The sequence below is a fragment of the Taurulus bubalis genome, assembly GCF_910589615.1.
Source record: "Taurulus bubalis genome assembly, chromosome: 15".
Lineage (NCBI taxonomy): Eukaryota > Metazoa > Chordata > Actinopteri > Perciformes > Cottidae > Taurulus > Taurulus bubalis.
The window spans coordinates 194656-332500 of NC_136603.1; the positions used below are offsets into that span (position 1 = coordinate 194656).

Below are 137845 nucleotides of genomic sequence, written 5' to 3' on the forward strand. Positions count from 1 at the left end.
CTTCCGCGTCCTCGTTAGTACACGAGCTGCAGCATTCTGGATCAACTGGAGAGATCCAAGGGATTTACCGGAGCAGCCTGATAATACGGAGTTACAGTAATCCAGTCTTGAGGTAACAAATGCGTGGATCAATGTTTCTGCATCGCGTTGAGACAGGATGTGCCGGATCTTTGAGATGTTCCGTCGGTGAAAAAAGGCGGTCCTTGAGATCTGTTTCACGTGGGAGCCAAAGGACAGGTCCTGGTCAAAGATAACTCTGAGATTGGTGGTAGATGCCAGAGCGATGCCATCCAGAGAAACCATATCATCAGATACTTGATTTCTGAGGTGTTCTGGTCCGAGTAAAATAACTTCAGTCTTGTCCGAGTTCAGCAGCAGGAAGTTGCAGGTCATCCAGGTTTTGATGTCTTTAAGACACGCTTGAAGTTTGGCGACCTGGTGGGTTTCATCTGGCTTGATCGACCGATATGGTTGAGTATCATCGGCATAACAGTGAAGGTTTATGGAGTGTTTTCTGATAATATTGCCTAAAGGAAGCATATATAAGGTGAATAAAATTGGTCCAAGCACAGAACCTTGTGGAACTCCATGGTGAACGGCAGTGGTCACCGAGGCCTCATCGTTTACAAATACAAACTGAGATCGATTTGATAAATACGACTTAAACCAGCTTAGTGCTGTACCTTTAATACCAATCAACTGGTCTAGTCTCTGTCATAAGATGTCATGGTCAATGGTGTCAAACGCTGCACTAAGGTCTAACAAGACCAGAACAGAGACAAGTCCTTTATCAGCACTAAGGTCTAACAAGACCAGTACAGAGACAAGTCCTTTATCAGGACTAAGGTCTAACAAGACCAGTACAGAGACAAGTCCTTTATCAGGACTAAGGTCTAACAAGACCAGTACAGAGACAAGTCCTTTATCAGCACTAAGGTCTAACAAGACCAGAACAGAGACAAGTCCTTTATCAGCACTAAGGTCAAACAAGACCAGAACAGAGACAAGTCCTTTATCAGCACTAAGGTCTAACAAGACCAGAACAGAGACAAGTCCCCTATCTGATGCAACTAGAAGGTCATTAGTAATTGTCACCAGTGTCTCTGTGCTATGATGCTTTCTAAATCCTGACTGAAATTCCTCAAATAAACTATTATTATGTAAAAGTCACACAACTGGTTTGCGACTACCTTCTCCAGTATCTCTGGGAGGAAGGGAAGGTTAGAGATAGGTCTGTAGTTAGCCAACACATCTGGATCCAGAGTGGGCTTCTTAAGAAGAGGTTTCATTACAGCTACTTTAAAAGACTGTGGTACATGACCCGTTAGTAAAGACCCATTGATAATATCTAGTAGAGAGGCACTAACTAAAGGTAAAACTTCCTTAAACAGCTTAGTCGGGACAGGGTCCAGGAGACAGGTAGACGATTTAGAAGTAGAAACCATTGAAGACAGTTGGTTGATGGTAAAAAAATCCATCCAGACACACAGCAGGGCCCACAGCCTCCTCCATGGCCATCCCACCTGAGGATGGACCGGCATTAGTCGAGGGCAGGAGATCACCGATCCTGTCTCTAATAGCCAGAATATTATCATTCAAGAAGTTCATGAAGTCATTACTACTGAGGTCTATAGGAATACACAGATCCACCGAGATATGACTCTCAGCCAGCCTGGCAAGGTACACAAGGTACACACACACACACAAACACACACACACAAAAGGTACACACACACACACAAGGTACACACACACACACAGACACACACACACACACACACAAGGTACACACACAGGGTACGTACACACACACACACAAGGCACACACAAAATAGGTACACACACACAGACACGCACACGCACACACACACACACACACACACACACACACACAAACAAACACTGGTCTGGTCCTGATGGCCTCTGGTGTGTTTCGTTGCAGGAAAGCTGAACCTGGTGGACCTGGCGGGCTCCGAGAGGATCGGGAAGTCGGGGGCCGAGGGCCGGCGCCTCAGAGAGGCTCAGTGCATCAACAAGTCTCTGGCGGCCCTCGGGGACGTGATCAACGCGCTAAGGGCCCGACACGCCCACGTGCCCTTCAGGAACTCCCGCCTCACCTACCTGCTGCAGGACTCTCTGAACGGGGACAGCAAGACGCTCATGATGGTGCAGGTGAGACCCCGTCAGACCAGGTGTCCTCTCTCTCTCCGTGGTGTGTTCAGGTGTCCTCTCTCTCTCCGTGGTGTGTTCAGGTGTCCTCTCTCTCTCCGTGGTGTGTTCAGGTGTCCTCTCTCTCTCTCCGTGGTGTGTTCAGGTGTCCTCTCTCTCTCTCCGTGGTGTGTTCAGGTGTCCTCTCTCTCTCTCCGTGGTGTGTTCAGGTGTCCTCTCTCTCTCCGTGGTGTGTTCAGGTGTCCTCTCTCTCTCCGTGGTGTGTTCAGGTGTCCTCTCTCTCCGTGGTGTGTTCAGGTGTCCTCTCTCTCCGTGGTGTGTTCAGGTGTCCTCTCTCTCTCCGTGGGGTGTTCAGGTGTCCTCTCTCTCTCCGTGGTGTGTTCAGGTGTCCTCAGTGACGCCCTCTCTCTCTCCGTGGTGTGTTCAGGTGTCTCCGCTGTCCGGTAACATGAGTGAGTCCGTGTGCTCCCTGAAGTTCGCTCAGCGCGTGCGCAGCGTGGAGCTGCCGTCGTCTTCGTCCTCCAGGAGACAGGAGAACTCGTCTACCTCGTCCTCGCCGACGCACGACAGCGCCGAGGTAACGGAGGTCACGGGTTCGAGTCCCGGTCCGTCTTTCTCTCGTGAAGCCAACCAGCTTCACTCTGTGGATGGTTTCTCTACACATATATAAACCTGTGTGACCTTTGACCCCTCCCAGCTGGACTCCCCCCCGGTGACCCCCGGGTCTCTCCCCATCTCTCGGGCCAGCAGCGCCGGCTCCTCCCTCTCCTCGGCCTCCAGGACGCCCAGCAGCGGCCGCAGAAGGTCCCAGTCCCAGCTGTCCACAGGTACAAGTACACATATGCAGTACTAGTACACACATATATACATGTTCACATATGCAGTACTAGTACACACATATATACATGTACACATATGCAGTACTAGTACACACATACTGTATATACATGTACACATATGCAGTACTAGTACACACATACTGTATATACATGTACACATATGCAGTACTAGTACACACATACTGTATATACATGTACACATATGAAGTACTAGTACACACATACTGTATATACATGTACACGTATGCAGTACTAGTACACACATATATACATGTACACGTATGCAGTACTTGTACACACATACTGTATATCCATGTACATATATGCAGTACTACTACACACATATATACATGTACACATATGCAGTACTAGTACACACATATATACATGTACACAAATGCAGTACTAGTACACACATATATACATTTACACGTATGCAGTACTAGTACACACATACTGTATATACATGTACACGTATGCAGTACTAGTACACACATATATACATGTACACGTATGCAGTACTAATACACACATAGTGTATATACATGTACACGTATGCAGTACTAGTACACACAGTATACACACACGTAGTGATGCCTTCACTGACCTTCAGCGCTCCTTCAGACGGCTCCGGTCTCTGCTGCAATACTATGTTGTTGTTGTTGTGTTAAGTCATAGTTAGTATCCTTGTTATTATCATATCATATAGAACGTGTTCACATTTCAGTGTGTTAGTTTATCAACTTTATAAATGGTTGCTGATGAAGTAGAATCAGATCTAATATTTCAATAACTCATTGTAGCATTAAATTCTTTGTTAGTTATTTAAATACTTGGATTTAAAAAACTTCTGGTCATTGTGGGTAATGTAGGAAGCAGCATCACCTGCTGTCAGTCTCATCCTGTGGTCTGATTGGTTGGTTTGCAGACAGACAGGCAGACAGAGCCAGCCCAATGGTGGGGGACGGTGGGCAGGTAGGTGGGGCTGCATGCTGATTGGTGGACGGCTTGGCATGGAAGCTCTCAGCATGGCCCCGTCCCTTTTAACCCGAACCACACAGCTGCACCAGCTTGTGTCTGTGCGCCTGCAGGGCTGTGAGCAGGGCCCACTGAGCCCAGAGACTGTGCTGCCTGTGTCTGTGCGCCTGCAGGGCCGTGAGCAGGGCCCACTTAGCCCAGTGTCTGTGCGCCTGCAGGGCCGTGAGCAGGGCCCACTGAGCCCAGTGTCTGTGTGCCTGCAGGGCCGTGAGCAGGGCCCTTTAGGTCAAGTCTTAGTTTAAGTCACAAGGAAAGGAAAAAAGCACTAATCCTCACATCCTTCAAAGGAGCTCCGAGAAACATCCAGAGGGTTAGAGTTAGCTTAGCTGTTTTTATGCTAAGCTAGGCTAACCCTGGCCTGGACTCTGTGGAGGTTTCGGGGTGACTCATGGAGAATAAATTGGTTCTTGGGATTAAGTTCATGAATTCATCTGAAACGCGGTTATGAATTCAGAAGGTAATGTTACAGAAGCTTTATTATAAACAGCTGGATGTTCATCATCTTTTAAACATAAATATTATTATAAACAGCTGGATGTTCATCATCTTTTAAACATGAATCTTTTCCTTGTGACTTCATGTCCACGCTGAAGAATCTGAAAACATATTTAATATTTATATATTGAGTTTAATCGGAGCATAAAGTGTGTTGTTGTTAAATCGGCCAATGGGTGGAGCCAAAATGTTTAAAAAGTTACTCAAATAGTTTATTTCCTTTCATGATTTTTTGAAGGTTTGAAGTTTTAAATATAGACCATCAGTCTTTTTGAACCTTAATCTGATGTTTAACCAGTTTAATGTATAAACCCTCTTTAACTTTGTTCTGCTTCACTTTATCAAAGTCAACCTTTGCAGAGAGAATGTTCACATATTGAGTTATGATTTGGGTTAGAGAATGTTCACATATTGAGTTATGATTTGGGTTAGAGAATGTTCACATATTGAGTTATGATTTGGGTTAGAGAATGTTCACATATTGAGTTATGATTTGGGTTAGAGAATGTTCACATATTGAGTTATGATTTGGGTTAGAGAATGTTCACATATTGAGTTATGATTTGGGTTAGAGAATGTTCACATATTGAGCTATGATTTGGGTTAGAGAATGTTCACATATTGTGTTATGATTTGGGTTAGAGAATGTTCACATATTGAGCTATGATTTGGGTTAGAGAATGTTCACATATTGAGCTATGATTTGGGTTAGAGTTGGACCTTACAGCTGCATCATTTCAAAGAAATAATCATCCTGAAAGTGATTTTTTTATAGGCGGACCTGAAACCTTTTCATTCATTGTTCAAATAGCTCTAGATCAGGGGTCAGCAACCTTTCCTATCCAAAGAGCCATTTTGACCTTTTTCCACCAAAAAAAAATTGCGTGGAGCCGCAAAAAATATTTGATATCACAGCTTCTGAAGTTTTATATATAGTCATATTATATATACAAAAAACTTTAGTTTGTTGTATTTATGAAAATATATAACAAGAATAAAGACATTTTTTTTTACATTGTATTGCTATTTTACCCGTTTATAACTCTCAAACAAAAAATAGTCATGTGTCGGCTACATTAAGGTTAATAAAAACACAACTATGCAGACCTTCAGGTCTATCTATATTTGTGGCTCATGTGGTAGAGTGTTTGCCCTGTAACTGCAGGTAGCAGGTTATACCTGTCCTCCTCACTGAGCTTTACATTTTAAACGCATATCTTTTGCTACGTTTCCACTGAGCGTCCTCCTCACTAGAGCACCGCAAACGGAGGACGGATCCGTTTTTACTAGCGGACGCCTCACTGTCTCATGAGCTGACAGAACCAGCAGCAGGAGTGGAGTTCGGAGACGTGATCCACTTCCTGAAAGTAAATTAAATGTATTATTATTATTATTATATCTACTTTACTCAGTTTAGTTTGCTGCAGCAGTTGAGGAATCGCTCTTCTGCACTCATCTGCGCGCGAGGGCGGGGCTCTGAATCACGAGGAGCAGCTGCAGGGCGGAGGCTTGACAGCGACGTGACGCACATTTTAGTGAAAGAAATATTTAAACATTTATTTTTATTTTCAGGGACACAATATCACCTAAAACTCCAAGATAAGAGGACTTCCCTTTAAACGTTTTTCCACTGGGCAAAAAAAAAAAAGTTGTCTTTCTTTTTTTTTTTTTTTTTCTTTTTTGTCAAAGCCTCAGGGAGCCGCAACAGACGGGCTAAAGAGCCGCAGGTTGCCGACCCCTGCACTAGCGGTTGCAGATATACACCCTTTTTAGTTTGGGTATGACATTTATGAGCAGAGGCCTAAAAATAGGTTGGTTTAATATATAAACCAATGTCATGTATAAACCAGTTTAATGTATAAACCGATTTAAAGACGGCCGCCGTGCTGTTTTCACATGACTGCTGGTCTGATTTTCTCTACAGGACGCCTAAAGCTGACGACCTGATGTACCTGGGGGGCCTGAGGGACCTGATGTACCTGGGGGGCCTGAGGGACCTGATGTACCTGGGGGGCCTGAGGGACCTGATGTACCTGGGGGGCCTGAGGGACCTGATGTACCTGGGGGGCCTGAGGGACCTGATGTACCTGATGGACCTGGGGGACCTGATGTACCTGGGGGGCCTGAGGGACCTGATGTACCTGGGGGACCTGGGGGACCTGATGTACCTGGGGGGCCTGAGGGACCTGATGTACCTGGGGGGCCTGAGGGACCTGATGTACCTGGGGGGCCTGAGGGACCTGATGTACCTGATGGACCTGGGGGACCTGATGTACCTGGGGGGCCTGAGGGACCTGATGTACCTGGGGGGCCTGAGGGACCTGATGTACCTGGGGGGCCTGAGGGACCTGATGTACCTGGGGGACCTGGGGGGCCTGAGGGACCTGATGTACCTGGGGGACCTGAGGGACATAGGGGACCAGCTCGTAGGTTTGATCCCTCAGCCGCTGACTGAAGGGGATGAAGAAGGAAAACCTCCTGGGACTTTCTGCAGCGACCTCTCATAACGGATCTCAGAGAACATGGCCAAACCTCTTCTGTGAGGATGAACACTGAAAGATGTAAAATGACTTTAGTGAGGAACACCTGAACCCCTAAAGGACTATGAATGACCCCTAAAGACTCCTGAAGGTGTGAACCCCTTCATGACATTTATCTCTAACAGTATAAGCTTCCATTCCGAGTATTTCTTTTCTTGTTTTTGTAAAGTTGCACTTTAAACTTGAGGTTTAGTTCCAGATGTGGCTGAATATAATATATTCATAATAAGGTTTTATATTTATGTTTGACGTGCTTTGACCTTGTTTTATTTCCTGGTGCTGACCATGTTAGAAGAGATGGACATTTGAGCATATTAATCTCATTTCATCACCTGTAGTTTTTTACCGGAGGCTCCACGTGTCCTCATGGTCCTTCATCCAATCAGGGCAGACACCCGTACGAGCTGTCCAATAGGAAGAGAGCGATACGAGGACGCTATTGATACTCTTCTTCTGTGGATGCTTTTATGCTTCACTTTCCTAAACGGTTTGTCCTCGTCGTGCTCCTGCTGTCGGCTCGTCAGCTCTAGGAAGCCACGGCGACCTTTGACTTTGGCCGTAACACATCTGAGAGAATAGTTCTCGGTAGTTGTAGGAACAGGAACGACCTGCTGATCATATATATGATATGTCTGCTTGCTTTCTCTCTGCTGTAGATTTCTACAGTTTGATTTTTTGTATTTCCTTTTTAATAAATACAAATCCAAAACAAACATTTACTTGTTGCCTCCGTGTGAGATATTTAAAGAGCAGTTCATCTTTTTTTCTGGTGTATCTGTGTTCAGTAGTCACGGTATGCCAAAAGACAGAAGGTCTATCTGACACCATGTAAAGGTCTATCTGACACCATGTAAAGGTCTATCTGACGCCGTGTAAAGGTCTATCTGACACCATGTAAAGGTCTATCTGACATCATGTAAAGGTCTAGGTCTATCTGACACCATGTAAAGGTCTATCTGACACCATGTAAAGGTCTATCTGACACCATGTAAAGGTCTATCTGACACCATGTAAAGGTCTAGGTCTATCTGACACCATGTAAAGGTCTATCTGACACCATGTAAAGGTCTATCTGACATCATGTAAAGGTCTATCTGACACCATGTAAAGGTCTATCTGACATCATGTAAAGGTCTATCTGACACCATGTAAAGGTCTAGGTCTATCTGACACCATGTAAAGGTCTATCTGACACCATGTAAAGGTCTATCTGACACCATGTAAAGGTCTATCTGATGCCGTGTAAAGGTCTATCTGACACCATGTAAAGGTCTATCTGACACCATGTAAAGGTCTATCTGACACCATGTAAAGGTCTAGGTCTATCTGACACCACCATGTAAAGGTCTATCTGACGCCGTGTAAAGGTCTATCTGACACCACCATGTAAAGGTCTATCTGACACCATGTAAAGGTCTATCTGACGCCGTGTAAAGGTCTATCTGACACCACCATGTAAAGGTCTATCTGACACCACCATGTAAAGGTCTATCTGACACCATGTAAAGGTCTATCTGACACCATGTAAAGGTCTATCTGACGCCGTGTAAAGGTCTATCTGACACCATGTAAAGGTCTATCTGACATCATGTAAAGGTCTATCTGACACCACCATGTAAAGGTCTATCTGACACCATGTAAAGGTCTATCTGACATCATGTAAAGGTCTATCTGACACCATGTAAAGGTCTAGGTCTATCTGACACCATGTAAAGGTCTATCTGACACCATGTAAAGGTCTATCTGACACCATGTAAAGGTCTATCTGACACCATGTAAAGGTCTAGGTCTATCTGACACCATGTAAAGGTCTATCTGACACCATGTAAAGGTCTATCTGACACCATGTAAAGGTCTATCTGACATCATGTAAAGGTCTATCTGACACCATGTAAAGGTCTAGGTCTATCTGACACCATGTAAAGGTCTATCTGACACCATGTAAAGGTCTATCTGACACCATGTAAAGGTCTATCTGACACCATGTAAAGGTCTATCTGACACCACCATGTAAAGGTCTATCTGACACCACCATGTAAAGGTCTATCTGACACCACCATGTAAAGGTCTATCTGACACCACCATGTAAAGGTCTATCTGACACCACCATGTAAAGGTCTATCTGACACCACCATGTAAAGGTCTATCTGACACCACCATGTAAAGGTCTATCTGACACCACCATGTAAAGGTCTATCTGACACCATGTAAAGGTCTATCTGACACCACCATGTAAAGGTCTATCTGACACCATGTAAAGGTCTATCTGACACCATGTAAAGGTCTATCTGACACCATGTAAATGTCTAGGTCTATCTGACACCATGTAAATGTCTATCTGACACCATGTAAATGTCTAGGTCTATCTGACACCATGTAAAGGTCTATCTGACACCACCATGTAAAGGTCTATCTGACACCGTGTAAAGGTCTATCTGACGCCGTGTAAAGGTCTATCTGACACCATGTAAAGGTCTATCTGACACCGTGTAAAGGTCTATCTGACGCCATGTAAAGGTCTATCTGACACCATGTAAAGGTCTATCTGACGCCGTGTAAAGGTCTATCTGACACCACCATGTAAAAGTCTATCTGACACCACCGTGTAAAGGTCTATCTGACACCATGTAAAGGTCTATCTGACACCATGTAAAGGTCTATCTGACACCACCATGTAAAGTTCTATCTGACACCACCGTGTAAAGGTCTATCTGACACCATGTAAAGGTCTATCTGACGCCGTGTAAAGGTCTATCTGACACCATGTAAAGGTCTATCTGACGCCGTGTAAAGGTCTATCTGACACCACCATGTAAAAGTCTATCTGACACCATGTAAAGGTCTATCTGACACCATGTAAAGGTCTATCTGACACCACCATGTAAAGGTCTATCTGACACCATATAAAGGTCTATCTGACACCATGTAAAGGTCTATCTGACACCATGTAAAGGTCTATCTGACACCATGTAAATGTCTAGGTCTATCTGACACCATGTAAAGGTCTATCTGACACCACCATGTAAAGGTCAATCTGACACCATGTAAAGGTCTATCTGACACCACCATGTAAAGGTCTATCTGACACCATATAAAGGTCTATCTGACACCATGTAAAGGTCTATCTGACACCATGTAAAGGTCTATCTGACACCATATAAAGGTCTATCTGACACCATGTAAAGGTCTATCTGACGCCACCATGTAAAGGTCTATCTGACGCCACCATGTAAAGGTCTATCTGACACCACCATGTAAAGGTCTATCTGACACCATGTAAAGGTCTATCTGACACCATGTAAAGGTCTGTCTGACACCATGTAAAGGTCTATCTGACACCATGTAAATGTCTAGGTCTATCTGACGCCACCATGTAAAGGTCTATCTGACACTACCATGTAAAGGTCTATCTGACACCATGTAAAGGTCTATCTGACACCATGTAAAGGTCTATCTGACGCCGTGTAAAGGTCTATCTGACACCACCATGTAAAGGTCTATCTGACACCACCATGTAAAGGTCTATCTGACACCATGTAAAGGTCTATCTGACACCACCATGTAAAGGTCTATCTGACGCCGTGTAAAGGTCTATCTGACACCGTGTAAAGGTCTATCTGATGCCGTGTAAAGGTCTATCTGATGCCGTGTAAAGGTCTATCTGACACCACCATGTAAAGGTCTATCTGACACCACCGTGTAAAAGTCTATCTGACACCACCATGTAAAAGTCTATCTGACACCATGTAAAGGTCTATCTGACACCACCGTGTAAAAGTCTATCTGACACCACCATGTAAAAGTCTATCTGACACCACCATGTAAAGGTCTATCTGACACCATGTAAAGGTCTGTCTGACACCATGTAAAGGTCTATCTGACACCATGTAAATGTCTAGGTCTATCTGACACCACCATGTAAAGGTCTATCAGACACCACCATGTAAAGGTCTATCTGACACCACCATGTAAAGGTCTATCTGACACCATGTAAAAGTCTATCTGACACCACCATGTAAAGGTCTATCTGACACCACCATGTAAAGGTCTATCTGACACCATGTAAAGGTCTATCTGACACCACCATGTAAAGGTCTATCTGACACCATGTAAAGGTCTATCTGACACCACCATGTAAAGGTCTATCTGACACCACCATGTAAAAGTCTATCTGACACCACCATGTAAAGGTCAATCTGACACCATGTAAAGGTCTATCTGACACCACCATGTAAAGGTCTATCTGACACCACCATGTAAAGGTCTATCTGACACCACCATGTAAAGGTCTATCTGACACCACCATGTAAAGGTCTATCTGACACCATGTAAAGGTCTATCTGACACCACCATGTAAAGGTCTATCTGACACCATATAAAGGTCTATCTGACACCGCCATGTAAAGGTCTATCTGACACCACCATGTAAAGGTCTATCTGACACCACCATGTAAAGGTCTATCTGACACCACCATGTAAAGGTCTATCTGACACCGCCATGTAAAGGTCTATCTGACACCGCCATGTAAAGGTCTATCTGACACCACCATGTAAAGGTCTATCTGACACCACCATGTAAAGGTCTATCTGACACCATATAAAGGTCTATCTGACACCATATAAAGGTCTGTCTGACACCACCATGTAAAGGTCTATCTGACACCACCATGTAAAGGTCTATCTGACACCATATAAAGGTCTATCTGACACCACCGTGTAAAGGTCTATCTGACACCACCGTGTAAAGGTCTGTCTGACACCATGTAAAGGTCTGTCTGACACAATGTAAAGGTCTATCTGACACCACCATGTAAAGGTCTATCTGACACCACCATGTAAAGGTCTATCTGACACCACCGCGTGAAGGTCTATCCGTGTAAAGGTCTATCTGTTCACCATGTAAAGGTCTATCTGTTGCCACCATGTAAAGGTCCATGTGTTGCCACTGTGTCTGGGGGTCCAGCACGCGGCCATGGTCCCGTTGTTTACACAAGGGACCGGCTGTTATCGGGACACGGCGGTGCTGCGACCTGAGGAGACCCGATGTTCCCCACGAGCTGAGGAATAAACGGGGAAGCCGTGCAGGGAGGAACGTCACGCCAGGAGAAGACCCCCCAACGTGTCCCTTAACCAGGTGAGGAAGGAACTAGGGAGGATCAAAGTGAGGAAAGGCCACCGGTCCAGACGGCATCAGCTCAAGGCTCCTCAAATCCTGCGCAGACCAGCTGTGCGGGATAGTGGAGTACGTCTTCAACTTGAGGCTGGTAAAGTACCACAACTATGGAAGACATCCTGCGTGGTACCAGTACCAAAGACCCTGGAGAGGCTGGTTCTTGTCCATCTCTGCCCCCTGGTGAGCTCATCCCTGGACCCACTTCAGTTCGCCTACCAATCTGGTATCGGGGTGGATGACGCCGGGTAATATGGTACTACAAGTTCTCTAGTGGGGTAATATGGTACTATGAACTCTCTAGTGGGTAATATGGTACTATAAGCTCTCTAGTGGGGTAATATGGTACTATGAACTCTCTAGTGGGTAATGTGGTACTATGAGCTCTCTAGTGGGTAATATGGTACTATGAACTCTCTAGTGGGTATTATGGTACTATAAGCTCTCTAGTGGGGTAATATGGTACTATGAGCTCTCTAGTGGGTAATGTGGTACTATGAGCTCTCTAGTGGGTAATATGGTACTATGAGCTCTCTAGTGGGTAATATGGTACTACAAGTTCTCTAGTGGGGTAATATGGTACTATGAGCTCTCTAGTGGAGTAATATGGTACTATGAACTCTCTAGTGGGTAATGTGGTACTATGAGCTCTCTAGTGGGTAATATGGTACTACAAGTTCTCTAGTGGGGTAATATGGTACTATGAGCTCTCTAGTGGGGTAATATGGTACTATGAACTCTCTAGTGGGGTAATATGGTACTATGAACTCTCTAGTGGGGTAATATGGTACTACAAGTTCTCTAGTGGGTAATATGGTACTATGAGCTCTCTAGTGGGTAATATGGTACTATGAGCTCTCTAGTGGGTAATATGGTACTACAAGTTCTCTAGTGGGTAATATGGTACTATGAACTCTCTAGTGGGTAATATGGTACTACAAGTTCTCTAGTGGGGTAATATGGTACTATGAACTCTCTAGTGGGTAATATGGTACTATGAGCTCTCTAGTGGGTAATATGGTACTATGAGCTCTCTAGTGGGTAATATGGTACTACAAGTTCTCTAGTGGGGTAATATGGTACTATGAACTCTCTAGTGGGTAATATGGTACTATGAGCTCTCTAGTGGGGTAATATGGTACTATGAACTCTCTAGTGGGTAATATGGTACTATGAGCTCTCTAGTGGGTAATATGGTACTATGAGCTCTCTAGTGGGTAATATGGTACTACAAGTTCTCTAGTGGGGTAATATGGTACTATGAACTCTCTAGTGGGTAATATGGTACTATGAGCTCTCTAGTGGGTAATATGGTACTATGAACTCTCTAGTGGGTAATATGGTACTACAAGTTCTCTAGTGGGTAATATGGTACTATGAACTCTCTAGTGGGGTAATATGGTACTATGAACTCTCTAGTGGGGTAATATGGTACTATGAGGTCTCTAGTGGGGTAATATGGTACTATGAGGTCTCTAGTGGGGTAATATGGTACTATGAGGTCTCTAGTGGGGTAATATGGTACTATGAGGTCTCTAGTGGGGTAATATGGTACTATGAGGTCTCTAGTGGGGTAATATGGCACTCCAAAATTCTTTTGAAGAGTGCGATAAAAATGAAATGCATTATTATTATTAGACTAAATGTCAGAAAGGGTTGCTCATAACCCTCCGTGAGAAAGGCGTCATCAGTAAATCCAGCTGCTAGTCCGTTTCTCCTCCTTCAGCCATTGAGGGTTAAAAAACTACACCAAGCAAAACACTAAACATGTCATAACTTCTCTTGTTTCAGCCTGAACTCTTCTGGCTACTCTACTACTACGGAGTTCTGCTCGGTAGCTTTCTGTTGACAAGTCACGCTGGCCCACTGACCAATCACAGCACATATTAATGCTGACATACTAGAAAAGAATGTATGAAGTAGAAAGTGATATATATAGTACATTGAAAAGTCATAATATACTAATTAAACTAAAAGGTCATGGTATAAATATGTTGAAAAAAGTGAAGTATAGTATATAGTAAAAAAGGTGATAATATACTTAAGTCATAGTATAAATGTTGACAAAATATATATATATATATATATATATATATATATATATATATATATATATATATATATATATATATATATATATATATATATATATATATAGCTTTCTTGACCAAGGGTCACTACAATATGTAGAAAAGAGATATACAGTATATAGAAAAGTCATAATATACTAAATATACAAAAAAAAAAATCATAGTATAAATGTCAAAAAGTGATATGTTTATGAATATGAGACAACGAGATGAATAAATTAGAGTTAAGCTTTGAACAGACGTGAAGTTATTCTGGTCTCTTTCATCCCAACATGGACAACTTTATTTAAATAAACAGTAACAACAGCACATTTCAAATTGAGGGCTGAGTCGTCTGAAAGTGGAAAAGTGGAAAAGAAAGATCCATGATGGAAGAAATATGGAGATTTGTTTACTAGTCAAGCTGCAAACGATCGGTTCCATCTGGACAAAAGGAATCAACAATGTGTTAATGTGAAGGCCAGACTCCAGCAGACGGGTCTTTATGCTAAACTAAGCTAAGCTAAGCGGCTGCTTCCTGTTCAGGCGGATCTCACTCTAAGCCTCAAAGTGTCAAACTATTCCTTTACGGTCTTGTTTTGTACAGGTGAGCAACACTTGTGTTCCTTAGAGAACCTCGAAAGACCCCTTCCACTGATGTGGTTCTTCTGAGGTGTGTTCCTTAGAGAACCTCTAAAAAACACTTCCACTGATGTGGTTCTTCTTCTGAGGCGTACTCCTTAGAGAACAGAACAGTTCTTCAGTGACTGGGGCATCTGGAGGATCTGACTCATGTGAAATACGTGAAGCTCTAAATGAGCACCTGATGTCCGTCAGTCTGTCCTGCTGGAGACCTCCTGGTCCTGGCCCTGGTCCTGGTCCTGGCCCTGGTCATGGTCATGGTCCTGGCCCTGGCCCTGGTCATGGTCATGGCCCTGGTCCTGGCCCTGGCCCTGGTCATGGTCCTGGCCCTGGTCATGGTCATGGTCATGGTCCTGGCCCTGGTCATGGTCATGGCCCTGGCCCTGGCCATGGTCCTGGTCCTGGTCATGGTCCTGGTCCTGGTCCTGGTCATGGTCCTGGTCCTGGTCCTGGTCATGGTCCTGGTCATGGCCCTGGCCCTGGTCTCAGAGGGAGTCGTGGAGCGGTACCATGAGCAGCTGCAGCTCCCTGAAGGCACTGCCATGACGGCCGACCTGCAGCGCCTTGTTCTTCACCAGGTTGCTGAGGTTCTTCAGCTGCTTACAGCATGCGCTGCACTTCTGGTGCCTGAGGGCAAACACCTTCATCATCAGCATCTTCACCTTCATCATCACCATCATCACGTTAATCAATATGACACTAATATTCATGTTTACATGATGAAGCCCCCTGAGAGGACTGTGTCATGGCTGTCACATGATTGTCTTATGGCCGTCACATGATTGTCACATGATTGTCACATGGCTGTCACATGATTGTCACATGGCTGTCACATGATTGTCACATGGCTGTCACGTGATTGTCACATGATTGTCACATGGCTGTCACGTGATTGTCACGTGATTGTCACGTGATTGTCACATGGCTGTCACATGGCTGTCACGTGATTGTCACGTGATTGTCACGTGATTGTCACGTGATTGTCACATGATTGTCACATGATTGTCACATGGCTGTCACGTGATTGTCACGTGATTGTCACGTGATTGTCACATGGCTGTCACATGGCTGTCACATGGCTGTCACATGATTGTCACATGGCTGTCACATGATTGTCACGTGATTGTCACGTGATTGTCACATGGCTGTCACATGATTGTCACATGGCTGTCACATGATTGTCACGTGATTGTCACGTGATTGTCACATGGCTGTCACATGATTGTCACATGGCCGTCACGTGATTGTCACGTGATTGTCACGTGATTGTCACGTGGCCGTCTCGTGGCCGTCTCGTGGCCGTCTCGTGGCCGTCTCGTGGCCGTCTCGTGGCCGGTCCATGATGATGACTTCCTGTTTTGACTCACCTCTCCTCTCGGGTGATGTCCACCCCGACAGACGGCGTGGCCTTCAGCGTGTCAGAGATCAGCTTCCAGAAATGTTTCATGATGAGCTTCAGAGACGTACAGCCAGTCTGGATGTAGCTATATACACACACACACACACACACACACACAGTTTTAATTGTATGACAAACCTTTAACATAAAATGAACAATTGTTTGTTGTTTGTCTTCTGACAGTTACAGATACAAACTTATTGATTATTGATTACCTCTCATATTTACTGTGGAGCAGTTGGTCGATCTGAGGAAGAATCGTTGTGCACAGGTCAAGTTTCCATAGCGACCTGAAACAATTAATATTGTTGAAATGATTATCATAATCAATGTTTGACATCTTATCAGCTGACTCCTCCCTCACTAATGTGACTCCTCCCTCTCTGCTATGACTCCTCCCTCACTACTCTGTTTCATGTATAAATACATAAAGTATATGGTCTTGTTGTGGTCATGTATAAATATAAATACACAGTATTGAGTCCATGAAGTATGAATATAAATACACAGTATTGAGTCCATGAAGTATGAATATAAATACACAGAGTATTGAGTACATGAAGTATGAATATAAATACACAGAGTATTGAGTACATGAAGTACTCACGGCTGCAGGTTGATGATGTTCAGGATGTCAACCACGATGGAGAGGTCGGTCATGGAGACGGCAGCGTCCAGCGCGGCCTGAGAGAGAGGGGGTCGTGAGACCTGGCCTCTGGAGACCAGGACCTGGCCTCTGGGGACCACCTTCAGGCCTCTGGGGACCAGGACCTGGCCTCTGGAGACCAGGACCTGGCCTCTGGAGACCAGGACCTGGCCTCTGGAGACCACCTTCAGGCCTCTGGAGACCAGGACCTGGCCTCTGGGGACCAGGACCTGGCCTCTGGAGACCACCTTCAGAAGGCGGTCCTCATCCTAGAGGACCCCCCACAGACCCAGACTCACCTTGACGTCCTCCCTGGCCCACACGGACCGGACCGTCTCCAGGTTCTTGTGCCGGCTGCGCAGCATCACACACATGGTGTCATGACCCTTCTTCAGCTGAGACAGAGAGTCTTCATCACCCAGAGGACCCACCCTGCTGCTTGGGGACAACTGGGAGGGGGGGAGGGGGGGGGAGAGAAAGCGAGAATTCCTGTGGGCCTGTTGGGTGGATCAATAAACAGTAAATAAATGAAGCGCTCCTGAACTCACCGGCAGGAAGTCGCTCACGTTCAGGCCGATGGGCTCGTTCCTGGAGCTCGGGATGATTCTGGGTTTGGACTCAGTGACGGGCGGCTGAGGCGGCGGTGGGGGGGCAGGGCTAAGGGACGGGCGCTTTGCACACGACACCACTGTAGGCTCCACCCTCTGGACAGGTGTGGAGGAGGCCAGGGGAGGAGCCTACACACACACACACACACACACACACACACACACACACACACACACACACACACACACACACACACACACTTGGTCACATGACCCTCTAAGCTGCGCGCGGCCGCGCAGGCTAGTCGAAGCGGCCGCGCAATAGATTTTTCAGACCGCGTAAATTTTTCTGACCGCACGAACGATTTTTTTCAGGGGTTAAAAATCTTTTTTGCGCCAGTGTTTGTGAGATAGGAGTGAGCCATCTTCACAATAGAAGATCTTTGATGTGTCGAGTCTTCTTGGCCAATCAGCGTCCCGTTTCTCGACATGCGCTCTCTGTACCTCTGCTAGCGCTCTGCCTCCGTTAGCACCCCCCACCCCCGCTGTCCTCCTCCGGGCGCCAGGAGTGAAGCTCACCCAGAGCGCCACATGAGCTCGGGCCGGCGCTGTTTAGGCTCCTCTTGGCAGGCCCTGCTCCAGCAGCTATGGGCTAAAACACCATCATTAAAATGTTCCCAAAGCCCAGCCATTATAAAGGATATTGAATAAATATCAACCTTGTATACATATTGATGCATTAGCTGTCATCTCTTTGAATCCCCTACGGCTAACGCAGGCTTGTGGTCATTTTCGGCAGGTCGCGTGGTTGCAAATTGCTCACAGTGCTGAAATGTGCGCTCAGAAAAAAAAATTAAAATTGCTCAGTGCTGAAAAAAATTAGAGGGAACATTGCACATGACTATTTAATGTCCCACAGTCACAGTCAGATGCTGCGTTCACTGACCTGCTGCTTCTCAGGAAATGCAGTTATCATGTCCTTCAGCTGACGGCCGATTGCTAATATAGTGTCTGAGGAGAAGGAGAAGAACTTTACTTTGTGTACCTGAACAGGTAGAGCACAGAGAACCTGAACAGGTAGAGAACAGAGAACCTGAACAGGTAGAGAACAGAGAACCTGAACAGGTAGAGCACAGAGAACCTGAACAGGTAGAGAACAGAGAACCTGAGCAGGTAGAGAACAGAGAACCTGAACAGGTAGAGAACAGAGAACCTGAACAGGTAGAGAACAGAGAACCTGAACAGGTAGAGAACAGAGAACCTGAGCAGGTAGAGAATGAACATTGTGATGAAGGAGGACTCACCGTCCTCTGGAGGAGCAGGAAAAGGCTCCGATATCCTGGGAGGAGTTCGAGCTGGAGGAGAGAAGAACCAAATGAATTCATATGAATTCATGTCTCCTTAATGACTTTGTGCTTTCTCTCCTCACTGTTTACATGGATCCTGGTTTGATCTGGACCCTAGTTCTAGTTTTATGGTGTGATGATGAAGGACAGAAGGTGTGAGGACAGAAGGTGTGATGATGAAGGACAGAAGGTGTGATGATGAAGGACAGAAGGTGTGATGATGAAGGACAGAAGGTGTGAGGACAGAAGGTGTGATGATGAAGGACAGAAGGTGTGATGATGAAGGACAGAAGGTGTGAGGACAGAAGGTGTGAGGACAGAAGGTGTGATGACAGAAGGTGTGATGATGAAGGACAGAAGGTGTGAGGACAGAAGGTGTGAGGACAGAAGGTGTGATGACAGAAGGTGTGATGATGAAGGACAGAAGGTGTGAGGACAGAAGGTGTGAGGACAGAAGGTGTGATGACAGAAGGTGTGATGATGAAGGACAGAAGGTGTGAGGACAGAAGGTGTGAGGACAGAAGGTGTGATGACAGAAGGTGTGATGATGAAGGACAGAAGGTGTGAGGACAGAAGGTGTGATGACAGAAGGTGTGAGGACAGAAGGTGTGAGGACAGAAGGTGTGAGGACAGAAGGTGTGAGGACAGAAGGTGTGATGATGAAGGACAGAAGGTGTGATGATGAAGGACAGAAGGTGTGATGATGAAGGACAGAAGGTGTGATGATGAAGGACAGAAGGTGTGAGGACAGAAGGTGTGAGGACAGAAGGTGTGATGATGAAGGACAGAAGGTGTGATGATGAAGGACAGAAGGTGTGATGATGAAGGACAGAAGGTGTGAGGACAGAAGGTGTGAGGACAGAAGGTGTGAGGACAGAAGGTGTGAGGACAGAAGGTGTGATGATGAAGGACAGAAGGTGTGATGATGAAGGACAGAAGGTGTGATGATGAAGGACAGAAGGTGTGAGGACAGAAGGTGTGAGGACAGAAGGTGTGATGCTGAGACCTACAGATGGCATTTTTGGGCTGGAAGATCTCTTTGAAGTCTTCTGCGTTGTGGATTTCAGCTGACGATACTTTCTCGTCCGCCTCCTCCTCACTGGGGCTCCGCCTCTCCCCTTCGGGGCTCCGCCTGTCAGCGTCTGGACTCTGCTTCACCCTGATGACAACACAACAGCGTCTTCTCTCACTGCATTCAGGTCTTAGTGTTCATCAGCACTTCTGCAGAGTGGGAGTGAAACTCTAGTGGAACGTTGCCTCCTCTCTAGATCAAAAGCAACAGAAGAAAGTATCTGACGAGGAGAGACGGCCTCACACTTTTCCAAGCCGAGTGCTATGTAAGTATCTGGGTATCGGGCATCGTGATATTTATGGCAGGTATTGTATCAAAGTTATAATTTGGACAACCCTAGCATGGAGGTCCTGTGCTTCCTTGGAGGCTCATGAGGAGGCTGGCGGTGCCGAGTCTGAATGTGAGGGAACGTTTCTCTGCAGAGTCTCACAGATGCTGTTCCTTTACCAGGAAGAAGGTATGACATGTGTCCAGAATTACTGGGCTCTCTGGTTACTGGAGCATCCAAGAATGATTTGGCACCAGAGCCATGAAGTTAAAGAAGAGACCTTGTGTGACCCGACCAATGCATTTGTCTTAGTTCCACATGAACTCTTCGAATCCTTTTCCAAGTAACGGAGCCCTTCACTGTGCTGGTCAAGACCTACTTCCACCAGCTGCTTCACAGCGGCCTTCCTCACCACAACATGTCCGCGAGCAGAAGGACTGGGCTCCAGACTAGAGTGTTGGGATTCAAAGAAATCAAGACATGCGAGCGCATTACTTGGCGTGAGTATTTAGTCTGGGGATGAAGTCTCTTTGCGGGTAAGGTGTGCAGACCTTCAGGCTGCCGTACCTCTGTGAGCTGCAGGTGGTGGTGGGTCTCTCGTAGTTCCTGCGCAGTGCGGATCCTTTAGGATCTTTGGGCTCTGCGAGCGGCTGGTTGTCCTGGATGATTCCCTGGATCACAGAGCCGCCGCTCTTCTTCACCCGCTTCAGGTCAACCACGTACGACGACACACTGGAGAGCTGGTGAGACACACCGATCTGCCGGGGGGAGAAAGAGCCGAGAGGTTTGAAGTGAGGACATGCGCTTTTTACAACAACACCAACACCCACGGCTACACACCAGCTGCTGGTTGCAGACCGCCAGGTCGGAGACCTTCCCCCAGCCCACCGGCACCACGTCGAAGCAGCGGTCGGGCTCCCAGCCAAAGATCCGCAGAGAATCTGTGGCCCCGCTGTACAGACAGGAGCCGTCCGAGCTGAAAAACACAGACCTGAACCCACAGGGGTCAGAGGTCACGGTCCTGTCACATGTGGTCCGACCGGCTCTCACTGGTCAGAGAACTCACCTGACTGGAGTCGTGTCTCCCTCCAACGAGCCAATCATCGTAAACTTCTCCAGGTCCCACAGCTTGATGGTCCTGCAGACAGAACAGAGACCAGAGCCTCAGAGAGAGAGACAGGTGATGGTGTACAGAGAGAGAGACAGGTGATGGTGTACAGAGAGAGAGAGAGAGAGGTGATGGTGTACAGAGAGAGAGACAGGTGATGGTGTACAGAGAGAGAGACAGGTGATGGTGTACAGAGAGAGAGACAGGTGATGGTGTACAGAGAGAGAGAGAGAGAGGTGATGGTGTACAGAGAGAGAGAGAGGTGATGGTGTACAGAGAGAGAGACAGGTGATGGTGTACAGAGAGAGAGAGAGACAGGTGATGGTGTACAGAGAGAGAGAGAGAGAGGTGATGGTGTACAGAGAGAGAGAGAGACAGGTGATGTGTACAGAGAGAGAGAGAGAGAGGTGATGGTGTACAGAGAGAGAGAGAGACAGGTGATGGTGTACAGAGAGAGAGAGAGAGGTGATGGTGTACAGAGAGAGAGACAGGTGATGGTGTACAGAGAGAGAGAGAGAGAGGTGATGGTGTACAGAGAGAGAGAGAGAGAGGTGATGGTGTACAGAGAGAGAGAGACAGGTGATGGTGTACAGAGAGAGAGAGAGAGACAGGTGATGGTGTACAGAGAGAGAGAGAGACAGGTGATGGTGTACAGAGAGAGAGAGAGACAGGTGATGGTGTACAGAGAGAGAGAGAGACAGGTGATGGTGTACAGAGAGAGAGACAGGTGATGGTGTACAGAGAGAGAGAGAGAGACAGGTGATGGTGTACAGAGAGAGAGAGAGACAGGTGATGGTGTACAGAGAGAGAGACAGGTGATGGTGTACAGAGAGAGAGAGAGAGAGGTGATGGTGTACAGAGAGAGAGAGAGACAGGTGATGGTGTACAGAGAGAGAGAGACAGGTGATGGTGTACAGAGAGAGAGAGAGAGACAGGTGATGGTGTACAGAGAGAGAGACAGGTGATGGTGTACAGAGAGAGAGACAGGTGATGGTGTACAGAGAGAGAGACAGGTGATGGTGTACAGAGAGAGAGAGAGAGAGGTGATGGTGTACAGAGAGAGAGAGAGAGAGGTGATGGTGTACAGAGAGAGAGAGAGACAGGTGATGGTGTACAGAGAGAGAGAGAGACAGGTGATGGTGTACAGAGAGAGAGGGAGACAGGTGGTGGTGTACAGAGAGAGAGGGAGACAGGTGATGGTGTACAGAGAGAGAGAGAGACAGGCGATGGTGTACAGAGAGAGAGAGAGACAGGTGATGGTGTACAGAGAGAGAGAGAGAGAGAGACAGGTGATGGTGTACAGAGAGAGAGAGACAGGTGATGGTGTACAGAGAGAGAGAGAGACAGGTGATGGTGTACAGAGAGAGAGAGAGAGGTGATGGTGTACAGAGAGAGAGACAGGTGATGGTGTACAGAGAGAGAGAGAGACAGGTGATGGTGTACAGAGAGAGAGAGAGACAGGTGATGGTGTACAGAGAGAGAGACAGGTGATGGTGTACAGAGAGAGAGAGAGAGACAGGTGATGGTGTACAGAGAGAGAGACAGGTGATGGTGTACAGAGAGAGAGAGAGAGAGGTGATGGTGTACAGAGAGAGAGAGAGAGAGGTGATGGTGTACAGAGAGAGAGAGACAGGTGATGGTGTACAGAGAGAGAGAGAGAGACAGGTGATGGTGTACAGAGAGAGAGAGAGACAGGTGATGGTGTACAGAGAGAGAGAGAGACAGGTGATGGTGTACAGAGAGAGAGACAGGTGATGGTGTACAGAGAGAGAGAGAGAGAGAGACAGGTGATGGTGTACAGAGAGAGAGAGAGACAGGTGATGGTGTACAGAGAGAGAGACAGGTGATGGTGTACAGAGAGAGAGAGAGACAGGTGATGGTGTACAGAGAGAGAGAGAGAGAGGTGATGGTGTACAGAGAGAGAGAGAGACAGGTGATGGTGTACAGAGAGAGAGAGACAGGTGATGGTGTACAGAGAGAGAGAGAGAGGTGATGGTGTACAGAGAGAGAGACAGGTGATGGTGTACAGAGAGAGAGAGAGAGAGGTGATGGTGTACAGAGAGAGAGAGAGAGAGGTGATGGTGTACAGAGAGAGAGAGACAGGTGATGGTGTACAGAGAGAGAGAGAGAGAGGTGATGGTGTACAGAGAGAGAGACAGGTAATGGTGTACAGAGAGAGAGACAGGTGATGGTGTACAGAGAGAGAGACAGGTGATGGTGTACAGAGAGAGAGACAGGTGATGGTGTACAGAGAGAGAGAGAGAGAGGTGATGGTGTACAGAGAGAGAGAGAGAGAGGTGATGGTGTACAGAGAGAGAGAGAGACAGGTGATGGTGTACAGAGAGAGAGAGAGACAGGTGATGGTGTACAGAGAGAGAGAGACAGGTGATGGTGTACAGAGAGAGAGAGAGAGAGGTGATGGTGTACAGAGAGAGAGAGAGAGAGACAGGTGATGGTGTACAGAGAGAGAGAGACAGGTGATGGTGTACAGAGAGAGAGAGAGAGAGAGAGAGACAGGTGATGGTGTACAGAGAGAGAGAGAGAGAGACAGGTGATGGTGTACAGAGAGAGAGAGACAGGTGATGGTGTACAGAGAGAGAGACAGGTGATGGTGTACAGAGAGAGAGAGAGAGAGAGGTGATGGTGTACAGAGAGAGAGAGACAGGTGATGGTGTACAGAGAGAGAGACAGGTGATGGTGTACAGAGAGAGAGACAGGTGATGGTGTACAGAGAGAGAGAGAGAGAGAGGTGATGGTGTACAGAGAGAGAGAGACAGGTGATGGTGTACAGAGAGAGAGACAGGTGATGGTGTACAGAGAGAGAGACAGGTGATGGTGTACAGAGAGGAGGGCGTACCTGTCGGAGCTACCTGAGGCCAGCAGGTACTCGTTGGGGTGAAACTGGAGGATGTTGACGGCTGCAGTGTGAGCTTTAAACTCTGTGATCATCTTCCCCTGAGTCAGGTCCCACAGCTGCCGGAGACAAGATCAAACCATCTCAACACGCGTGTGAATCACGGTCACCAACATGTTGGTTTACCTTCGGATCAGAGGCCGAGGCCGCCTCCACCTGTTGAGTCCAGGTGAGACACACTGAGGTCACCAGTTGTGGAAGCAGCCTCTCTGACTTCAGGCTGTACCTTGACAGTGGAGTCGTCACTGGCTGAAGCCAACCACTTCCCATCAGGACTGAAGGCCAGACTCCTCACCGCCTGAGTGTGACCCTGCAGCACAACCAGGACGTTAGCATGCTATTACAACCACGTTAGCATGTTATTACAACCAGGACGTTAGCATGTTATTACAACCACGTAAACATGTTATTACAACCAGGACGTTAGCATGCCACTACAACCAGGACGTTAGCGTGCCATTACAACCAGGACGTTAGCGTGCCATTACAACCACGTAAGCATGTTATTACAACCACGTTAACATGTTATTACAACCAGGACGTTAGCATGCTATTACAACCACGTAAACATGTTATTACAACCAGGACGTTAGCATGCTATTACAACCAGGACGTTAGCATGCTATTACAACCAGGACGTTAGCATGCTATTACAACCAGGACGTTAGCATCCTATTACAACCAGGACGTTAGCATGCTATTACAACCACGTTAACATGTTATTACAACCACGTTAACATGTTATTAAAACCACGTTAACATGTTATTACAACCACGTTAACATGTTATTACAACTAGGACTTTAGCATGTTATTACAGCCACTTAAGCATGTTATTACAACCAGGACGTTAGCATGCTTTTACAACCACGTTAACATGTTATTACAACTAGGCCTTTAGCATGTTATTACAACCACTTAAGCATGTTATTACAACCACTTAGGGTTAGACACACACACAGTTCTCACCTTGTACCTGAACACACACACACACACACAGTTCTCACCTTGTACCTGAACACATATCCTTTCCTCCGGACGTCCCACAGCTGACAGAATGAGACCGAGTCCACACGTTGAGATGAGGAGAAAGATTTCATTAGTACACACACACACACACACACACACCACACCACACCACACACACACACACACACACACACACACACACACACACACACACACACACACACACACACACACACACACCTTGATGTTAGTGTCCATGGAGCTGGAGGCGAGGAAGTCTCCAAATGGATGGAAGCCCAGACTGGTGATGTTGGCTTTGTGTCCCATCAGAGTCCTTAAGACTGCAGGAGACAAGAACAATGGTCTCAGCTGGACCCAGACTGGGACTCGGACTGTGACTCGGACTCACACTGGGACTCACACTGGGACTCACACTGGGACTCACACTGGGACTCACACTGGGACTCACACTGGGACTCACACTGAACCCCAACTGGACGGACACGGACACACACACAGTCTCACTCTTGGCAGCCTCCAGGTCCCAGATTCGTATCGATCCAGACTGGGAACCAGCGACGACCTGCTCCTCTGACATGTTGAACTGGACACACTCCACTGGGTTCTTGTGACCAGTCAAACTCTGAGAGGACACACACACACACACACACACACACACACACACACACACACAGTCAGCCCCTGTAGCAGTGCTGCGTCGTGGGACCAGCAGCACCAGCGGGACCAGCTCACCATGATGCAGCTGGCCTTGCTGACGGCCCAGATGTTCACCCTGCAGTCCTGCCCTCCGGTGGCCAGCAGGCGGCCAGAGCTTTTCCCCAGAGACAGACAGGACACGGAGCTGGAGTGAGCCTCGAACACCTCTGGACCAACACAGGAGACAGTCAGGGGGGACACACTCAGGGCGGGGGACACTCAGGGCGGGGGACACTCAGGGCGGGGGACACTCAGGGCGGGGGACACTCAGGGGACACACACTCAGTCAGAGTTAAGTCATCAGTTAGATCAGAGTTAAGTTAGAGTTAAGTCAGAGTTAAGTCATCAGTTAGATCAGAGTTAAGTCAGAGTTAAGTCATCAGTTAGATCAGAGTTAAGTCAGAGTTAAGTCATCAGTTAGATCAGAGTTAAGTTAGAGTTAAGTCAGAGTTAAGTCATCAGTTAGATCAGAGTTAAGTCAGAGTTAAGTCAGAGTTAAGTCATCAGTTAGATCAGAGTTAAGTCAGAGTTAAGTCAGAGTTAAGTCATCAGTTAGATCAGAGTTAAGTCAGAGTTAGATCAGAGTTAAGTCAGAGTTAAGTCAGAGTTAAGTCATCAGTTAGATCAGAGTTAAGTCAGTTAGATCAGAGTTAAGTCAGAGTTAAGTCAGAGTTAAGTCATCAGTTAGATCAGAGTTAAGTCAGAGTTAAGTCAGAGTTAAGTCATCAGTTAGATCAGAGTTAAGTCAGAGTTAAGTCAGAGTTAAGTCATCAGTTAGATCAGAGTTAAGTCAGAGTTAAGTCAGAGTTAAGTCATCAGTTAGATCAGAGTTAAGTCAGAGTTAAGTCAGAGTTAAGTCATCAGTTAAGTCAAAGTTAAATCAGACTTAAGTCATCAGTTAGATCAGAGTTAAGTCAGAGTTAGATCAGAGTTAAGTCAGAGTTAAGTCATCAGTTAGATCAGAGTTAAGTCAGTTAGATCAGAGTTAAGTCAGAGTTAAGTCAGAGTTAAGTCATCAGTTAGATCAGAGTTAAGTCAGAGTTAAGTCATCAGTTAGATCAGAGTTAAGTCAGAGTTAAGTCAGAGTTAAGTCATCAGTTAGATCAGAGTTAAGTCAGAGTTAAGTCATCAGTTAGATCAGATTTAAGTCAGAGTTAAGTCATCAGTTAAGTCAGAGTTAAGTCATCAGTTAGATCAGATTTAAGTCAGAGTTAAGTCATCAGTTAAGTCAGAGTTAAGTCATCAGTTAGATCAGATTTAAGTCAGAGTTAAGTCATCAGTTAAGTCAGAGTTAAGTCAGAGTTAAGTCATCAGTTAGATCAGAGTTAAGTCAGAGTTAAGTCATCAGTTAGATCAGAGTTAAGTCAGAGTTAAGTCAGAGTTAAGTCATCAGTTCGATCAGAGTTAAGTTAGAGTTAAGTCAGAGTTAAGTCATCAGTTAGATCAGAGTTAAGTCAGAGTTAAGTCAGAGTTAAGTCATCAGTTAGATCAGAGTTAAGTCAGAGTTAAGTCAGAGTTAAGTCATCAGTTAGATCAGAGTTAAGTCAGAGTTAAGTCAGAGTTAAGTCATCAGTTAAGTCAAAGTTAAATCAGACTTAAGTCATCAGTTAGATCAGAGTTAAGTCAGAGTTAGATCAGAGTTAAGTCAGAGTTAAGTCAGAGTTAAGTCATCAGTTAGATCAGAGTTAAGTCAGTTAGATCAGAGTTAAGTCAGAGTTAAGTCAGAGTTAAGTCATCAGTTAGATCAGAGTTAAGTCAGAGTAAAGTCAGAGTTAAGTCATCAGTTAGATCAGAGTTAAGTCAGAGTTAAGTCAGAGTTAAGTCATCAGTTAGATCAGAGTTAAGTCAGAGTTAAGTCAGAGTTAAGTCATCAGTTAGATCAGAGTTAAGTCAGAGTTAAGTCAGAGTTAAGTCATCAGTTAAGTCAAAGTTAAATCAGACTTAAGTCATCAGTTAGATCAGAGTTAAGTCAGAGTTAGATCAGAGTTAAGTCAGTTAGATCAGAGTTAAGTCAGAGTTAAGTCAGAGTTAAGTCATCAGTTAGATCAGAGTTAAGTCAGAGTTAAGTCATCAGTTAGATCAGAGTTAAGTCAGAGTTAAGTCAGAGTTAAGTCATCAGTTAGATCAGAGTTAAGTCAGAGTTAAGTCATCAGTTAGATCAGATTTAAGTCAGAGTTAAGTCATCAGTTAAGTCAGAGTTAAGTCAGAGTTAAGTCATCAGTTAGATCAGAGTTAAGTCAGAGTTAAGTCATCAGTTAGATCAGAGTTAAGTCAGAGTTAAGTCAGAGTTAAGTCATCAGTTCGATCAGAGTTAAGTCAGAGTTAAGTCAGAGTTAAGTCATCAGTTAGATCAGAGTTAAGTCATCAGTTAGATCAGAGTTAAGTCAGAGTTAAGTCAGAGTTAAGTCATCAGTTAGATCAGAGTTAAGTCAGAGTTAAGTCAGAGTTAAGTCATCAGTTAGATCAGAGTTAAGTCAGAGTTAAGTCAGAGTTAAGTCATCAGTTAAGTCAAAGTTAAATCAGACTTAAGTCATCAGTTAGATCAGAGTTAAGTCAGAGTTAGATCAGAGTTAAGTCAGTTAGATCAGAGTTAAGTCAGAGTTAAGTCAGAGTTAAGTCATCAGTTAGATCAGAGTTAAGTCAGAGTTAAGTCATCAGTTAGATCAGAGTTAAGTCAGAGTTAAGTCAGAGTTAAGTCATCAGTTAGATCAGAGTTAAGTCAGAGTTAAGTCATCAGTTAGATCAGATTTAAGTCAGAGTTAAGTCATCAGTTAAGTCAGAGTTAAGTCATCAGTTAGATCAGATTTAAGTCAGAGTTAAGTCATCAGTTAAGTCAGAGTTAAGTCATCAGTTAGATCAGATTTAAGTCAGAGTTAAGTCATCAGTTAAGTCAGAGTTAAGTCATCAGTTAGATCAGATTTAAGTCAGAGTTAAGTCATCAGTTAAGTCAGAGTTAAGTCAGAGTTAAGTCATCAGTTAGATCAGAGTTAAGTCAGAGTTAAGTCAGAGTTAAGTCATCAGTTAAGTCAAAGTTAAGTCAGAGTTAAGTCATCAGTTAAGTCATCAGTTAGATCAGAGTTAAATCAGAGTTAAGTCATCAGTTAAGTCAGAGTTAAGTCAGTTAGAAGTATTACAAGAAAAAGGCTGAAGCCACATAGAACACATTCAGAGTATCTCAAAGTATTTATTATCATATTACTCAAAGTATTTATTGTGTACAGTGTGTGTATTTATATCAGCTGCAGAGTCTGAAGTGAATCCACATGAAGCTAAAACTCACGCAGTCTCCATGAGATCTTGGTGGTGTTGGCTGCAGCCATACTGGTCCCACTGGGAGGCTGGTCTCACTGGTCCCACTGGGAGGCTGGTCTCACTGGGAGGCTGGTCTCACTGGTCCCACTGGGAGGCTGGTCTCACTGGTCCCACTGGGAGGCTGGTCTCACTGGGAGGCTGGTCTCACTGGTCCCACTGGGAGGCTGGTCTCACTGGTCCCACTGGGAGGCTGATGCAGTGAAGGTTAACTGCTGAAGGTCAGTGGGGATCAGAGAGTTCATCAGCTTCTCTTTGAAGGTCTGATCTTCCTCCACCTGCAGGGACACGAACCCATGAAGAAGAACTGGATATTGTGTGCTAGAGGTGTGGTAGAGGTACTTGTACTGTGTGGTAGAGGTACTTGTACTGTGTGGTAGAGGTACTTGTACTGTGTGGTAGAGGTACTTGTACTGTGTGGTAGAGGTACTTGTACCCTGAATACCTGTAACACGTGTAGTTTGAACTAGTGAACATAATTTTAAACTTTAAGCTAAGCTAACGTTAGCTACGAGCTAGCTTTTAGCGGGGCTTAGCCGACTAATGCTAAGCTAGCTGCTACCTAAGCGGGTCTGAGCGCGTGTCCGTTAGCTGCGCGTGTCCGTGACTCACCTGAGCGGCGGGAGGGACGCCGCTTGTTGACAGTCTGCTGCTCCTCTCCTGCAGCTTAGCAACTGACGACGAGCCGGACATCACTTTCGGGTACGTCACAACCGGAGCTTCAGACACAACTTTATTGACAACAACAGGCTCGTTCGAAAGAGCAGCGGCAGCAGCAGCTGCCTTCGCAGTATACACCGGAAGTCACAGAACAGTCACTTCCTGTTAGTTCCGATCTGTAGGCCACTTTTTAGCGGTTTACAGATCACGTTCTAATTTATTTATGTGTTTATAAATATATATTTACAGAAATGTGTGTGTAGCTGCATCCTTTGTTCTTTTTATGTCTGTGTGCAATACATTACTACTGGTTTAATATGTGTGTTATAATCTTTATTACTATCAACCACACAAGATATGTTTTCATATTAAACAAGAGACTAATAGTCAACAATCCAGCATTAAGTATTACTAATACACATAAAATAAGGATGTTCCACAACACGTGGTGTTTGCTGTCAGATCTAAGAGCCAATCAGCTCTCTGATGTGGACAGCCATGCGTTTCCCATCATGCACTGGGTCATGCAGTTCGTGGAGAGCTACTGCGGCGCCTGGCTCTGAAATCGACGGTCGGCTTGATCTCGTGAGAGTATCGTTGATCACGTGTGCATGACGTCAGAGCAAGTCGGGGTCAAGTCGGACACAAATCTAACCAGCATGCATTGCGCGCCGATCGATTCTGCGCAGAACTGGTTCATCTCGAACGAGCCTGTAGTCTAACATCCATTCACACATTAATCATTATATAGTAAATAAAAGTGACCTTCATATGCATACAATTACAAATCCTTCATAATAATATCCCTTATTAATTATATTTCTTGTGCATTGTACTGTACACATAAACAATGTCGTTTTACACTGTGCAAGTCTAAATTTGACAAACTAAGTTATTAAAACTCTTCAAGATATATATGTAGCCCTAGGGGGAAATAATAATATTAACAATAATAGTAAGTTATATTAAATATCTCTTTGTAAGATATAACCATTTTGCTTGATTGGGTACGCAGGTGTTATTTTGTCTCACATGCAATAAGTGGTGAGCGGACAAGGTGGAACGGGGTTTAGGAGAGAAAAGGCGTAAGGAGAGAGAAAAAACAGGAGGGTCAAGAAACAGGTGTGAATGAAGAGTTGCTGAGCCGTTGCTGCAGACGGAGGACGGGCGGAGCGATGGGAGGCAACACTGCACCGGAGCTGCACAGCCTGAGATGTGTTTGGGAGTGCGTGAGTGTGTGTGGGCCCAAGTACTAGGACATTGGTGCAACAGGTTTGTTTTGAAAAGTCTGGTTTCTTAGTTTTGAAAAGTTTGGTTTTGCGTTGGTTGTTGTTTTCCGAAAGTGTAGCTATGATTCAAACAGTAAACGAATAGTTTTTTAACCGAAAGCCGTTGTCTGTGGTCAGTCTTTTATCGTCTAATATGGTCATTTATCACTCAATTCTCTCAAAAAAGATCCCAACCACCCCATCATTAGATCTACTAGGGAGTGGTGGGGTTTTCTTGCTCTCTGTCCAGTCCAGCCCAAAAGACAGGTTCTCGCCAGTAGCAGTGGGGCTTCTGGCGAGCCAACACATTCCCCTGGGCAAGTCTCTTGCACCTAGAATGCTAATCCAATTCAATTCAGTTTTGTATAGCCCATAATCACAAATACAAATTTGCCTTGGAGGGCTTTGCAATCTGTAACAAAACATCCTGTCCCGGGACCTCACATCGGATCAGGAAAAACTCCCCAAATAAAGATAGTAAAAACCCTTTCATAGGGAAAACAGGAAGAACCTTCAGGAGAGCAACAGAGGAGGATCCCTCTCCTGGATGGACAGAAACAATAGATGTCATGTGACCAGAATGAACAATGCAACAGAGTTACAGCACATTACCGGTTCCAGGCCGGTTCCAGCAGCAGGGCCATGGCAGCAGACAGGACCGGTTCCAGGCAGCCATGAATCCATGGGAAAAAAGTAGAGTTAGTAACGTGCTTTGAAGAGACAATAATTTATCCAGATGGAGAGAAAGAAGCGAAGAAGGAGGAGCTCAGTGTATCCTAAGATGTCCCCCAGCAGTCTAGGCCTATGGCAGCGGAGGGTCTCTCGACTTCCGCCCTAGTGTGGTGAGGACTGAGGCATCAGACCCAGAGGAGGACATTATGTTACTGGCAGTGTCCTCCAATTTCTTTACTGAGTACAGTGGCGAGCGGCCCTCCCATGCTTCCGGGCCTGGTTCCCGTTCCTCGGGCCATACCCCTTCGGCAGGGGCAGTCGACGACTCCAGGGGGTCTGTCATCCGCAGGGCGCTGGCAATGCCTTCTTCAGGCACATTCCCGCCCCAGCCACCTTTTCTGTCCCTCCCTGAGGGACTTGCATGGATGCGGGGGAGACACCAGAGGTGCTCTCTCCCGTCTTACGGCAGATGGCCGAACCCTGGCGTCCATAAAGGACGTGGCAAAAGGGGGCCTTGAGGCCATTGAGCGAACAATTGCGTCTTGCATAGTTGAGGCCGGCGGTTGGGTACCCTTGACCCCCAAGGTCATCCCGGGAAGTGGTCACAACAGACGCCTGCCCTTCGGGGCAGTGTGGCAAAACAGGACTGCTCGCGGGAAGGGGTCCGCTCAGGACCTCATTGAGCAGGTCAATGTCACCTAGCGCTCAAACATTTCCTTCAATACTTGAGAGGAAAACATGTACCTCGGTCGGACAACACCTCGTCCGTGTTCCACTGGTTCTCCTTAAGGGAGAGGACCAGTCCTTTGGGTCAAGATGTCCTGGCTCACATGTGGCCAGAGGGCCTTCTTTATGCTTTCCCACATTTCCTCTGATCTGCCAAAGCTCCTCAGTGTTATTCAACGGGGCAACAGACTGGTGCTGGTTGCCCCCTTATGGACAGCCAGGACTTGGTTTCCCCTGTTGCACAAAATCTGCTGCAGGACGCCATGGCGCCTCCCTCATAGGAGAAACCTCCTATTGCAGCTAGGTGGTCGAATCTAGCGTTCCAATCCCAGCCGCCTTCAGCTAGGTTTCTGCAGTTCTGCTAGTTTCTGCAGTCCCTCCTAGAGGAGGGTCAGTCCCCCTCTACCCTGAGGAGGTACACAGCTGCTATTTCAGGGCAGCATGCTGAGGTCGACAATGACAGGTTATTGAGCCACAGGCTGGTGTCCCTCTCCTTAGACGGGGCTCAGCGGCTGCACCCTTCGAGTGTCCCGAAGGGTCCTCAGGGGACTTTTCCGTGGTAATGGACGTCCTATGTTCGCCTCTTGAAACCGAGGCAGAGGCTTCCATCATGCTTAATACGCTGTAGTACATTCCTGTTTTTTATGACATTTATATATCTATTAGCTACTCAGTCACTCCCACTATGTATCGATAGGGATCTTCCCACACACTTGTCTATAAATACAATGATGAACGGTGTACTCTTCAGTTCCTCTTGGGCTCTGTCCCTGAGATGGAACCACTCAGTTTGACAAATCAAACAGAACTTTTCCTACATTGTAATACTGGTAACTGCTTCTAAGAGCTGATAACCTACACGACAAAAATTGAATTGAATTACAAATGTAACTTTCTACTCTTGTAGCTTTTTAAACATATGATACTGTTGAACTGACTCTTAGCTACTGAGGGGAATTCCTCCAAGTAAAGAAAAAAACTCAGTTATGGTACTGTGTGTATAATAACTCTTATTGAAATAAAATGTATACTCTAAAATAAGAGTGTAGAACTCTTCTCAATGGGGACTCCCGTTTAATAGAATAAGATAACTTCCAGGTTTTTCGAGACAAAGAAGGTAACACCGGGCCGAGGCCTTTGACCAGGGAACGCAATCCTACCTCGTTTCCAGATCCAGACAAATGTAAGTAATCGTTTGGGTTGCACTGTGTGTAAAACGGTTCATCTTCCTTTCCTGTTAGAGGAAGCAGTTCAGTGGAGACGTGGCTCAATAGTACAGGTAGGCCACGGAGAAAAACTGAACAAATGGGGTTTTTAACATCCGTCATTGTCTCGATAAATTGTAATCGAAAGCAAACTGAGAGGAAAACCTCAGGGTTCTAAAACGGGCCCTCCTTATACGGCTGGCGTAAGGAGTAGGCGCTCCCACTAAGTTCTGACCAGGTCAGGACCGGTCCCGTTACAAAGTCATGTGACCTGGTGGAGCTCCTCTATAACATGAAGTCATGTGACCTGGTGGAGCTCCTCTATAACATGAAGTCATGTGACCTGGTGGAGTTCCTCTATAACATGAGGTCATGTGACCTGGTGGAGCTCCTCTATAACATGAGGTCATGTGACCTGTTGGAGCTCCTCTATAACATGAGGTCATGTGACCTGGTGGAGCTTAATAAAGATTAATAAAGGATACTTTCTCTTGACAAAATAAATGTCTAATTAAATAAAATAGAACATAATACAAACAACGAACTAGAGGTCATGGGTCACCGACATAATAACATGTAGACTTGAGCTGTGGTACTCTCAGGAGTATATTGAAGTACTTTTACTGCCCTAATGTCAGTGGAGTATTTACATTATTTTCCTCATCCACAATGTAAAGATTGTACTTTTTACTGTACAACATCTCAGAGGTACATGTTGTACTTTTTACTGTACTACATCTCAGAGGTACATGTACTGCTTACTGTACTACATCTCAGAAGTACATATTGTACTGTTTACTGTACTGCATCTCAGAGGTACATGTTGTACTGTTTACTGTACAACATCTCATAGGTACATGTACTGTTTATCTCAGAGTCAGAACTAAACAAGGAGAAGCAGCGTTCAGCTTTTCTGCTCCACACATCTGGAACAAGGTCCTGAGAGCTGCAGGTCTGCTGAGACCCTCATAGACCCTCATAGACCCTCATAGACCCTCATAGACCCTCATAGACCCTCAGCTCCTTTAAGTCCACATTGAAGACTTTTCTGTTTGCTGCTGCCTTTAACTGAACCAGATTCAATTACTGCATCTCACTACTGCATTGTATTTCTTAAACTGCACTGCAACTTTTATTCAACTTTTATTGTATATTTTGCTTTTTCAACTTTTATTTTTTATTTTGCTTTTTGACTGTTTTAATGTTTTCTTAACTGTTTTTTTTATCTGCATTATGTTTTGATGCTTTTAATGGTTTTATGTGAAGCACTTTGAATCGCCCTGTTGTTGAAATGTGCTACACAAATAAACTTGCCTTGCCTTACATGTTGTACTGTTTATTGTACTGCATCTCAGAAGTACATGTTGTACAGTTTACTGTACTGCATCTCAGAAGTACATGTTGTACTGTTTACTGTACTACATCTCAGAGGTACATGTTGTACTGTACTACATCTCAGAAGTACATGTTGTACTGTTTGACTTTATGAAACTGCGCATGCGCTGCGTGTTGTAACTCTTCCAGTGGGTGGCGGTAAAGCGCATCGCTGCTGGTTCACCAACCACCAATAACACCGACGAAGAAGAAGAACCCGGAAACTAACCCGGAAGTGTCTGTTGTTGTCACGGCGCTCCAACATGGCGGCGGTGGACGTGGAGGACGAGAGCATCCTGGCCTCCATCTTTAAGGACAGCTTCCCGGACAGCTGGAGGGACAACCCGGACTTCGCGGGCTACCTGTCCGAGCTCAGCTCCTTCGGGCTGGAGAAGCTGGTCCGGGAGCCGGAGCGGCTGGCGGAGGAGCGGGACCAGGTCCTGCAGCAGACCCGGGAGCTGGCCTTCTCCAACTACCAGACCTTCATCCGCACCGCGGACTGCACGCAGCACATCTACCGGGACTTCAGCCGCGTGGAGGCCAGCGTGAGCCTGCTGCTGGACAAGCTGCCGAGCTTCAGGGAGCGATGCAGGTACCGAGACCTGGACCACTAGAGACCTGGACCACTAGAGACCTGGACCACTAGAGACCTGGACCACTAGACCCCTAGACCACTAGAGACCTGGACCACTAGAGACCTGGACCACTAGACCCCTAGACCACTAGAGACCTGGACCACTAGAGACCTGGACCACTAGAGACCTGGAACACTAGACCCCTAGACCACTAGAGACCTGGACCTAGACCACTAGAGATCTAGACCACTAGAGACCTGGACCACTAGACCACTAGAGACCTAGACCACTAGAGACCTAGACCACTAGAGACCTGGACCCCTAGACCACTAGAGACCTAGACCACTAGAGACCTAGACCTAGACCACTAGAGGCCTAGACCACTAGAGACCTAGACCACTAGACCACTAGAGACCTAGACCACTAGAGACCTGGACCACTAGAGACCTGGACCACTAGAGACCTAGACCTAGACCACTAGAGACCTGGACCACTAGAGACCTGGACCACTAGAGACCTAGACCTAGACCACTAGACCCCTAGAGACCTAGACCACTAGAGACCTAGAGACCTGGACCACTAGAGACCTGGACCACTAGAGACCTGGACCACTAGAGACCTGGACCACTAGAGACCTGGACCACTAGAGACCTGGACCACTAGAGACCTAGACCTAGACCACTAGACCCCTAGAGACCTAGACCACTAGAGACCTAGAGACCTGGACCACTAGAGACCTAGAGACCTGGACCACTAGAGACCTGGACCACTAGAGACCTGGACCACTAGAGACCTGGGCCACTAGAGACCTAGACCACTAGACCCCTAGAGACCTGGACCACTAGAGACCTGGACCACTAGAGACATAGACCCCTAGAGACCTAGACCACTAGAGACCTAGAGACCTGGACCACTAGAGACCTGGGCCACTAGAGACCTGGGCCACTAGAGACCTGGACCACTAGACCCATAGACCTGGACCACTAGAGACCTGGACCACTAGAGACCTAGACCTAGACCACTAGACCCCTAGAGACCTGGACCACTAGAGACCTAGACCACTAGAGACCTGGACCACTAGAGACCTGGACCACTAGACCCCTAGACCACTAGAGACCTGGACCACTAGAGACCTGGACCACTAGACCCCTAGACCACTAGAGACCTGGACCACTAGACCCCTAGACCTGGACCACTAGAGACCTGGACCACTAGAGACCTGGACCACTAGATCCCTAGACCACTAGAGACCTAGACCACTAGAGACCTAGACCACTAGAGACCTGGACCACTAGACCCCTAGACCACTAGAGACCTGGACCACTAGACCCCTAGACCTGGACCACTAGAGACCTGGACCACTAGAGACCTGGACCACTAGACCCCTGGACCACTAGAGACCTGGACCACTAGAGACCCACTCGTGTTGTAGAGAGATGTTCTCCCACAGGAACCGTTCTCGTGTTGTAGAGAACCCTGACCATGTTCTCCTGCAGGGGGTTCCTGAAGGAGGCGGAGCAGATCGGGTGCAGCCGCCGCATGAACAGCCTCACGCTGAGCCGGCACACGGAGATCCTGGAGGTGCTGGAGATCCCTCAGCTCATGGACACCTGCGTCCGCAACGCCTACTACGAGGAGGCGCTGGAGCTGGCGGGCTACGCCAAGAGGCTGGAGAGGAAGCACGCGGCGCTGCCCGTCATCCAGGTGAGGCCAGGCTCAGGTGAGGCCAGGTCAGGCTTATTGTGAGGCTCAACAAGTCAGGCTTATTGTGAGCTTAGGTAACATAGCTCATGCGCAGTTATTATGGCAATTTATCTGCATATTATCCTATAATCATGAGTATTATTGTATTGTATTACAATATACAGAGTATTATTGTATATTGTTATATTATACAGAGTATTATTGTATTATAATATACAGAGTATTACAGTATTTTAATGTACATTAATGGCGTCTCCTCCTGCAGGGCATCGTGCGTGAGGTGCGTCAGTCCGCTCAGCTGATGCTCAACCAGCTGCTGCAGCAGCTTCGCAGTAATTCGCAGCTACCCGCCTGCCTGCGTGTGATTGGCTACCTGCGGAGGATGGACGTGTTCACGGAGGCGGAGCTTAGGGTGAAGTTCCTGCAGGCCCGAGGCTCCTGGCTTAAGTCCATCCTCGCCGCCGTCCCCGAGGACGACCCCTACTTCCACATCACCAAAACCATCGAGGCCTGCCGGGTGCACCTGTTCGACATCATCACGCAGTACCGCGCCATCTTCTCTGACGAGGACCCGCCGGGCCCCCCCGACCAGCAGGCGCCGGTGAACGAGGCCGCCATCTTCCACGGCTGGGTGGTGCAGAAGGTGGCGGAGTTCTTGGAGACGTTGGAGCGGGACCTGCAGCGGGGCGTGGGCGGCCGCCTGGACTCCCTGCTGGGCCAGTGCATGTACTTCGGCCTGTCCTTCAGCCGGGTGGGGGCCGACTTCCGCGGGCAGCTGGCACCGATGTTCCAGCGGGTGGCGGCGGAGACGTTCCGCAGAGCTGTGCGGGACGCGGTAGACAAGTTCCAGGAGGACATGAACGTGTACACACTCATTGCCCTGCCGTCCGTGCTCGGGGGGACCGTCCCCCACGTGGCCCCCGGCGTCCAGCCCGGGGCCCTGCAGCCCCCCATGGCCTTGCTGGACTTCCAGCCGCTGGCCTGCTTCCTCAACCACGTCCTGACGGCCTTCAACGACCTGCGGCTGTGCTGCCCCGTGGGCCTGGCTCAGGACGTGGCCTCTGCCCTCCAGGACGCCCTGCACACAGTAAGCCAGCTGCTTCCTGTCAGGGTCTGCAGCGAGGCGTGGGGTGACCTGTCAGGGTCTGCAGCGGGGGAGACAGGGACCTGTTGGTCTTGTTCCCCCAGGTGTTGGTCTTGTTCCCCCAGGTGTTGGTCTTGTTCCCCCAGGTGACCTGTTGGCCTTGTTCCCCCGGTGACCTGTTGGTCTTGTTCCCCCAGGTGTTGGCCTTGTTCCCCCGGTGACCTGTTGGTCTTGTTCCCCCAGGTGTTGGCCTTGTTCCCCCAGGGATTGGTCTTGTTCCCCCAGGTGACCTGTTGGTCTTGTTCCCCCAGGTGTTGGCCTTGTTCCCCCGGTGACTTTTTGGCCTTGTTCCCCCAGGTGTTGGCCTTGTTCCCCCAGGTGTTGGCCTTGTTCCCCCAGGGATTGGTCTTGTTCCCCCAGGTGACCTGTTGGTCTTGTTCCCCCAGGTGTTGGCCTTGTTCCCCCGTTGACCTGTTGGTCTTGTTCCCCCGGTGACCTGTTGGCCTTGTTCCCCCAGGTGTTGGCCTTGTTCCCCCAGGGATTGGTCTAGTTTCCCAGGTGACCTGTTGGCCTTGTTCCCCCAGGTGTTGGCCTTGTTCCCCCAGGGATTGGTCTTGTTCCCCCAGGTGACCTGTTGGTCTTGTTCCCCCAGGTGTTGGCCTTGTTCCCCCAGGGATTGGTCTAGTTCCCCCGGTGACCTGTTGGTCTTGTTCCCCCAGGTGTTGGCCTTGTTCCCCCAGGGATTGGTCTTGTTCCCCCAGGGATTGGTCTTGTTCCCCCAGGTGTTGGTCTTGTTCCCCCAGGTGTTGGCCTTGTTCCCCCAGGTGTTGGCCTTGTTCCCCCAGGGATTGGTCTTGTTCCCCCAGGTGACCTGTTGGTCTTGTTCCCCCAGGTGTTGGCCTTGTTCCCCCGTTGACCTGTTGGTCTTGTTCCCCCGGTGACCTGTTGGCCTTGTTCCCCCAGGTGTTGGCCTTGTTCCCCCAGGGATTGGTCTAGTTCCCCAGGTGACCTGTTGGCCTTGTTCCCCCGGTGACCTGTTGGCCTTGTTCCCCCGGTGACCTGTTGGCCTTGTTCCCCCGGTGACCTGTTGGTCTTGTTCCCCCAGGTGACCCTTCACATCCTGGCGTTCCACCGGGCCGAGCAGGCGGCCTTCAGCGACCGGGAGCAGCAGCTGTTCGTCCTCTTCCTCTCGTCCTACGCTGAAGAGTTGCTGCCCTTCCTCACGCGCTGCCTCAGGCTACTGTTCCCTCCAGAGCAGCTCGCCCTGTTGCTGGGTGACACACACACACACACACACACACACACACACACACACACACACACACACACACACACACACACACACACACACACACACACACACACACAGGTCTGAACTGGGTCTTTGTCTCTGCAGGAGTCCCTCCCACTCAGCTGCACCGGTTCGGTGGTCTGGGCTGCTTGGACCTCGCCCTGGTCCTCCAGCCTCTGGACTTCCTGCTCCCTCAGAGAGAGCCGGAGATCCCCATCAGCTCCCAACTGAGCCTAGAGACCCAGATCCCGGAGCCGGACCTCGGGCCGGAGCCAGAACTGCTCGACCCGGGCTCCACCCAGTCCTGCCTCACGGACTCTGAGGACCCAGAAGAAGAGCCGAGAGGAAACTTCTCTCTGGAGCCTTAAAGTTTAATTAAACTATTTTATTCTTTAAAGACTTCATGAACCAATCTGTGATAAAATAAAGTGTTGAAACAGTTTGTTCTTCAAATGATTAAAGGTCATAAATGTCTTTAACCTTCAGCACCGTGTATAAAGACACAATCTGTAACGTACTGTTAGTCTAAAGACACAATCTGTAACGTACTGTTAGTCTAAAGACACAATCTGTAACGTACTGTTAGTCTAAAGACATCCTGTAACGTACTGTTAGAGTCTAAAGACAACCTGTAACGTACTGTTAGTCTAAAGACATCCTGTAACGTACTGTTAGTCTAAAGACATCCTGTAACGTACTGTTAGTCTAAAGACATCCTGTAATGTACTGTTAGAGTCTAAAGACATCCTGTAACGTACTGTTAGTCTAAAGACACAATCTGTAACGTACTGTTAGTCTAAAGACACAATCTGTAACGTACTGTTAGTCTAAAGACATCCTGTAACGTACTGTTAGAGTCTAAAGACAACCTGTAACGTACTGTTAGTCTAAAGACATCCTGTAACGTACTGTTAGTCTAAAGACATCCTGTAATGTACTGTTAGAGTCTAAAGACATCCTGTAACGTACTGTTAGTCTAAAGACATCCTGTAACGTACTGTTAGAGTCTAAAGACATCCTGTAACGTACTCATAGTCTAAAGACAACCTGTAACGTACTGTTAGAGTCTAAAGACATCCTGTAACGTACTGTTAGTCTAAAGACATCCTGTAACGTACTGTTAGAGTCTAAAGACATCCTGTAACGTACTGTTAGAGTCTAAAGACATCCTGTAACGTACTGTTAGTCTAAAGACATCCTGTAATGTACTGTTAGAGTCTAAAGACATCCTGTAACGTACTGTTAGTCTAAAGACATCCTGTAATGTACTGTTAGTCTAAAGACATCCTGTAACGTACTGTTAGTCTAAAGACATCCTGTAACGTACTGTTAGAGTCTAAAGACATCCTGTAACGTACTGTTAGTCTAAAGACATCCTGTAACGTACTGTTAGTCTAAAGACATCCTGTAATGTACTCATAGTCTAAAGACAACCTGTAACGTACTGTTAGAGTCTAAAGACATCCTGTAACGTACTGTTAGTCTAAAGACATCCTGTAACGTACTGTTAGTCTAAAGACATCCTGTAATGTACTGTTAGAGTCTAAAGACATCCTGTAACGTACTGTTAGTCTAAAGACATCCTGTAACGTACTGTTAGAGTCTAAAGACATCCTGTAACGTACTGTTAGTCTAAAGACATCCTGTAACGTACTGTTAGAGTTTAAAGACACATCCTGTAACGTACTGTTAGTCTAAAGACATCCTGTAACGTACTGTTAGAGTTTAAAGACATCCTGTAACGTACTGTTAGAGTTTAAAGACACATCCTGTAACGTACTGTTAGTCTAAAGACATCCTGTAACGTACTGTTAGAGTTTAAAGACATCCTGTAACGTACTGTTAGTCTAAAGACATCCTGTAACGTACTGTTAGTCTAAAGACATCCTGTAACGTACTGTTAGAGTTTAAAGACATCCTGTAACGTACTGTTAGAGTCTAAAGACATCCTGTAACGTACTGTTAGTCTAAAGACATCCTGTAACGTACTGTTAGAGTTTAAAGACACATCCTGTAACGTACTGTTAGTCTAAAGACATCCTGTAACGTACTGTTAGAGTTTAAAGACATCCTGTAACGTACTGTTAGTCTAAAGACATCCTGTAACGTACTGTTAGTCTAAAGACATTGTAGCGTGAACGGTGGTCTTGCCAGGGGAAGAGGAGGGTAGGGGGAGAGTAGTTAAGGCAAGACCTCGCACCTAACTCGGTGGCACTCCGTCGGCTAATTATCCTAGTGATCCCGGAGGAAATGATAATCCTCATCCGATATTGGCATAACGCCTTCGGTCTTTTATCTCGCCCCGTGCTATTTCGTTAGGTTTTTGTGTTATTTTCGAATTAAGTTGTAGGTAGGTTTTGTCGAGGGTGTTTTTTGTCGAGGGTGTTTTACAGCTTGCGCTCTAGGTCCCCTGCGGTAGGCTGTAACTTCTCTCAACCCTTATCAAGCGAGTACGTACATCGTCTATACCTTCTCTCTACCTATTTTGACACCATCTCATCATTATGACAAACACTGCAAAAGTCTTCACCCAAAGATACTTACCTTTAGTCTCTTTGGTAGATTCAGTCGTCACCTCTGTATCTCACGGTGGATGGACAGGGAAAGAGGGTTTAAATTGTTTTAAAGAACCAGAACCTTTGGTTTGGTTTCAGTCCCTTCCAAAGGGTAAGGCTGAGTTTTTATTCAAAGTTTATCTTAGATACAAAAAATTTAATTCAATCAAACAGTTTAAAAGTCACAAGTAACTAAGAGAAAGGGTTAAGTTTTTAGAGCTGGTGAGTGAACACCTCTTCTCTCTTCTCTACTCCTGCACAGATTTGCCAGGCACCCCCCTCCTGATAGCAGAAGTTTCTTCCAGACTCTAAAGCTGGAGACCTGTCCCAACCCCTAAGGGCTGGGACAGGTCCAATCTGATTTTTCTCCTTTTCTAGTAAAGATGCATATTAAGTAACTAAGAGGAAGGGTTACGTTTAGAGCTGGTGAATAAACACCTCTTCTCTCTTCTCTACTCCTGCACAGAATTGTCAGGAACCCCCAAAAAACATGCATTCCTACCCCCTCTTTTATACACCAGAATACATAAGTCATCCTGTCACCAGAGTTGGACAGAGGAGGTTTCACTACCTTATTTGGTAATACTGCCAATGCATGCTCTTTAACAAAGGAGAGAACATTTTACACATCTCATTCAAAAAGAGTATATAACATAGCAACTTATAGCGTCCTATGAATTTTATGTGGTCAAATCACAAACTATAATGAAAATAAAAACCAAACAGTATATATATATTCAAATGGTTATATAGAAAAAGAAAATGATTATACGGTTATAATAGTTAGACCTTTTTACTTTCATCTTCTTCCTCGGACACTCAACAACATCCTGTAACGTACTGTTAGAGTCTAAAGACATCCTGTAACGTACCGTTAGTCTAAAGATATCCTGTAAGGTACTTTTAGAGTCTAAAGACACATCCTGTAACGTACTGTTAGAGTCTGAAGACACATCCTGTAACGTACTGTTAGAGTCTAAAGACAACCTGTAACGTACTGTTAGAGTCTAAAGACACATCCTGTAACATACTGTTAGAGTCTAAAGACAACCAGTAACGTACTGTTAGAGTCTAAAGACAACCTGTAATGTACTGTTAGAGTCTAAAGACACATCCTGTAACGTACTGTTAGAGTCTAAAGACACATCCTGTAACGTACTGTTAGAGTCTAAAGACACAACCTGTAACGTACTGTTAGTCTAAAGACAACCTGTAACGTACTGTTAGTCTAAAGACACATCCTGTAACGTACTGTTAGTCTAAAGACATCCTGTAACGTACTGTTAGTCTAAAGACACATCCTGTAACGTACTGTTAGTCTAAAGACATCCTGTAACGTACTGTTAGTCTAAAGACACATCCTGTAACGTACTGTTAGTCTAAAGACATCCTGTAATGTACTGTTAGAGTTTAAAGACACATCCTGTAACGTACTGTTAGTCTAAAGACACATCCTGTAACGTACTGTTAGTCTAAAGACACATCCTGTAACGTACTGTTAGTCTAAAGACATCCTGTAATGTACTGTTAGAGTCTAAAGACAACCTGTAACGTACTGTTAGAGTCTAAAGACACAACCTGTAACGTACTGTTAGTCTAAAGACATCCTGTAATGTACTGTTAGAGTCTAAAGACAACCTGTAACGTACTGTTAGAGTCTAAAGACACATCCTGTAACGTACTGTTAGAGTCTAAAGACATCCTGTAAAGTACTGTTAGTCTAAAGACACATCCTGTAACGTACTGTTAGTCTAAAGACAACCTGTAACGTACTGTTAGTCTAAAGACATCCTGTAATGTACTGTTAGAGTCTAAAGACAACCTGTAACGTACTGTTAGAGTCTAAAGACACATCCTGTAACGTACTGTTAGAGTCTAAAGACATCCTGTAAAGTACTGTTAGTCTAAAGACACATCCTGTAACGTACTGTTAGTCTAAAGACATCCTGTAACGTACTGTTAGTCTAAAGACACATCCTGTAACGTACTCATAGTCTAAAGACATCCTGTAACGTACTGTTAGAGTCGAAAGACACATCCTGTAACGTACTGTTAGAGTCTAAAGACACATCCTGTAACGTACTGTTAGTCTAAAGACATCCTGTAACGTACTCATAGTCTAAAGACATCCTGTAACGTACTGTTAGAGTCTAAAGACACATCCTGTAACATACTGTTAGTCTAAAGACATCCTGTAACATACTGTTAGTCTAAAGACATCCTGTAACGTACTGTTAGAGTCGAAAGACACATCCTGTAACGTACTGTTAGAGTCTAAAGACACATCCTGTAACGTACTGTTAGTCTAAAGACATCCTGTAACGTACTCATAGTCTAAAGACATCCTGTAACGTACTGTTAGAGTCTAAAGGCACATCCTGTAACGTACTGTTAGTCTAAAGACATCCTGTAACGTACTGTTAGTCTAAAGACAACCTGTAACGTACTGTTAGTCTAAAGACATCCTGTAACGTACTCATAGTCTAAAGACATCCTGTAACGTACTGTTAGAGTCTAAAGACACATCCTGTAACGTACTGTTAGTCTAAAGACATCCTGTAACGTACTGTTAGAGTCTAAAGACACATCCTGTAACGTACTGTTAGAGTCTAAAGACACATCCTGTAACGTACTGTTAGTCTAAAGACAACCTGTAACGTACTGTTAGTCTAAAGACATCCTGTAACGTACTGTTAGTCTAAAGACATCCTGTAACGTACTGTTAGAGTCTAAAGACACATCCTGTAACGTACTGTTAGAGTCTAAAGACACATCCTGTAACGTACTGTTAGTCTAAAGACATCCTGTAACGTACTGTTAGAGTCTAAAGACACATCCTGTAACGTACTGTTAGAGTCTAAAGACACATCCTGTAACGTACTGTTAGTCTAAAGACAACCTGTAACGTACTGTTAGTCTAAAGACATCCTGTAACGTACTGTTAGTCTAAAGACATCCTGTAACGTACTCATAGTCTAAAGACATCCTGTAACGTACTGTTAGAGTCTAAAGACATCCTGTAACGTACTCATAGTCTAAAGACATCCTGTAACGTACTGTTAGAGTCTAAAGACATCCTGTAATGTACTGTTAGTCTAAAGACAACCTGTAACGTACTGTTAGAGTCTAAAGACATCCTGTAACGTACTGTTAGTCTAAAGACATCCTGTAACATACTGTTAGTCTAAAGACATCCTGTAACGTACTGTTAGTCTAAAGACAACCTGTAACGTACTGTTAGTCTAAAGACATCCTGTAACGTACTGTTAGTCTAAAGACATCCTGTAACGTACTCATAGTCTAAAGACATCCTGTAACGTACTGTTAGTCTAAAGACATCCTGTAACGTACTGTTAGTCTAAAGACATCCTGTAACGTACTCATATTCTAAAGACACATCATGTAACGTACTGTTAGAGTCTAAAGACATCCTGTAACGTACTCATAGTCTAAAGACATCCTGTAACGTACTGTTAGAGTCTAAAGACATCCTGTAACGTACTGTTAGTCTAAAGACATCCTGTAACGTACTGTTAGTCTAAAGACATCCTGTAACGTACTCATAGTCTAAAGACACATCATGTAACGTACTGTTAGAGTCTAAAGACATCCTGTAACGTACTGTGAGTCTAAAGACATCCTGTAACGTACTGTTAGTCTAAAGACATCCTGTAACATACTGTTAGTCTAAAGACAAACTGTAACGTACTGTTAGTCTAAAGACATCCTGTAACGTACTGTTAGTCTAAAGACAAACTGTAACGTACTGTTAGTCTAAAGACATCCTGTAACGTACTGTTAGAGTCTAAAGACAACCTGTAACGTACTGTTAGTCTAAAGACATCCTGTAACGTACTGTTAGAGTCTAAAGACACATCCTGTAACGTACTGTTAGTCTAAACACAACCTGTAACGTACTGTTAGTCTAAAGACAACCTGTAACGTACTGTTAGAGTCTAAAGACACATCCTGTAACGTACTGTTAGTCTAAAGACATCCTGTAACGTACTGTTAGAGTCTAAAGACACATCCTGTAACGTACTGTTAGTCTAAAGACAACCTGTAACGTACTGTTAGTCTAAAGACATCCTGTAACGTACTGTTAGTCTAAAGACATCCTGTAACGTACTGTTAGAGTCTAAAGACATCCTGTAACGTACTGTTAGTCTAAAGACATCCTGTAACGTACTGTTAGACTAAAGACAACCTGTAACGTACTGTTAGTCTAAAGACATCCTGTAACGTACTGTTAGTCTAAAGACATCCTGTAACGTACTGTTAGTCTAAAGACATCCTGTAACGTACTGTTAGAGTCTGAAGACATCCTGTAACGTACTGTTAGTCTAAAGACATCCTGTAACGTACTGTTAGACTAAAGACAACCTGTAACGTACTGTTAGTCTAAAGACATCCTGTAACGTACTGTTAGAGTCTAAAGACAACCTGTAACGTACTGTTAGTCTAAAGACATCCTGTAACGTACTGTTAGAGTCTAAAGACAACCTGTAACGTACTGTTAGTCTAAAGACATCCTGTAACGTACTATTAGTCTAAAGACATCCTGTAACGTACTGTTGGAGTCTAAAGACATCCTGTAACGTACTGTTGGAGTCTAAAGACATCCTGTAACGTACTGTTAGTCTAAAGACATCCTGTAACGTACTGTTAGAGTCTAAAGACATCCTGTAACGTACTGTTAGTCTAAAGACACATCCTGTAACGTACTGTTAGAGTCTAAAGACATCCTGTAACGTACTGTTAGAGTCTAAAGACAACCTGTAACGTACTGTTAGTCTAAAGACATCCTGTAACGTACTGTTAGACTAAAGACACATCCTGTAACGTACTGTTAGACTAAAGACAACCTGTAACGTACTGTTAGTCTAAAGACATCCTGTAACGTACTGTTAGAGTCTAAAGACATCCTGTAACGTACTGTTAGAGTCTAAAGACAACCTGTAACGTACTGTTAGTCTAAAGACATCCTGTAACGTACTATTAGTCTAAAGACATCCTGTAACGTACTGTTGGAGTCTAAAGACATCCTGTAACGTACTGTTAGAGTCTAAAGACATCCTGTAACGTACTGTTAGTCTAAAGACACATCCTGTAACGTACTGTTAGTCTAAAGACATCCTGTAATGTACTGTTAGAGTATAAAGACATCCTGTAACGTACTGTTAGTCTAAAGACATCCTGTAACGTACTGTTAGAGTCTAAAGACATCCTGTAACGTACTGTTAGTCTAAAGACATCCTGTAACGTACTGTTAGAGTCTAAAGACATCCTGTAACGTACTGTTAGTCTAAAGACACATCCTGTAACGTACTGTTAGTCTAAAGACATCCTGTAATGTACTGTTAGAGTATAAAGACATCCTGTAACGTACTGTTAGTCTAAAGACAACCTGTAACGTACTGTTAGTCTAAAGACATCCTGTAATGTACTGTTAGAGTATAAAGACATCCTGTAACGTACTGTTAGTCTAAAGACATCCTGTAATGTACTGTTAGAGTATAAAGACATCCTGTAACGTACTGTTAGAGTCTAAAGACATCCTGTAACGTACTGTTAGAGTCTAAAGACAACCTGTAACGTACTGTTAGTCTAAAGACATCCTGTAACGTACTATTAGTCTAAAGACATCCTGTAACGTACTGTTGGAGTCTAAAGACATCCTGTAGCGTACTGTTAGAGTCTAAAGACATCCTGTAACGTACTGTTAGTCTAAAGACATCCTGTAACGTACTGTTAGAGTCTAAAGACATCCTGTAACGTACTGTTAGAGTATAAAGACATCCTGTAACGTACTGTTAGTCTAAAGACAACCTGTAACGTACTGTTAGAGTCTAAAGACATCCTGTAACGTACTGTTAGTCTAAAGACACATCCTGTAACGTACTGTTAGTCTAAAGACATCCTGTAATGTACTGTTAGAGTATAAAGACATCCTGTAACGTACTGTTAGTCTAAAGACAACCTGTAACGTACTGTTAGTCTAAAGACATCCTGTAATGTACTGTTAGAGTATAAAGACATCCTGTAACGTACTGTTAGTCTAAAGACAACCTGTAACGTACTGTTAGTCTAAAGACATCCTGTAATGTACTGTTAGAGTATAAAGACATCCTGTAACGTACTGTTAGTCTAAAGACATCCTGTAACGTACTGTTAGTCTAAAGACAACCTGTAACGTACTGTTAGTCTAAAGACATCCTGTAATGTACTGTTAGAGTATAAAGACATCCTGTAACGTACTGTTAGTCTAAAGACAACCTGTAACGTACTCATAGTCTAAAGACATCCTGTAATGTACTGTTAGAGTATAAAGACATCCTGTAACGTACTGTTAGTCTAAAGACAATCTGTAACGTACTCATAGTCTAAAGACATCCTGTAACGTACTGTTAGAGTCTAAAGACATCCTGTAACGTACTGTTAGTCTAAAGACAACCTGTAACGTACTGTTAGTCTAAAGACATCCTGTAATGTACTGTTAGAGTATAAAGACATCCTGTAACGTACTGTTAGTCTAAAGACATCCTGTAACGTACTGTTAGTCTAAAGACAACCTGTAACGTACTGTTAGAGTCTAAAGACATCCTGTAACGTACTGTTAGTCTAAAGACATCCTGTAACGTACTGTTAGTCTAAAGACAACCTGTAACATACTGTTAGTCTAAAGACAACCTGTAACATACTGTTAGTCTAAAGACAACCTGTAACATACTGTTAGTCTAAAGACATCCTGTAACGTACTGTTAGAGTCTGAAGACACATCCTGTAACATACTGTTAGTCTAAAGACATCCTGTAACGTACTGTTAGAGTCTAAAGACACATCCTGTAACGTACTGTGAGTCTAAAGACATCCTGTAACGTACTGTTAGAGTCTAAAGACAACCTGTAACGTACTGTTAGTCTAAAGACATCCTGTAACGTACTGTTAGTCTAAAGACAACCTGTAACGTACTGTTAGAGTTTAAAGACACATCCTGTAACGTACTGTTAGAGTCTAAAGACATCCTGTAACGTACTGTTAGAGTTTAAAGACACATCCTGTAACGTACTGTTAGAGTCTAAAGACATCCTGTAACGTACTGTTAGAGTTTAAAGACACATCCTGTAACGTACTGTTAGTCTAAAGACATCCTGGAACGTACTGTTAGTCTAAAGACAACCTGTAACGTACTGTTAGTCTAAAGACATCCTGTAACGTACTGTTAGAGTTTAAAGACACATCCTGTAACGTACTGTTAGTCTAAAGACATCCTGGAACGTACTGTTAGTCTAAAGACAACCTGTAACGTACTGTTAGTCTAAAGACAACCTGTAATGTACTGTTAGTCTAAAGACAACCTGTAATGTACTGTTAGTCTAAAGACAACCTGTAACGTACTGTTAGTCTAAAGACAACCTGTAACATACTGTTAGTCTAAAGACATCCTGTAACGTACTGTTAGAGTCTAAAGACACATCCTGTAACATACTGTTAGTCTAAAGACATCCTGTAACGTACTGTTAGAGTCTAAAGACACATCCTGTAACGTACTGTTAGAGTCTAAAGACAACCTGTAACGTACTGTTAGTCTAAAGACATCCTGTAACGTACTCATAGTCTAAAGACATCCTGTAACGTACTGTTAGAGTCTAAAGACATCCTGTAACGTACTGTTAGAGTTTAAAGACACATCCTGTAACGTACTGTTAGAGTCTAAAGACATCCTGTAACGTACTGTTAGAGTTTAAAGACACATCCTGTAACGTACTGTTAGTCTAAAGACATCCTGGAACGTACTGTTAGTCTAAAGACAACCTGTAACGTACTGTTAGACTAAAGACACATCCTGTAACGTACTGTTAGTCTAAAGACATCCTGTAACGTACTGTTAGAGTTTAAAGACACATCCTGTAACGTACTGTTAGAGTCTAAAGACATCCTGTAACGTACTGTTAGAGTTTAAAGACACATCCTGTAACGTACTGTTAGTCTAAAGACATCCTGGAACGTACTGTTAGTCTAAAGACAACCTGTAATGTACTGTTAGTCTAAAGACATCCTGTAATGTACTGTTAGAGTATAAAGACATCCTGTAACGTACTGTTAGTCTAAAGACAACCTGTAACGTACTGTTAGTCTAAAGACATCCTGTAACGTACTGTTAGTCTAAAGACATCCTGTAACGTACTGTTAGTCTAAAGACAACCTGTAACGTACTGTTAGTCTAAAGACAACCTGTAACGTACTGTTAGTCTAAAGACAACCTGTAACGTACTGTTAGTCTAAAGACAACCTGTAACGTACTGTTAGTCTAAAGACAACCTGTAACGTACTGTTAGTCTAAAGACATCCTGTAACGTACTGTTAGTCTAAAGACATCCTGTAACGTACTGTTAGAGTTTAAAGACACATCCTGTAACGTACTGTTAGTCTAAAGACATCCTGGAACGTACTGTTAGTCTAAAGACAACCTGTAACGTACTGTTAGTCTAAAGACAACCTGTAATGTACTGTTAGTCTAAAGACAACCTGTAACGTACTGTTAGTCTAAAGACATCCTGTAACGTACTGTTAGTCTAAAGACATCCTGTAACGTACTCATGGTCTAAAGACATCCTGTAACGTACTGTTAGTCTAAAGACATCCTGTAACGTACTCATGGTCTAAAGACATCCTGTAACGTACTGTTAGTCTAAAGACATCCTGTAACGTACTGTTAGTCTAAAGACATCCTGTAACGTACTGTTAGTCTAAAGACATCCTGTAACGTACTGTTAGTCTAAAGACATCCTGTAACGTACTGTTAGTCTAAAGACATCCTGTAACGTACTGTTAGTCTAAAGACATCCTGTAATGTACTGTTAGAGTATAAAGACATCCTGTAACGTACTGTTAGTCTAAAGACATCCTGTAACGTACTGTTAGAGTATAAAGACATCCTGTAACGTACTGTTAGTCTAAAGACATCCTGTAACGTACTGTTAGTCTAAAGACATCCTGTAACGTACTGTTAGTCTAAAGACATCCTGTAACGTACTGTTAGTCTAAAGACAATCTGTAACGTACTGTTAGAGTCTAAAGACATCCTGTAACGTACTGTTAGTCTAAAGACATCCTGTAACGTACTGTTAGTCTAAAGACATCCTGTAACGTACTGTTAGTCTAAAGACATCCTGTAACGTACTGTTAGTCTAAAGACATCCTGTAACGTACTGTTAGAGTATAAAGACATCCTGTAACGTACTGTTAGAGTATAAAGACATCCTGTAACGTACTGTTAGAGTCTAAAGACATCCTGTAACGTACTGTTTACACACGCCCTCATTGGTCCCTTAATGCTGCGTAGACCGGTCACACACACACACACAGGAAACAGCTGATCATGTTGATACTAAAGGTCGACTGGATCAGACGCTCTTGGCACAAAGTGGGTAATTTCTCCATTTTTGAACCAAGAAACTTTCTTTACTGAATATGCTTCCTAACATGCCAACGCTTTCCTTTATTGTTGCAGACGTCGATGCTTCAGGTCTTAATCTTTCTAGAAAGCTGCACTACTAGTGTGTGGGTTGCTGTCAATACTTTAAACTCTGAGCTCTGGACTCTTTCTGATCCTCATCATGCTTGATGTTCAGTTATGATCACAATATCTTTTACAAGGGATTTTTTCCCCAAGACTTTGCTGAACAAATACATATAAATAAACACAAGTTTTGGAATTAATTTAATCATAGGTTCCTATGACGACTCAAACAGGGAAGAGAGGTCTAGAGCCCCTAGGTTTTCAACGGGTCATGAGAATAGAATATTAATCTTATAATGAATGAAGAGAAGTCTTGAGATCATATTTATTAGGGTAGAATAGATACATAAACCTTATTAACGTCAAGACTTTTCTATTTAAAGGACTTGTAGTTTCTTCAGGGCTCTTGTTTGGATGTTAGCCGTAGTATCAGAGGAACCCAGAGGGCGTTGCGCAACGCCCTCTGGGTTCCTCTGGAGTCCCTCTGGGGTCCGTCAGCACCTCACTTCTTCTTCACAAACTTCTTGTGGGCGGAGTTAGGGTTGCTCCGCCTCCGTCCGCCGCCCCCCCGGCCGTCTCTGATCTGCAGGTTGGCCGCTCGGCTGTACACGTCGTTCTGGCAGAACGGAGACCCCCCGGCCGCGTAGTCCGGGTCCAGGACGTCGGTCTTCTGCCGGGCCTTGCGGGACAGCCTCTGCTGGGGGAAGCTCTGGTCCTCCACCAGCTGGGGGTTGTTGCTGTGCTTGCCTCCCTGAGGCAGCGGCAGCGAGTGCTGCAACACACCACAAGGTTAGTACTCTAGAAGCTCTACGGGGAACCATAGTCCTGCGGGTCAGAGTCTCTCACCCGCAGCCCTCGGGGGTTCAGGACCTTGGGGTTCTTGGAGAAGTGCATCCGGGTGCTGCCGTCCTGGCCCAGCGTCACGGCCAGCTTCTTCAATGTGGGGTTCCCGCAGTGAGGACAGAAGACTTTGCTCATGATGCTGGTCGTCCTGCAAAGGAGAGCACAGTCAGACCTGGTCCTGGGTTCAGGTGCTGGTCCTGGGTTCAGGTCCTGGGTTCAGGTCCCAGGAGGACTCACCTGAAGCAGGCGTGGCATCTCAGGATGTAGTTCCTGGCCTGCTTGATCAGCATCCCGTTGACCGACAGAACATGAAGGCCGATCTGAATGAGAACGTTCTGGAGAACAGGAGATCGATCAATGACCCTGAAGATGTTACCTGAGCTTTCAGAAGCCCATGTGATGTGCAACACCTTTCAATCGAATAATTATAAGAAAACGTATTTCTATATAATAAAGAGATCTACTCCGTCTTCACTAGCATGAAGGAACCCTCAAACAAAACCCGTTTGAGGGTTCCTTCATGCTAGTGAAGACCTCCTGACAGCTGCGTGTGTTACCTGCATGGCGAAGTCGGTGGTCAGACATCCCACTTTGACATCAGCTGGAGCCGTCCAATCAGCAGAGTCCATCTTCACCTGTTGGATGTTACTGGGAGTGATCCATCCTCCTCCTCCATCTTCATCCTCCTCTTCCTTAGGCTCGTTCTCTTTGTCTTCGTCGTCCGATTGGTGCTCTGTCTGCAGGGGCGTGTCCAACCTGCTCTGTAGTGCGGAGGCGTCGTCCACTTTCTACAGACATGATAGTGTTATTAACGTGTTAATAAACACGTTAATAACACATTATTAACACGTTTATTAACAGGTTTATAACACGTTAATAATGTGTTAAACATGTTAATTAAACGTGTTTATTAACATGTTTATTAAATGTTTATTAACACGTTTATAAACGTGTTTATTAACATGTTTATTAAATGTTTATTAACACGTTTATAAACGTGTTAATAAATATGTTCTTAACGCATTCATAAATACATTTATTTATGTGTTAAGAGTGTATAACCGTGTTAACAAATGTGTTCATAAAACGTGTTTATTAATGTGTTAATAAGCGGGGTTATAAACATGTTTATTAACGGGTTTATAACACGTTTATTAATGTGTTGACACGCAGCCACTGTCCGTCTTTTCTCCGTCATTTTTCTCCTCCGTGATGTTTAGAGAACTTGCCTCGCGTCGGGAAATGACCGACGTATCTATCTCTCACTAGAAATTATCATGATTTTGTGGTCAAACCCTTTTCATTCCTCATCTCATTTTAGGGAGGAAGTGACGTTGTGTTGTCGTTCGTTATGCTAGTGTGGGGGATGCTACGTGAGCTTGTTAGCTGTTCCGTTTGAGCTAACGTTACTGTTAGCGAAGAGCCCCGTTGCAATACTGTGAACACTCAAGCAATACACCTGCAAGTTAAGGAAACCAACGTATGCGAGTCGTTACTGCGGACGTTACAAGATCAAAGTTTACACCAACATGTTTTAACTGTCAAGCTTGAAATGACAACTAACGGTCGCGCAATTTAAATCTACCTGTTATTTTAAGTGCGCACTGATATGGAACGCTCTAAATGTAAACAGGCTGTACAGTACTTTGTCTGAATAAACTACACCTCGTGACTCACTCTCAACCAATCAGCATGCTTGATTTGATCTACCCGTATTATAAAAACATTTTAGTAGACGTGTTCATGGTTGATGTTCTGCCGTTTGGGTTTTACTCTGCTGGGTTTGCAGCTAGTAGAACATCATGAGAACGTGTTTTGTCTGTTGATGGTCTGCTGTAGGCGGCACGTGATTGGTCCGTTCGGTGCTGAGAAAGGTCACATGACACGGCCGGTTCCGTTTCCTCCGACTGCCGCTTCAGATGAAGTCTTCTGAAACTCACCAGCAGGTCCAGCAGACAGTCGATGGACTCCAGCGGTTCCCTCCAGAACTGGAAGCTGTTGAACTCGTCTCCTGCAGCTGGAGACGTCCGTGTGTCCTTCTGGTTCTGGTGGATCGGCAGGTCTGAAACCGCCACAGGATCCTGGAGGAGTCAACGAGTGAACTGAGGATCTATAGTGTTGTATGCACCTGAGACAGAGCTGTGACTCACTGGTGAACATGACTGAGGATCTATAGTGTTGTATGAACATGAGCTGAGACTCACTGGTGAACACGACTGAGGATCTATAGTGTTGTATGAACATGAGCTGTGACTCACTGGTGAACACGGCTGAGGATCTATAGTGTTGTATGAACATGAGCTGTGACTCACTGGTGAACACGGCTGAGGATCTATAGTGTTGTATGAACATGAGAGCTGAGACTCACTAGTGAACACGGCTGAGGATCTATAGTGTTGTATGAACATGAGCTGTGACTCACTGGTGAACACGACTGAGGATCTATAGTATTGTATGAACATGAGCTGAGACTCACTAGTGAACACGGCTGAGGATCTATAGTGTTGTATGAACATGAGCTGAGACTCACTAGTGAACACGGCTGAGGATCTATAGTGTTGTATGAACATGAGCTGTGACTCACTGGTGAACTCGACTGAGGATCTATAGTATTGTATGAACATGAGCTGAGACTCACTGGTGAACACGACTGAGGATCTATAGTGTTGTATGAACATGAGCTGAGACTCACTGGTGAACACGGCTGAGGATCTATAGTGTTGTATGAACATGAGCTGTGACTCACTGGTGAACACGGCTGAGGATCTATAGTGTTGTATGAACATGAGAGCTGAGACTCACTAGTGAACACGGCTGAGGATCTATAGTGTTGTATGAACATGAGCTGTGACTCACTGGTGAACACGACTGAGGATCTATAGTATTGTATAAACATGAGCTGAGACTCACTAGTGAACACGGCTGAGGATCTATAGTGTTGTATGAACATGAGCTGAGACTCACTAGTGAACACGGCTGAGGATCTATAGTGTTGTATGAACATGAGCTGTGACTCACTGGTGAACTCGACTGAGGATCTATAGTATTGTATGAACATGAGCTGAGACTCACTGGTGAACACGACTGAGGATCTATAGTGTTGTATGAACATGAGCTGAGACTCACTGGTGAACACGACTGAGGATCTATAGTGTTGTATGAACATGAGACAGAGCTGTGACTCACTAGTGAACATGGCAGAGGATCTATAGTGTTATATGAACATGAGCTGAGACTCACTGGTGAACACGGTTGAGGATCTCTAGAGGACTCACCAGGAGCTCCAGCAGCTTGCTGTCGATGCAGGGCAGCGGTTCTCTCCAGAACTGGAAGCCGTTGAACTCGTCCCCGCTGGACGTCTCCGTCTGTTGGACGCTCAGACCGCCCACATGTTTCTGAAGGGACGTCAAGGACAGAATAAACGGAGCAATGAGACAGGTGTTTCTTTACACTTGATCTTGATGGAAAGCCACTTGAACACAAGGACCCTGACCTGGGAGGGGAAGTGGAACCCGGCTACGTTAAGTGGAGTCTCCGGGTGGCGCTGCGTGCTGTGGACGTCCACCTGAAACACAGCAACGTTATCAAAGGAACCCCAGTTGAACCACGTTCTACGTTTAGCTTAGCACAAAGAGCTGGACGCAGGGAGAATAAACACTTATCCTCCAGTCGGTGGCATGAGGGAGAACCAATGTGAGGAAGGTTCTAGGTACCTTGACCTCCGGCTCCTTCTTCAGGTGCTGGGAGCCGACGTGCTCCAGCTCCAGCTGGTAGGTCAGAGCCAGGACTTTGATGTCTGTGGCGGACAGACTCGGGTAGTCGCCGGTCTTCTTGGAGAACTCTGTGACTGAGACAAGAAGCACACCAGACCTCAGGACGTGTTCAGGCTTAGATTAACCAATCGGACGTGTTCAGGCTTAGATGAACAAATCGGACGTTTTCAGGCTTAGTTTACCCAGTCGGATGTGTTCAGGATGCGGCTCCTTAAAGGTCAGCTGGTACGGCAGGAAGGCCAGACTCTTCCTGGTGGGTTTGTCTCTGATCTCGTTCACCACATCTCTCAGTGTGTAGATGTTGCTGCCAATATCCTGCAACACAAACACACAGACCGAACTGTTCAAGGAGACTCAACCTTCACGCTCAGCATGCGGTCATGTGAACAACCTGACCTTAATGGAGTCTGGCGAGTTTGGAGAGAGAGGTTAAGAGGTGAGAATATTCTAAAAGCAGGGCACACTTTAAATGATATATCTATGAGGTGTCCGTTTCTTCACATCAGAGCTGAACAGGATGACATGTGGTGTTCCCCCAGGTTCAATACTGGGGCCTCTTCTGTTCGTCTACATGATTCCACTGGCGAAGATCATGAAAAACCACATAACCCCATACAAGACCGGACCATAGAACTAAAGGGTGACCATAGACCTAAAGGGTGACAATAGACCGGACCATAGACCTAAAGGGTGACCATAGACCTAAAAGGGTGACAATAGACCTAAAGGGTGACTATAGACCTAAAGGGTGACTATAGACCTAAAGACCTAAAAGGGCGACTATAGACCAAAAGGGCGACTATAGACCAAAAGGGCGACTATAGACTTAAAGACCTAAAGGGCGACTATAGACCTAAAGGGCGACTATAGACCTAAAGGGCGACTATAGACCTAAAGGGCGACTATAGACATAAAGGGCGACTATATACCTAAAGGGCGACTATAGACCCAAAGGGCGACTATAGACCTAAAGGGCGACTATAGACCTAAAGACATAAAGGGCGACTATAGACCTAAAGGGCGACTATAGACCTAAAGGGCGACTATAGACCTAAAGACATAAAGGGTGACTATAGACCAAAAGTGCGACTATAGACCTAAAGACATAAAGGGTGACTATAGACCTAAAGGGCGACTATATACCTAAAGGGCGACTATAGACCTAAAGGGCGACTATAGACCTAAAGACATAGAGGGCGACTATAGACCTAAAGGATGACTATAGACCTAAAGACATAAAGGGTGACTATAGACCTAAAGGGCGACTATAGACCTAAAGACATAAAGGGCGACTATAGACCTAAAGACATAAAGGGTGACTATAGACCTAAAGACATAAAGGGCGACTATAGACCTAAAGACATAAAGGGTGACTATAGACCTAAAGGGCGACTATATACCTAAAGGGTGACTATAGACCTAAAGGGCGACTATAGACCTAAAGGGCGACTATAGACCTAAAGACATAGAGGGCGACTATAGACCTAAAGGGTGACTATAGACCTAAAGGGCGACAATAGACCTAAAGACATAAAGGGTGACTATAGACCTAAAGGGCGACTATAGACCTAAAGACATAAAGGGCGACTATAGACCTAAAGACATAAAGGGTGACTATAGACCTAAAGACATAAAGGGCGACTATAGACCTAAAGACATAAAGGGTGACTAAAGACATAAAGGGCGACTATAGACCTAAAGACATAAAGGGTGACTATAGACCTAAAGGGCGACTATAGACCTATAGACCTAAAGGGCGACTATAGACCTAAAGACATAAAGGGTGACTATATACCTAAAGGGTGACTATAGACCTAGAGGGTGACTATAGACCTAAAGACATAAAGGGTGACTATAGACCTAAAGACATAAAGGGTGACTATAGACCTAAAGGGTGACTATATACCTAAAGGGCGACTATAGACCTAAAAACATAAAGGGCGACTATAGACCTAGAGGGTGACTATAGACCTAAAGACATAAAGGGTGACTATAGACCTAAAGACATAAAGGGTGACTAAAGACATACAGGGCGACTATAGACCTAAAGGGCGACTATAGACCTAAAGGGCGACTATAGACCTAGAGGGTGACTATAGACCTAGAGGGTGACTATAGACCTAAAGGGTGACTATAGACCTAAAGACATAAAGGGTGACTATATACCTAAAGGGTGACTATAGACCTAAAGACATAAAGGGTGACTATATACCTAAAGGGTGACTATATACCTAAAGACATAAAGGGTGACTATAGACCTAAAGGGTGACTATAGACCTAAAGGGTGACTATAGACCTAAAGGGTGACTATAGACATAAAAGGTGACTATAGACATAAAAGGAGTTCTTCAGAGTGAATAAAGAAAAGATCACCATGGCAACGCCCTTCTTTTGCCGCAGCAGCGGATGAGCGTGATAAATAAATAAATAAATGTATGAATATATATATAATCCCGAGTGTATACAATAGCCAGGCGTTGTAAACACACGTGTGCACCGTTTGTATATCTACATTGTGTATTAAAAGATGGAAGCGGTGTCCCGTAGAGACAATATAAATAAAGTCTCTCCGGTCCCGGTACCGGACACCGGACAGACTGACGTCACTTCCGCAAAACGCGTCTTTATGAATGATAATCATAAACTCACCTGCAGCGGAGCCTTCTTTAAAAACGCTCCAGCGTCCGCGACAACATGCGCCACCAGGGTAGCCGCCATTTTGGATATGTTACCGGAAACTGGGCCGACCAATCAGAAGAGACGAAAGAGTCTCGTGCCAAAGAGAGTGCGGTGCGTTCAGGAACTCCTCACCGCGTGTGTAAAGATGAAATCTTGTTTTAAAGAACATGTTGGGGTCTCTCCTTCTACGATTAGAAATGTTAATTAAAATAAACGTTTCTGTAATTAGAAGTTATTAAATTATATAATAATAATATATCATTCAAAGTAAATTATGTTGGTATCCTTATGGGAATCTTTTGCTTGATGCAAATTGAGGTTTTGTTTCCGCAGGGCCCATGAATGCGACGTCACATGTCATCAGCATCACGTGACGTTCTGTTGACAGTGGAGGAGGGAGGAAGATGGCGGCCCGCTGGAGCAGCGAGAATGTGGTGGTGGAGTTTCGGGATGCCCAGGTAAATATATATATATATATATATATATATATATATATATATATATATATATATATATATATATATATATATATGTGTAAAAAGATAGACTTTCTTTTATTTATTTGTTTATTATTTTTCTTCTTCTTTGTTTTCAGGCCACCGCCATGTCAGTGGACTGCCTGGGCTCACACGCTGTTCTGTCCGGGTAAGTTGAGTTCACCTGAACGCACCGCGGAGTCACCCTGTAAACACTGTAACTTAATGGCGCTGCGTTCACTGTCACCCTGTAAACACTGTAACTTAATGGCGCTGCGTTCACTGTCACCCTGTAAACACTGTAACTTAATGGAGCTGCGTTCACTGTCACCCTGTAAACACTGTAACTTAATGGCGCTGCGTTCACTGTCACCCTGTAAACACTGTAACTTAATGGAGCTGCGTTCACTGTCACCCTGTAAACACTGTAACTTAATGGCGCTGCGTTCACTGTCACCCTGTAAACACTGTAACTTAATGGCGCTGCGTTCACTGTCATCCTGAAGGAGGCGTTTCCTGTACATGGTGAACCTGGAGGCTCCCTCTGAAGCGCCCCGTAAGATCGGGCGCCAGAGTAAGTGGGACGTGGGGACGGTCCAGTGGAACCCTCACCGGTCTGAGGCCCACGTATTCGCTGCCTCGGTGAGTTCTGCCGTTCACGACGGAGACGACGGGCTCCTGAAGTACACATGATAAAGTGTGTGTGTGTGTGTGTGTGTGTGTGTGTGTTGTCTTCAGAGTAACCAGCGCGTGGACCTGTATTCCTGGAGGGACGGCTGTGGTCAAGTTCACTCGTCTCTGCAGGGACACACCCGGGTTATCAGGTAACTACGGGGTTAAATCAAACGCACCTGGGTCATCAGGTGACTACAAGGTTAAATCAAACGCACCCGGGTCATCAGGTAACTACGGGGTTAAATCAAACGCACCCGGGTCATCAGGTGACTACGGGGTTAAATCAAACACACCCGGGCCATCAGGTGACTACGGGGTTAAATCAAGCGCATCCGGGCCATCAGGTGACTACGGGGTTAAATCAAACGCACCCGGGTCATCAGGTGACTACGGGGTTAAATCAAACGCACCCGGGTCATCAGGTGACTACGGGGTTAAATCAAACGCACTTCTCTGCAGGTTAACAGGCAGTCTGGACACGATGGCTGTAGTTCAGAGGCGCTCTGTGGTGCGTTCACTGACTGTGGTGTGTTCGTGTACTCAGTGATCTGGACTGGTCCTGGTTCGAGCCAGAGTTCCTGGTCACCAGCTCAGTGGACACCTACATCTACATCTGGGACACCAGGTGAGAGAGCCAATGACCGTGTGTGTGTGTGTGTGTGTGTGTGTGTGTGTGTGTGTGTGTGTGTGTGTGTGTGTGTGTGTGTGTATGTATGTATGTATATATATACACACATATATATATATATATATATATATATATATTATATATATTATATATATATATTATATACACGCATACATACATACATACATACATACATACATATAGCTAATGGTTTTGCGTTAGCTAGTTGTCGTTAGCTTGTTGTCCTGCAGTAACGAGGTCTTTGACTCCACAGAGACACTCGAAAACCCACCGTGGCTCTTTCTGCTGTTGGTGAGTCTCCTCTTCCTTCTTCTTCTTCTTCTTCTTCGAGTATTTTCAGCTACTGAAGCAGAAACCTGTCCCTCTTCTTCTTCTGGTCCCGTCTCCTCCAGCCGGAGCATCTCAGGTGAAGTGGAACAGGAAGAACCAGAACCTGCTGGCCTCCAGCCACGATGGAGACGTCCGGATCTGGGACAAGAGAGTGAGTTCTGGGGGTCTGAGGGATCTGAGGAGTCTGAGGGATCTGAGGGGTCTGAGGGATCTGGAGGATCTGAATGATTGATGGTGTCCCCGTTGTGTCCTCTCTAACAGAAACCCAACACGGCGGTGGAGTACCTGGCGGCTCACCTGTCCAAGATCCACGGCCTGGACTGGCATCCCGACAACGAGTTCATCTTCTCTACGTCCAGCCAGGACAACTCTGTGAGGGTGAGGAAAACAAGCGCACCGATTAGACCAGAGAGCTGCATCTCTGGATCTCTACATCTCTGAATCTCTACATCTCTGCATCTCTGAATCTTTACACCTCTACATCTGTGAATCTCTACATCTCTACATCTCTGCATCTTTACACCTCTACAACTCTGCAGCTCTACATCTCTGAATCTTTACACCTCTACATCTCTGAATCTTTACACCTCTACATCTCTGCATCTCTGCATCTCTGAATCTCTACATCTCTGAATCTCCACATCTCTGCATCTATGAATCTCTACATCTCTGAATCTCTGCATCTCTACATCTCTGAATCTCTACATCTCTGAATCTTTACATCTCTGCATCTCTGAATCTCCACATCTCTGAAACTCTGAAACTCTGCATCTCTGAATCTCTGAATCTCTGCATCTCTACATCTCTACATCTCTGCATCTCTACATCTCTACATCTCTGCATCTCTACATCTCTCAATCTCTACATCTCTGAATCTCTACATCTCTGAATCTCTACATCTCTGAATCTCTGAATCTCTACATCTCTACATCTCTGAATCTCTGCATCTCTGCATCTCTACATCTATGAATCTCTACATCTCTGAATCTCTACATCTCTACATCTCTGAATCTCTACATCTCTGAATCTCTACATCTCTGAATCTCTACATCTCTGAATCTCTACATCTCTACATCTCTGAATCTCTACATCTCTGAATCTCTGCATCTCTACATCTCTGAATCTCTACATCTCTGAATCTCTGCATTTCTACATCTCTCAATCTCTACATCTCTGAATCTCTACATCTCTGAATCTCTACATCTCTGCATCTCTGAATCTCTGCATCTCTACATCTCTGAATCTCTACATCTCTGAATCTCTGCATCTCTACATCTCTACATCTCTCAATCTCTACATCTCTCAATCTCTGCATCTCTACATCTCTACATCTCTCAATCTCTACATCTCTCAATCTCTACATCTCTGAATCTCTACATCTCTGAATCTCTGAATCTCTACATCTCTACATCTCTGAATCTCTGCATCTCTACATCTCTGAATCTCTACATCTCTGAATCTCTACATCTCTGAATCTCTACATCTCTACATCTCTGAATCTCTACATCTCTGAATCTCTACATCTCTGAATCTCCGCATCTCTGAATCTCTGCATCTCTACATCTCTGAATCTCTACATCTCTGCATTTCTACATCTCTCAATCTCTACATCTCTGAATCTCTACATCTCTGAATCTCTGCATCTCTACATCTCTGAATCTCTACATCTCTGAATCTCTGAATCTCTACATCTCTGAATCTCTACATCTCTGAATCTCTGAATCTCTACATCTCTACATCTCTGAATCTCTACATCTCTACATCTCTGAATCTCTGCATCTCTGCATCTCTACATCTCTGAATTTCTACATCTCTGAATCTCTACATCTCTGAATCTCTACATCTCTACATCTCTGAATCTTTACATCTCTGAATCTTTACATCTCTGAATCTCTGCATCTCTGAATCTCTGCATCTCTACATCTCTGAATCTCTACATCTCTGAATCTCTACATCTCTGAATCTCTGCATCTCTACATCTCTGAATTTCTACATCTCTGAATCTCTACATCTCTACATCTCTGAATCTCTACAACTCTGAATCTCTAAATCTCTGAATCTCTACATCTCTACATCTCTGAATCTCTACATCTCTACATCTTTACATCTCTGAATCTCTGCATCTCTACATCTCTGAATCTCTACATCTCTGAATCTCTACATCTCTGAATCTCTGAATCTCTGCATCTCTGCATCTCTACATCTCTACATCTCTGAATCTCTACATCTCTGAATCTCTGAATCTCTACATCTCTGAATCTCTGAATCTCTACATCTCTGAATCTCTACATCTCTGAATCTCTACATCTCTACATCTCTGAATCTCTGCATCTCTACATCTCTGAATTTCTACATCTCTGAATCTCTACATCTCTACATCTCTGAATCTTTACATCTCTGAATCTCTGCATCTCTGAATCTCTGCATCTCTACATCTCTGAATCTCTACATCTCTGAATCTTTAAACCTCTACAACTCTGCAGCTCTACATCTCTGAATCTCTACATCTCTGAATCTCTACATCTCTGAATCTCTACATCTCTGAATCTCTGCATCTCTGAATCTCTGCATCTCTACATCTCTGAATCTCTACATCTCTGAATCTCTACATCTCTGAATCTCTACATCTCTGAATCTCTACATCTCTGAATCTCTACATCTCTACATCTCTGAATCTCTACATCTCTGAATCTCTGAATCTCTACATCTCTGAATCTCTACATCTCTGAATCTCTGAATCTCTACATCTCTGAATCTCTACATCTCTACATCTCTGAATCTCTACATCTCTGAATCTTTACATCTCTGAATCTCTACATCTCTACATCTCTGAATCTCTACATCTCTGAATCTCTACATCTCTACATCTCTGAATCTCTACATCTCTGAATCTCTACATCTCTGAATCTCTACATCTCTACATCTCTACATCTCTGAATCTCTACATCTCTGAATCTCTACATCTTTACATCTCTGAATCTCTGCATCTCTGAATCTCTGCATCTCTACATCTCTGAATTTCTACATCTCTACATCTCTGAATCTCTGAATCTCTACATCTCTGAATCTCTACATCTCTGAATCTCTACATCTCTGAATCTCTACATCTCTGAATCTCTGCATCTCTACATCTCTGAATTTCTACATCTCTGAATCTCTACATCTCTGAATCTCTACATCTCTACATCTCTACATCTCTGAATCTCTACATCTCTGAATCTCTACATCTCTGAATCTCTGCATCTCTACATCTCTGAATTTCTACATCTCTGAATCTCTACATCTCTACATCTCTGAATCTCTACATCTCTGAATCTCTACATCTCTGAATCTCTACATCTCTACATCTCTGAATCTCTACATCTCTGAATCTCTACATCTTTACATCTCTGCATCTCTGCATCTCTACATCTCTGAATCTCTACATCTCTGAATCTCTACATCTCTGAATCTCTACATCTCTGCATCTCTGAATCTCTGAATCTCTACATCTCTACATCTCTGAATCTCTACATCTCTGAATCTCTACATCTCTGCATCTCTGAATCTCTACATCTCTACATCTCTGAATCTCTACATCTCTGAATCTCTGCATCTCTGAATCTCTGAATCTCTACATCTCTACATCTCTGAATCTCTACATCTCTGAATCTCTGAATCTCTACATCTCTGAATCTCTGAATCTCTACATCTCTGAATCTCTACATCTCTGAATCTCTACATCTCTGAATCTCTACATCTCTGAATCTCTACATCTCTGAATCTCTGAATCTCTACATCTCTACATCTCTGAATCTCTACATCTCTGAATCTCTACATCTCTGAATCTCTGAATCTCTACATCTCTGAATCTCTACATCTCTGAATCTCTACATCTCTACATCTCTGAATCTCTGCATCTCTACATCTCTGAATTTCTACATCTCTGAATCTCTACATCTCTACATCTCTGAATCTTTACATCTCTGAATCTCTGCATCTCTGAATCTCTGCATCTCTACATCTCTGAATCTCTACATCTCTGAATCTTTACACCTCTACAACTCTGAATCTCTACATCTCTGAATCTCTACATCTCTGAATCTCTACATCTCTGAATCTCTACATCTCTGAATCTCTGAATCTCTACATCTCTGAATCTCTACATCTTTACATCTCTGAATCTCTGCATCTCTGAATCTCTGCATCTCTACATCTCTGAATCTCTGCATCTCTACATCTCTGAATCTCTGCATCTCTACATCTCTGAATTTCTACATCTCTCAATCTCTACATCTCTACATCTCTGAATCTCTACATCTCTGAATCTCTACATCTCTGAATCTCGACATCTCTACATCTCTGAATCTCTACATCTCTGAATCTCCACATCTCTGAATCTCTGCATCTCTGCATCTCTGCATCTCTACATCTCTGAATCTCTGCATCTCTACATCTCTGAATTTCTACATCTCTGAATCTCTACATCTCTGAATCTCCGCATCTCTGAATCTCTGCATCTCTGAATCTCTGCATCTCTGAATCTCTGCATCTCTGAATCTCTGCATCTCTGCATCTCTACATCTCTGAATTTCTACATCTCTGAATCTCTACATCTCTACATCTCTGAATCTTTACATCTCTGAATCTCTGCATCTCTGAATCTCTGCATCTCTACATCTCTGAATCTCTACATCTCTGCATCTCTGAATCTCTGCATCTCTGAATCTCTGCATCTCTACATCTCTGAATTTCTACATCTCTGAATCTCTACATCTCTGAATCTCTACATCTCTACATCTCTGAATCTCTGAATCTCTACATCTCTGAATCTCTACATCTCTACATCTCTGAATCTCTACATCTCTGAATCTCTACATCTCTGAATTTCTACATCTCTGAATCTCTACATCTCTACATCTCTGAATCTCTACATCTCTGAATCTCTACATCTCTACATCTCTGAATCTCTACATCTCTGAATCTCTACATCTTTACATCTCTGAATTTCTACATCTCTGAATCTCTACATCTCTACATCTCTGAATCTCTGAATCTCTGCATCTCTGAATCTCTACATCTCTGAATCTCTACATCTTTACATCTCTGAATCTCTGCATCTCTACATCTCTGAATCTCTACATCTCTGAATCTCTACATCTCTGAATCTCTACATCTTTACATCTCTGCATCTCTACATCTCTGAATCTCTGAATCTTTACATCTCTACATCTTTACATCTCTGAATCTCTACATCTCTGAATCTCTACATCTCTGAATCTCTACATCTCTGAATCTCTGAATCTCTACATCTCTGAATCTCTGAATCTCTACATCTCTGAATCTCTACATCTCTGAATCTCTACATCTCTGAATCTCTGAATCTCTACATCTCTGAATCTCTACATCTCTACATCTCTACATCTCTGAATCTCTACATCTCTGAATCTCTGAATCTCTACATCTTTACATCTCTGAATCTCTGCATCTCTGAATCTCTGCATCTCTACATCTCTACATCTCTGAATCTCTGCATCTCTACATCTCTGAATCTCTACATCTCTGAATCTCTGAATCTCTACATCTCTGAATCTCTGAATCTCTACATCTCTGAATCTTTACATCTCTGAATCTCTGCATCTCTACATCTCTACATCTCTGAATCTCTACATCTCTACATCTCTGAATCTCTACATCTCTACATCTCTACATCTCTGAATCTCTGAATCTCTACATGTCTACATCTCTGAATCTCTACATCTCTACATCTCTGAATCTCTACATCTCTGAATCTCTACATGTCTACATCTCTGAATCTCTACACCTCTGAATCTCTACATCTCTACATCTCTGAATCTCTACATCTCTACATCTCTACATCTCTGAATCTCTACATCTCTACATCTCTGAATCTCTACATCTCTGAATCTCTACATCTCTGAATCTCTACATCTCTGAATCTCTACATCTCTACATCTCTGAATCTCTACATCTCTACATCTCTGAATCTCTGAATCTCTACATCTCTGAATCTCTGAATCTCTACATCTCTGAATCTCTACATCTCTGAATCTCTGAATCTCTACATCTCTGAATCTCTACATCTCTACATCTCTGAATCTCTGAATCTCTACATCTCTGAATCTCTACATCTCTGAATCTCTACATCTCTACATCTCTGAATCTCTGAATCTCTACATCTCTGAATCTCTGAATCTCTACATCTCTGAATCTCTACATCTCTGAATCTCTGAATCTCTACATCTCTGAATCTCTACATCTCTACATCTCTGAATCTCTACATCTCTACATCTCTGAATCTCTACATCTCTGAATCTCTACATCTCTGAATCTCTACATCTCTACATCTCTACATCTCTGAATCTCTACATCTCTGAATCTCTACATCTCTACATCTCTACATCTCTGAATCTCTACATCTCTGAATCTCTACATCTCTGAATCTCTACATCTCTGAATCTCTACATCTCTGAATCTCTGAATCTCTACATCTCTACATCTCTACATCTCTGAATCTCTAAATCTCTACATCTCTGAATCTCTGAATCTCTACATCTCTGAATCTCTACATCTCTGAATCTCTACATCTCTGAATCTCTACATCTCTACATCTCTGAATCTCTACATCTCTGAATCTCGGAATCTCTACATCTCTGAATCTCTACATCTCTGAATCTCTACATCTCTGAATCTCTGAATCTCTACATCTCTGAATCTCTACATCTCTACATCTCTGAATCTCTACATCTCTGAATCTCTACATCTCTGAATCTCTACATCTCTACATCTCTGAATCTCTACATCTCTACATCTCTGAATCTCTACATCTCTACATCTCTGAATCTCTACATCTCTACATCTCTGAATCTCTACATCTCTACATCTCTGAATCTCTACATCTCTACATCTCTGAATCTCTACATCTCTGAATCTCTGAATCTCTACATCTCTGAATCTCTACATCTCTGAATCTCTGAATCTCTACATCTCTACATCTCTGAATCTCTACATCTCTACATCTCTGAATCTCTACATCTCTACATCTCTGAATCTCTACATCTCTACATCTCTGAATCTCTACATCTCTACATCTCTGAATCTCTACATCTCTACATCTCTGAATCTCTACATCTCTACATCTCTGAATCTCTACATCTCTGAATCTCTGAATCTCTACATCTCTGAATCTCTACATCTCTGAATCTCTACATCTCTACATCTCTGAATCTCTACATCTCTGAATCTCTACATCTCTGAATCTCTGCATCTCTGAATCTCTGCATCTCTGAATCTCTACATCTCTGAATCTCTGCATCTCTGAATCTCTACATCTCTGAATCTCTACATCTCTGAATCTCTGCATCTCTGAATCTCTGAATCTCTACATCTCTGAATCTCTACATCTCTGAATCTCTACATCTCTGAATCTCTACATCTCTACATCTCTGAATCTCTACATCTCTGCATCTCTGCATCTCTACATCTCTACATCTCTACATCTCTGATTCTCTGAATCTATATTTCTCTACTTCTTTGAATCTCTACATCTCTGAATCTCTACATCTATATTTCTCTACTTCTTTGAATCTCTACATCTCTGAATCTCTACATCTCTACATCTCTGAATCTCTACATCTCTACATCTCTGAATCTCTACATCTCTACATCTCTGAATCTCTACATCTCTACATCTCTGAATCTCTACATCTCTACATCTCTGAATCTCTACATCTCTGAATCTCTACATCTCTGAATCTCTGAATCTCTGAATCTCTACATCTCTACATCTCTGAATCTCTACATCTCTGAATCTCTACATCTCTGAATCTCTGCATCTCTGAATCTCTGCATCTCTGAATCTCTACATCTCTGAATCTCTGCATCTCTGAATCTCTACATCTCTGAATCTCTACATCTCTGAATCTCTGCATCTCTGAATCTCTGAATCTCTACATCTATATTTCTCTACTTCTTTGAATCTCTACATCTCTGAATCTCTACATCTCTACATCTCTGAATCTCTACATCTCTACATCTCTGAATCTCTACATCTCTACATCTCTGAATCTCTACATCTCTACATCTCTGAATCTCTACATCTCTGAATCTCTACATCTCTGAATCTCTGCATCTCTGAATCTCTGAATCTCTACATCTATATTTCTCTACTTCTTTGAATCTCTACATCTCTGAATCTCTACATCTCTACATCTCTGAATCTCTACATCTCTACATCTCTGAATCTCTACATCTCTACATCTCTGAATCTCTACATCTCTACATCTCTGAATCTCTACATCTCTACATCTCTGAATCTCTACATCTCTGAATCTCTGAATCTCTACATCTCTGAATCTCTACATCTCTGAATCTCTGAATCTCTACATCTCTACATCTCTGAATCTCTACATCTCTGAATCTCTACATCTCTGAATCTCTGCATCTCTGAATCTCTGCATCTCTGAATCTCTGCATCTCTGAATCTCTACATCTCTGAATCTCTACATCTCTGAATCTCTGCATCTCTGCATCTCTGAATCTCTACATCTCTGAATCTCTACATCTCTGAATCTCTGCATCTCTGAATCTCTGAATCTCTACATCTCTGAATCTCTACATCTCTGAATCTCTACATCTCTGAATCTCTACATCTCTACATCTCTGAATCTCTACATCTCTGCATCTCTGCATCTCTACATCTCTGATTCTCTGAATCTATATTTCTCTACTTCTTTGAATCTCTACATCTCTGAATCTCTACATCTATATTTCTCTACTTCTTTGAATCTCTACATCTCTGAATCTCTACATCTCTTAATTTCGAAATCTCTGCAAATCTGCAATTCCAAAACTCTGAATCTCTAAAGCTCTGAATCTTTGCATCTCTGAATCTTTCCATCTGTGAATCTCTCTCCTGCTCTGTTTAGTTTTGGGATTTCCGACAGCCCAGGAAGTACCTGAACATCCTGTCCTGTCAGGTTCCAGTGTGGAAGGCCCGATACACGGTGAGTGTTTCAGTGTGTTTTAGTGTGTTAGTGTGTTTCAGTGTGTTAGTGTTTGAGTGTGTTAGTGTTAGTGTGTTTCAGTGTGTTACAGTGTTTCAGTGTGTTTCAGTGTGTTAGTGTGTTAGAGTGTTTCAGTGTGTTAGAGTGTTTTAGTGTGTTTCAGTGTGTTAGAGTGTTTCAGTGTTTTAGTGTGTTTCAGTGTGTTAGAGTGTTTCAGTGTGTTAGAGTGTTTCAGTGTTTCAGAGTGTTTCAGTGTTTCAGTGTTTCAGAGTGTTTCAGAGTGATTCAGTGTGTTTCAGTGTGTTAGTGTGTTTCAGTGTGTTAGTGTGTTTCAGTGTTTGAGTGTTTCAGTGTTTTAGTGTGTTTCAGAGTGTTTCAGTGTTTTAGAAGGTTTTAGAGTGTTTCAGTGTGTTAGAGTGTTTCAGTGTGTTAGAGTGTTTCAGTGTTTCAGAGTGTTTCAGTGTTTCAGAGTGTTTCAGTGTTTCAGAGTGTTTCAGAGTGATTCAGTGTGTTTCAGAGTGATTCAGTGTGTTTCAGTGTGTTAGTGTGTTTCAGTGTGTTAGTGTGTTTCAGTGTTTGAGTGTTTCAGTGTTTTAGTGTGTTTCAGAGTGTTTCAGTGTTTTAGAAGGTTTTAGAGTGTTTCAGTGTGTTAGAGTGTTTCAGTGTGTTAGAGTGTTTCAGTGTGTTAGTGTGTTTCAGTGTGTTAGTGTGTTTCAGTGTTTCAGTGTGTTTCAGTGTTTGAGTGTTTCAGTGTTTGAGTGTGTTTCAGAGTGTTTCAGTGTTTTAGAATGTTTTAGTGTGTTTCAGTGTGTCAGTGTTTTAGAGTGTTTTAGTGTGTGTCAGAGTGTTTTAGAGTGTTTCAGTGTGTTAGTGTTTCAGAGTGTATTAGTGTGTGTCAGTGTTTTAGTGTGTTTCAGTGTTTTAGAGTGTTTCAGTGTGTTAGTGTTTCAGTGTGTTTCAGTGTTTTAGTATATTAGTGTGTTTCAGTGTTTCAGTGTGTTAGAGTGTTTCAGTGTTTTAGAATGTTTTAGTGTGTTTCAGTGTGTCAGTGTTTTAGAGTGTTTCAGTGTTTTAGTGTGTGTCAGAGTGTTTTAGAGTGTTTCAGTGTGTTAGTGTTTCAGAGTGTGTTAGTGTGTTTCAGTGTTTTAGTGTGTTTCAGTGTTTTAGAGTGTTTCAGTGTGTTAGTGTTTCAGTGTGTTTCAGTGTTTCAGTGTGTTAGAGTGTGTTAGTGTGTTTCAGAGTGTTTCAGTGTGTTTCAGTGTTTGAGTGTTTTAGTGTGTTTCAGTGTTTTAGTGTGTTAGTGTTTCAGTGTGTTTCAGTGTTTTAGTATATTAGTGTGTTTCAGTGTGTTAGAGTGTGTTAGTGTGTTTCAGAGTGTTTCAGTGTGTTTCAGTGTTTGAGTGTTTTAGTGTGTTTCAGTGTTTTAGTGTGTTTCAGAGTGTTTTAGAGTGTTTCAGTGTGTTAGTGTTTCAGAGTGTGTTAGTGTGTTTCAGTGTTTTAGTGTGTTTCAGTGTTTTAGTGTGTGTCAGAGTGTTTTAGAGTGTTTCAGTGTGTTAGTGTTTCAGAGTGTGTTAGTGTGTTTCAGTGTTTTAGTGTGTTTCAGTGTTTTAGAGTGTTTCAGTGTGTTAGTGTTTCAGTGTGTTTCAGTGTTTCAGTGTGTTAGAGTGTGTTAGTGTGTTTCAGAGTGTTTCAGTGTGTTTCAGTGTTTGAGTGTTTTAGTGTGTTTCAGTGTTTTAGTGTGTTAGTGTTTCAGTGTGTTTCAGTGTTTTAGTATATTAGTGTGTTTCAGTGTTTCAGTGTGTTAGAGTGTGTTAGTGTGTTTCAGAGTGTTTCAGTGTGTTTCAGTGTTTGAGTGTTTTAGTGTGTTTCAGTGTTTTAGTGTGTTTCAGTGTGTCAGTGTTTTAGAGTGTTTCAGTGTTTTAGTGTGTTTTAGTGTGTTTCAGTGTTTTAGAGTGTTTCAGTGTGTTAGTGTTTCAGTGTGTTAGTGTTTCAGTATATTAGTGTGTTACTGTGTTTCAGAGTGTTTCAGTGTTTTAGAGTGTTTCAGTGTTTTAGAGTGTTTCAGTGTGTTAGTGTGTTCTAGTGTGTTTCAGTGTGTTAGTGTGTTTCAGTGTGTTTCGATGTTTGAGTGTTTTAGAGTGTTCCAGTGTGTTTGTGTGTTTCAGTGTTTCTGTGTGTTTCAGTGTTTCTGTGTGTTTCAGTGTTTCAGTGTGTTAGAGTGTTTCAGTGTGTTAGTGTTTTAGAGTGTTTCAATGTGTTAGTGCGTTTCAGTGTGTTTGTGTGTTAGTGTTTTAGAGTGTTTCAGTGTGTTAGTGTTTTAGAGTGTTTCAGTGTGTTAGTGTTTTTCAGTGTGTTAGTGTGTTTTAGTGTGTTTCAGTGTGTTAGTGTTTTAGAGTGTTTCAGTGTGTTAGTGTTTTTCAGTGTGTTAGTGTGTTTTAGTGTGTTTCAGTGTGTTTCAGTGTTTTAGTGTGTTTCAGTGTGTTTCAGTGTTTTAGTGTGTTTCAGTGTGTTAGTGTTTTTCAGTGTGTTAGTGTGTTTTAGTGTGTTTCAGTGTGTTTCAGTGTTTTAGTGTGTTTCAGTGTGTTAGTGTTTTAGAGTGTTTCAGTGTGTTAGTGTTTTTCAGTGTGTTAGTGTGTTTTAGTGTGTTTCAGTGTGTTTCAGTGTGTTAGTGTGTTTCAGTGTGTTTCGATGTTTGAGTGTTTTAGAGTGTTCCAGTGTGTTTGTGTGTTTCAGTGTTTCTGTGTGTTTCAGTGTTTCTGTGTGTTTCAGTGTTTCAGTGTGTTAGAGTGTTTCAGTGTGTTAGTGTTTTAGAGTGTTTCAATGTGTTAGTGCGTTTCAGTGTGTTTGTGTGTTAGTGTTTTAGAGTGTTTCAGTGTGTTAGTGTTTTAGAGTGTTTCAGTGTGTTAGTGTTTTTCAGTGTGTTAGTGTGTTTTAGTGTGTTTCAGTGTGTTAGTGTTTTAGAGTGTTTCAGTGTGTTAGTGTTTTTCAGTGTGTTAGTGTGTTTTAGTGTGTTTCAGTGTGTTTCAGTGTTTTAGTGTGTTTCAGTGTGTTAGTGTTTTTCAGTGTGTTAGTGTGTTTTAGTGTGTTTCAGTGTGTTTCAGTGTGTTAGTGTTTTAGAGTGTTTCAGTGTGTTCTCTTGTGTTCTCAGCCGTTCTCCAGCGGTCTGGTCACGGTGATGGTTCCTCAGCTCCGGCGGGAGAACAGTCTGCTGCTGTGGAGCACGCTGGACCTCCTCAGTCCGGTGCACGCCTTCGTGGGCCACGACGACGTGGTGCTGGAGTTCCAGTGGCGGCCGCAGAAACAAGGTGAGCATCCAGGTCCTCCGGTTCTGTGTGGACGCTGCTTCTGTTGTTGTTGACGTTGTGTTTGTTGACCAGGCTCCAAGGACTACCAGCTGGTCACGTGGTCCAGAGACCAGACCCTGAGGATCTGGAGGGTGGATCCTCAGCTTCAGAAGGTCAGCGTGCCGCTTCAGAGACCGGCTCCTCCGGTTGCCCTGGTGTCCTAATGTTGTTGTTGTTGTTGTCAGCTGTGTGTCAGCGACGCGGTGGACGAGCTGGTGGACAGGATGTCTCTCAGCATGGAGACGGAGACGGAGACGGGGTCTCAGCAGCCTGAAGGTCTGCTCAGGGTCGGCCTCACCAACGAGAACCTGCAGGGTGAGAACTGAAGAGAGTCAAACCAGAGAGAACCTGCAGGGTGAGAACTAAAGAGAGTCAAACCAGAGAGAACCTCAGGGTGAGAGCTGAAGAGAGTAAAACCAGAGAGAACCTCAGGGTGAGAGCTGAAGAGAATCAAACCAGAGAGAACCTCAGGGTGAGAGCTGAAGAGAGTCAAACCAGAGAGAACCTCAGGGTGAGAGCTGAAGAGAGTCAAACCAGAGAGAACCTCAGGGTGAGAGCTGAAGAGTCAAACCAGAGAGAACCTCAGGGTGAGAACTGAAGAGAGTCAAACCAGAGAGAACCTCAGGGTGAGAACTGAAGAGAGTCAAACCAGAGAGAACCTCAGGGTGAGAACGAGGATCAGTTATAAGACTCACATCTTAATAACAATATTGATTAGACTTTAACCGAGCAGATTCATGTTAAATCCTCTCTCTCTCTCCCCCACCCCAGATCAGGACGGAGCTCTGGTCTCCGTGGTGGGTTCAGGTGTCCCTCAGACGTTGCAGCAGGAGTTTTCTCTGGTCAACCTGCAGATCAGGAACGTGGACGTGGAGGTGAGACTTTCAAAATAAAAGCCTCTTGTTTCTGTTGTAGCCGCGATGTTTGTTTTACTCTATCGGTTTGAGCCGGGCTTGCGTTACCGCCGTGAGTGTGAACTTAATGGATCGCTGTGAATGAGAACCTGGAGAGGCGTCAGACAGGAAGTGACATCACACTTTGTGCAGATGGACGCGCTGAACCGCAGCTGCGTGGTGTCGGCTCACTTCGGCAGCCATCAGGTCCGCCTGGTGGTCAAGTTCCCCGCTCAGTATCCCAACAACGCCGCGCCGACCTTCCAGTTCGTCTCGCCGACGACCATCCCGTCCGCCACCAAGACCAAGATCCAGAAGGTACCGACGCCCCTGAACGCACCGGCTCCTGAACGCACCGGCTCTTTACTCCAGTTTGAAGCTGTTTAAAACGACGAGTCTCTGTGACTCGTCGTTTTAATGACTCTGTGTCTCTGTTCAGATCCTGACCGACACGTCTCTTCAGAAGGTGAAGAGGAACCAGAACTGCCTGGAGCCGTGTGTCCGGCAGCTGGTGTCCTGCCTGGAGTCGGACATGGTGAGCACACGCCGGACGACCTTCAGAGGTTCTCTCTGAAGGTCGTGTCTCATAACGTCTCTCCCGTCAGACGCAGGAGGACGGTCCGGCGTCCGGCCCCTTCGTCCTGTCCAACCCCGTCGCTCCGGCCCTGCAGGCGTTCCCCCGGGTCACCAACACCTACGGCTCCTATCAGGTAACGAGCCCTAGACCCCGAGACCACAGGGCCCCGTGACCCAGAGGCCCCGGGGCCTCGTGGCCTCTATGTCCCCGAGACCCCAGGGCCTCGGGGCCCAGAGACCCCGGGGCCCCGATTACATCGTGACCATCGTCATCATGTAAAGTAGAGACTAGACCTGAGTCATTGTGTAAAGTAGAGACTAGACCTGAGTCATTATGTAAAGTAGAGACTAGACCTGAGTCATTATGTAAAGTAGAGACTAGACCTGAGTCATGGTGTAAAGTAGAGACTAGACCTGAGTCATGGTGTAAAGTAGAGACTAGACCTGAGTCACCATGTAAAGTAGAGACTAGACCTGAGTCATTATGTAAAGTAGAGACTAGACCTGAGTCACCATGTAAAGTAGAGACTAGACCTGAGTCACAATGTAAAGTAGAGACTAGACCTGAGTCACAATGTAAAGTAGAGACTAGACCTGAGTCACCATGTAAAGTAGAGACTAGACCTGAGTCACAATGTAAAGTAGAGACTAGACCTGAGTCACCATGTAAAGTAGAGACTAGACCTGAGTCATTATGTAAAGTAGAGACTAGACCTGAGTCATGGTGTAAAGTAGAGACTAGACCTGAGTCATTATGTAAAGTAGAGACTAGACCTGAGTCACAATGTAAAGTAGAGACTAGACCTGAGTCACCATGTAAAGTAGAGACTAGACCTGAGTCATTATGTAAAGTAGAGACTAGACCTGAGTCACCATGTAAAGTAGAGACTAGACCTGAGTCACCATGTAAAGTAGAGACTAGACCTGAGTCACAATGTAAAGTAGAGACTAGACCTGAGTCACCATGTAAAGTAGAGACTAGACCTGAGTCACCATGTAAAGTAGAGACTAGACCTGAGTCATTATGTAAAGTAGAGACTAGACCTGAGTCACCATGTAAAGTAGAGACTAGACCTGAGTCACAATGTAAAGTAGAGACTAGACCTGAGTCATCATGTAAAGTAGAGACTAGACCTGAGTCATTATGTAAAGTAGAGACTAGACCTGAGTCATTATGTAAAGTAGAGACTAGACCTGAGTCACAATGTAAAGTAGAGACTAGACCTGAGTCATTATGTAAAGTAGAGACTAGACCTAAGTCACAATGTAAAGTAGAGACTAGACCTGAGTCATCATGTAAAGTAGAGACTAGACCTAAGTCACAATGTAAAGTAGAGACTAGACCTGAGTCATCATGTAAAGTAGAGACTAGACCTAAGTCACAATGTAAAGTAGAGACTAGACCTAAGTCACAATGTAAAGTAGAGACTAGACCTGAGTCATTATGTAAAGTAGAGACTAGACCTGAGTCATTATGTAAAGTAGAGACTAGACCTGAGTCACAATGTAAAGTAGAGACTAGACCTGAGTCACCATGTAAAGTAGAGACTAGACCTGAGTCACCATGTAAAGTAGAGACTAGACCTGAGTCACAATGTAAAGTAGAGACTAGACCTGAGTCACCATGTAAAGTAGAGACTAGACCTGAGTCACCATGTAAAGTAGAGACTAGACCTGAGTCACAATGTAAAGTAGAGACTAGACCTAAGTCACAATGTAAAGTAGAGACTAGACCTGAGTCATTATGTAAAGTAGAGACTAGACCTGAGTCATTATGTAAAGTAGAGACTAGACCTGAGTCACAATGTAAAGTAGAGACTAGACCTGAGTCATTATGTAAAGTAGAGACTAGACCTGAGTCATCATGTAAAGTAGAGACTAGAACTAGTATTTCTTCGTGCTTTCCAGGACGCCAACATCCCGTTCCCTCGGACCTCTGGTGCTCGTTTCTGTGGCGCCGGCTGTCTGGTTTACTTCACCCGACCAATCACCATGCACCGCTCTGTCCCACCCACTGAGCCCACGCCCAGGTGAACACAGGTGTTTCTAATCAGCATTAGTGTCTTATCACTGATGGGCTTTTATTGTGCAGGTACAGCTGTGTTAAAGGGCTAGACTAACAGTTTCCCCCTGCTTCCAGTCTTTGTGCTTAGCTAGGCTAACAGTTTCCCCCTGCTTCCAGTCTTTGTGCTAAGCTAGGCTAACAGTTTCCCCCTGCTACCAGTCTTTGTGCTTAGCTAGGCTAACAGTTTCCCCCTGCTTCCAGTCTTTGTGGTAAGCTAGGCTAACAGTTTCCCCCTGCTACCAGTCTTTGTGCTAAGCTAGGCTAACAGTTTCCTCCTGCTTCCAGTCTTTGTGCTAAGCTAGGCTAACAGTATCCCCCTGCTACCAGTCTTTGTGCTTAGCTAGGCTAACAGTTTCCCCCTGCTTCCAGTCTTTGTGCTAAGCTAGGTTAACAGTTTCCTCCTGCTTCCAGTCTTTGTGCTAAGCTAGGCTAATAGTTTCTCCCTGCTTCCAGTCTTTGTGCTAAGCTAACATTTCCCCCCTGCTTCCAGTCTTTGTGATAAGCTAACATTCCCCCCCTGTTTCCTGTCTTTGTGCTAAGCTAGGCTAATAGTTTCCCCCTGATTCCAGTCTTTGTGCTAAGCTAAACTCTGTGTGTTTGTGTCCAGGTCCCTGTCAGCGCTGTCAGCCTATCACAGCGGAGTGTTGACTCCTATGAAGATGCGTTCAGAGTCTCAGAGCACGCTGCGGCTGTACAGCGGCAGCCCGACTCGCTCCGACAAAGACACCGTGTCCATCTCTTCCTTCTACTATAAAGAACGGGTGAGACACACTCACTGTGTGTGTGTGTGTGTGTGTATGTATATATATATATATATATATATATATATATATATTTGATACAGAGTCACAGACTGATTACCAGCTGATTACCAGCTGTTCTCCGTCTGTAGTTTTGTCTTTATTGAAACGAGGGGTCCGCCTCCTTCACTGTCCAAACTCCTCATACACTGAGCCTGTGTGTAGTTCACGGGGACTGGGAATGTGGAGCGATGCCAGAGTTACACGGACCTCGCGGTTGTAAACGTCTCATCTTCTTTTTGTTTTTGATTTCTTCCTGTGTTGATCACCTGCCCCCATGCTGCTGTGGGCCACGCCTCCTTCCTATTCTCCTCCAATCAGAAGCCCCCAATCCCTGCCTCCCGTCGCTGGTCTGTCCAAACCCTCTGTGATTGGCCGGTACTGACCTCTGTCCCTCTTTCCTAACGAAGTGACATCACGGCTTTTGAATCTGAATATTCCAGCTGGTCCATTTATTTATTTTACTTTAGCCTTCACTGTTTCTAGTTCATCAGTTAATTAAACCAACGCTGACAAAAGTCAAACCAATAGAAGGAATCGGGGCGTTTGATGTTTTTATGAGCGAGTCAGTTTTTCTGAGCTTTCACATTGTGAATAAATGCATCAACCAATCAGGTGGTGCAGAACGGGTGTGATAAAGGGTTATCTTATCTTATTCAACACCAACGTTACAAAGCACAACAGTCAACTTCAACTGTACTACTCCTTTCCCTCTGTTCTTACCTTTCACAATAAAAGCCCAAACGATATACACTGTTAACCAGACGGACCTTACTCAGACCATTTAGCTCAACGGAAACTCAATAAAATATCTATATTAGTTTAGGCTGTACACCAAGTTTGGTTTGGTGACTTGGTTTGCAGTAGAAAACAGTAGAAAATGAGGCATCCGTCTCGACATACATTACAACAAACACAGACAACCAGACCAACATGATAAAGTACTCAAAGCTCCAGATCAGCGCTGTTATCATTATGATGTGTTCACCTGAGTGATGGCTGCTGGGACATACCGCTTTGTTCTGACCCGTGGTTCTAAACTCCACCTCTAGAGGGAGCACCTGAACCTCCCTGTGCAAAGGCAAGTTACCTCAGACAAACAGTCAGACACAGCTGTGGGTCAACAGGGTCCTGGTAGCTGATCCTCTGCCTGTCAGACACAGATCTGGGTCAACAGGGTCCTGCTCGCTGGTCCTCTGCCTGTCAGACACAGCTCTGGTCATTTGGGCTGAATCTAAAATAAATATCTTTTATTAAAATAAAACATCTGCTTTGACGACTTGGTTCTCAGTGACGAACGTCCAGATTCAGAACAGACGAGTCTGCTGCCTGACTTCCTGTCTGCTGCCTGACTTCCTTCCTGCTGCCTGACTTCCTGTCTGCTGCCTGACTTCCTTCCTGCTGCCTGACTTCCTTCCTGCTGCCTGACCTGCTGTGTGACTTCCTTCCTGCTGCCTGACTTCCTTCCTGCTGCCTGACTTCCTTCCTGCTGCCTGACTTCATGCTTGCTGCCTGACTTCCTGTCTGCTGCCTGACTTCCTGTCTGCTGCCTGACTTCCTTCCTGCTGCCTGACTTCCTGTCTGCTGCCTGACTTCCTTCCTGCTGCCTGACTTCCTTCCTGCTGCCTGACCTGCTGCGTGACTTCCTTCCTGCTGCCTGACTTCCTTCCTGCTGCCTGACCTGCTGCGTGACTTCCTTCCTGCTGCCTGACTTCCTTCCTGCTGCCTGACTTCCTTCCTGCTGCCTGACTTCATGCTTGCTGCCTGACTTCCTGTCTGCTGCCTGACTTCCTGTCTGCTGCCTGACTTCCTGTCTGCTGCCTGGCATCCTGTCTGCTGCCTGACTTCCTGCCTGCTGCCTGACTTCCTGTCTGCTGCCTGACATCCTGACTTCCTGCTTGCTGCCTGACTTCCTGTCTGCTGCCTGACTTCCTGACTTCCTTGCCTGACTTCCTGTCTGCTGCCTGACTTCCTGCTTGCTGCCTGACTTCCTGTCTGCTGCCTGACATCCTGACTTCCTGCTTGCTGCCTGACTTCCTGACTTCCTTGCCTGACTTCCTGTCTGCTGCCTGACATCCTGACTTCCTTGCCTGACTTCCTGTCTGCTGCCTGACTTCCTGCTTGCTGCCTGACTTCCTGTCTGCTGCCTGACATCCTGACTTCCTGCTTGCTGCCTGACTTCCTGTCTGCTGCCTGACTTCCTGCTTGCTGCCTGACTTCCTGTCTGCTGCCTGACGTCCTGTCTGCTGCCTGACTTCCTGACTTCCTTGCCTGACTTCCTGACTTCCTGTCTGGTGCCTGACTTCCTGCCTGCGCTGCATCTAAAGCTTCTCATGTTCACTTGCGTTTAACGCTAGCAGCTCCGTTGTTTTTTATTAATTTTAAACCTGTTTAATTATTCTGATAATTTGGCTGTTCGGGCTACATGTGAGTTTGTGAATGAACTGAAGACTAACCATGTTTCACACGGCGAGCTCCCAGAGACGGACCAATCACAGGCCACTGAAGACGCAGTCAGGTTTAAACCTTAGTTTATACTCTTCCTCTCGCCTTCATAGTTTAAAGTCTTCGTTACGGTGACCCCCGCTGGCCGGTAGGTGAACTGCAGGCAGCGTCGTATTAATCGTCCTCCAGACGTCGGCCGAAGAGTGACGGACCGTTTAGAAGAACGTTTCCGCCGGTCATGTTCCTCCTTCGTTTGGCCTTTTGGCTTCATGATGCTAACTAGCTCTGAAATACGTTATCAGCTAACGTTATGAAGCACCTAGTTTTAGGTCTTAGTTTATAGTCTTAGGTCTTAGTTTTATGTCTTAATGTTAGGTCTTAGTTTTAAGTCTTATTTTTGGGTCTTAGGTCTTAGCTTTAAGTCTTAATGTTAGGTCTTAGATTTAGGTCTTAGATTTAGGTCTGAACCCCAATGATTTTAAGTGACCCCCAATGAGCCGGTGGGTTTCTTTAATCAGTCCATCAGTCGGTGTCTCGCTGTGTGAACTCTCGTACTGTAATTTGTCGTCCACACCACTTTTAATCAAGTGGTCTTTCTCTCTCTTTGCCTGCTGTCTCCCTCCTCCTCCCGTCTGTCTCGCTCTCCGTCCGTCTGTCTCTCTGTTTGTCTCTCCGTCCGTCTGTCTCTGTCTCTCTCTCCGTCCGTCTGTCTCTGTCTCTCTCTCCGTCCGTCTGTCTCTGTCTCTCTCTCCGTCCGTCTGTCTCTCTGTTTGTCTCTCCGTCCGTCTGTCTCTGTCTCTCTCTCCGTCCGTCTGTCTCTCTGTTTGTCTCTCCGTCCGTCTGTCTCTGTCTCTCTCTCTGTCCGTCTGTCTCTGTCTCTCTCTCCGTCCGTCTGTCTCTGTCTCGCTCTCCGTCCGTCTGTCTCTCTGTTTGTCTCTCCGTCCGTCTGTCTCTGTCTCTCTCTCCGTCCGTCTGGCTCTGTCTCTCTCTCCGTCCGTCTGTCTCTGTCTCTCTCTCCGTCCGTCTGGCTCTGTCTCTCTCTCCGTCCGTCTGGCTCTGTCTCTCTCTCCATCCGTCTGTCTCTCTGTTTGTCTCTCCGTCCGTTTGTCTCTGTCTCTCTCTCCGTCCGTCTGTCTCTCTGTTTGTCTCTCCGTCCGTCTGTCTCTGTCTCTCTCTCCGTCCGTCTGTCTCTGTCTCTCTCTCCGTCCGTCTGGCTCTGTCTCTCTCTCCGTCCGTCTGTCTCTGTCTCTCTCTCCGTCCGTCTGTCTCTCTGTTTGTCTCTCCGTCCGTCTGTCTCTGTCTCTCTCTCCGTCCGTCTGTCTCTCTGTTTGTCTCTCCGTCCGTCTGTCTCTGTCTCTCTCTCCGTCCGTCTGTCTCTCTGTCTCTCTCTCCGTCCGTCTGTCTCTGTCTCTCTCTCCGTCCGTCTGTCTCTCTCCGTCCGTCTGTCTCTGTCTCTCTCTCCGTCCGTCTGTCTCTCTGTTTGTCTCTCCGTCCGTCTGTCTCTGTCTCTCTCTCCGTCTGTCTGTCTCTCTGTTTGTCTCTCCGTCCGTCTGTCTCTGTCTCTCTCTCCGTCCGTCTGTCTCTCTGTTTGTCTCTCCGTCCGTCTGTCTCTGTCTCTCTCTCCGTCCGTCTGTCTCTCTGTTTGTCTCTCCGTCCGTCTGTCTCTGTCTCTCTCTCCGTCCGTCTGTCTCTCCATCAGAAATCCCGCCGCTTTAAGACGAAGCGAGAGGGAACCGACTACGGGAACCGACCCATCAAACTGGCGGGAAAAGTGATCGTCCAGGAGATCTCGTGTCTGCTGCCCGTCCACAAAGCTCTGGGAGACAGTTACATGTGAGACACAAGCAGGACCTGTTGTATGTGTTGTATGTGTTGTGCATGCTGTATATGTTGTATATGTTGTATATGTTGTGTATTTCTCTGAGTTTTCAAATGTCTTTGTGTCCACTCAGTCTGAACATGAACGACATCCATGAAACGTGTCAGAAGAATGCGGCGGCGTCGCTCACAGTCGGACGCAGAGACGTGGCTAAGGTAACAATGTCATCCTTCATGTGTGTAGTCTGCATGTGTGTAGTCTTCATGTGTGTATAGGCTTCATGTTTGTAGTCTTCATGTGTGTAGTCTTCATGTGTGTATAGGCTTCATGTTTGTAGTCTTCATGGGTGTATAGTCTTCATGTGTGTATAGTCTTCATGTGTGTATAGGCTTCATGTTTGTAGTCTTCATGTGTGTATAGTCTTCATGTTTGTGGTCTTCATGTGTGTGTGGTCTTCATGTTTGTAGTCTTCATGTGTGTATAGTCTTCATGTTTGTGGTAGTCTTCATGTGTGTGTAGTCTTCATGTTTGTAGTCTTCATGTGTGTGTGGTCTTCATGTTCGTAGTCTTTGTGTGTGTGGTCTTCATGTTTGTAGTCTTTGCGTTTGTAGTCTTCATGTGTGTATAGTCGTCATGTTTGTAGTCTTCATGTGTGTATAGTCTTCATGTGTGTATAGTCTTCATGTGTGTATAGTCTTCATGTGTGTATAGTCTTCATGTTTGTATAGTCTTCATGTGTGTATAGTCTTCATGTGTGTATAGTCTTCATGTGTGTATAGTCTTCATGTGTATCATCTTCATGTGTGTATAGTCTTCATGTTTATAGTCTTCATGTTTGTAGTCTTCATGTGTGTATAGTCTTCATGTGTGTATAGTCTTCATGTGTGTAGTCTTCATGTGTGTATAGTCTTCATGTGTGTAGTCTTCATGTGTGTATAGTCTTTGTGTGTATAGTCTTTGTTTGTAGTCATCATGTTTGTATAGTCTTCATGTATGTAGTCTTCATGTTTGTAGTCTTCATGTGTGTATAGTCTTCATGTTTGTAGTCTTCATGTGTGTTGAGTCTTCATGTGTGTTGAGTCTTCATGTGTGTGTAGTCTTCATGTGTGTATAGTCTTCATGTGTGTGGTCTTTGTGTTTGTAGTCTTCGTGTGTATAGTCTTCATGTTTGTAGTCTTCATGTGTGTGTGGTCTTCGCGTTTGTAGTCTTCATGTGTGTAGTCTACGTGTGTGTGGTCTTCGCGTTTGTAGTCTTCATGTGTGTAGTCTTCATGTTTGTAGTCTTCATGTGTGTGTGGTCTTCATGTTTGTAGTCTTCATGTGTGTGTGGTCTTCATGTTTGTAGTCTTCATGTGTGTGTGGTCTTCATGTTTGTAGTCTTCGCGTTTGTAGTCTTCATGTTTGTAGTCTTCATATGTGTGTGGTCTTCGCGTTAGTAGTCTTTGCGTTTGTAGTCTTCGCGTTTGTAGTCTTCATGTGTGTATAGTCTTCATGTGTGTGTAGTCTTCATGTTTGTAGTCTTCATGTGTGTGTGGTCTTCATGTTTGTAGTCTTCGCGTTTGTAGTCTTCATGTGTGTATAGTCTTCATGTGTGTGGTCTTCGCATTTGTAGTCTTCGCGTTTGTAGTCTTCGTGTGTGTGGTCTTCATGTTTGTAGTCTTTGCGTTTGTAGTCTTCATGTTTGTAGTCTTCATGTGTGTGTGGTCTTCATGTTTGTAGTCTTCGCGTTTGTAGTCTTTATGTTTGTAGTCTTCGCGTTTGTAGTCTTCATGTTTGTAGTCTTCATGTGTGTGTAGTCTTCGTGTGTGTAGTCTTCATGTGTATAGTCTTCATGTTTGTAGTCTTTATGTGTGTGTAGTCTTCATGTGTATAGTCTTCATGTGTATAGTCTTCATGTTTGTAGTCTTTATGTGTGTGTAGTCTTTATGTGTGTATAGTCTTCATGTGTATAGTCTTCATGTTTGTAGTCTTTATGTGTGTGTAGTCTTTATGTGTGTATAGTCTTCATGTGTGTAGTCTTTATGTGTGTGTAGTCTTCATGTGTATAGTCTTCATGTGTATAGTCTTCATGTTTGTAGTCTTTATGTGTGTGTAGTCTTTATGTGTGTATAGTCTTCATGTGTGTAGTCTATGTGTGTGTAGTCTTCATGTTTGTAGTAGTCTTCATGTGTGTAGTCTTCATGTGTGTAGTCTTGGTGTGATTTTCACCCTCCTCATCCTCGTCATCCCTAACCCTACAGGTGTGGGCTCTGGCGTCTGCAGCCACCAGTCAGGACCTGAGTCCAGACCCGGACCCGGACTCAGAGACGCCCTGGGCCAGACACCCGTTTGGACGCCACCTGCTGGAGACGCTGTGAGTCCTGTCAGAGAGTCAGAGACCTGATGTACCGTCTGCGTGTGTGTGTATAATGTGTGTGTGTGTGTGTGTGTGTGTGCGTGTGTGCGTGCTACAGCTTGGATCACTACAGTCACATGAGTGACGTTCAGACTCTGGCGATGCTCTGCAGCGTGTTCAGAGCTCAGGCTCCGCCTCCTGACTCCTCCTCTCTGTACGGACATCATGCAGCTCGCTCCTCCAGCCACTCTCGCTACGTAGGTCCTCCTCTCTCTCTGTCACTCTGTCACTCTCTCTCTCTTTACCTCCTCTCTCACTCTCTCTCTCTCTTTACCTCCTCTCTCTCTGTCACTCTGTCACTCTCTCTCTCACACTCTCTCTCTCTTTACCTCCTCTCTCTCTGTCTCTCTGTCACTCTCTCTCTCTTTACCTCCTCTCTCTCTCACACACTCTCACTCTCTCTCTCTCTGTCACTCTCTCTCTCTTTACCTCCTCTCTCACTCTCTCTCTCTCTTTACCTCCTCTCTCTCTCACACACTCTCACTCTCTCTCTCTCTGTCACTCTCTCTCTCTTTACCTCCTCTCTCTCTCTTTACCTCCTCTCTCACTCTCTCTCTCTCTTTACCTCCTCTCTCTCTCTCACACACTCTCACTCTCTCTCTCTCACACACTCTCTCTCTCTTTACCTCCTCTCTCTCTCTCTCTCTCTCTCTCTCTCTAATGCGTGTCACCCTCAGCCCAGCTCCAGCTCCGTCACCTCGGGCTCCAGCACCTCTGACTCCGTCACCACCTGGACCGCAGGTGAGCCGGCCACAAGCCACGCCCCACAGGCCACGCCCCCACAGGCCACGCCCTTTAACTCGGATGCTCTCTTCTCATTGGCAGGGAGGGACTCTGACCACGCCCCCTGGGGAGAGGCCTCTCCTGACGACTATCGCCAGGGTTACGGGGACCCCCGGGAACGTGAGCGAGAGCAGCACGAGATGAACAAGAGGTGAGACAGGAGGGACGAGACAGGAGGACAAGGGGTGAGACAGGAGGGACGAGACAGGAGGACAAGGGGTGAGACAGGAGGACAAGGGGTGAGACAGGAGGACAAGGGGTGAGACAGGAGGGACGAGACAGGAGGACAAGGGGTGAGACAGGAGGGACGAGACAGGAGGACAAGGGGTGAGACAGGAGGGACGAGACAGGGGGACAAGGGGTGAGACAGGAGGACAAGGGGTGAGACAGGAGGACAAAGGGTGAGACAGGAGGGACGAGACAGGAGGACAAAGGGTGAGACAGGAGGGACGAGACAGGAGGACAAAGGGTGAGACAGGAGGACAAGGGGTGAGACAGGAGGACAAGGGGTGAGACAGGAGGGACGAGACAGGAGGACAAGGGGTGAGACAGGAGGACAAGGGGTGAGACAGGTGAGACAGGAGGGACGAGACAGGAGGACAAGGGGTGAGACAGGAGGACAAGGGGTGAGACAGGTGAGACAGGAGGGACGAGACAGGAGGACAAGGGGTGAGACAGGAGGGACGAGACAGGAGGACAAGGGGTGAGACAGGAGGACAAGGGGTGAGACAGGAGGGACGAGACAGGAGGACAAGGGACGAGACAGGAGGACAAGGGGCGAGACAGGAGGACAAGGGGTGAGACAGGAGGACAAGGGGCGAGACAGGAGGACAAGGGGTGAGACAGGAGGACAAGGAGTGAGACAGGAGGGACGAGACAGGAGGACAAGGGGTGAGACAGGAGGACAAGGGGTGAGACAGGAGGACAAGGGGTGAGACAGGTGAGACAGGAGGGACGAGGCAGGAGGACAAGGGGTGAGACAGGTGAGACAGGAGGGACGAGACAGGAGGACAAGGGGTGAGACAGGAGGGACGAGACAGGAGGACAAGGGGTGAGACAGGAGGACAAGGGGTGAGACAGGAGGACAAGGGGTGAGACAGGAGGGACGAGACAGGAGGACAAGGGGTGAGACAGGAGGGACGAGACAGGAGGACAAGGGGTGAGACAGGAGGGACGAGACAGGGGGACAAGGGGTGAGACAGGAGGACAAGGGGTGAGACAGGAGGACAAGGGGTGAGACAGGAGGACAAGGGGCGAGACAGGAGGACAAGGGGCGAGACAGGAGGACAAGGGGCGAGACAGGAGGACAAGGGGTGAGACAGGAGGCACGAGACAGGAGGACAAGGGGTGAGACAGGAGGACAAGGGGTGAGACAGGAGGACAAGGGGTGAGACAGGTGAGACAGGAGGGACGAGACAGGAGGACAAGGGACGAGACAGGAGGACAAGGGACGAGACAGGAGGACAAGGGGTGAGACAGGAGGGACGAGACAGGAGGACAAGGGACGAGACAGAAGGACAAGGGGTGAGACAGGAGGGACGACACAGGAGGACAAGGGGTGAGACAGGTGAGACAGGAGGGACGAGACAGGAGGACAAGGGGTGAGACAGGAGGGACAAGACAGGAGGACAAGGGACGAGACAGGAGGACGAGGGGTGAGACAGGTGAGACAGGAGGGACGAGACAGGAGGACAAGGGGTGAGACAGGTGAGACAGGAGGGACGAGACAGGAGGACAAGGGGTGAGACAGGAGGGACGAGACAGGAGGACAAGGGGTGAGACAGGAGGACAACGGGCGAGACAGGAGGGATGAGACAGGAGGACAAGGGGTGAGACAGGAGGACAAGGGGTGAGACAGGAGGACAAGGGGTGAGACAGGAGGGACGAGACAGGAGGACAAGGGGTGAGACAGGTGAGACAGGAGGGACGAGAGAGGAGGACAAGGGGTGAGACAGGAGGGACGAGACAGGAGGACAAGGAGTGAGACAGGAGGGGTGAGACAGGAGGACAAGGAGTGAGACAGGAGGACAAGGGGTGAGACAGGTGAGACAGGAGGACAAGGGGTGAGACAGGAGGACAAGGAGTGAGACAGGAGGGACGAGACAGGAGGACAAGGGGTGAGACAGGTGAGACAGGAGGGACGAGACAGGAAGACAAGGGGTGAGACAGGAGGACAAGGGGTGAGACAGGAGGGACAAGACAGGTGAGACAGTAGGGAGGGGGGGGACAAGAGGTGACTGGGATGGCTGTGTTGTGATGTCACTGTGATGTCACTGTGATGTCACTTCCTCTCCCACAGACTGTGTTGTGATGTCACTTCCTCTCCCACAGACTGCTGGACCCCGCCAACACGCTGCAGTTCGATGACTTCAAGAAGTGTTACGGTGAGATCCTGTACCGATGGGGTCTGAGGGACAAGAGGGCCGACGTGCTCAAGTTCTCCTCCAGTCCTCCAGAACCGCACAAAGGCATCGGTACGTCACTTATTGCTTCACAACACCAAGCCTGTTTGTATGGACATGAGTATCAGTGTAGTCTTAGTCTTGTGTACCTCACCAAGGCTACAGTAGTATCGGTGTAGTACTCGGCAGTAACCCTGGTGTGCGTGTGTCTGTCTCTCAGAGTTCGGCGTGTACTGCTGCCACTGCCGCAGCCCGGCTCGTGGCACTCAGTGTGCTGTGTGCAAGCGGCTCACCTTCCAGTGCGCCGTCTGCCACGTGGCCGTGCGCGGCTCCTCCAACTTCTGCCTGAGCTGCGGACACGGCGGCCACACGGGACACATGCTGGACTGGTTCCGCCGCCGGGACGAGTGCCCGGCCGGCTGCGGCTGCCACTGCCTGCTGCAGAGCACCTTCTGAAGGGCTGAGAGGACCAGGGCCAGACCTGCACCTTCTGAAGGGCTGAGAGGACCAGGGCCAGACCTGCACCTTCTGAAGGGCTGAGAGGACCCCCGAGGGGCCAGACCTCCACAGACCCTCCTGACCCTTCAGGACTAGACCCCATCTTGACACGATGACTAACCCTAAACTGCAGCGGTTCAGACTACCATCAGACCTTCAGGCCTCCATCCCGCTCTGTGTTTTACATCTAAAGACACAACAACAACAACAACAACAATCATCTTTTTCGGCAATAAAATAGTGAAAAATCATAATTAACCGTCAAAGATGTTTTTAAATGTGAAGAATAACGTGCTGAATATTCTGTGAAAAGTTTCTAAATCTGAATGATAATAAAGTCTGTTTGAGTTGAACATAAGACCAGGACCTCCTCTCTGTAGACCAGCAGCAGGAACCCATCATCATCATCTCCTATAGCTTCTTCATCATCATCATCTCCTATAGAATCATCACCATCTCCTATAGCTTCTTCATCATCATCTCCTATAGCTTCATCATCATCATCTCCTATAGAATCATCACCATCTCCTATAGCTTCTTCATCATCATCATCATCTCCTATAGCTTCATCATCATCATCTCCTATAGCTTCATCATCATCATCTCCTATAGAATCATCACCATCTCCTATAGCTTCTTCATCATCATCTCCTATAGCTTCATCATCATCATCTCCTATAGAATCATCACCATCTCCTATAGCTTCTTCATCATCATCATCATCTCCTATAGCTTCATCATCATCATCTCCTATAGCTTCATCATCATCATCTCCTATAGAATCATCATCATCTCCTATAGCTTCATCATCATCATCTCCTATAGCTTCATCATCATCATCTCCTATAGAATCATCACCATCTCCTATAGCTTCTTCATCATCATCATCATCTCCTATAGCTTCATCATCATCATCTCCTATAGCTTCATCATCATCATCTCCTATAGCTTCTTCATCATCATCATCTCCTATAGAATCATCATCATCATCTCCTATAGCTTCATCATCATCATCTCCTATAGAATCATCATCATCTCCTATAGCTTCATCATCATCATCATCTCCTATAGCTTCATCATCATCATCTCCTATAGCTTCATCATCATCATCTCTTATAGCTTCTTCATCATCATCATCATCATCTCCTATAGAATCATCATCATCATCTCCTATAGAATCATCATCTCCTATAGAATCATCATCATCTCCTATAGAATCATCATCTCCTATAGAATCATCATCATCATCTCCTATAGAATCATCATCTGTAGAATCATCATCATCTCCTCCTATAGAATCATCATCATCTCCTCCTATAGAATCATCATCATCATCTCCTATAGAATCATCATCATCATCTCCTATAGAATCATCATCTGTAGAATCATCATCTCCTCCTATAGAATCATCATCATCTCCTATAGAATCATCATCATCTCCTATAGAATCATCATCTGTAGAATCATCATCATCTCCTCCTATAGAATCATCATCATCATCTCCTATAGAATCATCATCATCATCTCCTATAGAATCATCATCATCTCCTATAGCTTCATCATCATCTCCTATAGCTTCTTCATCATCATCATCTCCTATAGAATCATCATCATCTCCTATATAATCATCCTCATCTCCTATATAATCATCATCTCCTATATAATCATCCTCATCTCCTATATAATCATCATCTCCTATATAATCATCATCTCCTATATAATCCTCATCTCCTATATAATCCTCATCTCCTATATAATCATCTCCTATAGCTTCACATCTTCTAAAAGATCTTGTGATCATAACTGAACATCCAGCATGAGGAGGTGGATCAGAGAGTTTAAAGTATTGTTCTGTGCCGTAACAGCAACCCACACACAAGTAGTGCAGCTTTCTAGAAAGATTAAGACCTGAAGCATCGACGTCTGCAACAATAAACTCAATAAAGGAAAGCGTTGGCATGTTAGGAAGCATATTCAGTAAAGAAACGTGTTTCTTGATTCAAAAATGGAGAAATTACCCACTTTGTGCCAAGAGCGTCTGATCCAGTCGACCTCTAGTATCAACATGATCAGCTGTTTCCTGTGACCGGTCCACGCAGCGTTAAGGGACCAATGAGAGCGTAGGGTTTTGTAGCGCTCAAGGTTACAGGTACACGTTACAGGTGCACGGTTACCTTTAAAGGCAGCGTTAGGGAGTTTATGGAAATAATTCAACTTAACGATCATTTTAATTAATTTTTTTAACCACAGTTATGGTATTTTAATAATTTAAATACATTTAATCGACTTTGTGAGGTAGCAAGGTGCCGTTTTTAAAAACACTTTTCCGTGTAAAAAGAGGCAAAACGGTGCAATGTCAAAAATGAAGAAACCAAACCATAAAAGACAAATGAAAAATACTTTATTATTACAAACAACAACAAGCGGTGATCTGAGGACTCACAGGACCTTCTACACCTCACCAGGTCTCACGAGCCTGGACACTTCTCAGCCTGGGGGGAGAGAGAGAGAGAGAGAGAGAGAGAGAGAGAGAGAGAGAGAGAGAGAGAGAGAGAGAGAGAGAGAGAGAGAGAGAGAGAGAGAGAGAGGTCAGTCCTAGAACAAGCATTAACTGCTCTTCTGTCAGAACATCAGCTGATCAATAATTACTGATCAGCATAGTCATCAATACGTCAGCAGCTGTTTCTAGGACGTGACCTCTGACCTCTGGAGCAGCTCCTGCGTGGACACCTCCTCCTGGCTCGTCTTCTGCGCTTTGTGTTTGTGCTTCTTGGCTTTCTTTTTTTTCTGGGGAAAGACGGGCGGTTGAAACCAGAGCACTGAACAGGAAGTGAGCTCCTCTTCCTCCTCCTCCTCCTCCTCCTCTCTTACCTTCTTCTCCTTCTTCTCCTTCTTGTGTTTGGAATGCTTCTTGTGCTTCTTCTCTCTGCTCCTCCTGCCGGGGTTCTCCTCACAGGAGGAGGAGCCTCCGGTGGCTGAGCGGAGAACGACAGGCAGAGGCTCAATATATAAATATACATACAGGTGTGTGTGTGTGTGTGTGTGTGTGTGTGTGTGTGTGTGTGTGTGTGTGTGTGTGTGTGTGTGTGTGTGTGTGTGTGTGTGGACTCACTGAGAGCAGCTGACGGAGGAGGAAGCTTTGGACCAAACTCCTCCTTTGTTTCTTTTTCTTCCTCTTGAGTGGAGTTCTGAGCTGAAAGTGAAACTTGAAAGAGAAACACAGTTACATTCAGAGCGTCTGACCTTCATGTGGCCTTCATGTGGCCTTTATGTGACCTTGATGTGACCTTCATGTGGCCTTCATGTGGCCTTCATGTAACCTTCATGTGACCTTCATGTAACCTTCATGTGGCCTTAATGTAACCTTCATGTGACCTTCATGTGGCCTTAATGTAACCTTCATGTGACCTTCATGTGGCCTTTATGTGACCTTGATGTGGCCTTCATGTGGCCTTTATGTGACCTTGATGTGGCCTTCATGTGGCCTTCATGTAACCTTCATGTGACCTTCATGTGGCCTTGATGTGACCTTGATGTGACCTTGATGTGGCCTTCATGTGGCCTTGATGTGACCTTGATGTGACCTTGATGTGGCCTTCATGTAACCTTCATGTGGCTTTCATGTGGCCATATATATATATATATATATATATAAATATATATATATATATATATATAAATATATATATATATATATATATATATAAATATATATATATATATATATATATATATATATATATATAAATATATATATATATAAATATAATGGTGATAATGGATATATATATATATATATATATATATATATATATATATATATATATATATATATATATATATATATATATATATATATATATATATCCATTATCAGCCGCTTATCCGGGGTCGGGTCGCGGTGGCAGCAGGTCCAGCAGGCCGACCCAGGCTTCCCTCTCACTGCAACACTTTCCAGCTCATTCTGGGATCCGGAGGCGTCCCAAGGCCAGCCGGGAGATATAATCCCTCCAGCGTGTCCTCGGTCTTCCCCGGGGTCTCCTACCAGTATATATATATATATATATATATATATATATATATATATATATATATATATATATATATATATATATATATATATATATATATATATATATATATTAGTGCTGTCATATTAGCGCGTTATTAATGGCATTAACGCATTTTAATTTTTTTCTCCAGAGCACCACGGCGGATGTAGCTCAACCGGAAGCAAAACAATAGTCGCGCCGTTTGGGCTTGGAAGGCTAACGTTACGGTTTGAAATGAATGAATGGTGAGCGCGAAACGGCAAAATGAATGATAAGACGCTAATGAATGGAACAGTGCTGTACATACATATGTATTAATACATGTATAGATATTGTTATATATATTTCTGCTGTTACCTTTCTGCTGAGAGGAGGAAGAGGAGGTGACGAGGTTCAGTGGTTGTGGGTCGACCTGCTCCTCCTTTGAGTCCTTCACCTCCTCTTCGTCGTTGCTCTCTCCCTCTGATGAAGAGGAGGACTCGTCATCAGAGGAGCAGAAGATGGCCTTGAACAGATCCATGGGAGGCCGGCTCTCCTCCTCCTCCTCTTCGTCTTTGTCCTCGGTCTTCCTCTGTATGAAGAGAACACACATGAAGCTTCCTGCTCTGGTTGCTGCTCTCCAGAGGATCAACTCTTCAGTGACCTTACCCTGGAGGAAGGAGAGGAGGGAGAGGAGGGTGAGGAAGGTGGCTCCAGTTTGATCTCCGTCTGGTTTCTCGCAGCAACGAGGAGTTCACTCAGCGGGTCCTTCTCCTCCTTCTGGTCTGGAACGTCCCACCTGGACCTCTTCCCAGCTTCTGGAGGAGGAGGAGGAGCTGAAGGAGAAGAAGAAGAAGACAATGTCAGACTTCAATGTGAAAAAACTGATAAGTCACAAAAATATAGTATTATAAATAGTAATGATACTTAGAAAACACACACACACACACCTACCTGGCGGCTCCGTCACAGTCAGGAAGTTGAACACTGAGAACTTGTCTCTCTTCACTTTGGTCAAACCGACCAAACCGGAGCTGAAGGACAGAATCAATAATCAATAATCCTCACGTACCTGAGTGTGTGTGTGTGTGCGTGCGTGTACCCGGTGTAGGGGGCTGTGTGTGTGTGTGTACCCGGTGTAGGGCTCTGTCTGTGTGTGTGTGTACCCGGTGTAGGGCTCTGTGTGTGTGTGTGTGTACCCGGTGTAGGGTTCTGTGTGTGTGTGTGTGTGTACCCGGTGTAGGGCTCTGTGTGTGTGTGTGTGTGTACCCGGTGTAGGGTTCTATGTGTGTGTGTGTGTACCCGGTGTAGGGTTCTATGTGTGTGTGTGTACCCGGTGTAGGGCTCTGTGTGTGTGTGTGTGTACCCGGTGTAGGGCTCTGTGTGTGTGTGTGTGTACCCGGTGTAGGGCTCTGTGTGTGTGTGTGTGTACCCGGTGTAGGGCTCTGTGTGTGTGTGTGTGTACCCGGTGTAGGGTTCTGTGTGTGTGTGTGTACCCGGTGTAGGGTTCTGTGTGTGTGTGTACCCGGTGTAGGGAACTGTGTGTGTGTGTGTGTGTGTGTACCCGGTGTAGGGAACTGTGTGTGTGTGTGTACCCGGTGTAGGGGTCTGTGTGTGTGTGTACCCGGTGTAGGGTTCTGTGTGTGTGTGTACCCGGTGTAGGGGTCTGTGTGTGTGTGTGTGTGTGTGTACCCGGTGTAGGGGTCTGTGTGTGTGTGTGTACCCGGTGTAGGGGTCTGTGTGTGTGTGTACCCGGTGTAGGGGTCTGTGTGTGTGTGTGTGTACCCGGTGTAGGGGTCTGTGTGTGTGTGTGTGTACCCGGTGTAGGGGTCTGTGTGTGTGTGTGTGTGTGTGTACCCGGTGTAGGGGTCTGTGTGTGTGTGTGTGTGTGTGTACCCGGTGTAGGGGTCTGTGTGTGTGTGTGTGCGTACCCGGTGTAGGGAACTGTGTGTGTGTGTGTGTGTACCCGGTGTAGGGGTCTGTGTGTGTGTACCCGGTGTAGGGGTCTGTGTGTGTGTGTGTGTACCCGGTGTAGGGGTCTGTGTGTGTGTGTGTGTACCCGGTGTAGGGAACTGTGTGTGTGTGTGTGTGTGTGTGTGTGTACCCGGTGTAGGGGTCTGTGTGTGTGTGTGTGTAACCGGTGTAGGGAACTGTGTGTGTGTGTGTGTGTGTGTGTGTGTGTGTGTACCCGGTGTAGGGGTCTGTGTGTGTGTGTGTGTACCCGGTGTAGGGAACTGTGTGTGTGTGTGTGTGTGTGTGTGTGTGTGTGTGTGTACCCGGTGTAGGGGTCTGGGATGTTGAATCTCTTGCACAGCAGTTTATCTGGATGCCACTCAAAGGTTTCTCTGGTCAGTTTACCAAACAGCTTCATGTTCACTGCAGCCTGCTGGTCGTCCACGACAACCTGACAACCACACACACACACACACACGTTTACAACCACATGCACACGCACACACGTGTTTACAACCCCACACACACACACACAGGTCCTTACCTCCTGCTCCTTACCTACTGGTCCTTACCTACTGGTCCCTACCTACTGGTCCCTACCTCCTGGTCCCTACCTCCTGGTCCCTACCTCCTGCTCCCTACCTCCTGGTCCCTACCTCCTGGTCCCTACCTCCTTGTCCCGACCTCCTGGTCCCTACCTCCTGGTCCCTACCTCCTGGTCCCTACCTCCTGGTCCCTACCTCCTTGTCCCTACTTCCTGGTCCTTACCTCCTGGTCCTTACCTCCTTGTCCCTACCTCCTGGTCCTTACCTCCTTGTCCCTACCTCTTGGTCCTTACCTCCTGGTCCTTACCTCCTTGTCCTTACCTCCCGGTCCTTACCTCCTGGTCCTTACCTCCTGGTCCTTACCTCCTGGTCCCTACCTCCTGGTCCTTACCTCCTTGTCCCTACCTCTTGGTCCTTACCTCCTGGTCCTTACCTCCTGGTCCTTACCTCCTTGTCCCTACCTCTTGGTCCTTACCTCCTGGTCCTTACCTCCTGGTCCTTACCTCCTGGTCCTTACCTCCTGGTCCTTACCTCCTGGTCCCTACCTCCTGGTCCTTACGAATGAATGAATGAATGAATGAATATAAACTTTATTAATCCCCAAGGGGAAATTTTTTTGTCGTCATCAGTAGCGCCTTACCATTTGAAATACAAACACACAAGATAAAAGATAAAAAGATAAAATATATGAAGAAGCAACAGGGATGAGAGATATATACAAATTAAAATTAAAATAAAGTAATATATATATATATATATATATATATATACATATATACACACAATAAAATATAATAGAATATATATATATATATACATATATACACACAATAAAATATAATAGAATATATTCTATTTATATATATATATATATATATATATATATATATATTCTATTTTATATATTTATTTATATATATATATATATATATATATATATATATATATATATATATATATATATATATATATATATATACTAAATATACTATATTGTGTATATATTTAAATATACACAATAAAATAGTGATAGAATCCAATAGAATACAACTAACTGGAATGAAATATATTTATATTTACCGCTGAAACCAGATAGTGCAAAGTACCTCCTGGTCCCTACCTCCTGGTCCCTACCTCCTGGTCCCTACCTCCTGGTCCCTACCTCCTTGTCCCTACCTCCTTGTCCCTACCTCCTGGTCCTTACCTCCTGGTCCCGGACCTCCTGGTCCCGGGCCTCCTGGTCCCGGGCCTCCTGGTCCCGGGCCTCCTGGTCCCGGGCCTCCTGGTCCCTGGCCTCCTGGTCCCTATCTCCTGGTCCCTACCTCCTGGTCCTTACCTCCTGGTCCCTACCTCCTGGTTCCTACCTCCTGGTCCCGGGCCTCCTGGTCCCGGGCCTCCTGACTCTGGTCCTCCTGGCCCTGGGCTCTGGTGAAGCGGGAGTTGAGCGAGGAGGACGAGGGTCGGTAGAGGATGGAGGCCCGGACGAACTCGTCCCGCTCCCGGCTGCGCTCCCACTCCGTCATGCCCGGGTCCAGGCTCTGCTCCAGACCACCTGAGACACACAGACCAGGTTCGGACCTCACTGGACCTGCTCGCTGTCCACTTTAACGAGCATCGAGAGCATGAAACATGCTGCAGTGCATGATGGTACCTCGGTCTCCCTGCTTCAGGCGGTCCACGTACAGCTCGTAGCGGGCCTGTTTGCTGGGGTTCTGCTCAAAGGGCCTGAAGGTCTGAGAGGAGGTCTGGACTCCCCTCCACACCGCCAGAGCCTCCTGCTGCTGCTGGAGGTCGGCAGCGGCCGCCGCGCCCTTCGCCGACGGCCCCGCCCACGACCGCACGGCCTCCTGGGAGGTTTCAGTGGAGGGTGCGTTGGAGGAGCTGCGCATGCTGAGGAGTCGCTGTCGGTCTTCAGGCTTTAGCAGCTCCATGACTGAACTGGGACCTGATCAGGGATCAGTATATTAATATTAATCAAACCTATTGATCAGCACGGATATCGTGCAGACACCCACAACTTCCAACCGATGGCCGATCTGGAGACCTTCTTCTCCTACATTAAGGACTCATCTCCTCAGGTAGAACCAGGAAGTCCTTCATTGAGCTTTAAGAGTCCTTGTGTCCAGCCGATGGTCCAGACTTCAGTTTACTTAAAACTGAGTAAGTCATTCAGCTTAAAACTATAAAACTATCATCTAGCATTATGCTCCTCATCAATACATCAGACACGTAAACAAAAGTGAAACCTAAACCAGTCATCTCCTGTCATCCTTACAAACAGAGTCGGATCGATCAGGATCACATGACCTTTGACCTCCTGCATTGGTCGGAAGTGGATCTTTACCTTGCAGGGCGTCTTCTCCCAGCAGCGTCCTCCTCTGATCAGAGTCCAGCTGGTGGCGTCCTCCTTGCTGGGGCTCCTCTGTGACCATGTGGCCCCTGGAGACCCTCAGAGCTTCAGCCAGCGCCGGACTGACCCCCGAAAGAGCCGAGGCGTCGAGCGACGGACGGAGACGACGGACGGGACGGTAGTCTCTGGGCAAAGAGGGGGCGGGGAAGACCTGTAGACGGACAGAGGATCTAGATCAGTGAAGGTGGATCAGGTTCAGACGGAGACTCGTCTTCAGGATTCACTAGACGCTCACCGGGATGTCCTTGGGGGGGTTTTGGGCCAGAGTGAATCCCTCCAGGATCTTACCGAGGTACGACGCATCTTTGCTTTTGTCTGTGAATGTTGTCAAAGCGTCAATATTATAAGTTTACAACAATCTATAAGGCAGCTTCAAAGACAACCCAAGGAGAGACATTCAGAGGAACCAGGTGAGAGGACGTCTCTGAACAAGGATCCACTCCAGGGGTTCTCCTGGTGTCCACTAGAGGCATCACTGCTGTATTACAGAGATAATACATGTTATTCTCTTGGTGTCCACTAGGGGCATCACTGCTGTATTGTAGAGATACTACATGTTATTCTCTTGGTGTCCACTAGGGGCATCACTGCTGTATTGTAGAGATACTACATGTTATTCTCCTGGTGTCCACTAGAGGCATCACTGCTGTATTACAGAGATAATAATTTCACAGAAACTCAAATTAAAATTTTTTGGTGAGATTTGTTCAAAATCAATCGGCATGAAAAGGAATAAATTAATGACAAATTGACGAAAGAGACTAAACTGATCGATTAGTTAACAATGGTTTTATGCTCCTCTACGAAAACATGATGCACCTTAAAGGCACATTATCAGAAAGCTCCACAGGCCTGATGTAATTATTCTGACTCTCTATGGCTCTCCTGGACATTCTAGGCCTCTCCTCGACTCTCTAGGACTCTCCTGGACTCTCATTGAACCTCTAGGACTCTCCTGGACTCTCTAAGCCCCCTCCTGGACCCTCTAGGACTCTCCTGGACCCCCCAGTGTTACCTCTCTTCTTGGTGTACTGCTGCGGGGCCGTCCAGCCGTAGAGTCCGTCTCCAGGCTCCTCCCCCCCCAGCACCGTGTCGTATCTGGACATGGAGTCTCTGTGGTAGACCTCTTCGTCATCGTCATCCTCCATGGCCCCTACCCCAAACGCCTGCAGGTCAAAGGTCACAGCGTCGTCAGTGTCACGGTGTCTCTGCTCATGGAACCTGGTGCGGTGGGCGGAGCTCCCACCTGTCCGGCCACGCCTCCTCTGCTGGAGCCCTTCTTGTCTCCGAACAGGCGGCTCCTGGTCTCGGACTGAGGCCTGAACAGGTCCAGGTGTTCAGGGGCCCCACGGCCCAACAGTGCCCGACTCGGGTCCAGACCGCGGTACCCCAGACCCTGGACCCCCAGCCTGGGCCTGAAGTCCACCGGAGTCACGTCTTTGGGGGCAAAGGTCACGTCCTCTGGAGCAAACTCATCATCATCATCGTTGTCCTGAATAAAAGGATGAAGATTTAAAAAAGATTATTTGTTATTGATGGTATTATGTGGTTTGACAATGTGTGTCTGCATGTGTATGTGTGTATCTGTCTTTATGTCTATGTATGTGTTTGTCTCTGTCTGTATGTGTCTGTCTGAACGTGTCTGTCTGTATGTGTGTGTATGTGTCTGTCTGTATGTGTCTGTATGTATCTGTCTGTATGTGTGTGTATGTGTGTGTATGTCTGTCTGTATGTATGTGTCTGTATGTGTCTGTATGTATGTGTCTGTATGTGTGTGTATGTATGTATCTGTATGTGTGTGTATCTGTATGTGTGTGTATGTGTGTGTATGTGTGTGTATGTATGTGTGTGTATGTGTGTATATGTGTGTGTATGTGTGTGTCTGTATGTGTGTGTATGTATGTATGTATCTGTATGTGTGTGTATCTGTATGTGTCTGCATGTGTGTGTATGTGTCTGTATGTGTCTGTACGTGTCTGTATGTGTGTGTTGGGGTCTGTATGTGTGTGTATCTGTATGTGTGTGTATCTGTATGTGTGTGTATGTGTCTGTATGTGTATGTATCTGTATGTGTATGTATGTGTGTGTGTATGTGTCTGTATGTGTGTGTCTGTATGTGTGTGTATGTATCTGTATGTGTCTGTATGTGTGTGTATCTGTATGTGTATGTATGTGTGTGTGTATGTGTCTGTATGTGTGTGTCTGTATGTGTGTATATGTGTCTGTATGCGTCTGTATGTGTGTGTATGTGTCTGTATGTGTGTGTATCTGTATGTGTCTGTATGTGTGTGTATGTGTCTGTATGTGTGTGTATGTGTGTGTATGTCTGTCTGTATGTGTCTGTATGTATCTGTCTGTATGTGTGTGTATGTGTGTGTATGTATGTGTGTGTATGTATGTATCTGTATGTGTGTGTATCTGTATGTGTCTGTATGTGTGTGTATGTGTGTGTATGTGTCTGTATGTGTGTGTATGTACGTGTCTGTATGTGTGTGTATGTGTGTGTATGTACGTGTCTGTATGTGTGTGTATGTGTATCTGTATGTGTCTGTATGTGTGTGTATGTGTGTGTGTGTGTATGTGTGTGTATGTATGTGTGTGTCTGTATGTGTATGTATCTGTATGTGTCTGTATGTGTGTGTATGTGTGTCTGTATGTGTGTGTATGTATCTGTATGTGTGTGCATGTGTCTGTATGTGTGTGTATGTATCTGTATGTGTGTGTATGTATCTGTATGTGTGTATATGTGTGTGTATGTGTGTGTCTGTGTCTGTATGTGTATGTATGTATGTGTCTGTATGTGTCTGTATGTGTGTGTGTATGTGTGTGTATGTATGTGTGTGTATGTATCTGTATGTGTGTGCATGTGTCTGTATGTGTGTGTATGTATCTGTATGTGTGTGTGCATGTGTCTGTATGTGTGTGCATGTGTCTGTATGTGTGTGTATGCATCTGTATGTGTGTGTGTATGTATCTGTATGTGTGTGCATGTGTCTGTATGTGTGTGTATGTATCTGTATGTGTGTGTATGTATCTGTATGTGTCTGTATGTGTGTGTATGTATCTGTATGTGTCTGTATGTGTGTGTATGTGTCTGTATGTGTGTGTATGTATCTGTATGTGTCTGTATGTGTGTGTATGTATCTGTATGTGTCTGTATGTGTGTGTGTCTGTATGTGTGTGTATGTGTCTGTATGTGTGTGTATGTGTCTGAACATGTGTGTATGTGTCTGAACATGTGTGTATGTGTCTGAACATGTGTGTATGTGTCTGTATGTGTGTGTATGTATGTATGTCTGAACGTGTCTGTCAGCTGTCTCACCCCCTCTGAGTCCTCTGATCCAGCAGGGGGCAGCACACATCCGTACAGTCGGCTTCCTCCTTCTATTCAAGAGAGAAAGAAGCAGGACAGGACTCAATGAGAGATGGAGAGAGAGATGGAGAGAGAGATGAAGAGAGAGATGAAGAGATAGATGAAGAGATGAAGAGAGAGAGATGGAGAGAGAGATGAAGAGAGAGATGAAGAGAGAGATGAAGAGATAGATGAAGAGATGAAGAGAGAGATGAAGAGATGAAGAGAGAGATGAAGAGAGAGATGAATAGATGAAGAGAGAGAGAGATGGAGAGAGAGATGAAGAGAGAGATGAAGAGAGAGATGAAGAGAGAGATGAAGAGATGAAGAGAGAGATGAAGAGATGAAGGGAGAGAGAGATGAAGAGATGGATGAAGAGATAGATGAAGAGAGAGATGAAGAGATGAAGAGAGAGATGAAGAGAGAGATGAAGAGATGAAGAGAGAGATGAAGAGATGAAGAGAGAGATGAAGAGATGAAGGGAGAGATGAAGAGATGAAGGGAGAGAGAGATGAAGAGATGGATGAAGAGATAGATGAAGAGATGAAGAGAGAGATGAAGAGATGAAGGGAGAGAGAGATGAAGAGATGGATGAAGAGATAGATGAAGAGATGAAGAGAGAGATGAAGAGATGAAGAGAGAGATGAAGAGAGAGATGAAGAGATGAAGAGAGAGATGAAGAGATGAAGGGAGAGAGAGATGAAGAGATGGATGAGAGATAGAGAGATGAAGAGAGAAATGGAGAGCGAGATGGAGATACTTCTTCAAGACATCTCTTGGGTCTCCGTAGCTGTTCTACGGTGTATGAATGTTGATAATGATGTGGCTCCTTCATGGTAGCTCCTCTCATCAGCTGTGAATGGGTGAATGATGTCATGAAGTGTGAAAGAGCTTTGAGTGGTCGGAAGACTAAGAAAGATCTCTACGAGTACGGGTCCATTTACCATTTACCTCTGGGTCTTCACTGGGTAAAGAGGATGGTGGTTCAGAGGGAGGTGAACCACCAGAAAAAGCTCTGGACCTACCAGTCCATCTGGGTTCAGACCCTCAGCTGTGGTCATGAGTTCTATGTAGGACTCTTTATGTCCAAAGGGACCAGTTGAGGTGGTTCAACATCACCTTCAGACAGGTAAGAGGCCCCGTAGAGCCAGACTCACTCAACTCTCTTTATTCTCTTTATAGTGGAAGCCAACCATTCATCAACAACAACCAATCACAGCAGCAGTAAACAGGAAGTGACCTCGCAGACGTACCAGTCTGCTGTCGGCCAGCTTTCCTCTTCACACGGGGCCCGACACCCTGACCCTGCTTCCAGCCCATCCTCTTCAGCAGCTCCACCCCGATGGATGACCTGAGGGATAAACCCAGCGCACCTCAGATATACACCTTTCATTGTGATCCACTCTAGATGCCCGTTTCATTGGACAAGCACAGGTAACAGTGAGGTGGTGATGTCACCACCGGGTCCTCAGGTAACAGTGAGGTGGTGAGGTCACCACCGGGTCCTCAGGTAACAGTGAGGTGGTGATGTCACCACCGGGTCCTCAGGTAACAGTGAGGTGGTGATGTCACCACCGGGTCCTCAGGTAACAGTGAGGTGGTGATGTCACCACCGGGTCCTCAGGTAACAGTGAGGTGGTGATGTCACCACCGGGTCCTCAGGTAACAGTGAGGTGGTGAGGTCACCACCGGGTCCTCAGGTAACAGTGAGGTGGTGAGGTCACCACCGGGTCCTCAGGTAACAGTGAGGTGGAGCGCTCACCTGGCCGGTGCGATCAGCTGCTCCAGCAGCGTGTCTCCAGGGATCAGGGCGCTCTGGGCGTTGACGGCTCTCGCCTTGTCTCTGGTGGCGTCTCTGCGGCTGGAGGTGAACTCCTGACTGGTGCTGATCTCTGAGGGAGCGATGCCGTGCTCGCCCAAGTCCTGACACACCACAACAACAACAACAACACTACTGAGTCTCTGTGCTGCACTCGTCTGTTTCCCGTTTGCTTCAGTTAATACCATGTTAATACAATGTGTCTCTATGTCTCTATGTCTCTGTGTCTCTGTGTCTCTATGTGTCTGTGTCTCTGAGTGTCTGTGTCTCTGAGTGTCTGTGTCTCTGTGTGTCTGTGTCTCTATGTGTCTGTGTCTCTGTGTGTCTATGTGTCTGTGTCTCTGTGTCTCTGTGTGTCTTTGTCTCTATGTGTCTGTGTGTCTGTGTCTCCGTGTCTCTATGTGTCTGTGTCTCTGTGTGTCTGAGTGTCTGAGTGTCTGTGTCTGTGTCTATGTGTGTCTGTGTCTCTATGTGTCTGTGTCTCTATGTGTCTGTGTCTCTGTGTGTCTGTGTCTCTATGTGTCTGTGTCTCTGTGTGTCTGTGTCTATGTGTGTCTGTGTCTATGTGTGTCTGTGTCTATGTGTGTCTGTGTCTATGTGTGTCTGTGTCTCTGTGTCTGTGTCTCTGTGTGTCTGTGTCTCTATGTGTCTGTGTCTCTGTGTCTCTATGTGTCTGTCTCTATGTGTCTGTGTGTCTGTGTGTGTCTGTGTCTCTATGTGTCTGTGTCTCTATGTGTCTGTGTGTCTGTGTCTCTGTGTGTCTGTGTCTCTATGTGTCTGTGTCTCTATGTGTCTGTGTCTCTGAGTGTCTGTGTCTCTATGTGTCTGTGTCTCTGTGTCTCTGTGTCTCTGTGTGTCTGTGTCTCTATGTGTCTGTGTCTCTGTGTGTCTATGTGTCTGTGTCTCTGTGTGTCTGTGTCTCTATGTGTCTGTGTCTCTTATGTGTTTGTGTCTCTGTGTCTGTGTCTCTGAGTGTCTGTGTCTCTATGTGTCTGTGTCTCTGTGTCTCTGTGTGTGTCTGTGTCTCTATGTGTCTGTGTGTCTGTGTCTCTATGTGTCTGTGTCTCTGTGTCTGTGTCTCTGTGTCTCTATGTGTCTGTGTCTCTGTGTCTCTGTGTCTCTATGTGTCTGTGTCTCTGTGTCTCTATGTGTCTGTGTCTCTGTGTGTCTATGTGTCTGTGTCTCTGTGTGTCTGTGTCTCTATGTGTCTGTGTCTCTATGTGTTTGTGTCTCTGTGTCTGTGTCTCTATGTGTCTGTGTCTCTATGTGTCTGTGTCTCTATGTGTTTGTGTCTCTGTGTCTCTGAGTGTCTGTGTCTCTATGTGTCTGTGTCTCTGTGTCTCTGTGTGTGTCTGTGTCTCTGTGTCTCTATGTGTCTGTGTGTCTGTGTCTCTATGTGTCTGTGTCTCTATGTGTTTGTGTCTCTGTGTCTGTGTCTCTGTGTCTGTGTCTCTGTGTCTCTATGTGTCTGTGTCTCTATGTGTCTGTGTGTCTGTGTCTCTGTGTGTCTGTGTCTATATGTGTCTGTGTCTCTGTGTGTCTGTGTCTCTATGTGTCTGTGTCTCTGTGTGTCTATGTGTCTGTGTCTCTGTGTGTCTGTGTCTCTATGTGTCTGTGTCTCTATGTGTCTGTGTCTCTATGTGTCTGTGTCTCTATGTGTCTGTGTGTCTGTGTGTCTGTGTCTCTGTGTGTCTCTATGTGTCTGTGTCTCTGTGTGTCTGTGTCTCTGTGTGTCTGTGTGTCTGAGTGTCTGAGTCTCTGAGTCTCTGTGTGTCTGTGTCTCTGTGTGTCTCTATGTGTCTGTGTCTCTGTGTCTCTGTGTCTCTATGTGTCTGTATGTGTCTGTGTGTCTGTGTCTCTATGTGTCTGTGTCTCTATGTGTCTGTGTCTCTGTGTGTCTATGTGTCTGTGTCTCTGTGTGTCTGTGTGTCTCTGTGTCTCTGAGTGTCTGTGTCTCTGAGTGTCTGTGTCTCTGAGTGTCTGTGTGTCTGAGTGTCTGTGTGTCTGAGTGTCTGTGTGTCTGTGTCTCTGTGTGTCTGTGTCTCTATGTGTCTGTGTCTCTGTGTGTCTGTGTCTCTGTTTGTCTATGTGTCTGTGTCTCTATGTGTCTGTGTCTCTGTGTGTCTGTGTCTCTGTTTGTCTATGTGTCTGTGTCTCTGTGTGTCTGTGTCTCTATGTGTCTGTGTCTCTGTGTGTCTATGTGTCTGTGTCTCTGTGTGTCTGTGTGTCTGAGTGTCTCTGTGTGTCTATGTGTCTGTGTCTCTGTGTGTCTGTGTCTCTATGTGTCTGTGTGTCTCTGTGTGTCTGTGTCTCTATGTGTCTGTATCTCTATGTGTCTGTGTCTCTGTGTGTCTGAGTGTCTATGTGTCTGTGTGTCTATGTGTCTGTGTGTCTGTGTCTCTGTGTGTCTGTGTCTCTATGTGTCTGTGTATCTGTGTCTCTGTGTGTCTATGTGTCTGTGTCTCTGTGTGTCTGAGTGTCTGAGTGTCTATGTGTCTGTGTCTCTGTGTGTCTGTGTCTCTATGTGTCTGTGTCTCTGAGTGTCTGTGTGTCTGTGTCTCTATGTGTCTGTGTCTCTGTGTCTCTGTGTGTCTGTGTCTCTATGTGTCTGTGTCTCTGTGTGTCTGTGTCTCTATGTGTCTGTGTCTCTATGTGTCTGTGTCTCTGTGTGTCTATGTGTCTGTGTCTCTATGTGTCTGTGTCTCTGTGTGTCTGTGTCTCTGTGTGTCTGTGTCTCTGTGTGTCTATGTGTCTGTGTGTCTATGTGTCTGTGTCTCTGTGTGTCTGTGTCTATATGTGTCTGTGTCTCTATGTGTCTGTGTCTCTGTGTGTCTCTGTGTGTCTGTGTCTCTATGTGTCTGTGTCTCTATGTGTCTGTGTCTCTGTGTGTCTGTGTCTCTGTGTGTCTGTGTCTCTGTGTGTCTATGTGTCTGTGTGTCTATGTGTCTGTGTCTCTGTGTGTCTGTGTCTATATGTGTCTGTGTCTCTATGTGTCTGTGTCTCTGTGTGTCTCTGTGTGTCTGTGTCTCTATGTGTCTGTGTCTCTATGTGTCTGTGTCTCTGTGTGTCTGTGTCTCTGTGTGTCTGTGTCTCTGTGTGTCTGTGTCTCTGTGTCTCTATGTGTCTGTGTCTCTGTGTGTCTGTGTCTCTGTGTGTCTGTGTCTCTGTGTGTCTGTGTCTCTGTGTGTCTGTGTCTCTGTGTGTCTGTGTCTCTATGTGTCTGTGTCTCTGTGTGTCTGTGTCTCTATGTGTCTGTGTCTCTATGTGTCTGTGTCTCTGTGTGTCTGTGTCTCTATGTGTCTGTGTCTCTATGTGTCTGTGTGTCTGTGTCTCTATGTGTCTGTGTCTCTATGTGTCTGTGTCTCTATGTGTCTCTGTGTCTCTATGTGTCTGTGTCTCTATGTGTCTGTGTCTCTATGTGTCTGTGTCTCTATGTGTCTGTGTGTCTGTGTCTCTATGTGTCTGTGTCTCTGTGTGTCTATGTGTCTGTGTTTCTGTGTGTCTGTGTCTCTATGTGTCTGTGTCTCTATGTGTCTGTGTCTCTGTGTGTCTGTGTCTCTGTGTGTCTGTGTCTCTGTGTGTCTGTGTCTCTGTGTGTCTGTGTCTCTGTGTCTCTATGTGTCTGTGTGTCTCTATGTGTCTGTGTGTCTCTATGTGTCTGTGTCTCTGTGTCTCTGTGTGTCTGTGTCTCTGTGTCTCTGTGTGTCTCTATGTGTCTGTGTGTCTCTATGTGTCTGTGTCTCTGTGTGTCTGTGTGTCTATGTGTCTCTGTGTGTCTGTGTCTCTGTGTGTCTGTGTGTCTATGTGTCTCTGTGTGTCTGTGTCTCTATGTGTCTGTGTGTCTGTGGCTCTATACGTCTGTGTCTCTATGTGTCTGTGTCTCTATGTGTCTCTGTGTCTCTATGTGTCTGTGTCTCTGTGTGTCTATGTGTCTATGTGTCTGTGTCTCTGTGTCTCTATGTGTCTGTGTCTCTATGTCTCTGTGTCTCTGTGTCTCTATGTGTCTGTGTCTCTGTGTGTCTATGTGTCTGTGTCTCTGTGTCTCTATGTGTCTCTATGTGTCCGTCTCTGTGTGTCTGTGTCTCTGTGTGTCTGTGTCTCTGTGTGTCTATGTGTCTGTGTCTGTGTGTCTGTGTCTCTGTGTGTCTGTGTGTCTCTGTGTCTCTGAGTGTCTGTGTCTCTGAGTGTCTGTGTCTCTGAGTGTCTGTGTGTCTGAGTGTCTGTGTGTCTGAGTGTCTGTGTGTCTGTGTCTCTGTGTGTCTGTGTCTCTATGTGTCTGTGTCTCTGTGTGTCTGTGTCTCTGTTTGTCTATGTGTCTGTGTCTCTATGTGTCTGTGTCTCTGTGTGTCTGTGTCTCTGTTTGTCTATGTGTCTGTGTCTCTGTGTGTCTGTGTCTCTATGTGTCTGTGTCTCTGTGTGTCTATGTGTCTGTGTCTCTGTGTGTCTGTGTGTCTGAGTGTCTCTGTGTGTCTATGTGTCTGTGTCTCTGTGTGTCTGTGTCTCTATGTGTCTGTGTGTCTCTGTGTGTCTGTGTCTCTATGTGTCTGTATCTCTATGTGTCTGTGTCTCTGTGTGTCTGAGTGTCTATGTGTCTGTGTGTCTATGTGTCTGTGTGTCTGTGTCTCTGTGTGTCTGTGTCTCTATGTGTCTGTGTATCTGTGTCTCTGTGTGTCTATGTGTCTGTGTCTCTGTGTGTCTGAGTGTCTGAGTGTCTATGTGTCTGTGTCTCTGTGTGTCTGTGTCTCTATGTGTCTGTGTCTCTGAGTGTCTGTGTGTCTGTGTCTCTATGTGTCTGTGTCTCTATGTGTCTGTGTCTCTGTGTGTCTATGTGTCTGTGTCTCTGTGTGTCTGTGTGTCTGAGTGTCTCTGTGTGTCTATGTGTCTGTGTCTCTGTGTGTCTGTGTCTCTATGTGTCTGTGTGTCTCTGTGTGTCTGTGTCTCTATGTGTCTGTATCTCTATGTGTCTGTGTCTCTGTGTGTCTGTGTGTCTATGTGTCTGTGTGTCTGTGTCTCTGTGTGTCTGTGTCTCTGTGTGTCTGTGTCTCTATGTGTCTGTGTATCTGTGTCTCTGTGTGTCTATGTGTCTGTGTCTCTGTGTGTCTGAGTGTCTGAGTGTCTATGTGTCTGTGTCTCTGTGTGTCTGTGTCTCTATGTGTCTGTGTCTCTGAGTGTCTGTGTGTCTGTGTCTCTATGTGTCTGTGTCTCTGTGTCTCTGTGTGTCTGTGTCTCTATGTGTCTGTGTCTCTGTGTGTCTGTGTCTCTATGTGTCTGTGTCTCTATGTGTCTGTGTCTCTGTGTGTCTATGTGTCTGTGTCTCTATGTGTCTGTGTCTCTGTGTGTCTGTGTCTCTGTGTGTCTGTGTCTCTGTGTGTCTATGTGTCTGTGTGTCTATGTGTCTGTGTCTCTGTGTGTCTGTGTCTATATGTGTCTGTGTCTCTATGTGTCTGTGTCTCTGTGTGTCTCTGTGTGTCTGTGTCTCTATGTGTCTGTGTCTCTATGTGTCTGTGTCTCTGTGTGTCTGTGTCTCTGTGTGTCTGTGTCTCTGTGTGTCTGTGTCTCTGTGTGTCTATGTGTCTGTGTCTATATGTGTCTGTGTCTCTATGTGTCTGTGTCTCTATGTGTCTGTGTGTCTGTGTGTCTGTGTCTCTGTGTGTCTCTGTGTGGCTGTGTCTCTATGTGTCTGTGTCTCTATGTGTCTGTGTCTCTGTGTGTCTGTGTCTCTGTGTGTCTGTGTCTCTGTGTGTCTGTGTCTCTGTGTGTCTGTGTCTCTATGTGTCTGTGTGTCTGTGTCTCTATGTGTCTGTGTCTCTGTGTGTCTGTGTCTCTATGTGTCTGTGTCTCTATGTGTCTGTGTCTCTGTGTGTCTGTGTCTCTATGTGTCTGTGTCTCTATGTGTCTGTGTGTCTGTGTCTCTATGTGTCTGTGTCTCTATGTGTCTGTGTCTCTATGTGTCTCTGTGTCTCTATGTGTCTGTGTCTCTATGTGTCTGTGTCTCTATGTGTCTGTGTCTCTATGTGTCTGTGTGTCTGTGTCTCTATGTGTCTGTGTCTCTGTGTGTCTATGTGTCTGTGTTTCTGTGTGTCTGTGTCTCTATGTGTCTGTGTCTCTATGTGTCTGTGTCTCTGTGTGTCTGTGTCTCTGTGTGTCTGTGTCTCTGTGTGTCTGTGTCTCTGTGTGTCTGTGTCTCTATGTGTCTGTGTGTCTCTATGTGTCTGTGTGTCTCTATGTGTCTGTGTCTCTGTGTCTCTGTGTGTCTGTGTCTCTGTGTCTCTGTGTGTCTCTATGTGTCTGTGTGTCTCTATGTGTCTGTGTCTCTGTGTGTCTGTGTGTCTATGTGTCTCTGTGTGTCTGTGTCTCTGTGTGTCTGTGTGTCTATGTGTCTCTGTGTGTCTGTGTCTCTATGTGTCTGTGTGTCTGTGGCTCTATACGTCTGTGTCTCTATGTGTCTGTGTCTCTATGTGTCTCTGTGTCTCTATGTGTCTGTGTCTCTGTGTGTCTATGTGTCTGTGTCTCTGTGTCTCTATGTGTCTGTGTCTCTATGTCTCTGTGTCTCTGTGTCTCTATGTGTCTGTGTCTCTGTGTGTCTATGTGTCTGTGTCTCTGTGTCTCTATGTGTCTCTATGTGTCCGTCTCTGTGTGTCTGTGTCTCTGTGTGTCTGTGTCTCTGTGTGTCTATGTGTCTGTGTCTGTGTGTCTGTGTCTCTGTGTGTCTGTGTGTCTCTGTGTCTCTGAGTGTCTGTGTCTCTGAGTGTCTGTGTGTCTGAGTGTCTGTGTGTCTGAGTGTCTGTGTGTCTGTGTGTCTGAGTGTCTGTGTGTCTGTGTCTCTATGTGTCTGTGTCTCTGTGTGTCTGTGTCTCTGTTTGTCTATGTGTCTGTGTCTCTATGTGTCTGTGTCTCTGTGTGTCTGTGTCTCTGTTTGTCTATGTGTCTGTGTCTCTGTGTGTCTGTGTCTCTATGTGTCTGTGTCTCTGTGTGTCTATGTGTCTGTGTCTCTGTGTGTCTGTGTGTCTGAGTGTCTCTGTGTGTCTATGTGTCTGTGTCTCTGTGTGTCTGTGTCTCTATGTGTCTGTGTGTCTCTGTGTGTCTGTGTCTCTATGTGTCTGTATCTCTATGTGTCTGTGTCTCTGTGTGTCTGAGTGTCTATGTGTCTGTGTGTCTATGTGTCTGTGTGTCTGTGTCTCTGTGTGTCTGTGTCTCTATGTGTCTGTGTATCTGTGTCTCTGTGTGTCTATGTGTCTGTGTCTCTGTGTGTCTGAGTGTCTGAGTGTCTATGTGTCTGTGTCTCTGTGTGTCTGTGTCTCTATGTGTCTGTGTCTCTGTGTGTCTGTGTCTCTGTGTCTCTGTGTGTCTGTGTGTCTGTGTCTCTGTGTGTCTGTGTCTCTGTGTGTCTGTGTCTCTGTGTCTCTATGTGTCTGTGTCTCTATGTGTCTGTGTCTCTGTGTGTCTATGTGTCTATGTGTCTGTGTCTCTGTGTGTCTGTGTCTCTATGTGTCTGTGTCTCTGTGTGTCTGTGTGTTTGTGTCTCTGTGTGTCTATGTGTCTGTGTCTCCGTGTGTCTGTGTCTCCGTGTGTCTGTGTCTCTGTGTGTCTGTGTCTCTATGTGTCTGTGTCTATGTGTCTGTGTCTCTGTGTCTCTATGTGTCTGTGTCTCTGTGTGTCTGTGTCTCTATGTGTCTGTGTCTCTGTGTGTCTCTGTGTCTGTGTCTCTGTGTCTCTGTCTCTATGTGTCTGTGTCTCTGTGTGTCTGTGTCTGTGTCTCTGTGTGTCTGTGTGTCTGTGTCTCTGTGTGTCTGTGTCTCTATGTGTCTGTGTGTCTCTGTGTGTCTGTGTGTCTGTGTCTCTGTGGCTCTATGCGTCTGTGTCTCTATGTGTCTGTGTCTCTATGTCTCTGTGTCTCTATGTGTCTGTGTCTCTGTGTGTCTATGTGTCTGTGTCTCTATGTGTCTGTGTCTCTATGTGTCTGTGTCTCTATGTGTCTGTGTCTCTGTGTGTCTATGTGTCTATGTGTCTGTGTCTCTGTGTGTCTGTGTGTCTCTGAGTGTCTGTGTCTCTGTGTGTCTGTGTCTATGTGTGTCAGAGTGTCTGTGTGTCTGAGTGTCTGTGTCTCTGTGTGTCTGTGTCTCTGTGTGTCTGTGTCTCTATGTGTCTGTGTGTCTCTGTGTGTCTGTGTGTCTGTGTCTCTGTGGCTCTATGCGTCTGTGTCTCTATGTGTCTGTGTCTCTATGTCTCTGTGTCTCTATGTGTCTGTGTCTCTGTGTGTCTATGTGTCTGTGTCTCTATGTGTCTGTGTCTCTATGTGTCTGTGTCTCTATGTGTCTGTGTCTCTATGTGTCTGTGTCTCTGTGTGTCTATGTGTCTATGTGTCTGTGTCTCTGTGTGTCTGTGTGTCTCTGTGTCTCTGAGTGTCTGTGTCTCTGAGTGTCTGTGTGTCTGTGTCTATGTGTGTCAGAGTGTCTGTGTGTCTGAGTGTCTGTGTCTCTGTGTGTCTGTGTCTCTGTGTGTCTCTGTGTGTCTATGTGTCTGTGTCTCTGTGTGTCTGTGTCTCTATGTGTCTGTGTCTCTATGCGTCTGTGTCTCTATGTGTCTGTGTCTCTATGTCTCTGTGTCTCTATGTGTCTGTGTCTCTGTGTGTCTATGTGTCTGTGTCTCTATGTGTCTGTGTCTCTATGTGTCTGTGTCTCTATGTGTCTGTGTCTCTATGTGTCTGTGTCTCTATGTGTCTATGTGTCTGTGTCTCTGTGTGTCTGTGTCTCTGTGTGTCTGTGTCTCTGAGTGTCTGTGTCTCTGAGTGTCTGTGTGTCTGTGTCTATGTGTGTCAGAGTGTCTGTGTGTCTGAGTGTCTGTGTCTCTGTGTGTCTGTGTCTCTGTGTGTCTCTGTGTGTCTATGTGTCTGTGTCTCTGTGTGTCTGTGTCTCTATGTGTCTGTGTCTCTATGTGTCTGTATCTCTATGTGTCTGTGTCTCTGTGTGTCTGAGTGTCTATGTGTCTGTGTGTCTATGTGTCTGTGTGTCTGTGTCTCTGTGGCTCTATGCGTCTGTGTCTCTATGTGTCTGTGTGTCTGTGTCTCTGTGTGTCTGTGTGTCTGTGTCTCTATGTGTATGTGTGTCTGTGTCTCTGTGTCTCTGTGTGTCTATGTGTCTATGTGTCTGTGTCTCTGTGTGTCTGAGTGTCTGAGTGTCTATGTGTCTGTGTGTCTGTGTCTCTGTGTGTCTGTGTCTCTGAGTGTCTGTGTCTCTGAGTGTCTGTGTGTCTGTGTCTCTGTGTGTCTGTGTCTCTATGTGTCTGTGTCTCTGTGTGTCTGTGTCTCTGTGTCTCTATGTGTCTGTGTCTCTATGTGTCTGTGTCTCTGTGTGTCTATGTGTCTATGTGTCTGTGTCTCTGTGTCTCTATGTGTCTGTGTGTCTATGTGTCTGTGTCTCTATGTGTCTGTGTATCTGTGTATCTGTGTCTCTGTGTATCTGTGTCTCTGTGTGTCTATGTGTCTGTGTGTCTGTGTCTATATGTGTCTGTGTCTCTATGTGTCTGTGTCTCTATGTGTCTGTGTGTCTGTGTCTCTGTGTGTCTCTGTGTGTCTGTGTCTCTATGTGTCTGTGTCTCTGTGTGTCTGTGTCTCTATGTGTCTGTGTCTCTATGTGTCTGTGTCTCTGTGTGTCTGTGTCTCTGTGTGTCTGTGTGTCTGTGTCTCTGTGTGTCTGTGTGTCTGTGTCTCTATGTGTCTGTGTCTCTATGTGTCTGTGTGTGTCTGTGTCTCTATGTGTCTGTGTCTCTGTGTGTCTGTGTCTCTATGTGTCTGTGTCTCTATGTGTCTGTGTGTCTGTGTCTCTATGTGTCTGTGTCTCTATGTGTCTGTGTCTCTATGTGTCTCTGTGTCTCTATGTGTCTGTGTCTCTATGTGTCTGTGTCTCTATGTGTCTGTGTGTCTGTGTCTCTGTGTCTCTGTGTCTCTATGTGTCTGTGTCTCTGTGTCTCTGTGTGTCTGTGTCTCTGTGTGTCTGTGTCTCTATGTGTCTGTGTCTCTGTGTGTCTCTATGTGTCTGTGTGTCTCTATGTGTCTGTGTCTCTGTGTGTCTGTGTGTCTATGTGTCTCTGTGTGTCTGTGTCTCTATGTGTCTGTGTCTCTGTGTGTCTGTGTGTCTGTGTCTCTGTGTGTCTGTGTCTCTATGTGTCTGTGTGTCTGTGTCTCTGTGTGTCTGTGTCTCTGTGGCTCTATGCGTCTGTGTCTCTATGTGTCTGTGTCTCTATGTCTCTGTGTCTCTATGTGTCTGTGTCTCTATGTCTCTGTGTCTCTATGTGTCTGTGTCTCTGTGTGTCTATGTGTCTGTGTCTCTATGTGTCTGTGTCTCTATGTCTCTGTGTCTCTATGTGTCTGTGTCTCTGTGTGTCTATGTGTCTGTGTCTCTGTGTCTCTGTGTGTCTCTATGTGTCTGTCTCTGTGTGTCTGTGTCTCTGTGTGTCTGTGTCTCTATGTGTCTGTGTCTCTGTGTCTCTATGTGTCTGTGTCTCTATGTGTCTGTGTGTCTGTGTGTCTGTGTCTCTGTGTGTCTGTGTCTCTATGTGTCTGTGTCTCTGTGTCTCTATGTGTCTGTGTCTCTATGTGTCTGTGTCTCTATGTGTCTCTGTCTCTATGTGTCTCTGTGTGTCTGTGTGTCTGTGTGTCTGTGTCTCTGTGTGTCTGTGTGTCTGTGTCTCTGTGTGTCTGTGTCTCTGTGTGTCTGTGTCTCTGTGTGTCTGTGTCTCTGTGTGACTGTGTCTCTGTGTGTCTCTATGTGTCTGTGTCTCTATGTATCTGTGTCTCTATGTGTCTGTGTCTCTGTGTGTCTGTGTGTCTGTGTGTCTGTGCCTCTGTGTGTCTGTGTGACTGTGTCTCTGTGTGTCTCTATGTGTCTGTGTCTCTATGTATCTGTGTCTCTATGTGTCTGTGTCTCTGTGTGTCTGTGTCTCTGTGTGTCTCTATGTGTCTGTGTCTCTATGTATCTGTGTCTCTATGTGTCTGTGTCTCTGTGTGTCTGTGTGTCTGTGTCTCTATGTGTCTGTGTCTCTGTGTCTCTATGTGTCTGTGTCTCTATGTGTCTGTGTCTCTGTGTGTCTGTGTGTCTATGTGTGTCTGTGTGTCTATGTGTCTCTGTGTGTCTGTGTCTCTATGTGTCTGTGTCTCTGTGTGTCTGTGTCTCTGTGTCTCTGTGTGTCTGTGTGTCTGTGTCTCTGTGTGTCTGTGTCTCTGTGTGTCTGTGTCTCTATGTGTCTGTGTCTCTATGTGTCTGTGTCTCTGTGTGTCTATGTGTCTATGTGTCTGTGTCTCTGTGTGTCTGTGTCTCTATGTGTCTGTGTCTCTGTGTGTCTGTGTGTTTGTGTCTCTGTGTGTCTATGTGTCTGTGTCTCCGTGTGTCTGTGTCTCCGTGTGTCTGTGTCTCTGTGTGTCTGTGTCTCTATGTGTCTGTGTCTATGTGTCTGTGTCTCTGTGTCTCTATGTGTCTGTGTCTCTGTGTGTCTGTGTCTCTATGTGTCTGTGTCTCTGTGTGTCTCTGTGTCTGTGTCTCTGTGTCTCTGTCTCTATGTGTCTGTGTCTCTGTGTGTCTGTGTCTCTGTGTGTCTCTGTGTGTCTATGTGTCTGTGTCTCTGTGTGTCTGTGTCTCTATGTGTCTGTGTCTCTATGTGTCTGTGTCTCTATGTGTCTGTGTCTCTATGTCTCTGTGTCTCTATGTGTCTGTGTCTCTGTGTGTCTATGTGTCTGTGTCTCTATGTGTCTGTGTCTCTATGTGTCTGTGTCTCTATGTGTCTGTGTCTCTATGTGTCTGTGTCTCTATGTGTCTATGTGTCTGTGTCTCTGTGTGTCTGTGTCTCTGTGTGTCTGTGTCTCTGAGTGTCTGTGTCTCTGAGTGTCTGTGTGTCTGTGTCTATGTGTGTCAGAGTGTCTGTGTGTCTGAGTGTCTGTGTCTCTGTGTGTCTGTGTCTCTGTGTGTCTCTGTGTGTCTATGTGTCTGTGTCTCTGTGTGTCTGTGTCTCTATGTGTCTGTGTCTCTATGTGTCTGTATCTCTATGTGTCTGTGTCTCTGTGTGTCTGAGTGTCTATGTGTCTGTGTGTCTATGTGTCTGTGTGTCTGTGTCTCTGTGGCTCTATGCGTCTGTGTCTCTATGTGTCTGTGTGTCTGTGTCTCTGTGTGTCTGTGTGTCTGTGTCTCTATGTGTATGTGTGTCTGTGTCTCTGTGTCTCTGTGTGTCTATGTGTCTGTGTCTCTGTGTGTCTGAGTGTCTGAGTGTCTATGTGTCTGTGTGTCTGTGTCTCTGTGTGTCTGTGTCTCTGAGTGTCTGTGTCTCTGAGTGTCTGTGTGTCTGTGTCTCTGTGTGTCTGTGTCTCTATGTGTCTGTGTCTCTGTGTGTCTGTGTCTCTGTGTCTCTATGTGTCTGTGTCTCTATGTGTCTGTGTCTCTGTGTGTCTATGTGTCTATGTGTCTATGTGTCTGTGTCTCTGTGTCTCTATGTGTCTGTGTGTCTATGTGTCTGTGTCTCTATGTGTCTGTGTATCTGTGTATCTGTGTCTCTGTGTATCTGTGTCTCTGTGTGTCTATGTGTCTGTGTCTATATGTGTCTGTGTCTCTATGTGTCTGTGTCTCTATGTGTCTGTGTCTCTATGTGTCTGTGTGTCTGTGTCTCTGTGTGTCTCTGTGTGTCTGTGTCTCTATGTGTCTGTGTCTCTGTGTGTCTGTGTCTCTATGTGTCTGTGTCTCTATGTGTCTGTGTCTCTGTGTGTCTGTGTCTCTGTGTGTCTATGTGTCTGTGTCTCCGTGTGTCTGTGTCTCCGTGTGTCTGTGTCTCTGTGTGTCTGTGTCTCTATGTGTCTGTGTCTATGTGTCTGTGTCTCTGTGTCTCTATGTGTCTGTGTCTCTGTGTGTCTGTGTCTCTATGTGTCTGTGTCTCTGTGTGTCTCTGTGTCTGTGTCTCTGTGTCTCTGTCTCTATGTGTCTGTGTCTCTGTGTGTCTGTGTCTCTGTGTGTCTCTGTGTGTCTATGTGTCTGTGTCTCTGTGTGTCTGTGTCTCTATGTGTCTGTGTCTCTATGCGTCTGTGTCTCTATGTGTCTGTGTCTCTATGTCTCTGTGTCTCTATGTGTCTGTGTCTCTGTGTGTCTATGTGTCTGTGTCTCTATGTGTCTGTGTCTCTATGTGTCTGTGTCTCTATGTGTCTGTGTCTCTATGTGTCTGTGTCTCTATGTGTCTATGTGTCTGTGTCTCTGTGTGTCTGTGTCTCTGTGTGTCTGTGTCTCTGAGTGTCTGTGTCTCTGAGTGTCTGTGTGTCTGTGTCTATGTGTGTCAGAGTGTCTGTGTGTCTGAGTGTCTGTGTCTCTGTGTGTCTGTGTCTCTGTGTGTCTCTGTGTGTCTATGTGTCTGTGTCTCTGTGTGTCTGTGTCTCTATGTGTCTGTGTCTCTATGTGTCTGTGTCTCTATGTGTCTGTGTCTCTGTGTGTCTGAGTGTCTATGTGTCTGTGTGTCTATGTGTCTGTGTGTCTGTGTCTCTGTGGCTCTATGCGTCTGTGTCTCTATGTGTCTGTGTGTCTGTGTCTCTGTGTGTCTGTGTGTCTGTGTCTCTATGTGTATGTGTGTCTGTGTCTCTGTGTCTCTGTGTGTCTATGTGTCTGTGTCTCTGTGTGTCTGAGTGTCTGAGTGTCTATGTGTCTGTGTGTCTGTGTCTCTGTGTGTCTGTGTCTCTGAGTGTCTGTGTCTCTGAGTGTCTGTGTGTCTGTGTCTCTGTGTGTCTGTGTCTCTATGTGTCTGTGTCTCTGTGTGTCTGTGTCTCTGTGTCTCTATGTGTCTGTGTCTCTATGTGTCTGTGTCTCTGTGTGTCTATGTGTCTATGTGTCTATGTGTCTGTGTCTCTGTGTCTCTATGTGTCTGTGTGTCTATGTGTCTGTGTCTCTATGTGTCTGTGTATCTGTGTATCTGTGTCTCTGTGTATCTGTGTCTCTGTGTGTCTATGTGTCTGTGTCTATATGTGTCTGTGTCTCTATGTGTCTGTGTCTCTATGTGTCTGTGTCTCTATGTGTCTGTGTGTCTGTGTCTCTGTGTGTCTCTGTGTGTCTGTGTCTCTATGTGTCTGTGTCTCTGTGTGTCTGTGTCTCTATGTGTCTGTGTCTCTATGTGTCTGTGTCTCTGTGTGTCTGTGTCTCTGTGTGTCTGTGTGTCTGTGTCTCTGTGTGTCTGTGTGTCTGTGTCTCTATGTGTCTGTGTCTCTATGTGTCTGTGTGTGTCTGTGTCTCTATGTGTCTGTGTCTCTGTGTGTCTGTGTCTCTATGTGTCTGTGTCTCTATGTGTCTGTGTGTCTGTGTCTCTATGTGTCTGTGTCTCTATGTGTCTGTGTCTCTATGTGTCTCTGTGTCTCTATGTGTCTGTGTCTCTATGTGTCTGTGTCTCTATGTGTCTGTGTGTCTGTGTCTCTGTGTCTCTATGTGTCTGTGTCTCTGTGTCTCTGTGTGTCTGTGTCTCTGTGTGTCTGTGTCTCTATGTGTCTGTGTCTCTGTGTGTCTCTATGTGTCTGTGTCTCTGTGTGTCTGTGTGTCTATGTGTCTCTGTGTGTCTATGTGTCTCTGTGTGTCTGTGTCTCTATGTGTCTGTGTCTCTGTGTGTCTGTGTGTCTGTGTCTCTGTGTGTCTGTGTCTCTATGTGTCTGTGTGTCTGTGTCTCTGTGTGTCTGTGTCTCTGTGGCTCTATGCGTCTGTGTCTCTATGTGTCTGTGTCTCTATGTCTCTGTGTCTCTATGTGTCTGTGTCTCTATGTCTCTGTGTCTCTATGTGTCTGTGTCTCTGTGTGTCTATGTGTCTGTGTCTCTATGTGTCTGTGTCTCTATGTGTCTGTGTCTCTATGTGTCTGTGTCTCTGTGTGTCTATGTGTCTGTGTCTCTGTGTCTCTGTGTGTCTCTATGTGTCTGTCTCTGTGTGTCTGTGTCTCTGTGTGTCTGTGTCTCTATGTGTCTGTGTCTCTGTGTCTCTATGTGTCTGTGTCTCTATGTGTCTGTGTGTCTGTGTGTCTGTGTCTCTGTGTGTCTGTGTCTCTATGTGTCTGTGTCTCTGTGTCTCTATGTGTCTGTGTCTCTATGTGTCTGTGTCTCTATGTGTCTCTGTCTCTATGTGTCTCTGTGTGTCTGTGTGTATGTGTGTCTGTGTCTCTGTGTGTCTGTGTGTCTGTGTCTCTGTGTGTCTGTGTCTCTGTGTGTCTGTGTCTCTGTGTGTCTGTGTCTCTGTGTGACTGTGTCTCTGTGTGTCTCTATGTGTCTGTGTCTCTATGTATCTGTGTCTCTATGTGTCTGTGTCTCTGTGTGTCTGTGTGTCTGTGTGTCTGTGCCTCTGTGTGACTGTGTCTCTGTGTGTCTCTATGTATCTGTGTCTCTATGTGTCTGTGTCTCTGTGTGTCTGTGTCTCTGTGTGTCTCTATGTGTCTGTGTCTCTATGTATCTGTGTCTCTATGTGTCTGTGTCTCTGTGTGTCTGTGTGTCTGTGTCTCTATGTGTCTGTGTCTCTGTGTCTCTATGTGTCTGTGTCTCTATGTGTCTGTGTCTCTGTGTGTCTGTGTGTCTATGTGTGTCTGTGTGTCTATGTGTCTCTGTGTGTCTGTGTCTCTATGTGTCTGTGTCTCTGTGTGTCTGTGTCTCTGTGTCTCTGTGTGTCTGTGTGTCTGTGTCTCTGTGTGTCTGTGTCTCTGTGTGTCTGTGTCTCTGTGTCTCTATGTGTCTGTGTCTCTATGTGTCTGTGTCTCTGTGTGTCTATGTGTCTATGTGTCTGTGTCTCTGTGTGTCTGTGTCTCTATGTGTCTGTGTCTCTGTGTGTCTGTGTGTTTGTGTCTCTGTGTGTCTATGTGTCTGTGTCTCCGTGTGTCTGTGTCTCCGTGTGTCTGTGTCTCTGTGTGTCTGTGTCTCTATGTGTCTGTGTCTATGTGTCTGTGTCTCTGTGTCTCTATGTGTCTGTGTCTCTGTGTGTCTGTGTCTCTATGTGTCTGTGTCTCTGTGTGTCTCTGTGTCTGTGTCTCTGTGTCTCTGTCTCTATGTGTCTGTGTCTCTGTGTGTCTGTGTCTCTATGTGTCTGTGTATCTATGTGTCTGTGTCTCTGTGTGTCTGTGTTTCTATGTGTCTGTGTTTCTATGTGTCTGTGTCTCTATGTATCTGTGTCTATGTATCTGTGTCTCTATGTGTCTGTGTCTCTGTGTGTCTGTGTCTCTGTGTCTCTATGTGTCTGTGTCTCTATGTGTCTGTGTCTCTGTGTGTCTGTGTGTCTATGTGTCTGTGTCTCTGTGTGTCTGAGTGTCTGAGTGTCTGTGTCTCTATGTGTCTGTGTCTCTGAGTGTCTGTGTGTCTGTGTCTCTATGTGTCTGTGTCTCTGTGTCTCTATGTGTCTGTGTCTCTGTGTCTCTATATGTCTGTGTCTCTATGTGTCTGTGTCTCTATGTGTCTGTGTCTCTGTGTGTCTATGTGTCTGTGTCTCTGTGTCTCTGTGTGTCTGTGTCTCTATGTGTCTGTGTCTCTATGTGTCTCTGTGTCTCTATGTGTCTGTGTATCTGTGTGTCTGTGTCTCTATGTGTCTTTGTCTCTATGTGTCTGTGTCTCTGTGTGTCTGTGTCTCTATGTGTCTGTGTCTCTGTGTGTCTGTGTGTTTGTGTCTCTGTGTGTCTCTGTGTGTCTGTGTGTTTGTGTCTCTGTGTGTCTATGTGTCTCTGTGTGTCTATGTGTGTCTGTGTGTCTATGTGTCTATGTGTCTGTGTCTCCCAGCAGAAGTGTTGGTCAGTACCTCATCATCCATGAAATCTTGAGGTCTGGCATGATGTTTCTCAGCTTTCTGTTGCCGTGACGACACAAAGGTTGACGGGGCCCAGCCTACAGATGACGACAACAACAACCATCACCATCATCACCATCATCACCTAGACCAGGGTCCAGGACCTAGATCAGGACCAGGACTTAGACCAGGACCAGGACCTAGACTAGGACCTAGACCAGGACCTAGACCTGGTCCAGGACCTAGACCAGGACCTAGACCTGGTCCAGGACCTAGACCAGGACCACACTGACCTTCCTTGGTCCCCACAGTGTTGAAGTACCCGGCGGAGAACCCTCCAGTGAACGCCCCGTGGAACCTCTGGTACCGCCCCTTCTCGTCCTTCACCGTCTGCTCATGCAGCGGGATGGGCTTCTTCCTGGGCTCGTCTAGAACACACAGTACACAGAGTACACAGGTTATACACAGGTTATACACACAGTACACAGGTTATACACAGAGTACACAAGTTATACACAGAGTACACAGGCTTCTTCCTGGGCTCGTCTAGAACACACAGTACACAGGTTATACACACAGTACACAGAGTACACAAGTTATACACAGAGTACACAGGTTATACACAGAGTACACAGGTTATACACAGAGTACACAGGTTATACACATAGTACACAAGTTATACACACAGTACACAGAGTACACAGGTTATATACAGAGTACACAGTGTACACAAGTTATACACAGAGTACACATAGTACACAGGTTATACACAGAGTACACAGGTTATACACAGAGTACACAGGTTATACACAGAGTACACAGGTTATACACACAGAGTACACAAGTTATACACAGAGTACACAGGTTATACACAGAGTACACAGGTTATACACAGAGTACACAAGTTATACACACAGTACACAGAGTACACAGGTTATATACAGAGTTCACAGAGTACACAGGTTATACACAGAGTACACAGGTTATACACAGAGTACACAAGTTATACACACAGTACACAGAGTACACAGGTTATATACAGAGTTCACAGAGTACACAGGTTATACACAGAGTACACAGGTTATACACAGAGTACACAGGCTTCTTCTTGGGCTCGTCTAGAACACACAGTACACAGGTTATACACACAGTACACAGTGTACACAGGTTATATACAGAGTACACAGGTTATACACAGAGTACACAGGTTATACACACAGTACACAAGTTATACACAGAGAATACACAGCTTTATACACAGACTACACACAGAGATCATTGTTAATACAGACAGATACATGAAGTCTGGTTACAGACTAAAACAATAATATTGTTATACTATATATATATATATATATATATAATATAAAACACTCAACTGGGTCAGAGGGCCCTCGGGGATGCTAAGCTAACCTGTTAGCATCCTCCTGGAGGCCCTTTGAAAGCTCGGGGCTCGGGGCTCGCGCCATGAAACGGTCGTGACGCGTTAAAGGTGAAAGGAGCGGAACATACGGGTCATTAGAGAACTATACCTTCTTCCAGAGGCTCCAGAGGGACCCCGTAAGTCACGAAGTCCTCGTCGCTGTCTCCGTCCGACGCCATGTTTTTGCTCGAGTACCGAAAGCCCAGAGGGACAAACTTAGTTTTAGCCGCGTTTCTGTTGGGAGCTTCAGCGCCTCCTGTTGTGTCGGAGTGATAGCACCGTTCTATAGCCGTTACACACAAAAACACACTGCCGTTACACACACAAACACACAACCACACTGCTGTTACACACACAACCACACTGCCGTTACACACACAAACACACAACCACACTGCCGTTACACACACAAACACACAACCACACTGCCGTTACACACACAAAACACACACACACTGCCGTTACACACACAACCACACTGCCGATGCACACACAACCACACTGCCGTTACACACACAAACACACAACCACACTGCCGTTACACACACAAAACACACGAACACACTGCCGTTACACACACAACCACACTGCCGATGCACACACAACCACACTGCCGTTACACACACAACCAAACAACCACACTGCCGTTACACACACAAAACACACAACCACACTGCCGTTACACACACAACCACACTGCCGATGCACACACAACCACACTGCCGTTACACACACAACCACACTGCCGATGCACACACAACCACACTGCCGTTACACACACAACCACACTGCCGATGCACACACAACCACACTGCCGTTACACACACAAAACACACAACCACACTGCCGTTACACACACAACCACACTGCCGATGCACACACAACCACACTGCCGTTACACACACAAACACACAACCACACTGCCGTTACACACACAAACACACAACCACACTGCTGTTACACACACAACCACACTGCCGTTACACACACAAACACACAACCACACTGCCGTTACACACACAAACACACAACCACACTGCCGTGACACACACAAAACACACAACCACACTGCCGTTACACACACAACCACACTGCCGATGCACACACAACCACACTGCCGTTACACACACAACCACACTGCCGATGCACACACAACCACACTGCCGTTACACACACAACCACACTGCTGTTACACACACAAACACACAACCACACTGCCGTTACACACACAACCACACTTCCGTTACACACACAAACACACAAGCACACTGCCGTTACACACACAAAACACCACCACACTGCCGTTACACATACAAACACACAACTACACTGCCGTTACACACACAACCACACTGCCGTTACAAACAAACACACAACCACACTGCCGTTACACACACAAAACACACAACCACACTGCCGTTACACAGACAAAACACAACCACACTGCCGTTTCACACACAACCACACTGCCGTTACACACACAAACACACTGCCGTTACACACACAAACACACAACCACACTGCCGTTACACACACAAAACACACAACCCCACTGCAGTTACACACACAACCACACTGCCGTTACACACACAAACACACAACCACACTGCCGTTACACACACAAACACACAACCACACTGCCGTTACACACACAAACACACAACCACACTGCCGTTACACACACAACCACACTGCCGTTACACACACAAACACACTGCCGTTACACACACAAACACACAACCACACTGCCGTTACACACACAAAACACACAACCCCACTGCCGTTACACACACAAACACACTGCCGTTACACACACAAACACACAACCACACTGCCGTTACACACACAAAACACACAACCCCACTGCAGTTACACACACAACCACACTGCCGTTACACACACAAACACACAACCACACTGCCGTTACACACACAAACACACAACCACACTGCCGTTACACACACAACCACACTGCCGTTACACACACAAACACACTGCCGTTACACACACAAACACACAACCACACTGCCGTTACACACACAAAACACACAACCCCACTGCCGTTACACACACAAACACACTGCCGTTACACACACAAACACACAACCACACTGCCGTTACACACACAAAACACACAACCCCACTGCAGTTACACACACAACCACACTGCCGTTACACACACAAACACACAACCACACTGCCGTTACACACACAAACACACAACCACACTGCCGTTACACACACAAACACACAACCACACTGCCGTTACACACACAAACACACAACCACACTGCCGTTACACACACAAACACACAACCACACTGCAGTTACACACACAACCACACTACCGTTACATACACAAACACACAACCACACTGCCGTTACACACACAAACACACTGCCGTTACACACACAAACACACAACCACACTGCCGCTACACACACAAACACACAACCACACTGCCTTTACACACACAACCACACTGCCGTTACACACACAAAACACACAATCACACTGCCGTTACACACACAAAACACAACTACACTGCCGTTAAACACACAAACACACAACCACACTGCCGTTAAACACACAAACACACAACCACACTGCCGTTACACACACAAACACACTGCCGTTACACACACAAACACACTGCCGTTACACACACAACCACACTGCCGTTACACACACAAAACACAACCACATTGCCGTTACACACACAACCACACTGCCGTTACACACACAAAACACAACCACACTGCCGTTAAACACACAAAACACAACCACACTGCCGCTACACACACAAAACACAACCACATTGCCGTTACACACACAACCACACTGCCGTTAAACACACAACCACACTGCCGTTAAACACACAACCACACTGCCGTTACACACACAACCACACTTCCGTTACACACACAAACACACAACCACACTGCCGTTACACACACAAAACACAACCACACTGCCGTTACACACACAACCACACTGCTGTTACACACAAAAACACACAACCACACTGCCGTTGCACACACAACCACACTGCCGTTACACACACAAACACACAACCACACTGCCGTTACACACACAACCACACTGCCGTTACACACACAAACACACAACCACACTGCCGTTACACACACAACCACACTGCCGTTACACACACAAACACACAACCACATTGCCGTCACACACACAACCACACTGCCGTTTCACACACAATCACACTGCCGTTACACACACAAACACACAACCACACTGCCGTTACACACACAAAACACACAACCACACTGCCGTTGCACACACAAAACACACAACCACACTGCCGTTATACACACAACCACACTGCCGTTGCACACACAACCACACTGCCGTTACACACACAAACACACAACCACACTGCCGTTACACACACAAACACACTGCCGTTACACACACAAACACACAACCACACTGCCGTTTCACACACAACCACACTGCCGTTACACACACAAACACACTGCCGTTACACACACAAACACACAACCACACTGCCGTTACACACACAAAACACACAACCACACTGCAGTTACACACACAACCACACTGCCGTTACACACACAAACACACAACCACACTGCCGTTACACACACAACCACACTACCGTTACATACACAAACACACAACCACACTGCCGTTACACACACAACCACACTACCGTTACATACACAAACACACAACCACACTGCCGTTGCACACACAACCACACTGCCGTTACACACACAAACACACTGCCGTTGCACACACAAAACACAACCACACTGCCGTTACACACACAAACACACTGCCGTTACACACACAAAACACAACCACACTGCCGTTACACACACAAACACACTGCCGTTACACACACAAACACACAACCACACTGCCGTTACACACACAAAACACACAACCACACTGCAGTTACACACACAACCACACTGCCGTTACACACACAAACACACAACCACACTGCCGTTACACACACAACCACACTACCGTTACATACACAAACACACAACCACACTGCCGTTACACACACAACCACACTACCGTTACATACACAAACACACAACCACACTGCCGTTGCACACACAACCACACTGCCGTTACACACACAAACACACTGCCGTTGCACACACAAAACACAACCACACTGCCGTTGCACACACAAACACACTGCCGTTACACACACAAAACACAACCACACTGCCGTTACACACACAAACACACTGCCGTTACACACACAAACACACAACCACACTGCCGTTACACACACAAAACACACAACCACACTGCAGTTACACACACAACCACACTGCCGATGCACACACAAACACACAACCACACTGCCGTTACACACACAACCACACTACCGTTACATACACAAACACACAACCACACTGCCGTTACACACACAACCACACTGCCGTTACACAGACAAAACACAACCACACTGCTGTTACACACACAACCACACTACCGTTACATACACAAACACACAACCACACTGCCGTTACACACACAAACACACTGCCGTTACACACACAAACACACAACCACACTGCCGCTACACACACAAACACACAACCACACTGCCTTTACACACACAACCACACTGCCGTTACACACACAAAACACAACTACACTGCCGTTACACACACAAACACACAACCACACTGCCGTTAAACACACAAACACACAACCACACTGCCGTTACACACACAAACACACTGCCGTTACACACACAAACACACTGCCGTTACACACACAACCACACTGCCGTTACACACACAAAACACAACCACATTGCCGTTACACACACAACCACACTGCCGTTACACACACAAAACACAACCACACTGCCGTTAAACACACAAAACACAACCACACTGCCGCTACACACACAAAACACAACCACATTGCCGTTACACACACAACCACACTGCCGTTAAACACACAACCACACTGCCGTTACACACACAACCACACTTCCGTTACACACACAAACACACAACCACACTGCCGTTACACACACAAAACACAACCACACTGCCGTTACACACACAACCACACTGCTGTTACACACAAAAACACACAACCACACTGCCGTTACACACACAACCACACTGCCGTTACACACACAAACACACAACCACACTGCCGTTACACACACAACCACACTGCCGTTACACACACAAACACACAACCACACTGCCGTTACACACACAACCACACTGCCGTTACACACACAAACACACAACCACATTGCCGTCACACACACAACCACACTGCCGTTTCACACACAATCACACTGCCGTTACACACACAAACACACAACCACACTGCCGTTACACACACAAAACACACAACCACACTGCCGTTGCACACACAAAACACACAACCACACTGCCGTTATACACACAACCACACTGCCGTTGCACACACAACCACACTGCCGTTACACACACAAACACACTGCCGTTACACACACAAACACACAACCACACTGCCGTTTCACACACAACCACACTGCCGTTACACACACAAACACACTGCCGCTACACACACAAACACACAACCACACTGCCGTTACACACACAAAACACACAACCACACTGCAGTTACACACACAACCACACTGCCGTTACACACACAAACAAACAACCACACTGCCGTTACACACACAACCACACTACCGTTACATACACAAACACACAACCACACTGCCGTTACACACACAACCACACTGCCGTTACACATACAAACACACAACCACACTGCCGTTGCACACACAAACACACAACCACACTGCCGTTACACACACAACCATACTGCCGTTACACATACAAACACACAACCACACTACCGTTACATACACAAACACACAACCACACTGCCGTTGCACACACAACCACACTGCCGTTACACACACAAACACACTGCCGTTGCACACACAAAACACAACCACACTGCCGTTTCACACACAACCACACTGCCGTTACACACACAAACACACTGCCGTTACACACACAAACACACAACCACACTGCCGTTACACACACAAAACACACAACCACACTGCAGTTACACACACAACCACACTGCCGTTACACACACAAAACACAACCACACTGCCGTTAAACACACAAAACACAACCACACTGCCGCTACACACACAAAACACAACCACATTGCCGTTACACACACAACCACACTGCCGTTAAACACACAACCACACTGCCGTTACACACACAACCACACTACCGTTACATACACAAACACACAACCACACTGCCGTTGCACACACAACCACACTGCCGTTACACACACAAACACACTGCCGTTGCACACACAAAACACAACCACACTGCCGTTTCACACACAACCACACTGCCGTTACACACACAAACACACTGCCGTTACACACACAAACACACAACCACACTGCCGTTACACACACAAAACACACAACCACACTGCAGTTACACACACAACCACACTGCCGTTACACACACAAAACACAACCACACTGCCGTTAAACACACAAAACACAACCACACTGCCGTTACACACACAAAACACAACCACATTGCCGTTACACACACAACCACACTGCCGTTAAACACACAACCACACTGCCGTTACACACACAAAACACAACCACATTGCCGTTACACACACAACCACACTGCCGTTAAACACACAACCACACTGCCGTTACACACACAACCACACTTCCGTTACACACACAAACACACAACCACACTGCCGTTACACACACAAAACACAACCACACTGCCGTTACACACACAACCACACTGCTGTTACACACACAACCACACAACCACACTGCCGTTACACACACAAACACACAACCACACTGCCGTTACACACACAACCACACTGCCGTTACACACACAAAACACACAACCACACTGCCGTTACACACACAAAACACACAATCACACTGCCGTTACACACACAAAACACAACCACACTGCCGTTACACACACAAAACACACAACCACACTGCCGTTACACACACAAAACACACAATCACACTGCCGTTACAAACACAAAACACAACCACACTGCCATTACACACACAAATACACAACTACACTGCCGTTACACACACAACCACACTGCCGTTACACACACAAACACACAACCACACTGCCGTTACACACACAAAACACACAACCACACTGCCGTTATACACACAACCACACTGCCGTTGCACACACAACCACACTGCCGTTACACACACAAACACACAACCACACTGCTGTTACACACACAAACACACAACCACACTGCTGTTACACACACAACCACACTGCCGTTACACACACAAACACACAACCACACTGCCGTTAACTCCTGCTCCCTACCCTTCACCTGTTAACTCCTGCTCCCTACTCTTCACCTGTTAACTCCTGCTTCCTTCACCTGTTAACTCCTGCCTCCTACCCTTCACCTTTTAACTCCTGCTCCCTACCCTTCACCTGTTAACTCCTGCTCCCTACTCTTCACCTGTTAACTCCTGCTTCCTTCACCTGTTAACTCCTGCCTCCTACCCTTCACCTTTTACCTCCTGCTCCCTACCCTTCACCTGCTAACCCCTGCTCCCTACCCTTCACCTGCTAACCCCTGCTCCCTACCCTTCACCTGTTAACTCCTGCTCCCTATCCTTCACCTGTTAACTCCTGCTCCCTACCCTTCACCTGTTAACTCCTGCTCCCTACTCTTCACCTGTTAACTCCTGCTCTCTACCCTTCACCTGTTAACTCCTGCTTCCTTCACCTGTTAACTCCTGCTCCCTACCCTTCACCTGTTAACTCCTGCTCCCTACCCTTCACCTGTTAACTCCTGCTCCCTACCCTTCACCTGTTAACTCCTGCTCCCTACCCTTCACCTGTTAACTCCTGCTCCCTACCCTTCACCTGTTAACTCCTGCTCCCTACCCTTCACCTGTTAACTCCTGCTTCCTTCACCTGTTAACTCCTGCTCCCTACCCTTCACCTGTTAACTCCTGCTTCCTTCACCTGTTAACTCCTGCTCCCTACCCTTCACCTGTTAACTCCTGCTCCCTACCCTTCACCTGTTAACTCCTGCTCCCTACCCTTCACCTGTTAACTCCTGCTCCCTACCCTTCACCTGTTAACTCCTGCTTCCTTCACCTGTTAACTCCTGCTCCCTACCCTTCACCTGTTAACTCCTGCTTCCTTCACCTGTTAACTCCTGCTCCCTACCCTTCACCTGTTAACTCCTGCTCTCTACCCTTCACCTGTTAACTCCTGCTTCCTTCACCTGTTAACTCCTGCTCCCTACCCTTCACCTGTTAACTCCTGCTCCCTACCCTTCACCTGTAAACTCCTGCTCCCTACCCTTCACCTGTTAACTCCTGCTCCCTACCCTTCACCTGTTAACTCCTGCTCTTGTTTATTTTGTTCTGTTTGTCTCTGTCTCTTGTCTCCAGTGTAAAGCGTCTTTGAGTATCTAGTAAAGCGCTATATAAGTTTGAATTATTATTATTATTATTATGTGACCACTAGGTGTCGCTCTCTGCTCACATTCTCCTGCAAAGTGTTTCCCTGGTTATTGATTATGTATTGAGATGATTAAAGAGAGCAAAGACTCACGATGAAGAGTCCTCCTCTTCATCATGAAGCATCATTGGCAATTTTAATTGAAATATTTATGCAACACGTAAATAATAATAATAATTATTATTATTGTCTTTTGACCTTTACACAGTGAATGCTGTCTCAGCGCTGCTCCTCATCAGTGAGCAGCGCTGAAATATTAAAGACACCAACGTTCAGAAAGTCATGAAAGATCTACATGATGCAACAGTCTGCAACCTGGGGGGGGGGGGAGGAGGAGGTAGAGGAGGAAGAGGGGGAGGAGGAGGGGGGGGCGGGGGGGGGAGAGAGACAGAATGTTATGTAGATATTAATAACCCTCCTCCTCTTCCTCCTCCCAGAGCTGATAGTGCTGGACGGCTGTTTATCATCAAACAGGGCAGGACGTTCCCCGCGGAGAGAACGCTGCCAGCTCTGACCTGCGGGGGAGGAGAAGGGGTTCTGGAGGAGGAGGGGTTCTGGACAGTGAGAGAGGGGGGTTGTGGGTAATTTGACAGTGAGAGAAGATCATTTCAGACTAAAAGCAGAAACTTCCTGTTTTATTTTTTTTGTTTGTGTTGTTTGTTCATTTCAGCTGCAGGAAAACTTCACAAAGTACTGCAGGTTGGAAGTACTTTAAAAAGTACTGCAGTTAGGAAGTACTTTCCTAGTTTCTGATATTTGAACCTGACCACGATCCTCGGAGCGACGGCTCAGCAATAACAACTTTTGAAACATCATGCTATTGAGTATCACTAGTTAGCTTAGCATCACCAGATATTAAATAAGTAAGTAAATTCATAAAAAAAAAGAACAAAGAAAGAGAATAAATAGGAGATTCTGGGCTCCCCCCCATCAGAATCCTTTAAATGTCACAGCAGTATACTACGTGAAAGCTGTGACCTCTCTGGTTGACTTTTGGTTGTTTGTCATCTGGTTGGTTGACCCCTGGTTGTCCTCTGGTTGGTTGTCCTCTGGTTGGTTGACCTCTGGTTGACCCCTGGTTGTCTTCTGGTTGGTTGATCACTGGTTGGTTAGCCTCTGGTTGGTTGACCACTGGTTGTCCTCTGGTTGTCCTCTAGTTGACCATTGGTTGGTTGTCCTCTGGTTGACCACTGGTTGACCACTGGCTGACCTCTGGCTGACCACTGGTTGGTTGTTCTCTGGTTGACCACTGATTGGTTGTTCTCTGGTTGACCGCTGGTTGGTTGACCTTTGATTGTCCTCTGGTTGCTTGTTCTCTGGTTGACCTCTGTTTGTCCTCTAGTTGACCACTGGTTGATTGTCCTCTAGTTGCTTTTACTCTGGTGGCCCTCTGGTTGTCCTCTGGTTGACCACTGGTTGGTGGTCCTTTGGTTGGTTGACCTCTGGTTGTCCTCTGGTTAGTTGATCTCTGGTTGGTTGACCTCTGGTTGGTTGACCACTGGTTGGTTGACCTCTGGTTGGTTGACCTCTGGTTGACCTCTGGTTAGTTGATCTCTGGTTGGTTGACCACTGGTTGGTTGACCACTGGTTGGTGGTACACTGGTTGACCACTGGTTGGTGGTCCACTGGTTGACCTCTGGTTGGTTGACCTCTGGTTGTCCTCTGGTTAGTTGATCTCTGGTTGGTTGACCACTGGTTGGTGGACCTCTGGTTGGTTGACCACTGGTTGGTTGACCTCTGGTTGTCCTCTAGTTCAGTGGTTCTCATCTGGTTTGGCTCCGGGACCCACCATCCCCCCTGGATGACAAGCTGTGACCCAAATCGAGGAACATTCTCAACTTCTCAAATGTATTGAATGGAAAGATGGTGCAGTTTGAACCTGAGATATTAGAGAATATGTATGCCAACGCAAAACAAGTTTAATGATACACCAAAACGAGCAGCTGGTGTTGATGCTAGAGAGGGAATAGTTCTCTTATACACTCAATTAGCTGCATTTTATTTAAAAAACAAAAAGTCAGGACACGAGGTATTACAACATGCATAACAATTCAGAATCTTCAGCCATTTTTAAACAGACTCAACAGCTTTCATGCACAAACAAAAAAGTCAACAACTAAGAAATAGTTTAAAAAAGACTGAAATGACCTCAGATTCAGTGAGTGAGTATTATCAGTTAAAGTTTTAACTGATGATACTCACTCACTGAATCTATGACAAACACTTTACTATGGAACAAGTCACTGTCTGGAGGAGCAGCTTTTCCACTAATTCAAAATAAATTAAACAAAAAGTGCAATTCAAAAGGATTCATTCAAAATGAACTTTTCTTCTGATTACCTCATCAGTAATTACTGAAAACAGTGTGCGTTACAGAAAATTAAGCAGCACTCAATTCTCCTCACGACCCCAGAGTTTTTTCCTGTCATGCAGTTGCCCACTGGTTGGTTGACCTCTAGTTTCCCATTGGTTGGTTGACCTCTGGGTGTCCTCTATTTGCCCACTGGTTGGTTGACCTCTGGTTGTCCTCTAGTTGCCCACTGGTTGGTTGACCTCTGGTTGTCCTCTAGTTGCCCACTGGTTGGTTGACCTCTGGTTGTCCTCTAGTTGCCCACTGATTGGTTGACCTCTGGGTGTCCTCTATTTGCCCACTGGTTGGTTGACCTCTGGTTGTCCTCTAGTTAACCACTGGTTGGTTGACCTCTGGTTGTTCTCTAGTTAACCACTGGTTGGTTGACGTCTGGTTGTCCTCTAGTTGCCCACTGGTTGGTTGACCTCTGGTTGTCCTCAAGTTAACCACTGGTTGGTTGACCTCTGGTTGTCCTCTAGTTAACCACTGGTTGGTTGACCTCTGGGTGTCCTCTATTTGCCCACTGGTTGGTTGACCTCTGGTTGTCCTCTAGTTGCCCACTGGTTGGTTGACCTCTGGTTGTCCTCTAGTTGCCCACTGGTTGGTTGACCTCTTGTTGCCCTCTGCTCTGAGACTTGACTAGAAGCGGGTCACGGTAAAGCCAGTGGATTACTTCTTCATGACCTATCTCACACCATTCTCCTTTGTCGTGCTCGTTATCCGCTCGTATTAGCCGGTTAGCATGCGGTCCAATCAGCTTACAGATCCCAAACCAGTTGACCCCCCGTGGGACCCCAGCCTTTAAGTCCAGGTTTAGGTCATGTTTTCTCGCTATGGACTACCTTTCAGCTGACTCCAACAGTCATACGCTGAGGCCGGAGCCGGGACAGCGTCCCTAAACAAACACTTCACTGTGGCTTCCCATCAGCCCCTGCAGTCACATGGCCCGCCCTCACCGTCCTGCAGATTAAGATGGCCGAGGGTTTACGACGGGAGAATGTACACAGTAACTAATCTGGAGAGGAATGTTACTGCCTGAGTGTCCTGGTCCTGCCCTGGTGCCCTGGAGCCAGAGCAGGTCTCAGACCAGCGGCATGAAGACATGAACATGAGCTCCGTCCTTACAGTGATGAACACATCATTACATCAATAATATATATATGTATATATATATATATATATATATATATATATATATATATATATATATATATATATATATATATACATATATATATACATATAATAACACCCATATATATACATCAATTATATATACATGTTATTATATATATATATAATAATAATATGTATAAATATTGATGTATATATACATGTTATTATTATATACTGTATACATCAATAATATATATATGTATATATATATATATATATATATATATACATATATATATATACATATAATAACACCCATATATATACATCAATTATATATACATGTTATTATATATATATATAATAATAATATGTATAAATATTGATGTATATATACATGTTATTATTATATACTGTATACATCAATAATATATATATATATATATTATTGATTGTTATTATATATATATAAATCAATAATATATATGTGTTATTCTGCATCATGAGTCCTTTTGCTTTGGTACTTTAAGTACATTTTGATGTTATTCTACCCTATGGTACTAGTACTTTAACTTGTAACAGAGTATTTCTACCCTGTGGTACTAGTACTTTAACTTGTAACAGAGTATTTCTACACTGTGGTACTAGTACTTTAACTTGTAACAGAGTATTTCTACCCTGTGGTACTAGTACTTTAACTTGTAGCAGACAGACAGACAGACAGACAGACAGCTTCAGGGCGGGACTAGCTTGTGATTGACAGCTCCTCGTCCTCTTTTCTTCTTACCATTATTTCACAGTTTGTTTTCTCTTTATCAAAAAACGTCCACTTCCCAAAGCAGTGATGTCACAATGTGCAGCCAATCACAGAGCAGAGAGGGGACCTCTCGGCGGTCAATCCATCATCTTCATCTTCTTCATCATCTTCATCATCTCCATCATCTTCATCATCATCATCTCCTTCATCTTCATCATCATCTCCATCATCTTCATCATCATCATCATCATCATCTCCTTCATCTTCATCATCATCTCCATCATCATCATCATCATCATCTCCATCATCTTCATCATCATCTCCATCATCATCTCCATCATCGTCATCATCATCTCTATCATCTTCATCATCATCTCCATCATCTTCATCATCATCTCCATCATCTTCATCATCATCTCCATCATCTTCCTCTCCATGATGTTTAGACTGATGCACAAACACAACATCTGATCCATAAAGGCACTGCCCCTTTCACAAAACCTTCCTATCAAAATTCAATAGAGGTCTAGACTCTGAGGTGCAGGGTTACTTGTGGTTCTCAGAGTGTTAAAAAGTAGGTTGGGGGCTAGAGCTTTCAGTTATCGGGCTCCTCTTCTGTGGAATCAGCTTCCACTTTCAGTACGGGGGGCAGACGGTCACCTCATTTAAGAGTAGACTTAAAACTTTCCTCTTTGATAGCGCTTATAGTTAGGGCTGTTTCAGGCTTATAGTTAGGGCTGCTTCAGGTCTATAGTTAGGACTGGTTCAGGTCTATAGTTCGGACTGGTTCAGGTCTATAGTTAGGACTGGTTCAGGTCTATAGTTCGGACTGGTTCAGGTCTATAGTTAGGACTAGTTCAGCTCTATAGTTAGGACTGGTTCAGGTCTATAGTTAGGACTGCTTCAGGTCTATAGTTAGGACTGGTTCAGGTCTATAGTTAGGGTTGGTTCAGGTCTATAGTTAGAACTGGTTCAGGTTTATAGCTAGGGCTGGTTCAGGCTTATAGTTAGGGCTGTTTCAGGCTTATAGTTAGGACTGGTTCAGGCTTATAGTTAGGGCTGGCTCAGCTTTGCCATGGTCCAGCCCCTAGATTTGCTGCTATAGGCCTAGACTGCTGGGGGACATCTTAGGATACACTGAGCTCCTCCTCTCCTTTCTCTTCCTCTTTCGCTCCTCCTCTCCTCTTCACCTCTTCTTTCTCTCCTTCTGGATAAATGATTGTCTCTTCAATGCATATTACTAACTCTACTTTCTTTTTCCATGGATTTGTGGCTGCCTGGAACCAAGGGGGAGGACCCTGGTCCTCCTCCTTGGTTCCCCCTGGCCCTGCTGATGCAACCATGGCCCCGCTGTTGCAACTGGCCTGGAGCCGGTCCTGCCTACTGCCATGGCCCTGCTGATGGAACCGGCCTGGAACCGGTCCTGCCAGCTGCCATGGCCCTGCCTTCTCCTCCCACTGCCCCTGGGATGCCCCTCCTCTCTATTTCCTTCTGCTTAATGGATCATGGCTATCTGGATCATGGACCATGCCTACTACTCATATGAATAACGTACTCCGTTACGTTATTCATTCTGGCCACATGACATCTATTGCTTCTGTCCATCCGGGGAGAGGAATCCTCCTCTGTTGCTCTCCCTCAGGATTCTTCCCTTTTTTTTCCCTGTGAAAGGGTTTTTACTATCTTTATTGGGGGAGATTTTCCTGATCCGATGTGAGGTCCCGGGACAGGATGTTATGTGTACAGATTGCCTCCGAGGCAAACTTGTATTTGTGATGTTGGGCTATATAAAATAAACTGAATTGAATTGAATTGAGGTCAGGACTTTGAGGTCTGGACTCTGAGGTCAGGACTCTGAGGTCAGAACTCTGAGGTCAGGACTCAGAGGTCAGGACTCTGAGATCAGGACTCTGGGGTCAGGACTCAGAGGTCAGGACTCTGAGATCAGGACTCTGAGGTCAGGACTCAGAGGTCAGGACTCTGAGGTCAGGACTCTGAGGTCAGGACTCAGAGGTCAGGACTCTGAGATCAGGACTCTGGGGTTGTGTGCGGGCCCTCAGGCCTGTCTGAAGGGGTTCCATGGAGACGGGTCTTAAGCTCTTTACGGGCCCCTGTCCGGCCTCACATGAACTCTTATGTAACGGCACAGCTGAGCTCTCTGTTGTCGTGGCGATGATGACGAGGAGGCACATGGGCCGTAAGAGGATTCTGACAAAGACCACGCTGAGGCCTTGTTGTTCTGGTTCCTGGTTCCGATAGAGGGCCACAGCCCCATCTTGAGCCACCAAAAAAAACCATTATTAATTATACAAATTATAATAATTTAATAAATTATACGGCTGCCACTGGTCCTTATTATGTCAAAGTGTTTGGAATAGATGTTAAATATTTAACTGCAAAGTAGTAATGCATGATATCTTTTTTTTGCATTGACTCATACTGAAATTGATTAGATGGCCCCACCAAAAAGAGTTACCACCAGCCGCCACTGGTTCCTGTCCATCACAGGTCTCACTCTCTTCTGGTGGGAACCCTGAAACAGGAAGTGTTGAAACCACTTCCTGTTTCTCTGGGCTCTAGGTTGTGTGCTGATTCACTACAGCGCTTCAGAACCACGCTTTGGTTGTACACAAATAGAGATCCACTTCAATGTTAACCATGTGATCCAGACTGAACTATGTGATCCAGAATAAACCATGTGGTCCAGACTGAACTATGTGATCCAGAATGAACCATGTGGTCCAGAATGAACTATGTGATCCAGAATGAACCATGTGGTCCAGACTGAACTATGTGATCCAGACTGAACCATGTGATCCAGACTGAACCATGTGGTCCAGACTGAACCATGTGATCTAGAATGAAACATGTGATCCAGACTGAACTATGTGGTCCGGACCAAACCATCTGATCCAGACTGAACTATGGGATCCAGACTGAGCTATGTGGTCCAGACTGAACTATGTGATCCAGACTGAACCATGTGATCCAGACTGAACCATGTGGTCCAGACTGAACCATGTGATCTAGAATGAAACATGTGATCCAGACTGAACTATGTGGTCCAGACCAAACCATCTGATCCAGACTGAACTATGGGATCCAGACTGAACCATGTGGTCCAGACTGAACCCTGTGATCTAGAATGAACCATGTAGTCCAGACTGAACCCTGTGATCTAAAATGAAACATGTGATCCAGACTGAACTATGTGATCCAGACTGAACTATGTGATCCAGACTGAACCATGTGGTCCAGACTGAACCATGTGGTCCAGACTGAACCCTGTGATCTAGAATGAAACATGTGATCCAGACTGAACTATGTGATTCAGACTGAACCATGTGGTCCAGACTGAACCCTGTGATCTAGAATGAACCATGTGATCCAGACTGAACTATGTGATCCAGACTGAACTATGTGATCCAGACTGAACCATGTGGTCCAGACTGAACCCTGTGATCTAGAATGAACCATGTGGTACAGACTGAACCATGTGATCCAGACTGAACTATGTGGTCCACACCAAACCATCTGATCCAGACTGAGAGCTTCCAGTGGAGTCAGAACGCATGTCTTCAATAATACAGCGAGCTGAACATGGTTCAGGGTTCACCTGGAGGTTCCTCTGAGATCCAGCAGCTTCCTCCATGTCTGCAGAGGATCCACAGCTCAGATAAGACGGACATTTAATACACATTGCTAAACTTCTGCGTGATGTGTTCTGGTGACCTCTGACCTCTGGAGCTGTGCTCAGCGTGCTGGAGGTCAATGCAGTCACATTAATCCCCAACAGACCAAGAGATACGGCGATGTTGTGTTGGTGTGAAGGATCCAGCTGGTGGTGGGTTCATGACCAGAAATCATAACTCTGGGTTCACACGTTAAAGCATTTCATAACTAATGATTTATATTCCATTATGTGCACTGTTCATTCATGTGTTCATCCTGGGAACAGACATCTCCTACCACATGTAAGTCAAAGGGAACAGATCTTGTTGGGTCCGATGACATCACATGACAGACCAGCGAGTGTCTCCACATGGACGTGCTGAGGGACCAATACGGGTTTACGTCATGTTTATTTAAAGCAACAGTTTGTTTTATTTCATTAGTTTCAAGTCTCTTCTTGTCTGTCTCTCTTGTCCCTGTTGTCTCTCTCTCTTGTCTGTCTCTCTTGTCCCTGTTGTCTCTCTCTTGTCTGTCTCTCTTGTCCCTGATGTCTCTCTCTCTTGTTTCTCTCTCTTGTCTGTCTCCCTTGTCCCTGTTGTCTCTCTCTCTCTTATCTCTCTCTCTTGTCTGTTTCTCTTGTCTGTCTCTCTTGTCCCTGTTGTCTCTGTCTCTATTGTCTGTCTCTCTTGTCCCTGTTGTCTCTTTCTCGCTTATCTGTCTCTCTTGTCCCTGTTGT

General features: G+C 45.6%; 6 protein-coding genes across 6 annotated transcripts in view; 3 read left to right on the forward strand and 3 right to left on the reverse strand.

Moving 5' to 3' along the window:
- Positions 1 to 6581, forward strand: part of LOC306747398 (kinesin-like protein KIFC3) — a gene marked incomplete at its 5' end in the record, with an annotated part of 47272 nt that extends 40691 nt beyond the window's left edge. The window contains 4 exon segments of the mRNA XM_079230458.1: positions 1943 to 2172; positions 2597 to 2746; positions 2867 to 2996; positions 6466 to 6581. Of these exon segments, the coding sequence (XP_079086584.1) occupies positions 1943 to 2172; positions 2597 to 2746; positions 2867 to 2996; positions 6466 to 6488 (533 nt within the window). The 3' untranslated portion in view covers positions 6489 to 6581.
- Positions 6582 to 14597: 8016 nt separating this feature from the next.
- katnb1 (katanin p80 (WD repeat containing) subunit B 1) lies at positions 14598 to 29341 on the reverse strand. Its single transcript, XM_079230332.1, has 19 exons — positions 29229 to 29341; positions 25985 to 26115; positions 25757 to 25874; positions 25472 to 25572; positions 25270 to 25311; positions 24490 to 24573; positions 24207 to 24322; positions 21308 to 21379; positions 21082 to 21232; positions 20809 to 20999; positions 19912 to 20060; positions 18860 to 18910; positions 18502 to 18566; positions 17556 to 17744; positions 17307 to 17456; positions 16969 to 17045; positions 16577 to 16651; positions 16330 to 16446; positions 14598 to 15589 (listed from the first exon to the last, which is right to left on the reverse strand). Exons 1-19 carry the CDS (start codon positions 29266 to 29268, stop codon positions 15448 to 15450), a joined length of 2061 nt encoding a protein of 686 aa, XP_079086458.1. The 5' UTR covers positions 29269 to 29341; the 3' UTR covers positions 14598 to 15447.
- Positions 29342 to 35425: 6084 nt separating this feature from the next.
- cog8 (component of oligomeric golgi complex 8) lies at positions 35426 to 40295 on the forward strand (the record flags this gene model as incomplete). Its single annotated transcript, XM_079231158.1, has 5 exons — positions 35426 to 35754; positions 37234 to 37441; positions 37707 to 38528; positions 39631 to 39799; positions 39922 to 40295. 5 exons carry the CDS (start codon positions 35426 to 35428, stop codon positions 40182 to 40184), a joined length of 1791 nt encoding a protein of 596 aa, XP_079087284.1. The 3' UTR covers positions 40185 to 40295.
- A 12083-nt stretch (positions 40296 to 52378) lies between these two features.
- nob1 (NIN1 (RPN12) binding protein 1 homolog) lies at positions 52379 to 59228 on the reverse strand (the record flags this gene model as incomplete). The annotated part of the gene is made up of 10 exons (XM_079231245.1): positions 52379 to 52666; positions 52741 to 52885; positions 52975 to 53072; positions 53295 to 53525; positions 54678 to 54818; positions 56013 to 56132; positions 56231 to 56302; positions 56451 to 56584; positions 56693 to 56825; positions 59160 to 59228. 10 exons carry the CDS (start codon positions 59226 to 59228, stop codon positions 52397 to 52399), a joined length of 1413 nt encoding a protein of 470 aa, XP_079087371.1. The 3' UTR covers positions 52379 to 52396.
- A 361-nt stretch (positions 59229 to 59589) lies between these two features.
- wdr59 (WD repeat domain 59) lies at positions 59590 to 88669 on the forward strand. Its single transcript, XM_079231244.1, has 26 exons — positions 59590 to 59647; positions 59785 to 59834; positions 60172 to 60307; positions 60404 to 60489; positions 60885 to 60965; positions 61243 to 61280; positions 61382 to 61470; positions 61581 to 61697; positions 70247 to 70324; positions 73473 to 73629; positions 73702 to 73781; positions 73854 to 73983; positions 74440 to 74543; positions 74715 to 74879; positions 75001 to 75096; positions 75167 to 75271; positions 77046 to 77167; positions 77810 to 77963; positions 82147 to 82280; positions 82400 to 82481; positions 84507 to 84619; positions 84720 to 84858; positions 85339 to 85402; positions 85487 to 85595; positions 87776 to 87918; positions 88067 to 88669. The coding sequence occupies exons 1-26, from the start codon at positions 59594 to 59596 to the stop codon at positions 88300 to 88302; spliced, it is 2862 nt and encodes a 953-aa protein (XP_079087370.1). The 5' UTR covers positions 59590 to 59593; the 3' UTR covers positions 88303 to 88669.
- A 2059-nt stretch (positions 88670 to 90728) lies between these two features.
- Positions 90729 to 120810, reverse strand: gpatch1 (G patch domain containing 1; the record flags this gene model as incomplete). Its single annotated transcript, XM_079231104.1, has 20 exons — positions 90729 to 90836; positions 91049 to 91131; positions 91216 to 91319; positions 91457 to 91549; positions 92754 to 92967; positions 93045 to 93211; positions 93330 to 93409; positions 94652 to 94779; positions 96238 to 96425; positions 96525 to 96818; positions 97218 to 97434; positions 97519 to 97598; positions 98299 to 98449; positions 98530 to 98775; positions 100606 to 100667; positions 101889 to 101986; positions 102398 to 102558; positions 119221 to 119306; positions 119502 to 119636; positions 120741 to 120810. The coding sequence occupies 20 exons, from the start codon at positions 120808 to 120810 to the stop codon at positions 90803 to 90805; spliced, it is 2691 nt and encodes an 896-aa protein (XP_079087230.1). The 3' UTR covers positions 90729 to 90802.
- Between the last annotated feature and the right edge of the window lie 17035 nt (positions 120811 to 137845).

Bases quoted from the DNA above. Each gene is read 5' to 3' on its own strand.
- katnb1 (XM_079230332.1), bottom strand. From the start codon at position 29,268: ATGGCTGCAGCCAACACCACCAAGATCTCATGGAGACTGC. The intron at 21,233-21,307 runs GTGAGTTCTCTG...CTGTGGGTTCAG, and splicing joins GGAGACACGACTCCAGTCAG to GTCTGTGTTTTTCAGCTCGG. The intron at 17,046-17,306 runs GTGAGTCTGGGT...CCTCTCTCTCAG, and splicing joins GGGCCAGGGAGGACGTCAAG to GCCGCGCTGGACGCTGCCGT.
- wdr59 (XM_079231244.1), top strand. From the start codon at position 59,594: ATGGCGGCCCGCTGGAGCAGCGAGAATGTGGTGGTGGAGTTTCGGGAT. The intron at 61,471-61,580 runs GTGAGTTCTGGG...CCTCTCTAACAG, and splicing joins TCCGGATCTGGGACAAGAGA to AAACCCAACACGGCGGTGGA. The intron at 85,596-87,775 runs GTGAGACAGGAG...CCTCTCCCACAG, and splicing joins CAGCACGAGATGAACAAGAG to ACTGCTGGACCCCGCCAACA.